This window comes from Ptychodera flava, unplaced genomic scaffold (genome assembly GCF_041260155.1).
Source record: "Ptychodera flava strain L36383 unplaced genomic scaffold, AS_Pfla_20210202 Scaffold_49__1_contigs__length_964681_pilon, whole genome shotgun sequence".
Classification (NCBI taxonomy): Eukaryota; Metazoa; Hemichordata; class Enteropneusta; family Ptychoderidae; genus Ptychodera; species Ptychodera flava.
The window spans coordinates 21,323-165,501 of NW_027248371.1; the positions used below are offsets into that span (position 1 = coordinate 21,323).

Genomic DNA, 144,179 nt, shown 5'->3' on the forward strand with positions numbered 1-144,179 from the left:
TACCGATCGCGAAGCGACGTGTCCAGCGCCCGTGGTTCGGTACTTTTATCTTGTCGGCAACTTTCGCATCCTATACTGCCCATATATGGCACGGAGTACTGCACAAATACTTGTATTACTTGTCTGCTCGGTGTTTACGACAAAGGGTGCGTTAACCGGCATGATTGTATGAAGCTGTGTTGGCAAGAGGCCATGATTCAGTGTTTTTTTATGCTGCGGTTGAATACCATCTACCGATAACCGGGTTTCCGTGATTTATTGCATGTAATTCGTGTAAATTCGGCTACTAAATTTCGGTTTTCGATGTCGCTGATCGATTACATCAACCATATCGAACACGAGTTTCTTTCACCTAGTTAATCACTTTCGACAAAAATATATTTCTTTTTTTTTCAAGGGGGACGGGGTTACGTTTTATGCTGACCAATTTCCGAGTGGTCCCGCCACGCACGGAGGTAGTAGCGCATCGCGTGACGTGATTCGTTGGGTTTCGCGTTGATGTTCGCCCTAGCTACTTATCATATGCGAATAGAAGACTTCACTTTTGTAATGTGAATTCATCATAAGCATACTTTATATTTCAATCATGTATTCACCGCAAGCATGCGGCCGGGTTTTACAAATCCTACCTGACGTCTCTTTCAAGGGATGCGTTCATGGATGTTGCGTAGCAACAGTCTCGCGTATTTCCAGGCACCCACCCAGCCGTCATCATTAATCCGTACGAAAATCCAACACGCACACTTATAATCATCCAAGCTCTTATTGGAATTGTACTAGTGACAGCATGGGAAATATTAATCACGCCATTAACAAAAAAATGCCACCCCGGCGAACAGCTGACTCGGTAGAATGGAGACACGTCGACTTCATCCCGCTCTTCACTCCGGTTAATGAGTAACACGATTTCACAATCGAGCCACTAATTATCTTGTAAAATTATGACTCTGGTGTGATAACTTTTAAAAGGGAAGGATGGTGACCAATTTTCTATTTTCCTTTGGTTTAATGTTTTATTGCTAATTGAATGGAGCCCCTTCCATCTCATAATTGCCTTTCACAAGCAATAAGCATCAGTTATTGCGTTTTGCTGATGAACTATTATTTTGTCATCATGTGCCATAGAATCACATCAAATGTGTTGATGAAAAAAAGTGATCAAGCTCAAGGAACATTTTTGTTAACATGCTATAAAAGAGAAAATGCTGGCATTTAAAGGGGAAAAAAGCACAGTGAACAGTGGTTTTGAAAATTGTGAACAGCAGATGGCAGAGTAATCAAAAGTAGAGTATTAACCAACCTTTGGTACAGACCCTGGAGAGAGGTGACGTAGGCTTTGTGTTGTACGTTGTAATGTAATTCTGCTGCATCAGCAAATTTTTAATCCTTTGATAAGTCTGCTTTTACAAAGATAAATACATAACATCCCTTCCTTGCAAAAAAAAAAAGAGTTGATGGAATGTTTTCACCTCTTGGTTACAGCTGATAGTTTTGAAATATTCTGCAGTTCCTAGCTTAAAGTTGGCATACATCAATAGACTGCCCGACATAAAATTGTCAGCATTGTTTACTGGTCACTGGCTGTTCAGGGATGGTACCCGGACAACAGTAGTCTCCTTCTACAAAATGCTCTAATGGATTCATGAAGGTTAACACGGATCAATAATTATGATCTAGAGAATCGATCAAACGTTACTGACAATGTAACCTGTTCTATGACCCTTTTCCTCCAATCATAAAATACAAATGTTTCCTTGGGCCTATAGAGGTATCATAAATTCATTTCCTTAGAGCCAAGTGATACCATAGACCCAAGAAAACGGGAATTTTTTTCTAGGGTCTATAGTGATACAGACAGGAGTACCATTGATTGTCATAAATGATTTCCAATGAAAACGTATGTGGAACAGTAGATACAAGTTTTGCGACATAAGGCAAATTAATCACACACACACACATTGAGTACCATGAAAAATCCGCAGTTACCTTTTATTACAAAATATTTGGTTTTGTCATCAAGGCATCACAACGCCCTATCTCTGACACACAAACTACAATGAGGTTTATATACATGTGTACAATCAAAAGGATCTCTTTATACACAAAGGGTAAGTAAAATCATTCCTTTGTATGATCTTTCCATGCTGAACACAAAAACAAATTTGTCATTTGATATGCCTGCTATATGTAGTTTTGTTTTATGATAATGCAAGCATTTTCAATGAATAAAAAAAATTGTGTAAATGTCGGGTCAAAGGACATTTTTTAGGTTTTCAGCCGACAGGTTTTCAACTTCTGTGCTCTGAAACAAGTCCTTTATCAAGTTTTGATTCACTAATGCTACTGGGAAGTGGAGATGCACAGTAGTACTGGTCTCAACAGAGTCCTTGTAATAGCAATGTCCATTGAAGTTGGTTGTTTACTGGCCATCTTCTCTCTATCCACTTCCAGTTGTACTTTCTTTGTGATATTTGACACTTAAAGGACAGTCAAAGTGTTTGATGCAAAGAAGTTTTTTTTTATATTTTTCACTTTTTCGTTTGCATTGGAACCGATTTTTGGCAGTATTGTGCTCCTGGCAAAACAGCTACAAGCCAGACGAGGCACAGCCTAGATATGTCAGTTTCCAAAGCTCACTTTCAGCGATTGTTTATCGTGCATGTCACTTTTCCAAACTTACTTTGAAAAGGCAAGTAGTAAATTGCAAGCACAACGACAGTGCTTACATGGTCAAGTATTAAATACAAAGACAATCTACATTTCAGTTGCATTCACCAGACTTTCCTAACCAATCCATATAGTTTAATGTCCGTCACAAAAACCAGACAATGAATGACACTACACTTCAGAGTTGTCAAAGAAAACTTGTATGCGAGAACTTTCCTGACAATATTACAATTTTTTGTTTTGTTTTGAATGCCAAGTTTGCAAGATTCAAAATATCCTCATCACACAATAAACATGTACAGCAGTACATGTGGCACCTGCTCTCAAATACTTCATGACAATGGCAAAAACACAACTAAATTTGCCGAAACCCAAAAACCTAAATTATATTGTAAGATATCGGCACATTTGTATTTACAGACAAATAAACTTTGGAGTTGTAAACCTTTCACTCCCAACTACTATAATAATACATTACACATATAAATAAGAAGTAACAAAGCTAGGTCATTCTTTGTCCAAGGTTTCTCCCTTGCTTTTTGAACAAATGTGGATGCACTCATTTTGCCAAAATATGAAATGTAAAATATCCTGTAAATTTGTTTCTACAGTGTCTGCAGTTACTGTAATGTACTACAGATTATATTTCACCCACAGTCCTTCACTTCACACGATACATGATTTAGTAATGTTTTGATGTTCACAAACAAAAAACGGTGTTATGTCCTTACGCTTGCACAGCTTCACGGCCATCTTCGCTGTGACCATGTAGAAATCATGATTTCAGGTTATTGTGGACGCATATCATGTTTTCACGAAAAAATCTTAAATATGCACACGTGGGTAGTCCGTGGTGATGTGACTGTGTGCTTTTGTCATCAGTGAACTGACCCCGTGTTTCCTTTTGTTATGCAAATGTCCTGTGGTTAGATTGCAGCTTGCAGAGAGCTACCCAGCTTGGCTGACTCAGCTGATCATGCCTCGAACAGCTGATGTACATGTCGCCCGCTACAGAACGAGGAAGCACACTCGATGTCTATCAAATATTGGTATCTCTGGTGGCGGACAAATTTGTCTTTCAAGCAGCTAGGTTTTCCGCGTAAAGTCACCAGTACGGCGAATCACTTTCGTTGGCCGTAGTCTTCCAATATGAGAAACCACTCCACTCGTATTTGAATTTGCTCGGAGACTGCGATAGTCATCCCGCAACTGTTCTTGTTGAGATACAGTCTTCCACTGCTCCGACACAATGTTATAGTTCTTCCCACAGTTATTGTCCCAGTAACTTTGTCCACCGACGTCGTAGCAGACGCAGAATTCAATTTTCTTTGCATTACAGTTCAACGGAATCTGAAACTCGAAAGAAAAGGTGTCGTACTTTTCTGGAGTTGCGGAGCCCATAAGACCAAATGCATAACTGGGTGGAGAATAAACTGCCAACACGTCCTTGTAACTGGCCCAGCTATCATGGGTAACTCTGACTTTCACGTATTTCTCGAAGGCAATATTACGTACCTTCACAGTTCCCATTATGGTGTGCGAGTCTTTCATAATCACATTTTCTAGACTTACGTTGTTCTTTTCTAACCTGTCTCGGAAGTCAAGATAGTTCGATGCCGGTTGCTCAAAATCAAGTATGTAGTTGGTCGTCGACGACGGTTGGGGAGTTTCATCTCTTATGAGGTCGCCGATAGCTTGAATATTGAGCGCTGGAGGCATATCACTGGGTTCTTGCATTATACGAACAGATGTCAAGGAAAGTCCTTTACTGTCGGCGAACGATACCTTCTTCTTGGTCTTCGCTTTTACTTCAGTTGTTGATACGGGACTGGGTTCCGTAGATTCACTTATGGACGAATTCATGATATTATTACTTCTTTTCTCGAATTCCGCATTCAAACAGGATCGCAGCGTAACTGGCCTTTGGGCGACATCGTTGAGCCGCAATTTCAAGCCGGTGAAATCGTAGGGGTTCTTCAGGTAATAGTTGTGAGTTGGTGGACTTGAGCTCAGCAAAAATAACGAACAATCGACAGGCATTTTCGATGTTGTTTCGATGTTGCACTTTAACTTCAGATGTGTATGGATGGCTCACGTACACACGTCGACCAAAGATCCTACTGACGTACGAGAACGCTCGTCACATCACGTCGAGAGGTATACTTTGCAAGTGTGTCTATCACCAAACGGTAGATCTTCTAAAACAGACTGGAATCACGGTTTTTGACGTTGCATCATCGATACGGCCAACTGTCCCGACCCTTTGTAGGTAGTTCGTCTGTCCACTGGCAGTTCGGAGTGAACAACAAGTCTGTCTGAGGGTGACGGAATAAATAATTAACATAACCGGACTACTGCATTATCTGATAGGGGTTTTGAACCAATATGTAATCTTTCACATCGGCATCAATTTTTGTTTCATTCGTCAGTTTTTAACACCTTATGCACCATCTCTTCGTATACATCAATCAAACTGACTTAAAAGTTGGCAAAATATGGTGGAATACAACGTTACAAATATCTGCCCATCAATAGCTATGGTAGTAACCCAAATGGCCTGACATTTTTAAATATGTCGCTTCACGTGAACAACGTCGCTCACCCAATTAGCACACGTTTCTCTACTCCAGCAGGAACTGATCTAGCCTTTTAACCAATAGCAAAGCTCCATACATCCTACTAGCTCGTGATCATGTTTTTGTTTACTCGCAACAGGTTATCCAAATTTGGGTTGAGACCGCATGAGGATACCGGGTGACGCGAACATGTAGCCACGTTTAATATGCTGCATGATCCGTTCATCTGTTCATGCCTGCAGCGCTGCAGAGCGCATCGGCTAAAATATTGCCCCGTTCGATTGTCAGCTTGTACAGCAAATATCTGCATTTCACGTTGCTCAATTCCTTTCAACCCCGGTTTAACTCATCGAGACGTTATATTTTCGGAGGGGCTAGAAATTTTTAAAATGGGACAATCAACTTAAAGGCCAGATATGAAATCGTTAATATTTTTGAAAATCTAAAAATAAACAAACAGAAAAGTAAATAAATAAATACTGACAAGAATACAAATTTAAAGTGGACATAATTTTGAGCCCCTTAATTCTGAAGCGCAAGACCAAAACCAATGTAGTTTGTATGAAGTGTAAACAATCCGGATCCAAGGAAAGTACCAGTCAACACTTTTCTCAAGGTGGTTAGCATATAATGATATTTCCAATATAAAGCTTGAAAGTTTATTTTCAAGTGAGCACATACTAGTCATGATGCTACCTAACAGTGGAATTTTGGAACGATAGAATCACTTGGTAAATAGGATAAAGGGAACCAAACTTGAATCATGAAGTTTTGTGAAGTTCGTTTGTTGTTGAAGTGTTTTACGAGGGTCTTTTCATATCATGAAATTGAAAAAAAAATAAAAGGTTACAATGCTTTGTTTTGCAACAAGTTCCTGGAACATTAATATAATAATTTAATACAGTAATAATGGAAAAGTTCTATTTTCTTCAATGGAGTTGTATTGTCCAAGATTTGATAGTTAAAATGCAAGATAAGTTTTTTACCTTTACGGTTCAGATGATAAACTCTCTCATGAGTTATATTACAAACACACAGTTTCCCCCAGCAGCTGCAGGTTAAGACATTGACAGCAATGTTTCTGCATGCATAAATGTTTAGTTTTGTTCTTGCTATACTGCACTTTCCGAAGTGTGTTGATAAGCAATAAAGTATTATTTATTTATTTATTAAAATGTTGAAATAATGAATATCTGTTGCAGTGACCAATACTGCATAGCCTGATCATGTTTTGTTTTCTTTACATGACAATTAAAAGCCTTTTTTAGAAAGATGCTACAACACAAGGTCACTGCTTATCGGATAAAATACTCCAATACATGAAATCTTCAGGTTGGAACACCTATCTGTACTGCCATATTCCAAAAGCTGTGATTAACTATGGTAGCACTGGATCTTTATTCTGTCTATGTATCAAGGAACATTAAACTCTCAAATTCAAAGTCACACTTTCAGATTTTCATGAAACATTACATGCAATAACAAAGGTATAATTTATCCAGGTGTGAATTAACAAGATTACTGAGCCTGACTTGACAAAGGAAACGGCATTGTTTCTCTAGAAGAATGAGGAATTGTCAAAATTGTTGTTTTGACTGTCCATAGTTTTGGTATGGCGTTGAGTTATCGCCCAGAAACTATGGAGAGGTTCTAGACTGCTACTATGATAACGAGTATTCAAAAGTCACTTTTCATAAAATCTTTCACAATTGAAATTAAAAAAAAATGTAAAAATATTAAAGCTTAGCTTAACTGCAGCCTTGACAGAAATTGAGATTGTCCCTTGCTGGTAATTGGTCTGTTTGTTACACTTCAGTAGCTGATCACAAAGCCTACAAGGATAACCCAAAAAATGCATATCTTCATCTTTGTCTGGTCAGCGAACAGTTTATAAATAGATTCTCTCCCTCTTTCAAAACATGTAAATAAGTCAATAAAATATATACCAACAATAAAGAACATCAGGATGATTCTAGGGATATTTAATGTAATTATCTGTTGATTAAAAAAACATTTCTAATTTCACATTGGTTTGAATTTTTTCAATTGGGAAAGGATTTAAATTTTTGAAGGCAGGTTTGAGGTTCAAGACTTTCCTCAAAAGTGCCTGTTAACCCCTGCAAATCTGATATTCATGAGATTTTACCCTGTCCCTGCAAGCTCCTTAATCTTCCAGGGCACTCTAACCCCTGCCACAACACAAACATTCTGTCATCAAATAAGCACAACTCTCAAGATATGAAATCAAGCAGGTGTTTCAAAGACTATATTTAAATTACTTGGAATACGACATCAGAAAATCTACATACTGGACAGCAACTTCAAGAGAAAGTTTTGATAGGCTCAGAACCTCCCTGCAAGTGTTCTTGTTTTCCACTGTTCATTACCCTCATGTTGTACACCCACGTTTCCATCCTCCCTTTTTGATTCAATCCATCCAAAAATTGCCCACCCAAGAAAAGCTATAGTTTTCATGTGTCTATGATTGGGCTGCATATGAATGGTTGGTTTCTTAGCTAAATATATGGCTAAATCAATATTTATTATCCACCGAAAAGAGCTAACTTGTTAACTGTGTCCACTTCGGTTCGCTTTAGCTCTGGAAATATACATGAAATACCTAAATAGAGTTGAGTTTATGTACAGTATCCATGACAGATGAGAGTCCCATATATGATCTTCTATGATATGATCAACACTTTAAAATTTTGAAATCAAGTTTTACCAGCTATTGTACTCTCCTCAACTGCTTGCAATGAAACTTACAATATAGTAATATATAAAGTAGTGGCTAAAACCTGGTGTCACTGGCAAGCATGAAACTTGTCAGTCATATTTTCATTTGACAGAATAGACTATGAAAGTCCATAAAGGTGGAGTCAGGTTCATTGCTATTTATTGTGCTATCATTATCAATACTTGGCTGAACTGCAAATCAAGCGTCATGTGCTCAAGAAAACAATGATGAAATCAATATAGCACCTATGGACTTACTGCTTTCTTTATGACTGAACAACCTTCCTTTGTTGACAATGATTGTTTCACATGTAAGCAGAATCAATGTAAAACTCAAATGACACAATGTACAGGAGTCGAGAGTTGGCTACGGCCCAGACTAGCTATCGTTGTGTACTACCGGTGTGTGTGTTGGGTAAAGTTTGGAGACATTATCATATGTTTTCTCTATTGCATGTTCTTATCATAATTAGGCTTACAAGGTATACTGACCTGAACAGTTCATAATGAAACAAGGTATGAAATATCCGTTGGACACAAAGATTTGAAAGAAAGAAATTCGTAACAAAATTGAAGTTTAAATAATTTGTTTTATTAATATTAGAAGTCATTAACAATGTTACACACTACATTCTGGATAAGCAGCAATGTTAAAAATCCAGAAATGATAATTGATATCTATAAAAAAAACTACATGATCAATAATTGTCAAATTTTTGTATTAAATTACCAAAGGCAGTCTAAATGAAAAAAAATCTCTTCAAAGTTGTAATTCTCTTCCTTCAGCTGTACACATGTAATCTATACCATGTTTAGTTGCTGAGCCTGCTTTATCCAAACCTAGAAAAGAAAAGATAATAACCCATCACTTGCAAAAAATTATCTGATTGAGAAGATTTTTGAAAGTGATGGTTTGTACAGTTTTCTTGGACAATACCAGCATCCATTGCATACTTGACTGTACATAGTGTTATTTCATGAAAATTAAATTATGCACATTGTGATCAGAACAAAGGCTTGTGGATTGTGATAGGATTGGGTTGAGTCAGTGTGATCAAAGGCAGCAGTACAATACATGTACACTAAGTGTGCTTAGGTTATTATGGTAGCCATTGTAAAGGATGGGTACTGTACTAATATTGCAAACTGAATGAAAAACATTTCATTCTGCGAGCTGGAAAATACAAAGCAGTCGTATAATCTATGTAATCATGATTGCAGAAAGGAAAGTTCTTGTATTTGCAGACACCCACTTTGTTGTGCGATGGTCAAACTTGATGTGCATCAAAAATGACAGACAGTGTATTTGGAAGAAAATTTACCAATATGATATTTCTGTATTTTCAAAGGTCAGTCAAAAATGACACTATTTTAATGTAAAAAAATAATTTCCCTTTGAAAAAGAAAGAACGGATTTAGATTAACAGATTTGACTGAAATATAACAAGGGAGGCTTGAATAGTGCTGCCAGTCCGTGTAATTTTACTTTAATTATAAATTAATCATTATCATATTACACATGAATAATATTTGAAATTTATCATATACAATGTGCTACCAAAAACTACTAATGTTGCCAGTCCATTTTGGAAAGATTTCCATCCATTACTCTCCAGAAAAGTCTTTACATTTTAAGTGATATTATATGGCTGGTTCTTTTTCTTTTGTCTTCATTGTAGTAACTGTTCATAGATGGTACCTGGCAGATGTTCAAATGCTCTCAGCCAGCTAACTATTTGTACACATTCAGTGTCTGTCAATAACCACTAAATTCGTTCCAATTTCTCTGTGAACTTCGTGATGTCACCACCATGGCTGGTGTTCTTTTGATCAGTTACCGTTTTTGCAAAAGCAAACTGCAAAATGTTTTTGATACTGCAATATTATGCCACATCCATTAACCCTAACTATTTTGTAAGGGGGGGGGGAACATATGGACTTCTATGTTATGCAAATTTTATCATTTTAATTTGCATGATTTCTTACTGGCAGGAGGATTATAAAAGTAAAATTAAATTCATATTTCAATACCTTGAAATTAGCAAAATCTGAAATCCCTATTTGTTTCCTGTATGAGACTTCATAAGAAACAGAACAGCTTTGTTGAAATGGAATGGACTGGATAAGACCTCAGTGACATTTTGAGGGCCAGTATTGTAATCAAATTATCCTTCACGCTCTGACTGCATGGTTTGTGACAGTCAGGAGGAGACTTGACATTGTGCATGATTGGTAATGGGGTGCTACTTGTGGTTGTACTATTGATACACTATCTGACCACTAGTTCCAAGATAAGATAACACCGTAATGTAAACCTCTGTATCTACATGTAACTGGAAGTGTCGCAACTCAACTCGTATCAAGAACAAAGGCCGCACCGCTGACTGGTCCTATGGTAGACAGTGTCATTGCCCTGTGTGAAACACTGTAAAAGGGTCAAACAACTGTGTCAATGACATGTGCATAATCAAACATTTGCAACTGCAGTCTGGGTAAATCCTTTGCTGGATCTAATTGTACATGTCTTGCTTTTACCTCCATGATGTAACAAGCACCATGGATGTACATGTACAAAAATAGATTTTTGTACATCCATGCATGCACCGCATACATGGACCACATACACGCATTAAACTCCTCTCACTATTCTGACTATTCCAAGTTCAGTAACTATAGTGAAAACATGCAGTTTTACCATTCTCGTTTTGCACAGTAAGCTGCAACCTGCAATTGCCCCCAAAAATTTTTTCACCAAAGTTTGTGTTAAGATTGTGCTTAATATTGAAATAAAATTCAACTTTTAAAAGTGAGATGTTTTAAGTTAAAATCAATATACTGTCACCTATTATATGTGCATTCTGTCCAGACAGCATTCGGCCAGTGATAAACCAATTCCATATGAAATGTTGTGATTTTCAACTGCTATTGTATGCAAGTACGCTATTGAACCGTAGACAGCGGAATGGAACTACTGTCTATACAGTCAAAAGTCCTCAATTCATGGGCATTATATAATAAAGGGACAATTGGCTGTAAGCAGCTTACTAAACAAACTGGACAGAGAGCATTTAATAGCACTCACAGCTGACAGATTTTGCTGGTTATTTGCAGCGGCTACTAATACCGGTACAACGTGTACTGGAAGACTGGTTGCCAATGACAAAATATGCTTGAAGAATGGCCAGAACTAATGTGTAATCAATAACTTCATGGCCTACAGTACGTATATCTTCATATTATTAGCTTAAAAGGCGTAATTGCAGAGACAAAAGACTTTGGTATTCAAAATCTTCTTTAAACTTTCTTACAAATGTACTTAGCGATCTTTTCATCAGGCTACATGTAGGGACAATGGCAAGTTCAAGTTCAACTATCTGTCAAAACTCATTGGCAATTTATATGTGAATTCCTTTGTCATGTATACCCATCAAAATGATGATTTATCTTCAAATAATTTCATGTGGAGATCAAATCTTCAAACATCTTAACCAAAGTGTAAAGGTATCAGAAGATGTATGAAAGGTTTGACAATATTGCAATTTTCAGTAAAAATTGCCATTTCAGTAAAACAACAGTCAAGTTTCAAACAAACAATATTGCACTGTTCATCTACAACTAAATTTTGACGAAAAAATGTGATTTCTCATACTCTGAATACAAGTCTAAAGTTTCTGCAAAGTTTGCACTAGTTGAAAAAAAATCATAAATTTACCAGTCTACAAATACTGTATGAGGTAAACAACATTGTTCCAGTTTCTGCAAACTTTATTTGTGAAGTAAACATAGCTTGAAGGGTATTTCTTTCTTACCACTTGTTCAAATGTATATTTCTCTAGTTTTATAATCACTGGTCTTCACACTACTGTTCATATTTCCCACAACTATTACAAGAGTGAATTGTTGGAGGGGAGGTACTTAGGTACCTGTAATCAACACAGTACTGGCGGCCAACAATATGTACAAACCGCACCCTCCAGAACTCCCACAAGCCATAAAATTAATCTGGGCAGCTGTTGTAAGGAATCGGTTTTACAGTTATGCTGAACGGAAAGTAGACGAGATTAAATGATACCTTACTCAATTACTAATTTACATCAGACACTTTACTTCTAAAACTACACTAGAACCTCACAATATTGCTTGGGAGCGGCAAGTTCTCAAAGACAAGAATAACAAATACCAGACCTAAATGATTCCTTAACATAACAGTCGCTTGCCTGCTTCTCTGCCGACATGAGTGCCTTATCTCTTTCCACTGGTTTATTGCCGTAATCTTATACCACGATACTAATTACACAGCGACAAAAAGACAACTGTAGTTCTTGCTGAAATGAACGTCATCGCCGGGGTAGACCGGTCGACATTGTTGAGACACTGCTCAGTAAGTGTCAAGTAGATTGGATTTTTCAATCTTTAAAATCTTGACTTCTGCTTTTGCCAATTTTCATTTTCTTTGACACTAAAATGCCTTAAAACAGATTACCCCTAATTCTTTGTATGAAAATGCCTCGACCTAACCCCCCTAATTCTTTGTAAAACAGGTCCACACTTACAATTGATAACAATGGGTATTTTGCCAAACCATGGTGGTGAAAATGTTACAATCAACTGCCACTCTGTAATTTGTGCTAGAGTGAAGATAAGTGTGGACAAAAACATTTGGATAAAACTGACTTAATTTGGCAATGTTATCACGCATGGGGGTCTCTAGCTATGTACCATATCGCCAACTTTACAATTACCTAAGCTACTGATGATTAATGTGAAATACTGTCTATGTGTCCACTGTTCTGTGTATCTCTTCTAGCAGTCAAACAGTGGTGCAACTATTCTCATGCATACTCTTCCAAGTACATTTGATTGGGATGTTTAACGTTTTGTGTTTATTATATCCAATCAAATGAGACTTTGTCTATCTGTTATTCAATGGCTCAAAATTGATGAGGGTCAATTACAGATTTGTATAATCCTCTACAAGATTACTCACCAAACCAGAGAAACCATATAATTATTGTCTGTCTCAAGATATCTTTGCAAGAGCTTTTCAGACAAAACGTTTGATTCATGAATGATGAAGATGTTTCATTATTTGCCTTTTATATATCTCTTTGAGAGGCATATACGTTACTTCATGCTTCAGCCAACTTACAGTTGTCTTTTTGTCGCTGTGTAATTAGTATCGTGGTATAAGATTACGGCAATAAACCAGTGGAAAGAGATAAGGCACTCATGTCGGCAGAGAAGCAGGCAAGCAACTGTTATGTTAAGGAATCATTTAGGTCTGGTATTTGTTATTCTTGTCTTTGAGAACTTGCCGCTCGCAAGCAATATTGTGAGGTACTAGTGTAGTTTTAGAAATAAAGTGTCTGATGTAAATTAGTAATTGAGTAAGGTATCATTTAATCTCATCGTCTACTTTCCGTTGAGCATAACTGTAAAACAGTTATCCAATTCATACCAAGGTGTCAATGGACAGGTGAAAATTTTTCACTTTAGCAATCTCACTACTTTGTCTATTTTTTTAACAAATTAAACATTAACTTTGAATCTTCACATAAATTTGTTGCCAGCGAAGTTAGGATACAAATTACCACAGACTACGTGCACAACTGCAACTGAAACCATTAGGCACATCCTGTTTCCAAAGGGTTCATCACCCCGCTGCCAGACATTTAGGGCATAAGGGTGCACATTTGAAAAACAAGAAATTACTGACAGATCAAGAAAGTATATGTGATATTAAAGCCATCATGAAAAATTTGAAATTCCAAATACATCTTGGTGTTGGTTCAATAAATTGTTTTAGTGGCCTTTAGTTTCATTTCATTTCAAGTTGCCTATTGCTGGACATTAAGCAGTTAGTCTATACCAAAAGTTTGAATTACTCTGAATGATGCAATCATCTGCAAGACGTTGTGTCACGTCACCTCAAGTGGTATAAATATTGTTGCTACGAAACATTTAACCTCTCAACTGCCTTAGACTGGGTTTTATTTGTGGTAACTATAGTTCACCACTGGGAATGTGAAGGACGTTGCTGAAAGTTTTACCAGCTTTGTACATAGCTGAGTTAACAATGAAAATTCTCACTGTTGTGCTTTTGTTCCATGCAATACAGCTATTTCCCTTAGTTTAGGTACTTACAGCTTTGGGAAACTGAAATGGACAGAACACATGGTAAATTAAACAGGGTTTCCTAGGTTAATGGACTGAAATAGCTGCCACAATAGGCAGGGCACTTCTTCCTCTTGGGACTGGCTTTCCAATTCTAGTTTGAACAGTTTATGATGAAAATGTGCAGCACTTCATACAGTCTATCACTTGAGTTTGAATTCTATACTCATACATTTGTCACATTCAGTGATATTCTGTCACGTAATAATCATGACTGAATAAAGACGATAGAAGGAAAAACAGAAGAAAAAGGTAGCAAAAGTTTAACTCGTGGGCTGCAGTTCAGAAACTCTCAAAAAAGTGACTGGCTTCAAATGAACATAGTGATCAAGCTCCTTGAATGCCTTGGAAACAAATGACTGCCTGTACTTCGATAACCTTCCTTCAGCTGGCCCAGACAACAATACATGTGGGAGGCAGTTCCAAAGCTCAAGACACTTAACCACACGGGGTCAAGAAACGGACGTGGTTACTGGGTTATAGGGTCAAAAAGACTCATGGGCAAGCCACTGCTAAAAAGACAATTTTTTTTTTACCTTTTCCAAAGGCATCAATGACAAAGAAAAAACATACTGGAAGAATTTTTTTTACCAATAGCTCAGTGACTGATTGAAAATACTCAAGTATGCATGGCATACATTTGATCCTGTGAGTCAGAGCGTAATATTAGAAGGTTACCTGTACCACGGTCTATGTATTGTATTGTATGATGAACAATACACTGCAGTAAGAATAGCAGAATGACAAAAGGTATTATGCAGGTTTCTTCATCCACACTTTCACGTAAACAAGATTGTCCGATGATATCGATAAGGTGCAGTAGAACTCCTTCTAAACATCACATTGTAAACTGAAAGGATTGGTCAAAATAAGATCACAGCTTGCCAAATATGGTGCAGGTTTTACCATCAAGCAAGGTGTACAATTTTGGAGGATTTCATCAAAAAAGCAAACAAGAAATCGCTAGCGAGATGTTTTGAAACTCAATAAGGATCTAGAAATTACAATACAAAAGATATCTACTAATTTGTTAAACTTTAAATATAATGTTTACTATTCAAGTATTATTGCTTTATTTCCAACTAGTTCTTAAATTGCAGGTCTTTCAGCAAATATTTCAAAACCCTGAGGATAAGCTCAACATGTAATAATGTACTTGTTCAAACACAACTCAACACTTAGTAAACATATGACTGTTTTCATTACAAGATATCTATAGTGACATGTGACTTAGACATATGTAGACAATATGCTGCACAGCTTTTCCTTATACATGTCAAATTTTAAACCTTTTCACAATGGTTACCAAGCTTCAAGCCCCATTGTTTTTTATGGTGAGTGCAGACCTGATTGCAGGAAAACCACGGAGAGAGACAGAAGCAGACATCCCTTCTACGACTACTTAACATGGAATTCAGCAGGCAAAACTGATCTCTCTCATCATAGTAAGGCTAGGAACAAACCCATGGAAATTATTGACTTACAAGACATCAAAAGCAAAACTATCAAAGATCTTAATTGTTCTTCACTAAATATATAAACAACATTCACTTCAATGCTAAATAGAAAATAACATAAAAGAATTATTAACTGCAAAACACCCTAAGTACAAGAAACAGACATATAAAAAAATATCGATAATAAATTATTGACAAGAACAATAATTACAATTTGAATAACAAATTTTGTTTCAAAGAGCTGACTGACAACCAGACTATGCAAAGATGAATTCATTCTCTGAATTCTGCAGATGTATACGTTTGGCCTTTATGGCTTTGTTTGTGTACCAGCATGGATAATCGGTGGTATTTCTAACTCTACACTTTAAGGCAGACAACAAAAGATGAAGGTATGCATTTCAAATGTGTAATATTGCGGGCTTTGTTATCCAGATTTAAATTGTTGTAAAGTTACAAAATAAAAATAAATGTATAAGTAAAGTTTGAATGTTATTATGGCAACATAGATTGCGACTTAAACCATATGGTTGGTATTCAACTAAATTAGAAAGACCTCGTTCCCACTCAATTCACATCAGACAACACAGCAACTCACGGTGATCAAGCAGTTTACTGTTTACTGATGGAGTATAAATTGGACATGTGCCACAAAACTTGTCACTGCTATTACAGACCTGGATATTTGCTACTCATATCAGGACTGGCTACCTACTCTCAAAGTCATAACTGATATTGATTTAACATGTCTTTTTTTGCAAACTAAAATCTTCTCCCTCTTCTACAATTTTGACAAAATCTAAGCAGACACGATAACAGTGCACAGTTGAGAAAATTATGACCAGCACTGTAGGACCTTTCATTACTGTTACCAATAAAACCTCAAATTCAAAGGAAATAATTATATCAGGAAATGCATGAATGAAAGTAAAAGGAGGAATGAAAAGCAGGCTAAATGATTGCATTACAAATTGACATTACCCTAAGGGGTGTGTATCAATATACTTATTATGAATAGCATCCTTAGGCAAGCAGATTATTACGTCAAAGAAAAGTTGACCCACTGTTCTCCAGGTATGCCATGGAAAGTGTTTTCTACAGTCTGTGGGAAAAGGAGAAGAGAACAGCGCGATGCAAAACATCTTATTATGAATAGTGTATTTAATTGATGTGTATACTGATGTCAATCATACAATAAAAATTGTATTTTGCAAATACACTACTACTTTGATGACTGGCACTCTTCAAAGTACCACTTCTTATTCTAATAATTTTAATTTAGCTTTTTTTTCCAATTGTAATGAGTACAGTATTTGCTGTATGTACAGAGTTTTTCAGAGGTTGTATTGAAGTCTGTGCAACACTTAGTACAGTGCTGTAATAAATCACAGTGTAGAAGTGACTTGCACCAGGGTGTGATGGATGGATTCTAATACTCAGTAGATCCTTTACAAATGGATGCACTGATGTTTAATCCATCTACAACCCGACACATGCTACAGCCAGTGTTTTCTGCGGGACATCAAGTTGTGTGAACCCACCTATTAGGGGAGAACCATTTGATTTCTGGGGGGGGGTATGGAGGATTTTGAGAAAAAAAAATTATCGCCAGGTGAGATAGAAGGAGAAAAAATTGATCCTGTCATGGCCTGAGAAAAAAAAAAATGCCATAACAGACAAAGTGAAAAACAAAAATTGTCACAATGCACCAGAAATTAGCAAAATTTGGAAACCCTATTCTCATGTATTCTTTGCCGGCGCGCCGCCATAGGCGGCGCAAATGTTTTTACCACAAGCAATTCTTATGTTTTTCCCAGCACTTATGATATAAGCATGCACTACATAGGTCTACTTTACACCTCAGTACACTCAATGTTTTCCTTCCCTTTTCTGACCTAAGAAATCATATTTCAGGATTTCTGTTGCAATATCTTAATGGCATAGGCACTATCTTAAGGGGACTTATTGACTTCTGTAAATTGTGAAATTTTAAAACACAAGACAGGAGTCCTAGTGTTAAAACCAATATATTATTCTCTCAATATAAATATATTAGAAAGATGTACAAGTTGACAATGAAAAATTGAGGAACAAGAAATATAATGAAATACAAGGGAGGGGTCACTAAAAAAATTGAAAAGTTCAGGGGGGCGTTACTCAAAATGTGGAGAGGAAGGGGGGGGGGGGGGGGGGGGGGGCGGGGTTACTCAATTTTTTTGTGCGAAATAAATTGAAACACATCTCAGATTGCACCATTGCACAAACCCATTTCTCAAAATTTTCAATGCAAGAGGAGGGCACCCTCTCTCGTGCTCTCCCCAATTGGGTCTTCTAACAGTTTTACTAGTAAAAGACAAATTTAAAATACCTATCGGATTGCACTACACTGCATCAATTTCTCAAAATTTTCACAGGATCTAGGACAAAACTGACACCAGACTGCACCATTGCATACATCAATATCTTAAAATTTCCATGCAAGATAGGGGAAAGCCCCTGTGACACTCTCCCCCTAAGCCTCTTGCGTATTCTCCCTCTGTACTTTCAAATTCTGCCCGGTCAGATATCCTAGTGAAAACTCTGTCATAATACCCATCCAAATTAAACAATATACTATATGGCTAGATACTGCGTGAGTTTTTTATATCTTTATTTTATTGTGACTTTCAATTTCATTTTGATGGAATCACCTTTTTTGAACCATCATGAGATAACTGACGATAGTCTAGCAGAGTACATCAGGATTTCAAAGGTCTTCACTGTTGCTGTATTTCGTAAATTTACAAATACATGTATTTGTATTAACTTTTCTAAGTGGGGGGATCAGTCAAAATTTCAGAGTTAGAGAGGGGAGTTACTCAAATTCATCATGGTTGACCGGGGGGGGGGGGGGGGGGGGGGGGGGGGGGGGGGAGTGTGTGGGGGTCACTCGAAATTTCTGAGTTTCAGGCCGTAAATAAGACGGCTCCCTTATATACAACGCATTACAAACTTGATGACAAATAAAAAAAAATTTGCACTGCTTCTCTATTCGGAAAAAAAAAAAAAAAATGATGCAAGTATGAAAGTAGAAAAAAAAATTGCTGTCACTGTGACAGGAAAAAAAAATTTGCTCCCATACCCATTTCCTCCATACCCCCTCCAAAATCAAATGGTTCTCCCCTTAAATCAAAGTCCCCCTTTAAGAATCACAAGCTGGTGACGTGTCGCCCTTCTACACATTGAGGTTTGAGATTATGATTTCATAGACTATTTATAGTAGCACTGCACTCCATGATTACAGTCTATGATGTAACATCATACAGTTGATGTAATCCACTATCTTTAGCCACAAATATAAGCTTCCTATCTGCAGAAGGATGTGACGCAGCTGAAAGACTGTCAACTAGAGTTTGCCTCAAGATTACAAAATTGAATGAAGTGTGTATGATTTGTGTAGGCTTCTAATTTATTCAACATTTACTGGATGGAAAATATAAAGAAACAAGAGTGTCTTTTATTTGATATTTGATCGATGCTATAACCTTAATTTGCTAATACCATGAAAAAAATCTTAATTTGCATAATTTATTGTAGTCCCCCTCAATCAGACCCAAATCCCCTAAATCTTCAAGCAAGGGAGACATTGCCCCCCTTTTGAGAGAAACCTGGAGACAACTTGGTACAGCTGATTTTTAATTGTGTCATGTACTGTACATACTGAATTTCTTGCAAAGCTCAGTTAATGAACTTGACTTTGAAGAAACACATAGAACTCAAAAGTCACAAATATCAAGCAATGGTCAATAATTGGCAAAGGTGCATGAAGATCTCATCATTGCTGTTTTCCAGAAAACAGGTATTTATAAAGACATTACCAACTTTACATAATAAATAGAATTCAAAGACACTGATTGAAAACTAGTCAAAATGTTGGTTGTAAATAGCTATACAGCCATTTGTAAAGATTTCTGTCCCACTAAAATTGGCGGCAGGGCAAAGTTAAATGGACTGGAAAGTATTGCAAGATTTTCTGCATGTCAACACTTGCTTTGATGAATGAAGGAATTAGGACTAAACTAGTTAAAACTTACGTTGTTCTCTTTCTAAAATTTTCTTGATTTATACATCTACTGTTGCTGCCTAAATATTCTGAGCAGGCTGTCCGAGGTAATTTATTTCTCTGTTTACAAAAAACAATCGCAATAACAAACCAATAATGAAGGTACTTTTCTATTTTACCTCAGGGGGGTCTACGAAAATGAGTTGCCAGTACACAATATAAAGAAGGGAGTAATTTAAGTATCATATGGTACAATAAACACACTGAGGTTACAACCCCTCTGGCTTTGGGCACTGCAAAATAATAGCTTCCCTTTACTAGCCAACCATTTATTCATTTGTTACAGTAGCCATGATTGGTGGTTTCAGGTTTTCCTCAAAACAGTGCTTGTCTCCATGACGACATTACAGGTCCAAATTTTGGGATATACAAATTCATATGACTACCAGAAAACAGACGATGCCACTTTACACTTTTATTAGCTTTTCATCGCAATTTAGATACAAGAACGTGCTTTTTTGACATTTTACATAAACATTGTAGCATATCTTTACTTTACTGAGCTATCAAGACATATTTTAGCAATGGTGCCGACATGGGTCAGCCTATACTTGTGGCCTTTTGACTCCATAGGGTAATTGTCCTGTAGGTGTGGTGTCTGACCCTTCCATGACCTGAACAAACCAACACGACCTGAACAAACCAATCACAACCTGGTACATCAAGTGTTTGTGGATATCACACCACCCTATAGTCTGAGAGCAGATTACAAAGTTCAGAGCCCTTTCCTTCTTTGTTGAAGCATGTAAAGACAAAGGTATAGATACAGACATGCACACATATACATTTGAAAATTAAAAGCATTATTTCATTGTACTAAAATGGCTGAATTTATCATCCATTAGAGGTTTTATCGGAAATTGAAGTATATTCAGAGAGAATTTCTCTCTGGTAAATGAAAATTTAATTGTGACGTGCAAACTTGAAGTAGACTATACAATCATTAATGCAGATCTCAATGTACTATACATTCCCTTTCAATGGTTCGTGATATAGCTGAGATAACAGTTCCCTGTTATCTCCCTTCATACAGTGATAAAAATAATCTTGCTGGCATACCTGCACAACAATCAGCTCTAACAGTTGATACACTGTCAATGATTCTATTATACTGGCCTTTTTCACAGGAAACAACCAATACTGGCTACTCATTTGCTCATTTTCACATTTTATTGTTAGTCTACCAGTGCCGAGGGTGAAATTTTATCACAAAATGAACGTTGTATGCCATTGAATCACAATATAATAAAGTACAGAAAAATACCATTGAGATGAATATTGCAGGCCTTTTCCTTCACACTGAAATCATCAAGATATTGATCCACACTCAGGCAGATGAGAAGACTCACAGGTTTCTATGACAACCTTGATTAGTGTGTTAAAAATCTCCATGGTTACCAGAATATCAAGTCAGCTGTTATTTGCACTGCTTGCAACAATGATTTTATATCCAATTACTAGTTATTGAAGATGTAAATGAGAAATTTCAGCATGTAAATCATGTATGGGAAGTGTGTTAAAAACTTGTCAGTTGCCATGACATTTTTTAATATGTGGAATTAAACCGCAGAGAAAATTTTCGACAAATTAAAAACAATCAATCATTAATGTTTCAACGCTCCATAGCACAATGAAAGTGAGCAATTAGTCTGTAAAATCATACAAACCTGCTATGTAATTCCTTATCATGTCACAGCATTAATCCTATGTAGAAATGTGCATTTGCTAGAGACAGTATTCCATTGTCATTATAATCTCCTTTGCAAAATATGAGCTAAAAAATCAAAAATTTTCAAGCAAAAAGCAAAACTATGCAATAAAACAGGAACTCAACAACAATAAATAGGAATTCTTCATATTATTATGTCCTGACATCCTGAAGGCTGAAATCCCTGGTTGTGGCATGCAGAGTTTATATAAAAGCTTAAAGCTCAGTGAAAGTGATGCAGTGAGTGTTCTATATCAATACCTTGGGGCCCATAGCAGGATCATAGATGTATGTTGAATCCAGCACCTGGATCAAAGTTAAAGCGCTTACACACGAACACTGTTAATTATTACAATAGGGCTGTTCTATAGTAGGGCTGTTCAATGCGTATGAACACATCAAGTTTTCTTTTGTCTGCACATGTGCCTGCAATTCAATGAACAAACACTTTTACAGCTAGATGATGCAAGAGACAAAATGTCAACCCTCGGAGAAAACTCAATATTGAAATCTAAATATACCCTGTCAATGTTATTGGCTAGGCAGGTATTTTCTGAATGATTTCAATAACAAAATTTCATCAGCTTGATAGATGTTGGCATACACAATTACCCGGTAATACTTTTTGCAAGCACACAGACTGGGGAACGTGAGAGGTAAAGTCTGGGCCTTCGATAAAGCAAATATACCCAGTCAATACTGTTGCCATGGAGATGATGTTCATTTGTTTTTATCATGGCTGCTTAAAACGGACAATTAGGGCAGTTGAGCATACTTAGAGCTGAAATAGAGTGATGTCGACATTCTACAAGGCTATAAATAGTTTTAGTGATCAAAACATCCCGATTCTTTACACAAAAAAGGACATTAACCTTCAAAGTCTCGGCTTTAAACATCAGACAATGAAGTTTCTGTTTGTTCAACTTATCAATAAATCATTCCTAGTCTTTGCTAGACCAATGACACTCATCACAATTGAAGGTTTGTTGCTAAATATAGTGACGCCTGTGATTTTTTGATGCTGTTGACTGAAATTTGAACATATTTTTCCTTGTATACCTGTCTTAATTGTAAATGTTTGTGGTTGTACCTCTAACATGTAATTTTCATAATTTAATTCAGAACACTGGCCGTATCAAAATACTATTTTAAAGACCCCTGTCACATTAATTTCAAAACATCTCATAAAATTTTTTAGACAAATATCTACTTTTGAGTATTAATGATAGAACATGGATGTCATCACAAATCAGCCCTAATATGATCTTAAAAAATCTAACCGGCAAAATCAAATCTCCCCTCAAATAATATTTAAAAGACTTCATACTTTTCACTGATTTCTTAATATAAAATAAAATGTACAGATAGAAAGCTAGCTGCAGACGGCATTGGATTGTCCACAGAGATACTGAATAGCTAAACTAAAAATATTAAGGAAGGATAGGCTTAGAATAACGTTATCCTCTGTGACAATAATCCATAAAGAATGTCAATGAACTGACATGCTCTGCATTTGTCCTTGAAGCACTCTGAGTCAAGTTGACCTGAGCAAATTACCCATCCTCCCTTGCAGGAATGTACAAATACCACCATTTTTAAAAGCAATTTCATTATAAGACTGTTTTCATTGATATGTTATTGATGGTAAAAATATTTGAGGAGCTTATCTAGGTGGAGTATTGAGTTTACATGTTGTGGACTTGTACTTGTTTTATTTTGCACATGACCTTTTTCTTCCTAATTTGAATGAAACTTGACCATGACTGAACATTAATCGGTCATTGACCAGCACAGAAAAATTGAGAAATATACCTGAATATGATGTATTTACATATGTATGTGAATCTAGATATTGGCACATCCTTGTGTACTGCACAGATGGCCACTCACTACACGTGGTGATATTTATTTTTAAAATATTGAAATTTTGAAACAATGAGCCTGACTGGAAATGCAATCTGGCGGTAGTGACCTTGATGACATTCCAAACCATGTATCAACTTAATTAAGCGAAAGATTTTCAGCGTCAGCTTGTCCGCTCACCCTAATATTGCAAGTGACATTTCGCGGATACATCGATCACTTTGTTCATGTGTTGATCATGTGTTGGAGTCATGATGAGTTCTTTCAAGGTCCGATCTGCACACCCATGACACATGCACGACCTTAAATGAAGTGGCATGGAATTTCTTACTTATTGAAAGACAGGTGTAACATTGTCAAAGTGTACTTCTTGTTTCACAGATCTTATCACAGCTATTCATATCGGTGTATGCCATAAACACTGAAATCACTATTAGGTTTTCCCAAAACTACTGAAAGTTACTTTCGACAGAAATCTTGACATTGAGTTTTTCCTTTTTGATGCAAAGTCCGTTTTTCTATGTTTGTACAATTTTCAAGCAATATCGAGAGTGAAAATTTACATTTACCAAGGTAGAAAAGGTAGAAGCCATTTGCAAACAACAGGTAAGAATAAAACTTAGGATCTGTACATTTCCGTTGCAAGTTTCACATCACTGTCCGAATTTCATATGATAAACACCTTCAGACAATATGTAGTACTTTAATTTGTACACAAGTTTGAAAACAGTGACCTAGACAGACAATACACAATTCAACGGGAGAGACCTTCATGACATTTCAAGCTGATCTAATTTAGTGAAGGATTTTTCACTGTCAGCTTGATGGCTCATCCTAATCTTGCAAGTGTCACTTCACAGATACATCGATCACTCTGTTCATGTGTTGGAGTCATGATGAGTTCTTCCCAGGTCTGATCTGTTCTCCCTTGACATGTGCAAGACCTAAATGAACTAACCAATTAGTCTAAATGAAGCCTGTATCGATAAAGAATTTATTCGCAGAAGTTCAAACTCTATCATTGAAATGTCTTTATGATGATAGGAATTTTATGAATGACATTATTAGATCATGTGCATCACAAAAAAAAACACGTTTTACAAATAAAATGTACAACCCTTGACAGTTCTTTGTCTATATGTATGCTTTCCTGCACCAGGCAAAATATCTTTCAAAGTATTAATACATAAACGTGGCAAGGGATTGATGATTTGCTGTACAGTGCATTACCAGGACAGTCGTCGTAGACCACAGGCCCCCTTTACTGCGACAGCTACTTGCGGCTAAGATTGATTGATTTTTGTGTGGAGCAGAAATTTGAAAAAAGCTCTGGCTTGCAAGAACAACCATGACTGCAACTGTTGGAGCTGATCACGTGATCTCTATGCAAATTACCAACATAAAATTTCTCAAGGATCTGTCAACGGTTGATAGAAACATAAGCTTATTTAATTGCTGAGCACATGGGTGTATACATGAGCTTAAAAGTTTTCAAAAAGTCTGAGAAATTAGTATTTCAACTGGTTATTGTTGTTATAAGTAAAATGCTGATGAATTTTTCAGATTTTTCAAAATTTTACACCTAGAGAACATTTTAAATCCATTTCGAATTAATTACACAATAGACTAACAACTTACATGAGATTTCAATAACTGAGGAACAGAACAAATTCTGCTCCATTCAATTTTTTCTAATCATAATCTAAGCCCTTTGTTCTCTTCTGTTCTGTTTTTTAATTTGGGTATTCACAAAAGACAGCTTTCAACTTTATTGTTCACTTTACTGTCATCAATCGACCACGCACACTGACACATGAACACAGAATGGTGCAAAGTGAATTAAATTCAGATTATGACCGTCCCTGATGGAAAGCAATCTTTGCATGCTAAAAAAGTCTGAGCAAGGGCGAATCCTGTTCAAAACAAGCTTATTACCCACCCTGCATTCGTTTGGTATGACCTTCATGTCCTGTGCCAGGGTTATTCTATTGCTGGTACAATAGGAGGGGAGAAATTAGTCTAATTTTACAGAGACTGTACAGATTGCCAATGTCTACAAAGCAAATCAAATTAAATGGCAAATATTTTTCAACGCCTTTCTGTATCTCTGCCTCCAGACTGTTGACTCAGAAGTTGTGTTCTCCCTCTGATGTAGAGTGAGTCAGCCATGTTGCATGCACTGACCCTGTGCTGACGGGACATAATGTCACAGGCAGGAACACGTGAAGAAAAGATGATAGATAAACTCTATGTCAACACTTTCCTTGACCTTTACTTTCAAAATTGCCAAAACCACAACACAACGATACTTTCACTTCGGTTGTTATGGATATAAAGGCTTAATTTTAAGGAAAACATTTTTTATTTACCACAAATGATGATTAACACAGACTGACTTCAGTATATCAGAGTACTAAATGACAATATTTTATGAAATATCTGTCAGAAATGAAAACACAGCTATTGAGTGGTCATACATATTACTTTCTCTATTTTTCCACAGCAATTGCAGCTTTGGACTGATATTAATATCCAATGTAAGTTATTTTTCAGACTTTTTACCCATGTCATGGCACTGTTTATGCTGTTGTTGGCCACATGCATACAATTGCCAATACTTGGGAGTCAGTTACTCAGCATGTCCTGACACTCAACGTATGTTGATAAGATAGCTTTCACCGCTGTGATATACAGCAAAGGGCAACATAAAGGGCCCATGCATTGCCATGTGAAGGCATCATGATCACCCTTGTGAAGCCTTATGGCTCAGTGACTAAGTCCAGAACAGGAAAACATTTTTCAGTTTTGGTTGATTCGGTGTGTCTGTATTTTTGGCTGATGCAACTCCACGTGAAGACTAAGTGATCCATCTCAGGAATGATGAATGATATGAATGAGGACTGATCTTTTCTTTAGTTTCTGAGTGACATTGAAACAAATGACCTTATATAACTCCTGCAGGGCAAGGACACACTTGAAAAAAGAATTTTCAACAAAAAAGGTAAATGTTTTTGGACAAAGTCTGTCTATGGTTTTACTTAGTTTCATATCGATCATGTGCCATTTGCGGAGTCTTAGCAAAAGGTCATTTATTTACAAAACAAAATAAGTACGCCTAAGGTGAAATAAAAAGAAAATGACAATGAAATTCAAGGCATGCTATCAATTGAAATAATGTAAAGAAGAATTATATTGGAATATTTTGAATGACATATTTTAATAAACTGTTATGACTACCTCTCATGTAAGGACCATTACATATTTCAAACAGACATTGACAATTGATGAATTTTGTTGTATTTGTAACTTCTGAAACTTTCTTGAAGTGGTGTGTTCATTGCAGAAAGTGAGCACATCATACAGGATGACTTCAAACATTCACTTGAACCAAGAGTCCTTGCCACTTGAACTCAAAATGTTTGACATATTTGAAGACTCAGAGTTATTGGGGCAGTTTTCACCATGACTTCTCACACACTATCCTTGCCACTTGAACTAACCTACATGTACTCTCCAACACTTACATACTTGGAATAAACAATTTCAGACATCTTGTCATGAGAAGCCAGCATGCCCTCCACTTGATTTTGACATTTTCCAGTGTACATTTCACAGGATAGCCTATAGCTTGCTAATTGATCTCATGGTATTCAACATTTCAGTATACTTGCGATTAGAAAATTATTCAATGAGAATTTTTACCCTAAATATTCTCATCAAGTATCACAGAAAAGAATCTAACTCTTGCAGTGACTACGTAAACACTTCAAAGACTGAATACTGAAATCAGTGATGTACCATCAGTGGACAACATCAGCAGTAACCAGGATTAACTTTCTTTCACTTTGATACATTTTTTTCAAATTTCTTAATTAAATTCTGATGATCATGTGAACCAGTTTTCTATACAACAATAAGATTATGATAAAAATAGCCAAATAAAGAATAATATTATCATCATAATCTGAATAATAATAATTTGGACTTTCATAAAAATGTCAGGGGTATTTTTGTCGAAATGAGATTGTGCCAAAGAAGAAACTTTGTCATGGTAACATTACTTTCAATTCCTGTCATCTGATATATTGCAATATGTCTAATGAATATTGATTTAAAGAAAATCAACTTCAAGGATTGTTCAAGGTTAGGGTCCATGATTTTGACTGTGGGCCTTCCTTGCTATGCTGATTGGCTGCAAGCTGTATTCATGTGATACAAATCCACCAATAAAATCACTTGAATATCATCAGATCTTTAATATAGCACAGTAACCATAGACATATTGCTACATATGGTGCATGTAACAGATTGGGTGACATAATGCAACTACAGAAGGTGAACTTTTAAGTCAAAAATCACATATTTTATCCATTCATCCATCTTTACCCTTCTTTACCCGTCTATCCATTATGCATCTACATCTGTTAGTTCTCACAAATAATAGAAAAAGACAAAGACACAAGCTGTACACACTGGTGTGAAAATTCTGATTGTTGAATATAATCTGTCCATCATCACCTCCACAGCTGATTTCTGGAAATTCATTATCACTGAATAAACTTAATATCTGAGCAAATAATCAAATTTCACTTTCATTATCCCCAACAAATTAAACTTCAACTTTGGAAATAACACAACATATGATGGGAAAATGGTCTTTTTGATACTTCACGTATGTTTAGAATAAAACAACAAAGTAATTGACACATGTGAAAATATTGGCAATGTTTAATCAAATCATAGGGGAATAACATTATTTTTGGAAGACACCTGAGTTGGTTATGACTGGAACCATTACATTTTATTTACACATCTGCTGTTACAGATAGACAGGGATTAACACCCAGAACCAACAATTGCAGAAGTAAAGGACTGCTGTATGACCCTGAAAAACTGCTGACGTTGTAACTTTAAGTACAGTCCCTCCACTGACTGTGCTTTGTTAAAGTAAGGATCTTGATTAGTGTGACGTCATGGTCTGGGTCAAAACAGAAAGAAGTACATAGCAAGACATTCATTACACAACTGAATGAACAGTTTGTTTGTGACAATACAGCTTTGTATTGATCAACCAGCCTAAAAGCTGTTTATCCCCGTGTTAGCAAGAATGTACTACGACAATCATTATGTAACAGTTTCTCTGAACTTCAGGTGGAAGTATTACTTCTCAGGCTGTTCACTTCTCAGTAAAAGGGTTGTTTACAGGAACATATAGCCAGCAGGAGACAAACTACTAATTCTATGGCACCCAGAAATACAGAGATGATCTAAAAGTCAAGAGGCTCAGTGCTTGAATTTTAAGTACATAACATGATGTAAACAAATATGTGTACAAACTATCATACGTAACGTTCAAAGTATATGTAAGAGAATTCAGTTCAAAATGATGTAAAAGTCAACATCCAACACTGGATGCTTGACATTGACAAACAATCACCTGTTTGAGTCTACTTTATGACATATGTCACGGCAAGTATAGAACAAAGTTGAAATTTTGGAAGACACTTTGGAAATTCCAACATTGAGACTGTGAATGGTATAGAGGAGCTGTTCAAATGTATCTTCACTCAAAATTGATTAGTGGTCACAACTTTCCCCCTTTACAATAATGAATGTCATCAAGGAGGATATCTTGGGACGCCATGCAACAATTTAACTGCTATCTTGGTATGTTGTGCGAAACAAAGTCGGAGTAAAGATTCTGGAAATGAGCTAAAATATAGATGCAAGTTGTAAGACACAGAATCACACACTGCAAACAGATATGGGACATTATTAGCAAAAGAGTAACTGTTACAATACTATTACCAAGTCAGTTACAACAAAATTAAACCTTCAAAGCTTGAAATGATCTTTGATTATAAAGAACTACTGGTCCACTCACATAATAGTTGTATAGGTTTTCTGTCTTACTGAATTTTCAATTCTGATTCTTGCAATGTCCTTCGCATGGTCACAAAATCTAAAAATAAAACGTATTTTTTTAGTGACTTTGCTATCTTTCAAAGTCCCAGTCAAAAACAGTATTGAGCTCATTTGCATACATGCATGGTACATTCAGCCAGGGCATGAGGCATTCACATGGTGCGTGCATGGAGAGGAGCCCCCCTGGCCCTGCGTTGAGAGGGCATTCACCCCTCTATCATGCAGACAAAGAGTGATAGTGTGCACAGCCTGCCTGAAATTGACCTTGACGCCTTCATGCTTTCCATTCATGCTCCTGGTTGTTAACAAAAGAATTCTAGTCAAGCGTGCGAAATACAAATCATGGTTGCAAAACATAGGTAGTACTTTATATTTGTAAATGTATACATTTGTTACCCTTTACTTGTTTCTTTATCTATGTTTGCAATCTAGGTATTCTTTTGACTTTAACAGACAGGGGGGAACGCAGTCAATATTGCTATGGATAACTATAGATCAATAGATAAGCAGTTTCTAGTTGTGCATATAGATGACATTCACAGTTTCAGAGTGCAAGCGTAGACAGTAGAGGAGGGAAGATCTACTGTCTATGATGCAAGTAATTTCCTTGCCATTATTTTGTTGACATAACAGGAGATCTGTATCGATCCAACAATGCATCCTGAAGTATAAACTGCAGACTCCTTTCAGTTAACCTTATTTCATGAATATTTGATGACTTAGGGTGACTGGCCGGCAATGACCTGAACAGTAATTTCAATGACAATAGACATGCAAATTAGTGCATATTTGCTTTTGCAGAAATTATTTTCAACCTGATGACTACAGAAAATGAGCTTATTTTACAACAGTTTTCGTTTTGCCCCCTTGTTTTACATGACAGCTGATCAAGGAAAGTTTGGGAGAGCTTGAACACTTTACCCTCTGTAAGTGCATACATATGCTATTAGGTTGTCGCTCTTTAGTTTTCCAATTAACAAAAAGGTGAAAATTTGCTGGATATCTTTGAATTGTCTTTCAACATGTACTGACAGAGCAGTTGTGAGATACATGCCAGGATTTTGAATCAAGAAGAACAAGTTCACAACTTTAATATCATTTTGTGTGACATTTTAAAATCAACCCGTTTTAATAAACTATTCGTTTTACAAGTGGCTTTATACAATTGATTCTGAATTTACCCTATTGCTTTGGGATATTTTAGGATTATTTTGCACATGAAACCAGCGCTTCATGTTACATAAAAATGTTGCTAAATGCAATCATATGACAGCAGAAATGTAATATCTATCTAAACAAAAACCATTTAAACATCTGCAATCTCATCAAGACACTGACATACTTCATAAGCCAGTAAACTTTTTCAGAATGGAATTTTACCCTTCCCAGGACATCTCATCACCATTTGCAGTGAATAGAAATATTTAATGGGCCAGTATTCTTGTGAGGACATTTAATTGTGACTTTTAAATGACTTTCAACACATTGGTGGTTGAATTAAACCGGTCATAAAATTAAAACCTGTGACAACGTGCAGGCTCTGCTGTTAACTGATTGACTTGGTGACAGTGTAGGAAGGGGATACAAATTACCATGTCTTCACTGTACTAACTAACATTTTCTCTCTTTGTGGTTCAACACATTAACATTTGAAATTCACCCATTTGATTCACCATTTGGCCAGTCTCAAGGCACATACACTCAGCTTTGAGTGTACCTGTTATCAGAAGTTATTCTTTTTTAATGCATCAAAGGCCATGGAGAAGGCTGGGACACTTTTTCAGTGGAAATACACAATAAGGTATTGTTATATTTCCGATTATGTGTATTGAGGCTCAGGAACAACCTCAAGTGGGAGAGTCCTTGCAGAATTTAGTTGCTTTAGAATGCCACGTCACTGAACATTCACATTCACAAGAGAAATCTAGAAACCAATTTTTCCCAATACTCAGTTTTCATTCAAAAAGTTTTGTCCAAATTTGTTTATTGTCAGTTTAATTATGTTCATACTCTTTGTACGCAGTCAGTACAGTAGTTGTAGGACAAATCGGCACTGGCATGATAGGATTGCCGTTTTACAAGTACAGAGAACAGGATATGACATTGATGATGAGTTCAACCTCCGCTGTTGAATCCATAGGCCTGTTCTGTAGTTTATTCACTTGTACGATCTATCAACAGTTCCATGGAGCCATGATGCTAAATAAAGGAATTGTTTGTAAGAAAAAAATCATCTTCAACCTGATCAGACGTACCTTTAGGGTGACAAAAATATGAATTCAATGCAACAGAGTATGATAATAGTTGTGTTGAAATGCCAAAACAAAATTTTGTTTCTGGTCTCACAGATAAAGAGATCTCAAATAGAGTGCATACTATCAGAATAGAACATTCAGTTCATGTATGAAGAAGATATTTAAACTGTGAAAGAGGATAACCATTGGTAAGCATGAACCACAAACCTATGTAAAATCAAATTATAAAATGATTATCACTTGCACCACTCTTAATGTGATTGCGTGACAGTTTATCATTTGATTCATTCAACAACAGATTATGATTTCAAATAATTTGGGAAATTGCAAATAATATGGCAATGTCCATGTTGTTTTGAACATATCTCAGTCCTCATGTCACACAGACGTCTTTTAAACAAACCATAGACCCTCGAAACAAAACTGACAATGATGGTTAATTTTAAACTCTGAAGGACACTGTAATTCTCTGTGAGATAAATATTAAGTATATTGATTGATCTGACCTTCTGACACTCACAGACACCCCACACTCCCCCCCACCTCCCTTACGTATTGTTATAAAACTACTGATGTTACCTTGTAACTACTATGGTTTGGCCCAAGCCTATTGTCATCAATGGTGACTGAGGACCTATTTACATGGAATCGGGATGAACAGGTTCAAAGAAAGGGTTGTATGCATGATGAACTGGACAATTTCACAGGATTTGCTCACCATTTTCAGAATGCATGGCCAAATTACTCTTGTAAATCTTTTCATCCTGCAGTACAGTGATCCGTTTTAAGGCTTAGCATCCACTCATGAAGCAGTACCTCACTGCAGTTATAATAAAAATACCCGTCAGAAAATTACGTGAGAAAGATTAGCGAGTGATTGCCAAACTGAAGAATGCTGGGTCTGTACTATGCTACAGGATAATTCAACACCATGTTAGGGGGTTTCTATGTATTAATTATCGTAAAAAGCATCCTCAAGTAAGCACTGACTAACATTGCATAGGAGATGCGCCCCATGTTCGAGATCTTCCGGTGTGCCAAAAACTACCACTGCAATGCTGGGTACAAAGTTTTTGACAGATTTGAGTGGCAAAAGTCATTGTGGATTATCAAAAGATATTTATGCTACCACTGAACAGAAATAAAAAAGATTTACTTCTGGTACTTTGCTTTTTTGCAATGATTTGTGAGAATTAATTCAAATCAACTGTACGTTTGTACAAGCAGACTGAAGATGAATGAGCGGACAACACCTGGACTAAACAGTGATAGCATGCTGACATCAGATCATTGAAGTGACAAGTTTAATACGGATCTATTTACATTAATCAGGCTTTACAGTGTGGCATACAGACCTCAGATTTTAAAAGAGAGGTACCCTGGAGGGATAAATTGCCTTGTCAGACACTTGTTTCGGATCTGCTTTGACTTATGATTGGTGATGTAAACACATTAAATTGATGCAAAACATCGAGCAATGAAGGTCTCTACCATACAAAAAGGTCAAAATTTTGAAAGAAAATTATGTGCTCCCATGATTCAACAATGTCTTCACTTGACTGTTTCCATGAAAAAGATGAGACAATAGAATGGCTTTTGAAAATAAACTATACCAAGTTATCTAACAGGATGTTCAATGTTTTGAATCAGTCTGCTTTTAAAACTACATTCAACTTTCACTTCACTTACATTTTCATACTCTGTTACAGATCAAAAGCACTGGAACCAATAGACAGCCGCAGTGTCAATGGTATGGCTGGCAGACTGATATGGCACTTGGCAGAGAAGGAAAACCTACAAACACGTGTTTTGCTTGCACATGGAAGCCATAAATACATGTTGCTATAGGCCCCTGGATACACAAGCTGTCAGTGAAAACATCCAGGTACTATATCATTAGGGGTCAACAACCTCACTGAACCAGAAATCAAAATGTACATACAGTTCAAATGAAATGTTAATTCAACTATAAATCTTTCTCAAATTAAAGGTACACATTGTGTCTTGTGAAATCTATGCCTGTGCCAGTAAGTGATATTCTTTGTTTTACAGAAAACAAAATTCTCTTTTAACATGACCTTATATTCCTTGAAGACGTATGCAAATTTTTCTCATTCTTTGGCAATTAGTGAAGAAGCACAGAAAGAAAGTGTTCCGCCACATTGTAACCTTGCAGAAGACAATACAGATATTTGACAATACCTCTGTTGTGCGGCATATTCGGATATATAAGTCTTGGCATTTTGTACATAATCCTGTACATCAGGTGACAAAGTACACAGTTTGAGTTTTGTACACTTTCATGTATATTCTCTCATCTGAATCACAGCAAACAAAGTGTGAAACTTGGACAAAATGCAAAAAATATTGTGTTCATAAATGAACAGATATTTGAATAAACTTCAATCGACTGCCATCAAATTCTTACAGAAAACCTGCTGTTTCTGATGAAGAACACCCTCATGACAAAAACAATTACACATTCCATTGCAAGAGTATTTACCTGTTTCTGTGTTTGTTTTCCAGGTATGGCATTTCACACTTTCTCTCATAAAATTTAACGACAGGAAGAAAAATAGTATTTATGAGATAGTTCTGATGAAACTGAAATTACTGATCTTTTCCACAATTACTTTCATGATTATGTCCTTCAAAGTGATTGATTATTTAACTGACCAGAAGTCTTAATTGGAATTTCTTTTGTTAAAATTAACAACACATCACTGATGCAAACATAACCTGGACTCCTTTCATGTACCGGTACATGTAAACACTGGCAGCCTTCACGGGTACCACAGCAATGAAAGATACTACAATTAGATATGGAGGGCAACCAAATATTAAACTTCAGAGAGCAGAAGTGTTTGGAAACTCTGGTAAATTTTGAATTAATATATTTTGCTATCTTCGTACTTTATTTCACAATGGAATTTCTTTTTAAACAGTAAATAAAATGGTGGATTATCAACAGGTTTCCGTGTCCCTATAAATAGTTACAAAAATGCAATTTAGTATCGTATCTGCCTAAATTAGAACCTGAAATTTCTCATAAATAATAAAAAATGGTGAATTGTGAAATAGGTTTCTCGGTACCAAGAAATGATTGAAATGGTAATGTCAAGAGTTCTTGCATGTTTCATCTCGCTAAGAAAACCGTTTTCTTCAACTTTTTGAATTATCTTCCATCTGGATTTCTCATTTAATGAACAGCCATATGTGGGGAAAAAGAAGACATCCTAACCGAGTCACACAACTCCCAGCTTTCAAGTTTATAACATGTACAATGTTGATGTCAATGCACAGAGCTTGTTTGTCCAATCCTTCAGAAGTTACAACTTACAAGATTGTCGAATGTGAAGCCCTTATGTTTGCAAAGTTTGATAGAAACATGTTTGATTTGTCAGATATTACAACTTGTTGTTTATGATAATGCTAATTAGCAAACAGAATAAAGATAATGTTATTACAAAAGGTTCAAAAATAACCTGCCATTTTGGAACTATGATTTGGGATAAGTAACTTTTGCATCGCTTTTTTACAAATGTCCCTTTTACTTCATAAATTACTTATAAATGTAACATAAAGTTATCGCTTCTGCTTGCACAGAATGGGATACGTCTGCATTTATATTCAATTACAAAGCTTGGATGAAAAAAAAAATTATATAGTGCACAATCTAAGGCACATGAGAATTCTCCATCCATGATAACTCATTATCTCCATATTTGCATACTGAAACATTCATTTATGCTTTGCTTAAATGAATATTGATGTGTAATTATGTACATTAAATGAAAAGAGAAATATAAGAAAATAATGCAAACTTGCACATGGTGAACAAAGTTATAAAAAATAAACATCTTGACCCACATAGCTGAACCCTAGGGTGAAACAATAATGTTACAATCAAAAATGGCGTCAACCCAGTACATGATAGCAGCTGCACATATCATTTTAATTAGAAAAGTCAAGTAAACATTTGTAGGGAACACAATTCATTAGATTTTTAATGTCCTTGCTAAGATAGAAAACCCACACACCTGAAGGACAAAATGTTACATAACACTGCATTCCCAGCAGACTGTCCGTAAATAGATGCTCATTTACAAATGAACTCTTTGGTTGTGTTCATTGACAAAGCTTTAATATGAGTCCACTTAGTGCAGTACGTGCATTTTTACAAGGATAGAACATAAATTGTACACACTGCTCTCATATCTGCCACCGCCAAGAATGTGATGAAAATTCAGACAGTCATACAAGTGCGTTGGTCCATGATCATTGTTGTCTTTAATTGTCGCAATTCATCAACTCTTTATCCTTGTCAAATAAGTACCATTTTCTGTTTTTCTTCATATTTATGGCATTTTTCTTGCTTAAGACACTTGAAATTAAAATCCCATTTGTTTCATATCTTATATATGAGAAGGTATAGCCATGCATATTCCTGACAAAATTACATTAGCACATTTTCATTCCAGACTTTTGGAAAATTTTAGGCCAGGTTATCTTGAAAGGTTATCTTGAAAGATAAAGTTTTAGACAAAATTTTGTTCATTAGTAAATTATACAATTGAAGTGATGTACTGCTTGCCTATGTAAACGTCAAAATCAACAGAGGATATACATTTTGAACAAAGTCACTGACAAACAAATAGTGATCCTTTCTTGTCACAGTTTCAACATTTTGTTGGCAACGTATGTTCATACTTGCATACTGTATTTTCATGGGCCCATGTATGATAATCAGCACATGACTGAATCTCATTTTATGGCATTGGAAGCATAGAGAAAGTTTGATAAATGAAGTTGGTGGGACCATTTCCACTAGAATTCAAGTGTGCTTCCCAGCCAGCCCTCTTCCCAACCTGGTTCAGTAGAGTTCCTACCACATAACAGTAAGTGGAATGATGTTAGTGTAGTAGAGGTTCTATGTGAACAAATTTTACCATGTACTTGTGTATGCCAGGAATATGCAGACCACTAGCCAAGCAGCAAAAAGTTACATTTGATAACATATCCACTAGTTCCCCCATTATCATATCTGTTCTTTCAAATCTAACTAGTTTTCCCTTTATTCCATCACGATCCAGACACGCACCATCATTTCCTGCATGTAAACAGAGAAATTAAAAGGTGGAAGGCTTTAAAAATCTGGATTAGACCAAAGGACTGGACTTTGTCAACAGTGTTGAAAATTGGATAGTATTAAGAAATATGAGCGGGGCATGGGTCTGTCAAAACTTGCAGCCCGAACTGGTGATGTTACCCCCTAAATGGCAGACTAACACCTGTACCACAAAGACTTGACCGGACAGACAGGAACATGAGACTGTAAATGTGCGTCAATAGCCTGACTCTACACGTGAGAATTAAGACGGTAATAACCTCTGAAAGGAGTATTGATTAGGTCCCCTAGAGCTGATCAATACAAACAATGTGTTGTTGGTAAACATACCGTCAGACATGTATTTTTACAGCAAGGACACTATGGCGATGGTGTGACTGATTCACTAAACAAACTTCATCAGTAATATTTCAGTCTCAGGCACTGTCGGACATTCCCAGATACTTGATGTACATGATCCTCAATTTCAGTCAATTCAGTTTTTGTATGCTTTGCAAAAAAAAAAATGTCAACAGTTACAATCATTTATCCATCAAACTTCTCCTTCTGGTGTGTGTCTGTTACTAAGGAACTACTGCAGAGTTACCAACATTGTAGATTTCATCTGATAGCAAAGACTTGCTACATATCAAATCATTCCTAACAATTGTTTGATTGTCCTTGAATTGCATTATTTTTCTTCAATCTACCGGTATATTCAGCCCTTAGTCAAACTAAAAAAAGTAGAACAAAATGATTGGTTTGTGAAAAGGGCCATCTATTTCTTATCTTAAAATCAGATGGCAAAATCTGCATACAATTACCCATAAGCATCTTTTTTAAGGTTGGACAAGGTCATCGACATGTGAGGTTTAATAAATGATCCAATGACATCCGTTGGGAAGCTGATAGTGTCTCCATTACATCTGTTCTCATATTCCAACTACTGTTTTGTTTCCTTGACTGCAAGGATAACAAGCTCAGCAAACAAATCCAAATCTTCTGATTCTTGATTTCTGCTTTTGCTTTACAATGTTGTAATGAAATGAAAACTATAAATTTGTAACTCTTTTATTTAACCCTTTGAGTGCTGTAATTTTTCCATCAAAATTTTATTGCAACATTTTACCAATTTTTAGTAATTTTTTAATATTTTTTTTTGATAATTTTTGACCAGATGGACATCGCATTTCATTTGCTGTAGTTTTTTATCCAAAATTTGGCAAAATTATAAAGAAAATGTGACTTGGGCATAAGGTGACAAATATTGACTTTGGTGCTCAAAGGGTTAAGACATCAGTTTTAAAGGATCTGAAACACACTGTTCCTGGCTATTGCATTTTTCTTACACAAGAAATCCTTGCATGCATATTATCATCAAAAGAAAGATACATTTACCCATACAGGGATAGATGATTAAAAGGGGCCAGTCTTTAGGATTTGGAGCGGTGATGGTCAGACATAGTAAAAACCTCAAGAACAAAATGTGTTTAAAACAAGTTTTGAGCAATACTAGTGCTGCTGTTTTTGCAAAAGCAAATATTCGAGTGGACTAGAAACTGTATGGAAGATGTGGAATTCCAGGAAAAACACATGTGTGGTCTGCCTAATCTGAGTGTCACAGTCTTAGAATGCAGAAAAGATTCTCTGCGTTCCCAGGCAGACTCTAGATTTTGCACTTAAAAAGCTATGCTGGACTATTACTAGTGTTAGCGGATATGCTCATACTGTGTTCCATATCAGGGACCGGCAGTTGGGATATTGATGGTTGAATGTCAGAGGTCATCTGGGAACAACTTTCTTCTCATATTTCACTTAGCAAATCCTGCAGCTGTGTAAAAAGATAACAGACAAATAGGGGATTTCTGGTGAAATTTACACCTTTGTGTTTCTCATACTATATCATATAAAGTACCTGGGCTATTTTATTTCATATACATGTATTTTTACATCAAGCATAGCAGCTTCTGTTCCATTTTCTTCATCAACTGTAATTTGAAACTGATTTGCTGATATCACGTTTCATTCTCTGCAAACAAGCTTAGCACACTGGCTAGAAATAGCCAGCCACCACATTTAATTTTTCCACGTATGGGATGATGTAATTGGATTTCCTGGCAAACCCACAGCGAAAAGTCAAATCACACTATGCACGGATGACATATTTCAAATGCTCTGATTTTGAACACACCGCAAAATTAATACTCAACCATGCTAATCAGGTATGCCAACATGCTCAGGGCCCTAATGTCATTAACACAATTGGATCATGGATCAAACTGGGAATGTCAGAGTTATTGGTGACATTGTTCACTCTGAAAGTCAAGTAAGTTATGGAAAACGACATTTCACAGGTTTCCACGCACACACATTATGTTTATCCATGGATACATTGTATCCCATGATGCAACTGCACTTCTAGTCACTTGGACCTTTTTAGACCTGCAACCATGTAACGTTATGTCAATATTGAGGAATATTAGATAAACATATTCTTCCTGCAAGGCAGCGACTGACTTCAGTATTTGATATAATAAACATTGTGTCAGACCTTGAATGGAAATAGAATCATGTAAGTCCTCTTCACATTGGTTTAAACCTTTTCCTGCTAAATCCGTATTTCACCATCAGGTCAAGATTGCCAAAACTAGTGAAGCACAATGTGTCCCATTTGGTGCATATTAACAGAAAAATGAACATTTGAAGCCCCTTGAAATCACAGATACTGTAACATGATTTTTATGGACAAAAGCTATTGGAAAAGACCAAGCTAAATGGGTGGAAATACATATGGTTTTGGCTCAATACCACTTTTCACTGCATTGGCTGATGGGGAAATGATAACTTATGGCAGGAAAAGGGTTAATACATAACACAGAGGGGAAGACATGAAGAATGACAACAGATCAATCATAATGTTGTAGTGTACACAAATGGAAGATGAGGTACTTTCTTCAAAAATAGATTCTGTATTTGGCATACAAACACAACTACTCCTTCACTGAAAACATGGGGTCAGAATCTATATAATCAAATTCAAACAGCTAATTATTGTTTGAACGAAGGGAAACACTGTCAGGAAGGAAATCAAGATTTTTTCCTACAACATGTCTTCCTGTGTTCAAAACCAGCCTGAACCATTACTGACTGCTTCATCTCAGAACCAATGCATCATGATATAACTCTACTACTGCAGTAGCATATTCCAAATAACACCTATATAAACGTATTGCGGGCAAACTACCATATACAAAGATGATTTCAGCAAGGGGCAGAAGACATTTTCCTGAAATGAAATTCTCTGATTATCAATAAAAGTTATTTTTCGCAAACAAAGACAACAAAACTTTAGTCCTTGTCGTTCTTATTTCTATACATTTCAGAAAATAAACATGTTCAGGGCAACGTACCAACAGATACAAGTGATAATGAACTTTTTATTGGAAAGAGATTTTGATGTTTCCTGTTCAAAGTGATGTAGTCTTACTTTCATTAATTTGACAGTATTAGCTTAATTGCAATCCCAGAAAAGACAAAGGGAGCACCTACAAGGGTGAAGTTGGCTGAATCAAATATGTGAAAAAAGAATACAGAAAAATGAAGAATCTTTATTTGTTAATTTTGACCACTTTCTCATTCTCTAACAAACAAGAGGTCAGTACATCAAATGTTTCATGTAACTATGTTAAACAAACATTATGAGTTCTCATTTCATGCCCTCTGACATAAATGAGGATGACCTTTGACTCGGTGAAAAGTACTGGTAATTTGCCTATCTAAGAATGGTATATGACCCAGCCTGGCCACCATGTCTTGCAACAACTGAGATTGGTTTACACTGCTTCCTTGGTGCCCTGATTGTTACCCTTCATATATAAAACTGAAAGAATACACAAAATATGCCTTACGCTGGAAATCACCTTTCATCATCAGCTCCATGGATGAAGATGACCTTGTACATCTAAGCAAGCAAGGTTACTTATTCAAATCAACATAAAAGTACAGTTAAACCCTTTTAGGATTATTGTCCACAACAATACCAATGCTGTCCATTGCTTTCATTGATTTATTTCACAAGCAGGGTTCTGTCTTGTCCGCTGTCTGAAACAACAATAGATTTCAATGTAGGCTGACAATTAGAATCTTCCTTTCAGCAGCAGAGTACATGCAACAACGGCAGTGACCTTGGCCTGCACTGTAGTGAAAGTGAGAAGCTAGTGTCCTTTACTGTTACCATGACAATACCAAATAACTGCAGTGTAAAAAATTTTCAGATATAATATCCTCTAAAGAAAGATAAAAAGACAAAAAAAGTTTATTCCAGTTATTTTTTCCAATTATGACAGCGCTTGTAAAAAATGCTGGCAAATGAAAAGCAGAAGTTTAGAAAAGAAAATATCACTTCCTTGTGTCAGTCTTGTAATTATTTCCAAATAATAATCAAATGTAGATATGCAATAATAACCATTGACATCTCAAAGCAAAGACACTAAAATGAAGTCTGCTGTATCTTAAAGCATTCCCCCTTGGTTTACCATTCTGTGTCCAGTGAAAAAAGTCTTCATTGAAATTCTTCAAACATTGTCTGAAAACAGCCAAATGCTGACATGCAAGCTGTTTGACTCAACACTTAATGCTGGTTAAATAGTAACAATGAAAGAACGTAGTACGTGACATGTTTGGTTTGAGTTCGCTTAGCAACCATGCAACCTGACAGTTCCACTTTGAAATATTCCCAATTAGCTTCAGATGATCTTACTGTCACCATGTCCAAAAAAACATTTTAATTTATTTTTAAGTAAAATAAATGACAAATGGTATACATTTTGTGCTAATCACACAATGACACACTGACTGAAAAGCCTAGATACATAATTATGTTCAATCATTTAACCTACCTACGAGAATTGATTTAATAGCTGGGTGAATTGATCAAGGCCCTGTAAGTGTTCAAATTTATTTTACGTGAGAGTTTATGTTTAGTAGTCCAGCGATCTCTAACTGAATGCTGTCTGATCGACATATCCTAAATTGAGGTCAGTGTCAATAGCCGGTAACTGGGACTGCCACTGTCCGCTGTTTGACCCTCAACATGCTATCAGAGCAACCACCCAGTGAAGAGCGCCCTCAAGTGGTGACTTACATTTTGTTGAAATATGTTGCATATCTTTATGCAGAGTAAGACACAGAAAAAGTCAGATTTTCAGTTATACCTTGCATTAGATGCATTCTTCTACATTAAGAAAGTTTGACTGAATTCTCAAAAGTTGATAGACTTCATTTTTTGATCAAAAGAACAAAGCACCTATCACAGATTTTCAGATTCAAACTCTTACAACATAACTGGTTTGTTACTTGTGTGGACTCATAGAGTAAATGATATTTTCATACTCTAGTTTATTTTGCAAATTGAAATAAATTTTAACCTAGTTGTGAAAATCACAGGGAATAACGTCAATTTTTTCATTCACATATCAATAAAAAGCTAGGTAATTTTTTTATCTTGTAACAAAGTTTGCAAGGTAACTCTTCATCTTTATGTTGATCAAGAGAAAGCATTGATTACAGTTTCCTTGAGGAAAGTCTGAGCAAAAGTTAGAAGATTCAGTTGCAAGGCATACACTACAGTAATCAAAGCCCCAATAATGCGTAATAAACCTATTTCAAAATATCCTGTTTTCTGAGTTTTCTTTGAAGGATTGAAAAGTGCATGAGACTGTCACAAGTGTCGAAAGTGGCATGTAAATTCAAATGTTTTAACATCATTTTAGATTTCCCACCATTTTAAAAAACTTATCATGTGATAGAGAAAATGTTGGTCATCGTGTATTGTGCGCATGCAAGTAAATGGCATCATGCTTGTTTCTGGTATGATCATGATGTGTATGAGCAGGAAATACTGCTTTTTGTTCTTTTCCATGGGATGCCATTTTATGAGTGTGGCACCCGTTTATAATTCAGACTGTTAAAATATGTAGGCATGGTCCAAATCAGTGAGCAGTGATACTTTAATACACGTCCTTCAGTTAGCACATTTACATGAACCAACTTTGGTTTGAAAATAAAATCACGAAAATTATGCATAAAATTCGCAGCTATAGGGGTTTAAATGGCAGTGGTTTTCCTGAGAATACAAATGCGCCTTACCCTAGATGAGTAAGAAATGGAAAATTTGCCTTGCTTCATTGTCAAAGTGATCTTTTGGTTATAATTATGCGTCATCCTTTGCACTATATGGTTCAATGCTTGTGTTTATTATTGCATGGTTGAATTTTTACACTGGTTAGGTTGCAATGCTCCCTTGCAATGTTCCCTTGAAGTGCTGGAAGTGAACAGAGAGTGTGAGAAGAAGCATACTGACAAATCAGCAACAACTGTATAAAATGTTCCCATATTGTTTTACAAGATCAGATTGATTAAACCATACTGATGTGGTAATCTAATTAAATGAAATGGTCACACAACAATTAATTGCACCATATGATTAAAATACCTATTTCTAATACCAGCACTAATTGAAACAAATTGACAAAATCACACTTACATACAGGTATTTGCAGAATTAATTGGATTGGGTCAAATCTCACACTGTTCTCTAACTGTGGTTGTTTTTCCCAATTTGAGAAATTGCTCACGCCATAATTCCTATCTGCTATAAATACATACATGAAAATTCAATCATGCCTGCTTGTAAGCATTCCAAGTTAATGCTACAGCCTCAGTGACGTAAGAGACACACTCAGTGTCCTGGCCACACTCCAAATCGAACTAGTCCTACAATAGACCTGGTAACTAAACCCTACCCATCATGCATTGGGATGTGACACATTAAGCTAGGGCATCTGCTCAGAAACGTGACACCCTTCAATCCGTGTATTGAAAACTAAGAAATTAAAATAGGCATTCAATTGACACTGATTTTATGAGAGCAATTCAAAAATAAATGATGTGTTTGGCAGAAATGCAAAGACCATTTGTGGTTTTGATGATAGTGTTTCACATCAATCAATAAATCAAGTGACCTAAGGTTGCAAGCTATTAATATAAAGGACACAGCTCATAAAACTTTCAAGGGAAATCTTAGAGGCAGTAAATGTAGAAATAAAGTCTAAGACAGGTAGTATATTATTGAACAGAGTAAACACATTCTAGAGGAAAAACAGGTTTAGTTTATTTCAAATGTTTCATTTCCGTCAAATTCAACAGGGGGTGTTTAAAGTTACATTGCCCTTTTTTCTGGCTCTTTGAACTTGGTTTTGTCTACCAAGTTGGTCTTGCACCTTGCAATTACAATATTGGACCTTGCCACTACGTGCAAATGGCAAGAACTCAATGAAAGAAAAAGGTATTTTTGGAGGAGCTTGCAATTTGATGGCCAGTTTGATGGAAATTTTATGTCCTGAAGGGCAGACGTTCATCTCTGGCACTCTTGCTATCTAAGCATGGAGTTTGAATGTGTTCAAGTACTAGTGAAAGTACGGAATAGCACACTGCAATGGTGCCTGCATTACTTCCTGTGGACTACCCTAGAATAGGATATACAGTATCAGTATGATAACAAAACTTACTGAATGCATTGGTTCCAAAAGGTCATGAATGTCAGCTTTTGAGGGTTGCATCCAGACGACACCTGCCTTCACTTGCTCATTTTTTTCCTCGGGGCATGTTGGCGGGGTCAATTATTGGCCTTTTCATTAATAAAAGTGTTTACATGTAAAACTGTTAAAAACAACAATGCCACTTTAACACAATTTCAGTACTTGAATGAATCATGGTTATCACTTTGTGTAAATCCATAAGATCCATTATAGAAATCAATACCTCTAAAAACACAGAGCAATTTGTCCCTTTACTTTACAATAACAAATTTCAGCCTAACAATTCCCTACTACAGTTTATAATGGTTTCTCTTTGCATATTTTGCAACAGGAGTCAATTCACGGAATCTTTGATAAGCATACCAAAGACTATTTTATAAAAACTAAAATAATTAGAACCTTTGTTGGCTGAAGAAAAATCAATTTCAGTATTCCAATTCACTGCTCATGTACAGATGTGCCAGTAGTATATATGTCACAAAAATACACATTGTCAAATAAAATTAAGAAAAACGATCTCTGAGAAATCCGAATTTTTTTCTCCATTCTGTCAACAGAGAGATGCTGGAAACAACAGGGAGAAAAAATGGACAAAAATACACCAATCATCCTTTCCACCAAGGTCAAGGGGTCAGTTCAGCCATTGAAGATGAGAAACAAATGAAAATGAGCAAGGATATCATTTGATTTCATTATTATTCAGTCACACAGTATCAAATATGCTTCATAAACAAGAGCTGCAGTTCCACACACTCAAGAGCACTTTTTCATCAACTGATTTTCGTGTGATCACAGCACAACTGACCTCATGGCAGGCTTCCATGTAAAACCTATGGAGACACACACAAGTTCTGGTTGGTGTATACTTTTGCAACTTAAAAGAAAATGGCTGAGTCAGTGAATGAATTCAAAATGAGGAAAACAGGAGATGAGAAACAACATATGACCTGAGAAGTATTTCGACAAAAGTACAAATATCGTGAGCATTAAAATGTTTTCTACAGTTGCTTGAGCTTGGTAAATACTAACGTGGTATCATCAAAACTCAGAGGAAAACAGTTATCTCAAACAAACATCTTTCCATCATAACACGCCATATTCCAAAGTTGAAAGTAACTCCCTGATGAATTTGTGAAGCAGATATGCAATGCTTCAAAACAGCCAAGCCATGGCCATGGGTAACACGGGTACAGTATAGGATCAACATGACATGAACCATCTCAAGTATTTCATCTTGCATTCATATCAGCAGCTGGGATAAAAAGTGACACTACAAAGAAATGGCCAGCGGTCAGTTTGCAAAATTGCTGACATTTTTTAGGTTTTACTAAGATGATACATGAAAACTACACAACCTGGTTACTCAACATGCGGGGGCTTTTTTTGTATTTTCTACATTAACCTTTTGGCTGCGATTGTTTTTCCTATCCATGGTTAAAATCTGAACATTCAAACTGCTGTTTATTCATACGTGCAACATCAATAGAGAAATTGCCCCAAGATTTAAAGTACAAATCTGCGACAGATCCTTTGCATACATGCAACATAATAAAATCAGAAGTTCAAAATTGACTTCATATATGTGTGTTTTTGACTATAATATTTTAATCTTTTCTCTACAATAAACATTCCAGGGCAGTCATGAAAAAAGAGGATCAAGGCTTATTATACATTCATTTCAAAGTGGACAGAGAAAAGTCGACTTCTCCTCTTTCATCTGATTTCTATAGCTGGAATGAACCATGTTGTGAGTTCTACTCAGTTTCAGATTGTTTAGCCTGCAAGTATGCCTCAAATATTGTTACTGGGCTATTTTTACACAGTGCAGTGAAAAACAAGAAACCTAATACCAAAGCTGCTGACGTTGATGGCTTACGTGACCAACTGAACAGGCGCCACCAGAAATATGTGCCCTCATTTTCGGTATCATTCGTAGGGCAAGTCCAGGTCAAGACAAGTCAGGAAATAAGAAGAGCGCCACCAACGACAGAAACATAAATTACATGTGCTGCCCAAGGTCTTTTCACACTTTGTTGTTCCTTAAAATTTCCCAACTTTTTCCAGAATAGATCAGAAGCATTCCACAAGCTTCCTTACATACTTTGTACGAAACTGAATATGGTAAATCTTAGTTACCATATTTGAGAAAAAGTCAACAGGTTTAATTTGAATTGTAAACTACTCTGAAAGGACACCTGTGAATGGCATAGGAACTAAACAATGTTACAGTGCCATGCCTGGTTTGTTAGTACTACTCTTAACCCAAATCTCTCCATCAATTCAAATGATTGGTTAGATAAAAATAGTGCTACACTTCATTGTCTGGTCAGAGATTTTACAATATATGTCACTAAAGCTCTTTTGTGATCAGTTGATACGTTATAACATGTGAGAAACTTGTTCAGTCAGCAAGTTACTTCCTTGAAAACCATTTCAAATATATATAGCAGGTGTGTGCTTTATTAGAGTATGACACAAAGTTCAAAAGTCACACTTCTGCTATTCTTCAACTAGATTACTATTTTCATCTCATACTTCTGATTTAATTAATAAAGTAACAGGATCAGTTTCAGCAGTATTTCCCACAATTTCCCTACACTCATTTACATGGCATCACTATCGTACTACTTCTTCAAAATTCTGAGCTGTGAGTCATTTAGGGAAAAAAACAATTTATTGTACAGTGATTTTCAAAACAAGGCAATGGTAGGACAATTGTATTTTACAGTTCATTGTTCAACCATGTAAACTGCATTATCTCAAATGCAGTTATCATTTTCCTTACCTTGTTCCTAAATGAGTGATATTTTCCCCGTCTCAACAAGGCTGGCAACAGGCCGATACCTCATTATGTGTTGTGCACTTTTTTCTAAATTAATTACTTCATTTCTGTGAAGGATAAAATGAGATAAAAACAGCTTCTTAAAAAGTTTCATCATTAACACTGTGTTGTAGATTGACCATACTCAAATGAGACCTAAGAAAAATTTTCTTAAAAACAAATGAAACTGCCAAATGTCCTATTGAGGGCGCTTGCCAGAACAAGATACACTTACTCATGTTCATCTGTTTCTTCTTCCACAAGGACACCCTCTTGATCTTCATTCACTTTAAAAAATATATAGCTATCCAAGTTTGGTCTTGGTGCTGTAAAAGCCAAAGGGGGAAAAAACAAAATGTTTAAATTTCAACTTTATAAACTTGTGAAATGACATTAACAGTACTTCTCCATAATTAAAGAAAAATGTCAACATCATTGAGCTAACTTCAATGCCACATACAGTACTGTATGTACCATACTTGTTGCCTTGCTTAACTGATCAAAAATGACCATTATGAACCAAAATTTCTCCTTTCATTGACCAATATTATTCAGACAAAAACATATGTGGCAACTGTTATAATTATTAACAATTCCTTTTGTTGATACAGGGAGAATGACCAATTTCTTGACTAGAAGAGTTCTGAAAAAAAATTAACAACAGAAATGTTCAGTTCCTGAAAATTCTTTTCATGTAACTGAGAAAAATTGTAAGAACTTGCTGTAATATTAAGTATGCTACATGTTTGACATAAACATTTCAAGAGCAGAAAAGAGATTTTTTTTTCTCTAAATTTTTTATTGCAAATAAACAAGACAAGAAAAACATACAAAACAGAGAAATTACAAAAACAGAAGACAAAAGGAAAGAAAAACAAAAAACAACAACAAAGAGGCACTGTCTTTACAAAAAAGTACCAAGGAATTTAAAGAGTCACTTCAAAAAAAGGGAAAAAGGATTTTCCATTTCAATCTAAAGCTTTCCATCTTCCCAGTCTTTTTAACAATACTTCTTTCTGAGAAAGAGACTTTTCTTACTTTTTCTAGGAAGATGGGAAAGGGAAAAATGGTTGGAATACAGTTAATATTTTGCTATTAGCAACAAGTGGTTTAAAAGTTTGTTCCCCTTTTGTGGTAATACTCCAAAGACAACATCTTTACATGTCAAATCTAAAGCATGATTTGTCTTTTTGTGAAAGAATAACTGGAAAGAGGCCCAAAAGTTGCTAGCTTCTTGACAATTCCAAAACAAGTGTTCTATATGTTCTTCTGAATTAAAGTATGAACAAAGTGGAGAATCCTTAATCTTATGTTTATGTAGAAACGAGTTTGCAGCTAAAATACGGTGCATAACTTTATATTGGAAAATTCTCAGTTTGGTCTCTTTAGTTGTTGAATAAATTAATAACCATGATTTTTTCCATTCTGTATTGATTGCATAATTTTTTTTAGTATATGCAATCTCTGATGATGCAGGCTGGCACGTACGGTTTTAGAATAGTTCATAAAATTCCTTTGTGGAAGCTTTATTAATATTAATTTGTCTGAGACAGTCCCCATCATCTCGTTCAGTTACGTGTATAAACGTCTCATTTTTTGATAAATTTTTCCACATATTTGGTATAGCCTTTAGTAAACCAATGTAAATTACGTAATTTACTTTAAGATTGTATTTTTCCTGAAATATGTTCAAGGGGAGCGGGGTACAATGAGCAGAAAAGAGATTAATCCTTTCGCACTTTTGAAACACTTAGCAAAGTGTTTTTCCAGACTTTGGATACTATATATCAATTTAAATAAATGACTTACCTGTTTTTTCTTTGTCTAAATTTTGTAGATTAGGTGGCATATGTTTCATTGCAACTGTTTTCAAATGAGATTCTAAATTTTCTGCATATCTGCAAAAAAGTAAATTAATTTATCGACAGAAGGCACAATCAAACTGCTATTTGAATTCACAACATTAGAATTTGCTATATCAGAATCTGGAAAATTATTTGACTTTGCTATATAATTCATAATCCTACAATCCAAGCCACAACTTGAGAAATATCAAAGAATCTGATTCATGGTCAGACTTAGCTGGTTGTAGCAGAGTCCGAGTCATAATCCAATGCTGATGAATCTGATTTTGATGATGGCTGTTTTGTACTGCTGCATATTTTAAGTTCAAGATTTCATCTTGAAGCACTTACTCTTTTGCAAATACAAATTCTTCATTGGAAAGTTTAGACACTGTATCATCTCCTCTGTTGAACTCTTCATCCAAAATACGATGAACATATTTCTCTATCTATGAAGACCATCAACAAATCGAAATTTACAGGGACACACAAAAATATATTAGTATGTTCCATGAGAATATATACATGAGTGACTTAAATTACTATATGTATACAAAACATAGTTGCATGAACTTTCAATTGGCTATCATATGACTACTTTTGAAGAGAAAATACCCTAGACACTGTTGCAGCACGAAGAGCAACAGTGAGACACATTCAATGACTTGAATTTTTGTTCTTAATATTACTCATGTGTATATCAAATATAACACAGTCCTAGAATTCTCAGTATTATATTGTAAAGGATGAATTGAAGAAAATTTTCAAAAAGTGAAGCAAAATTTTACCAACATTAACAAAAATATATGGAGATTTACCATTCATATCTAGAGTAAAGGGACCAGAAAAAATTGGACCAGAAAAAATTTTCTCAAAACACCAACCAAAATATATACAGTGATAACTTGAATATTGGAGATCACACGTAAAATAAACTACCAACCTTTTCAAGTCGTATCCTTAGGTAACTACTGATTATATACTTGATGCGATCAATCTGAAACAAAATGAAATAAAACATTTACAGAATACTTTAACCAGTGTTCAGATGATTGGGTTGTTGCAAACCTTGCTTTCATCCTGTTACATATTCATCATACAAATTGACAAAGGGTGGGAGGAACACAAGTTGTTTTACTTTGGATAGGAAACATTCATGTATTTATACACAGTTTGCGACTCTGGTAGCATTTCTTCTCCTTCTTAAAATGATTGTTTTGATCTACACAGGGAACGTTAGTAACTCTTCCTGGCTTAAAGATTTCCTGAGATTTGTGCAAAACATGAAATTTGTTCAAGGAGAAGTGATTTTGATATCTTTTTCCAGTTCTACCATGTGATAGATTACAGAGATTATGTTATGTTAGTTGAATACCACAACACTAAAACCATCTTAGAGAAAGAGAGTTCATGAAAATTTCTGACAATTTCACATGTGTCTATCACGTTCATCTTTTTCAAAACAGAAATGTATACATGTATACCCTGTGTTATTAGAACAATAAAATGCTCTTCAGTAGGAATTATGACTAACACTAGAGCATGAATGTACACTGTGATAGCATGATGTATACTGTAAGCAAGGAAAATGTGGATTGAATTTTGCAGTTCCTCCTTATCGTTCCAAACTGACCAGATATCATATTATCATCTTCATTTTCCAGAAATATACTCACCTCCATTCGATGGATAATAATTCTAAAATCTCCCTTTTTACATCTTTGAAGATTTTCTTCCATTTGTTGAATCTGTTCCAGCATACACTCCACCAATTCAGATTTGGATTCAAGCAGATCTGGAGCAAACTTCTCATTCAGCCATGCCTGAAAGTATTACATTTCAAAAAATGTGGAATAATTGTTGGATAAGAAAATCTGTTCACTTCATTGGACCATCGTGTTGCGCACTGAAAAATTATTATATATGTTGGAAGAACTAGGGCCAACAAATGAGACAAACACTGCTGTATGTGCATGTCATACAGACTGAGTATATTTGTACACGAGTCAGGCCTGAGTATGAATGCACATACCAGTCTAAAAAGTATCAATTAAAGTTCATGAGGAAGCAATTACAGATCTATGACAGTATTGAAGTGCTTCTGTACTTTCTGACATTTATTCTTAATTTCAACATATTACAGCGGCCAAGCTATGGTATAAACAAGTTCTGGTTCTAATGTTTTTATACAAAACAATAATCATACATTTATGGCATATTCTCAATATACTTGACATGAGGTCTGTGATCCCTGTGGCTTTGGGAGGGACCCTTCATCTTTAGACTATAGGCTTAAATTGGTCACATTGAGGATATGCCTTTTTTACACCAGTGTTCGAAATAATCGGTGGCAATGGTGGCATTTGCCACCAAAAACTGTCAATCTGCCACCAAAATTTTTTTCTGGTGGTATTTTTCTGCCACTAAATTTTGGGTCATCATGTCATCGATCCTACGGCTTGAATGAAGGAACGCTGAAGGAACACGCGTTGTCTGACGGCGGAAAAACTCATTAGCAAAAAAAAAAACAAAAACAAACTAATTGCGACATTTTGGCATGAATGAAAACATAGCGTGAATCCAAACTTGTGATTGGCTAATCTCCATATCGATGACAGCAGCTTTTGTAAACTTGACATGTTGTTGCCCTCAGTGATCGCCGCATACGCAGTCATACCACACAAGATAAAAGTATGTTGTGACATTTTGAAAACAAAGCCAAACTGCAGCCTGCATGAATTAAATAATGATAAATACTTGCAATTCATTAGCCAGTACAGGGCTCAAAAATTCCTATCGCCCGACGCCCGTGGCTAGTCAATTTGCGTTCGGGCAAGTAAAATCAATATGCTTCCCGTCCGACGGGCAAGTGCACCAGCGGTTGAATTAACTTAGCTCTGGACAATTCAAGCTTGAAAATGTATTTCATTAGGTCTGTACACGCCTACAATCATTGTAAGTCCTTCAACTCTCATAAGTATTTTCTGAAAACCCTTGAAAATCGGCCAGACATCGCAAAATAATCGTTTTGCTGTTGTAACACACAAAACGTCGTAAAAATAGAGTTTTGCGACATGTTATCTCCAACGACACGGAGTGAACTCACTGTTTTGTATGTGTGCCGTGAAGTGGTATGCTCTTGACAGTGGTTGCCATTCTCTTTAGTGTAAGTGTATGAGTTGTATAACAGTCGATCGCGATCAGCTTCACGCGATAGTGTAATTGCATCGTGTGCTTGGTAAATGGATGTAAACTTATTCGAAGCCATGGATCTCGGCAATGCTTACTGTTCAATGTAAATCAACACCCTGTTGAAAAAATACAAGTTTACATCGTAGTCGAAACGGGCTCAGTCGACCAAGGAGGCCACACATTGCAGCTACTACGTAGTGCGTGAGATGCAGACAGTTTCAAATTACGTGACTTTGGTTGTTAGGGATCGGCTCTCACTTACAGAAAACAAATCTGCACTGAAGAGTAACGAAAACGAAACTTGAATCTGCTCTCTTGACGAATACATTTATCAAAATAAAACTTTGAAAGACTGCTGTGCTCAGTGAGCAAACATGTAAACAGTTAAAAGGGTTGCAGATGTACATGTGCGTATGCATTGGAAGATAAACACTAGCAGAGCAGTTGTTTGTGATCTCAGCGTGATAATAAAGAGCAGCAGCCAGCCATGCACATTGTAAATCACACAAGCTTATTACTCTTATGCAAAATTTTAATTTGGATTAGGTTGTGGAAAAATTCCAAATTCAAAGATGTTTTCGAGATGGCAAAATCTACAGAAAAGACTAAAGTATTCTCACATTTCTTCAGCTACATTTCAGATTTGGTAATAGTCCTGCATTTTAACAAGATGTACATGTAGTTCATGTTTGAATCTGTTTTTTCCCTCTTTGAATTCACTTCATATGGCCAAACTCTTGCTCTCTGTTACAAATTACTGGTACAGTTATTAAAATTTACGGCAAGTAATTTTTCCTCTAGAGCAAGTAAAAATGAAATTCACGTGTCCCACGGTTAGTAAGTTTGAAACAATTTTTTCGAGGCTGTATGGGTTGACTTTTTATGACGTGTACACACCATATTTTCAAGAATTTAAAAATTAGAATGAGTATGTGGCAACGACAAAATGCTGTATTATACCGATCACATGATGTGTTAAACTGCCACCAGATTTTTCATAATTGCCACCTGATTTTATATCCGGTGGCAAACTTTTGCCACAAGAAATAAAAAAGTATTTCTATCCCTGTTTACACTTTCCAAGATATTGTCCTATCTACTGCTCTTGTTTTCAGGCAAAGACTGTGTGACTGTGTTTTCACTGTTGCTTATCCTGAGCTTTTATATAGAAAGAAAGGCAACCAGCATGTTGCCATTATTGAATCGAGGCATTTCCATCTACCATATCCATCTAGCATATCGAGGCTGAGGAGACCATTTGCCCAACGTAAGGAGAGCAAATGGTCACATGCTTTCAGGAACATAGTTCCATGTTTGGGCTATAATGTTTTTATTACATGCCTCATATTATGCTAGGAGGTAATGCCTCTATTCAATAATGGCAACTTGCTGAATGCCTCTATCTCTGTCTGCTGTTAGTGATGTAAGCATACCTGATGAATGCTAATGATTGGTCCACCTCTAATAGATGTCCTGCATGTGTGAGACGCTAGTTTGAATATAGTAGTATTTACCCAAATGCAAATCAGACATATTGCTGTTAAAATGTGAATGCGCTAAAAAATTGCATGAACTCTCAAAGACGCATTATTTCTCGATGGCCCAGGTTTACACATCACATAGCTGAGGGTATAACAAGGTTGTTCGATGCTTGACCTATCAAGCTGCCCTGAGTGGTAAAACTTTTAAATCAAGAGCCAGTGGTGAAGAAAATGTGGGTTATTTGAAGGCCTGTGCACTGCTGTTATGCTCAGAATCAACCCCCTTCCTATTATTCACTATTCAAAGAGAGCGCCAAGTCAGTAATGTGGCCATGCATCAAGTTACTATGCAATGCTACAGCTGTAACTATATTGTTTGATTTCGACTACATTTCTGAGGGTCTGAACTAAAACTGCATGAATATGGCATAAATACCCATCATCATTCAGAATTCCAGTGCAGTTGGGTACTTTTGCAAGTTTACAATAACGACAGAAATATTAAATTTTTATCAACAATATTCATAATCATAAATTTATAAATAACAGGATCTGTGCTACAACTGTGTGAATTTGGGATAAATACTGGTAATCATTCAGTAGGGTACTTTTGTAAGTAAACAATATTGATAAAAATGTCAAATTTTACAACAGTATTTATAATCCTAAATTTATTATTTCTTTTACACTCTTGCCATGACTTATAATGCCTTATCCCCCTGACTGTGCCTGTTCTAGCTGCAGTACAGTAGCTCGAGGTTTTGCCTGGGTATTTGTGCCTCCCGACACAATTACCCAGGCAAAACCTGAGCTATTGTACTGCAGCTATGCCTGTGCTTGCTGCAGTTCCGGATTCCATAGCCTACAACTTTACTAGGCAACTGTTGAAGTTGTGGGCTACGAAAATGCAGCAAATCCGGACCCCAGTGCTGGATTATACGATTAGTTTGGGGTTAGCATTGATCAAAATCATACTAATCCGCCTTGACTTGCTAGTCCACAACTTTCCCAGGCGATTAAAGAATGGTGGGAAAAAACACTCGGCACCCCAAATAGCCGGGGAAGTTGTGGGCGACGGAACTACGGAGTTTGATTTGTTCTCGCATTGTATTAGATGTGGTCGTGTATTTTTTTTACCTCTTCAAGCTTCTCCAAAACGTCTGCTGCCGTCATTTCAACTTCCTCTTCGCTGTCATAATCGTCATTATTGTCTTGATCAGCCATTTTTCCGATGAAGCGGTTGGCGACAATTTAAGAGTAGCGTACGTTGTTATTAAACAGAGTCAGACAGTCTGAGTGATGATGATATGCATATTTCCCGCGAGTAATTCGTTCTCGAGAAATTTCGCATGCATGAATATAGTCACGTGACTATAGATGCCAGCGTACCTGTTCATGCAGTTATCCTTATCCCCAATTGTGAATATTTTTAGGTGAAATTTATTAATATTTGTGGAAGTAAAAATGATTTATTTCCGGTCTAATCATGGTGACAAATAAATCTTATAAGTTACCGCTTGATAGTTTTGTCGGACGAGACTTCTTTCTCTGCGAGAAAATGCGTGATCTTGCGGAAAGGACACATCAAATATGGCCTCCCGACGGTCGGTGTCACTTCTTCAGCAGTCTGAAAATGTAGACCCCAATCGAGAGCTTTTTGAAGCCTGCAGAAATGGAGATCTCGTTCGAGTGAAGAAACTTGTTTCTTCACATAACGTTAATGCTAGAGATACAGCCGGGAGGAAAAGTACACCGCTACACTTCGCCGCAGGTAAGAGGTGTCGGGAGAGGCCAGCTGGGCTAAAGTTATGTCCGATCTGAGTGATTTTCCAATCTCTCTTCTGTAATGTTTTTACAATGAGAGAAGGAATATACTAGAATCGTCTGTAGCTTTGAAAATTACCTTGCTATCTATTATTGATGAAATGTATATTTCGCAAACTTGAGATGAATCAGCGTCTATGTACAGTCGTGAAGTCGCAGCGACGCGTTTCGACGCCGTCAGAAATGAATCAGTCACCCAAAATTTGCATATTTCTCAAAACATTCACATGTCAAATAACTCTAATCGCTTGACGTCCATGTAGGGATTGATTTGAGAGAAAAACGAACGTTTGTTTCTGTACCAACAAAACTACCAGTAGCCTTGATACTTTATTTTAAGAGAGAATTTTTTATGATACATTGATTTTCGTTGCTACAGCCATGGTACACATGTTTTTGTATGTATGCTTGTTTACATTACAATTCGATAAGTCCTTCAGAGATATCCGGCCAAATTGTAATTTATAGTTAACAATGAGAATTCAGATGTCTTCAAACATAAAAGCATTCCAACACATTTTCGATTGCGTATTTGATGACTGAATTGCCGTGTGGTGCACAGTGGGGGTAATGGTTTCATCCTTCGAAGAATTTAATTCAAATTTAATATAGCTACCTCCATGTTGTAAATCAAACTTAACATTAAAAGGCAAAGATTTTGCTTTGATTAAAGAAAACCAAATTAATTGATTATTACATACTAAGGTAAATTATGAATAAAAATGTTCAAAGTGATTAAAGTTTCAGTATTTTAACTAAAGCTAATATTTAAGTGCTGACTTGAGAATTGCACATACCAGGAAATGAATGTTACTTTATTTGAACCAAGTAAATTACGTCAAAAGGAAGAGTCCATAAATTCGAATTTCTACAAGTGATTATTTAGATACCAATACACAAAAACAAATTTTTCATTGAGTGTAAAGGGCCGAAGAGAATGATAAAGTCAATTGCATGTTATTACTGTGACCTTGATAGATTTTCTCAGTGTTGCTTCTAAAATACTACACTTCACACCTAGGGCACTTAATCTGTCTGCTCTGTACCCAAGGATTATCAGCAGGATATGTCTACTGAATGTCTCCTGTATTATTTGATATTCAGGCGGCTGACCTTTGGCCACAAATTTAACACTACCAAAAATGAAGAGAAGCCTGTCTTTTTTGAATATCACTAGACTTTTTCATTGCCACATTACCAATTGTGCAAATATTCTTTTCTTAGGCCAAAAAAAAAGAGAAATGTTTCTGGTCAGCGCGCCCGTCACTTGAACAACAGCGCGTCACCTTTTTTTTTCCTGGTTGTGGCCGGCGGCTGCGGCAAAACTACGTACTGATTACTATGACACCAAACCAAAATGGCTGAAGAGAAAGAGAAAATTCTTTGGGGCACATGATCAGTGACTGCATGAAGAGTTAAATGTTACTATATTGATAAAACTATAAAACTGACCCTCCTCCCTCCCTTGAGGGGAAAAAAAAATTAAAAAAAAATTCGCGTCGCCGCACCATTTTTTTAAGAAAGGCCTGACCAGAAACATTTCTTTTTTTTTTTTGGCCTTACAAAAGTCAGTCATGCTCGGCACTTCAGGATATATGCATGCTGTCTGGTCTTGTGAAGTCTGCCAATATTTTCATTTATATGGAATAGCTTTATCTTCATGTATTCTAATATTATCTTAGTGCTAATTGAAAGTGAAGCTTTGTATGGTTTTTGCTATGAGCCGTTACTTTTCATAGCTGGGGATAAACAGAATTAATACAGATAAAATGAAATTTACTGAATGTATAAATTTGGGGAATAAGCTAAATCATACATTACACTGTACTACTATGGACATATTTTGTCATCCATTCTACCTCAAGTGTTTCAGTTTGGTAGAATGTTATTAGAGTATCCTTACTATTTCGTCTGTCAAGAATATTTTTGCTATGAGCTGTTAATTATACGTCAGATTAAATCAAATTTTACATCAAATTGACGTTATCTTCTACACGAAAAATTTCACATCCACAATTTCGTATGTTTGCAGAATGATTTATTTCGGCTTCCCATGTCATAACTGAATTCATTTCCCGTAATATTTCCACATAATCTTCATTGTAAAATAGACAGAGCTTAGCAATTGATTTACCATGTAAAGGAATTATCAAAATAAAGCTTTTAAGTATATCAGTATAATATTTCAGGAAAACAAATACATTCTATTTATCTGTGCAACATATGTAAAGTAAATATTTACAAGGTTTAAATAAATTGTTTTGGTAGGAAAAATTTTTAATTGTATATTTGACATGAGCTGTGAGTGTGCAGTGCTCCAAAACACTGAATACATGCTCTTTTTACTCATACTGCTATCTGACAAGATTCAGTCATGGATGCTGAAAGCCTATAAAGGAAGATTAAGATATCCATGGTAATCCATAATGTGCAGTTCACTGATTTGTCCTCATTAAATTGTTAGGATTTGGACGTAAAGATGTAGTGGAACATCTGCTGCAGCATGGCGCTAATGTGCATTCTAGAGATGACGGTGGCCTGATACCATTACACAATGCGTGTTCATTTGGGCATGCTGAAGTTGTGACTTTGTTACTGAGACACGGAGGTGATGCTAATGCAAGAGATAACTGGAATTATACGCCACTGCATGAAGCATCCATCAAAGGAAAGATTGATGTATGCATCGGTGAGTACTCTTCCTGTCATCTTGCATATCATTATCAAAAATGAGTGTGCAGTATAGAATAAGCTCTGTTCTTGTGTGATAAAACATTTTCGTCAGTTATACTGCTTGACACAAACACTTTTATCAATATTGTGACAAGAAGAATCAAGTTGGTATGAGTAAGTTAAAATAGCAATTCTGATACTCAATTTATTGTGTTTTGTACAGACAACCATAATAGATAATCAATGATGACGTGAATAAAATATTACTTTAAAGGAGATTTTAAAAAGAACACCTTCCATGCGTTTATTTTATCTCTAGAAAATTGCAAGATTGATAGTATAGTAATATTACTTCAGTCAGTCATATTACTTGAGGCCTTGTTATGTCATTAATATTGGAGAAATAAATAAACATACAAGTCCATTTCTTTTGTTGTTTTACCAGTTTTACTTCAACACGGTGGAGATCCTAATATAAGGAACCACTGATGGCAAAACGGCATTGGATTTAGCTGAGCCATCTGCAAGGGCTGTACTTACTGGGGAATACAAAAAAGATGAGCTCTTGGAAGCTGCTCGTAGCGGAAACGAAGATAAATTGATGAGTCTGCTGACACCATTAAATGTCAACTGTCATGCAAGTGATGGTAGAAAGGTAACAGTTCATCCACTTAATGAGTTACAGTAAACGATGATGGCACCTTCTCTCTCACTCTCTCTTTATACATTAATAGCAATCAATCTATCAGAGTTCAATGAATCCTCTTATTGCAAAGGTCTAATCCATAGTATCTGTCACCATTTACATCTCAAATTCAAGATGTTTGTCAATGATATTGGTAATATAAATGCACTTGTGGATGCATCATATTTTATTTAACCCCTTTATCCCATATCCTGCAAGACCCGTCACTTCCCCTTCTGCCAAATCAGTAGAAAGCTGTATTGAGTGGAATCCTGTACATATTTTCATCTTCTGGGCGTGGTATGTTACAGCAAATTGAGTCAGGAAAAATCATGTTTATAGTATGTGTGTTTTCAGATGCCTTCAGTGTTTTAGTCTTGTTAAAATGCAACATATGGGAAATGTCATGCCTCACTGGTTTTAATCAATCTGACCTGATGTTGACATTGACATAGACTTGGCAGGATGAGGGGTAAAGGGTTATTAGTCTGAAATTCAAAGCAAAGAAAATACCTATTTTGTACGTGCATGTCTTCATTACAATCTGTTAATGATTATTGTCTGTGTCTTTCTCAATCAAACAAAATTTTCTGGTTTCATCAAATAAACTCTTGAATGTAGAAATTGTCTACAATTGTTTTTATGTAATGTTCAATGAAGAAAAAAAAATTAGGTAAACAGGAAAAATATATGAAGTAAATAGGTACAGAGAAGCAAATATTTTAAACTTCATTTATTGACTTTGTGAGTTTTTGATACATTTGCAAGCATCATGTAATGACATGAGTGACATCTATCCAGAAACATGCTAATCTCATAGCAAATATAGATGTCTCTATGCCTGTAATATTACTAATACATTACCAGGAAAACATTGGATATACATGTAAAGAAATAAGATCGTGATGTCATGCAGCTACACTGTGTGTTGTGTTTCTATTTAACTTTTTCTTTAATATTATGCGTTGTGTATATTTTTTCACTAGTAATACTGTACAGTATGGCTTATTTAGTAAATCTGTGTCCTGAACAATACATGGCACTACAGCTGTAGGTTCTCTGCTTTCAAAAATTATCATGCAGTTAGAACATTGATGATGTAAAGTGAATGTTGGTGATGTATAATGGCATTGTGTTCAGTATTCCAAAAAGATTCAGTTCAACCACAGTGTTTGAGTCGTCAATGGAGCGTGGGAAACCACAAAATTAATAATAATAATGGGTGTATTAGGTGGCTACAACCAGGAGCTCAAACTTCAAAACTTTATTGAAAATATAGAAAATTTTATAACATCAATTGAGCACTAACATTTCATTCTTTACCAATATAATTTTATGTCAGATTTTACAATGAGTATGAAAAGATCATAGTCTAGTGCAGGTCATTCGTTTTAGTTCATACATGTATTTTTGTTTCTTTAGTCAACACCTTTACATCTAGCTGCGGGTTATAACAGGACAAGAATTGTACAACTGCTGCTCCAGCATGGAGCTGACGTACATGCAAAGGACAAAGGGTAAGCATTGCTATGAATTCTAATCGGCTTTAACAGACAGACATCGTAAATTATCTCTATAATCTCTGACTAGAATTTTAATACTTGGCATGGAATATGTTTATGTAAACATGAAAAACGTGGACCCTGGAGAAAGGAGTCCACTGCATTGTACAAAGAAAAAGATTCAGATTTATCATGTTTGTTTGTTTTCTAGCTTGCACATTTTCCAGTATTTGTTTAAATTTCAGTTTTATTCTCAAGTATTTTGACATTTTCTTGTCGCAGTTTATTACAAGAGTAAAATCTCAGAATTTCCAGTGATTCAAATCTGCCTGTTTGTATGCTATCCTGTTGGACTGTTGCATCCTTTGTGTAGAACATCTTTCCAATATTTGCCGTTGCTTATAACAGGGGACTGGTACCACTGCACAATGCTTGTTCCTATGGACACTACGAAGTCACAGAGATGATCTTGAAACATGGGGGCAATGTCAATGCCATGGACCTGTGGCAGTTTACACCGCTACATGAAGCAGCATCCAAGTCCAGAGTTGAAGTGTGCTCTTTGCTTCTCAGTCATGGTGCTGATCCAACCATCGTCAACTGCCATTCCAAAAATGCACTTGATGCCGCGCCCACCAGGGAACTACAGGAGAGATTGCAGTGTAAGTCTTCATTGTTTTTGTGATAGGGAATGTGCATAGATGGTTAAGGGAACTGTAGCCTGAGTTTGGAACCCTGGTTAAATTTACTGGTTGACTGCCCCAAGCCCTGTAGAATGCGCCTCTGGGACAGATATTCAGACTCTCAAACTTTTACAATTCTTTTCTGATCTACCACTTGTGGGTATTAATTTTGAAACTTTTGGTGTGAGAAAAGTTTCACAGTCTTAGTTTTTCTAAAATCGAAAATTTCATTTTTCTTCATAGAGATAACATGGGGGTGGTAGCCAGTTTGAGTTTCAGATATCAGTAAATTTTGGGTAACTTGTTTCTCTAGTACCAAAATTTGCATGGTGACCACCAATTTTTATTCGTGATTTTGAAAGAGGATGTTGAAAGATTCCTCAAAGAAAGTTTCAGCAAAAGTTTAAGTCTTTCAATTTTGATGTGCATACTAGCTTAATATCAAACCTACTAGCAGGTTAGGTTGTTATCTTAATTAAGAATCACATTCTGTCCAACGTCTGAAACTCATAACGGTGTCGACACTTCAAAATACTTGACCTGAGAAGGGAAGTCTTTCAAATGAAAATATGTATTCAGTCAATATTGTTTTTGAGATTAATTTGATCCATGAAAATGGGAATATGTTCTGTGAAATCAGAGATTACATGATAAATATCTCAAATTCGTATAGAAAATTTTCATGCATCCATAGTGAGCGGCGATGTAAAAGAGACAAATATTTGCCAAAATAAATTTATGTGTTCTATCTAAAGTTTCAATTGTCTTTCTATGTTATTATAATAATCTTCCTCCCTTTCTGTCCCCTCTCAGTTGAGTTCAAAGGTCAAAATTTATTAGAAGCCTGTCGCCAAGGTGATGTAGCCAAAGTGAAGAAACACCTGACATTGGACATTGTGAATTTTAAACATCCCCACACTCATGACACACCAATGGTAGGTACAACTGTCAGCCATCAAATTGTATTCTCTCTTAACCCTTTGCACCCTGACCCCTGGTACTCTATGACGTCATCGGACATTTATGTCCGAGCGGGGTTCAAAGGGTTAAATATCATTAATTTTGATGAATGTTGTTATCTTCCCATGGAAAATTAATACAAATTTGAACGATATTTAACAATATAGTTTTTGTTCAAATTACTGATGAGCACTGCATGAATGACCTAATGTCAAGTTGAAGTAGTGGAGATACTAGTTCATTAAAAATGTGGCATTTGGCATACTTTAACTACTGGTAAATACAAATTTGCAACCGTGAACTGAAACTCCTGTTTGAGGAGAAGACTAACTCACTAGTACCTTTTTGGAATATTTAGAATATTTTTAGTAAGTTAGCTTTTAATAGAATATATGTTGCTTTGTTTAATAATGAGATGGCAAGTAGTGATTCATATCCAGCATAGACAAACTTCAAATGAGACGAGATTTGAATCAAAATTTTGCTGTATGAAGGTGTGCTGCCTATTGTTATAATCCATTCGTAAATGATGTCCAAATGCCTCTTATACCTGCATTTTCTGATGTTAAAAATATGTCCTGTTTACTTAAAATACTTTCATCATTCTCTAATGGAAGATTAATGATACATTTGATTTGCATTGATGTAGCACTGTGCGGTGGGATCAGGGTTTCCCAAGAGAAAACAAGTAACTGAGCTGCTTATAAGGAAAGGAGCCAATCTCAATGACAAGAATAAAGAGTGAGTAAAGATGCGTCTGTGTCCTTGAAGAAAAGAATATTTAATTTTGCATGAAGATGTGATAATCAGCTCTATTCTGAATTGATCTCTCAATTTGTGCAATTACTTTTGCTCAGAGTTTCTCTGCAAGGTCATACAAGCCATAGTTACCATATGTTATACACACTCCAAGTCATATTTATTTATGTGTATTTTGATTGTAGTCATTCCTGATAAAAATTGTACGGGCAACTGTAGAAATCATTTAGGATTTGTATCGCATTCAGAGAAAGGGGATTTGATATTGTAACTTATATCTGTTACTTATGTTTCAGTTTTCTGACACCGCTACATGTCGCTACTGAAAAGAATCATGTAGATGTTATGGAAACACTACTTAAACATAATGCAAAGGTCAGTTTTTTGTTCCAGTGTCTATTTTAATCATTACTTTGCTAATGATTTTAACATCATTTTTATGGCATTTTTGGTCAATTTACCCATTTCTTTGCTACAATCAACAAAGAAACTAATCATGTTTCCATTAATCTGCACTAAAAAAAATTGGTAACTACTGGTTTTACTGCACAGACTTGACAACTTGACACAGGTCTCGGCAAAAACATTCAGCTGCAGTTTCCGATCAGCAAATATTAGAATTGAAATTGAAAATCTTATCTTATCTAACACTGATGCCAAACTCTATCAACATAATATTGCTTTTATAGTGAGCAAGGAAGAGATGAAAAAATTCAACATATCCTTTAACCCTTTTCCTGCCGAGCGCCCTTGTCCATTATTCTCCCAAGTCAGTAGAAAAACCGCCCCATAATATGTGCCTGCAAAAGATTGGCTCTCCTGCATGTTATCCTGCCAGGCATTTTGGCAGAAATCGCCCATTTTCAGGGTAGTTTTAGCCGTACTTATACGTGTTAGACTTCGATAATTTCTACATGCCCGTAGACAGGGGAAGGAGCTCAAGGGTTGCTGCAGAAAAAAATTGAGGTCACCGGCTTTGTTTGCCCCTGGGAGTGCGTCATTTTATTGCCGTTTCATGTTTATTTTTTCGGAAATAAACTCCTTCAGTATTACACACGTCCGCTAGGCACAAACATCACCTCACTCGTCTGTTAGTCAGAGACCCTGAGGGTCGTGCTAGGGGTGCAGAAGCACCGTCAAACCTGTCCTGTTTCCCCAGGGTAGGGTCAATTGAATACGTACCTTAAACGACTTGGCAGTGTAGCACAAAAACTACGTTTTTGCCGTTGTATTAACGACATGGCTGAGCCATTGAAGCACAGCTCAACGTACTTTAGCCAGCTCAGTTGGGAGTTGGCTTACGAGTGTTACCGTTCATTACTGACTTAATCGAGTGGTCCTCAGTCAGGTACGGGTTGGTACCGACATGGCTTGGGCTGCAGCTAACCAGTGATAACCAGTCACTACACCCAAGTCTTCAGTCACTTTTGCGATGCACGGGTGCAACGCAATATGCTTCCATTGTTCTAGCCATCGACGTGTCCACATGCCTGGCAGCCATATTGTACTGCTAGCTGGTTTGCATAACAAAAGCAGTCCCTGCTAAATGCAGACGGTATCCCCGTAGCCTGACTACGCATTGACCTTATGTGCCCTTTTGAATTCTCTGTACGCAAACAGCGTACGTAGTTACCAATGCGTCGGCAAGAGGATACGTTTGCCTGCAAACCAGAGCCAATACTTCGGACGATGGAATAAATAAAAAAGCCAAAGCTACGTCCATTGAATGGCACGGCCAAGGCAGTGAAGGACGTTGCCTGGCTTGAACTTGCAGAGCTGAAGCCCAGCTTAGTACGTCGGACACCAGTTTGTAATGGTATTTCCGAGTCGTTCATATCCGTTCAATGGGAGGAACAAGTCGAGCCGTCCCGTCAAAAATACTTCTCATTTTCAGTCACGCACAACTGAATAAGTGACTTTCGTCTCGCACCATCGGCATATCTGCCAAGTCGTTTGCAAGAGGTAGCCTTCTAGTTAGCATTGCCGAGTTGGTCAAGTTCGGCAGCAATCTGTATAGTGCCAGGCAGCCAAGTACGTCCAACTCCGCCAGAAAACGTCACCATGCTATCCTGCCAAGTCCGCTAAAAAGCGGTAAAAAAAAACCAGCCCCCTCGGGTGTGGGGGACTGGCGGACAGGTTTCTGCACCTTTCCCTGTCTATCGACTCCCTGCGAACCCATTTCGAGGGGAAAAGGCGTTCCTTGTCAGAAAACCTCTCCTCGGATGACCCCTAAACGCACAGGGGATAGCAAAACGTAGTGCCGTCGACTTGGCAGGAAAGGGGGTACCAAAAAGGGCCCGATTTCCACCGAGTTGGGAGAATAACGGTCACCAGTGCTTAGATTCTGGCTACACCGAATTTCAAGCGGATTTTCACCGACTGGCAGGAAAAGGGTTAATCACAAAAATCAGCCATACAAAGCTACAAATGCATTATCGTTATTTTAATAATTCCTGTGCATTACATGATGGTGAATAAAAATGAGCAGATAGCCTTGTCTTGTCTTGTGTATTGAAAATGTATAGTGTACATTTTCAGAATATTCTACATTTAATAGAGTTTGATTTTGATACTGAAAACATAATGGATACATGTATTTTGAATTGAACGTTAGATCGATGGAATTTAATCAATTCGCCCTTCAACTCTAGTCACACACCAAGCATAGTAGACCTTTTAGGCTAATAGTTGTCAGATTTTTATTAACTGATAGTATACATTTCAAGATTACCATCGCAATCCAAACACTAACCCTAACCTAATACTGAAATGAATCCCTTCAGATAATTACTTTTGACAACCACTATTCTGAACGTGTGCTCAATAGTGTCAAATGATCTGTTCTTTCAGTCTGTTGCTAATCTATGAGACACGCTCTGTGTCAATACATGGCTGTCACAAATTTCACCCACATCCTCTAGTGTACACAGTAGGTATGCATGCATTTATACTTCCAGACATTGCCTTTGATATTTGAAGTGTTGCCCTATTTTGGCTACTTGCAATTTTACTTTCAGTCAAAATTTTCTGTTTCTGTGAATATTAGGTAAATGCACTGGACAGTCTTGGACAAACAGCCCTGCACAGAGCTGCCCACGATGGTTCCAGCCAGGCTTGCAGACTGCTGCTGACCTATGGCATTGACTCTAGTATTGTCTCACTTCAAGGCTTAACTGCAGCCCAGATGGCCACCGAGAACATCAAACTGATGTTACAAGGTACAGACAGCAATTTTAGATGTCGTTGTCGTATTGGATCACACATATGCATCAGTGAATAACCAATTAATGCATACGTTGATGGTGGACAAAGCCACAATAGTTGCCATTAAATTTGAAATTTCAATAACATCAGTGTTCATCTGTCATCAGAGCAGATATCAGCCTTGATCAATGTTTTATGGTTCATTGGATTCAGTGATTCAGTGTGTTTGCAATGCCGTCGGCAACCTCATTATGCCGAGAATGGATGTGTCTCTTATAATAGCTTTGACATAAAACCAGAAATATTAGCTGGGATTAAATTGAAATCAGCATTGGTACCACCATCATTAGTGTGTCTCTCATAATATGTGATATGCTTCACTGGCAATTTTCAACAAATGCTGTTCACCATAAAAGCTTTATTGCCTGTCTGTATTTTCGTGATAGTCGTGTTTCATGGAATTAGTGTATATCTCAGGAGTGTTACATGAAATATCGATGAAGTTCATAAAATTGTTGAGTTATTGAAAACGGTCTAGCGTGGATGGTGGCATTAGGCTCAATTAAGATAATTATATGAAGGCAAATCGGCAGTATACTAGTATCTATATATGGTAACACTGACAAATTTGAAGTATTCAAGGTTTTGTTAAAAATGTGTTGCAAGCAATATCTACTGTGAGAACTCTTTGTAAAAACTCAATTCTCTAAAAAGCATTCTTCAACTCCTGTGAACTAAATCCTTATTTCAACTCAATGACCCAAATTGAATTTCAGCTGTGTGGAAGGCTTAGCATAAGCCATGAGTGTGGTACTGAACTTGCAGCAATTATAAGACTTTGTTGAAGGCAGTGCATTTGAGATAACCCTGCCCAGTTTTGAAGCATATTCCATTTTCCAAAATAATTTGCTCTGAAGTTTGTGCATTGCATGGAAAACCCAAGAATGTATTGTATGGTTTTTAGACCATTTTTATATGGATGTAATTTTTTTTCCGCAAGCATGAACATTTGTCTGATAGAACGAATGAATCACAGATTTGAAATAAATAGAGAAATAGTCAAGTCTTCGGTTTTGTTAAGTTTAGGAGATTAAAGATACATGATTTTGTTACTGTTGCGATGTTTCTGATCTCACCAGTTGGAGTGATGTAGTGACTGAAAGCTTGATAAAATGACATTGGACTCCCAGTAACATTTCCACCAGCGTGACTTCCCACAGCAAAACCCCTGAAAGTCATATGTGACACGAAGGAATATTAGTCTATGCAAAATAATTCTACTTTCAGTGTTCAAGCCTGAAGCATGCAAACTAGCATTTCAGCTCTTGTGCTCTTTGAACCTAGGTCATTTGTTGAATTGTGACTTTCGCAATAATGCCCTGAGCATTTATGCTGACATTTGTGAAAGGTATATTTTTTTCTGTAACAGAAGAGCCACCAGTTAGTACTCCAGATGAAAATTATCAGCTTCTTGAAGCAGCCAAAGCTGGAGATCTAGAGACATGCCAGGTAAAGCCACTAGAAAATTTTCATTGTTGAAAACTCTCTTCTCTATATAAGTATGTAACAGCGTAGCACAAAGCAAAGTCATTCTGGCATGAATTTAATAAAGGAATTGATGAATTTTCAAACTTTGATCCATAATATTAGAAAACTATCATATTCCTTTCATTCTTTGAAATACCAGAAGGACTGAGACATTGAAAATTTTGTATTCACCAGCTGTAAATTTTGCATGAGACACAAAATCATGTTGTGCCAAATTTAATAAAGGTGTTTGAATAGCATTGATCGCATTTTCAGGTTTGTTACTTAATATAGCCGCACATGCGTGACATCGGACATTACCTAAAATTTGGACAAATTTTGTTGTTGCATGCACGGCTGTTGTTGCAGCTTGTAGTCTGAGCCATAAATTCATTCAAATTAGCCTGACTTTTAGTAAGCATTGTAACATTAGCAGGTTTTATTTTTGTCATTTATGCGGAAAATTCAGACAAATATTTATTTGTGCATATTAATGAGAGAAAATATGATGTTTTTTGCAATCAGCACTATTGTAAAGACATGACCAACAAACAAACCCAGCATTGCGTAAATCACACTTTAGTTTCACAAATAACTTTTTTGTCTTGCAGCAAATTTTGACCAAAGGGCAACACTTAGTCAACTGTAGAGATGTTGAGGGGAGACATTCCACACCACTTCACTTTGCTGCTGGTTATAACAGAGTTGCTGTAGTCGAGTATTTGTTACAAAATGGCGCAGATGTACATGCTAAGGACAAAGGGTGAGTTAAACCTTTAGAAATGTAACAGTCTCGTAAAGTAATTTTCCCTGAAATGAGCTGTATTTAACATTAAATGTTTCAATACTAAGTATTCCAAGTTCTAGTTCCAGTGTTTACTTTGTCATGGACTTCTGACAAACATGTAAGTCTGCATAATTTTATTTTTTCCAATAAATGAAAAATTTCATACTTCAGATCTCACTACTACATTCTTCAAAAATGTAACGGTACCTTGTGTTGACATTTTTCTCAAGCAAACTGTGAATGAGTGCCTTGAAATTTAAAACGATAAATTGATTTCTTCAATAGGGAAAGAAATGTCCCAAAATTACCTCAAAGTTATTGTGTATTTGATATTAAACGATAAATTATTGATCTGTAGCATCTTTGCACTGTGTGATATTTCTCATTTCTGTGTTACAGTGGTTTAGTTCCTCTTCACAATGCCTGTTCTTACGGTCACTATGAAGTCACTGAGTTACTAGTCAAACATGGTGCTGTAGTCAACGTTGCAGATCTCTGGAAGTTCACTCCGCTCCATGAAGCTGCTGCCAAAGGGAAATATGAAATTTGTAAACTCTTACTCAAAGTGAGTAAGGGGCAACGTCAAAAGATCGATGTTTGAAAAAAAACTTAATTGCTTAAGTTTGGGGTGGGGGGTTTTTGGCCAAATTAATTTCTGTGCAGTCAAAAACGATTTAACGTCTTTTTGGCAAATTTTACGATTTCAAGGCTGCTTTTCGTACGCTAAACCGATCCAGTCATCCGTATTTGTGTTACTTTATAATGGTTTTCAATTTTCATATAATTCAATGGTACATTGGTACGTCGTTTGAAAGAATTAGTACAGGGTATGAGTCCGCATGTTTTTCATTTTAGGTAAGTTAAGTTAGAAGGGGGGGGGGGGGGTCTGAGGCCAAACTTAAGCAATTAAGTTAGATTTATTATATTGAACTTTTGATGTTGCCCCTAATGCTGTTGCTTTAATTGCAAGTGAACTTTGTTGTCAAAAGTGCTTTGTGGCAAGACCTTTAATTAGAATCTGTGCAGAACTAGTTCAAATAAAGTTCTCAGGGTATCTTTTCTTTTTTGATGATCAAAATTCAGTCATACACAGTTTCAGAAAATTTTGTAGCAGACATCTTCAATAACTGTTTTTAGCTCATATTTGGTATGTATATAAATACCAAAAAGAGCTTATATGGTGAGTCGGTGGCGTCTGTATGTATGTATGTATGTATGTATGTATGTATGTACATGTATGTGCGGATGTATGTTTACTATAGTTTGCTTTTGAATGCAGGCTGTCAATGTAAACATTGTTTCCAAGTTATGGTATTAGTATTGAGGAAAGCAGGGTGAACAAAGTACCATGAAAAAAGTCTGAGTATCTGAAATACATTAGCAAGAAATTGCATTGTTTGTTTGCTTGATGTTTGCACTAATCTTGCAAAGCAAAATGAACAGTTTACTGCTAATAATACCTCCATACAGTGGACAGACCTCTTTTTCCATGATTTTGCAATTTACTTTCCAAGTTCATGTTCTCAGTGCATGCTGTATGACAACATAAATATATCACTTTTGATTGCAGCATGGTGCTGACGCAAATAAGAAAAATCGCGACGGTAACACTCCACTGGATCTTGTCAAAGAAGGGGACCAAGACGTCCAGGACTTGTTGCGTGGTGATGCTGCACTGCTAGACGCAGCCAAGAAGGGCTGTCTGGCCAGGGTACAAAAATTAGTCAGTCCTGAAAACATCAATTGCCGTGATTCTCAGGGCAGGAATTCAACTCCTCTGCACTTAGCTGGTAAGCTGCTGATGTCAAAATTCAAATAGTTGATAGAGTTTTGAATTGCCAGGTGATTTATATTAGTGTCAGATTTTCACTTATTGATCTTGAAATATGTGATCAGGCAACAATAAAGCATGTATCATACTTTGATCCTAACTGTATTATAGTGCATCCATTACATGTCTTACTTTTGATATCAGCCAGATACTGAATGTGCAATTCAGGAATGTGTCGTACATAAGTTTTAGCTGGTTTTAGAACTACAGTGTATCTCAGTTTGAGTTCTGCTGGACAATGTGCCAATCCAACTTTATCTGTTTCTGACAACATATTTTGTTTCTGATTCCAGCGGGTTACAACAACGTAGAGGTAGCAGAGTTGTTGTTGGAGAATGGTGCTGATGTCAATGCCAGGGATAAAGGTGGTTTAATCCCACTGCATAATGCATCATCATATGGGGTAAGCTAGTTGCAATCTGGATACAGCGGTAATATCAAATTTTGATGCAAATAAACCATTTCTGCACCATATAGTCACATGAAAATAACAAAGACTTGGTAGTTTTCAGTTCACAGTGTCTCCTGCTGTCAAGTTATGGACCTGACAGTTTGTATTTGAGATATGATGCAAATTGAACCCAATTTTGCCAATTAAAAGACGATGGCATTCTGCTGCATGAGTAAAGGTCCCATGGACTATTTCAATGACATTGTGGTCATCAAAAATGAAATAATTGCTTCCATTTTCATTCACAGCATGTTGACATAGCAGCATTGCTGATCAAGTACGGCACCTGTGTGAATGCCACTGATAGATGGAGTTTTACACCGCTACATGAAGCAGCTCAGAAGGGTAGAACTCAACTCTGTGCATTGCTGGTAGGTTGCACCATTCCTGTCCTGTAACAATCGTTACATTTTACAAGCAATTGTAAAGCAATTAAATATCAATGTAGTCACAAATGTTATCACAATAGGTAGTGTACATAACCTAAAGGTCAGCTTCGATGTTGATTATGAATTGTTCTAACCTAAAGGTCAGCTTTGATGCTGATAGTGAATTGTCCTATCACCTTCGATCAAATGAAATCATTTTGAACACCTGTCAATTTCCTTGACACTTCTTAAAATGTAACAAATTCAAGGTCAAAGCAAGTGAATTGTGCTGTTTGTTTTGATGTTTTATGCATGAGATTGATATTCACACATGGGCACTAAGGGATTGTATATCGGGTCAGTTTGTACAAAAAAGAAATACTGTGAGCAGCTCACAGTGAGGCAGTTGCTTTCAACTGCATCTACATGTATTTTTCAATGGTGGAATTGTAACCTCAATAAAAATTGAATGAGCTGATATTTATGAAAGAAATTTATTGAATTTTTCAGCTTGCACATGGTGCTGATCCAACCATGAAGAACCAGGAAGGCCAAACGCCTCTAGACCTTGCCACTGCAGAAGATGTCAGATCACTGCTAGTAGACGCCATGCCACCAACTCAACCAATGGCAGTAACAAAGACATCACCAAGCAGTGTAGCATCGTCAGCATCAGTGTCTCTCTCATCAACTCCTAGCAACGGAACACCTTCCAGCGTGCTTGCGTCCAGCACTGAACAGTTAGCTGGTGCCATGGGAGGCCTATCCATCGCCAACCAAGCTGCGTCAGCACCTGCTGTTGCTGCAGCTGCTGCTCCCGTCGCCATCGCTCCTGTAGGTGCGGGAGATGGTGCAGTTGAGAGGACAGCATCTGAAGGCAGCGAGGGCATTCTGGATATAAACATCACCACTTTCTTGAAGAACCTCGGGCTTGATCATCTGAGAGATATCTTTGAAAAAGAGCAAGTGAGTTCCACTAAAATACATCAGACAACATACTTTTTTCAGCATTCTAATGTTTGCCTACATAATAGCTATAAACAATACCTTTTATTTAACCCTTTTCCTGCCAAGTCGGTGAAAATCCGCTTGAAATTCGGAGTAGCCAGAATCTAAGCACTGATGACCGTTATTCTACCAACCCGGTGGAAATCGGGCCCTATTTGGGTACCCCCTTTCCTGCCAAGTCGACGGCACTACGTTTTGCTATCCCCTGTGCGTTTAGGGGTCATCCGAGGAGAGGTTTTCTGACAAGGAACGCCTTTTCCCCTCGAAATGGGTTCGCAGGGAGTCGATAGACAGGGAAAGGTGCAGAAACCTGTCCGCCAGTCCCCCACACCCGAGGGGGGCTGGGTTTTTTTTAACGCTTTTTAGCGGACTTGGCAGGATAGCATGGTGACGTTTTCTGGCGGAGTTGGACGTACTTGGCTGCCTGGCACTATAGAGATTGCTGCCGAACTTGACCAACTCGGCAATGCTAATCTAGAAGGCTACCTCTTGCAAACGACTTGGCAGATGGTGCCGATGGTGCGAGACGAAAGTCACTTATTCAGTTGTGCGTGACTGAAAATGAGAACGTATTTTTGACGGGACGGCTCGACTTGTTCCTCCGATGGAACGGATATGAACGACTCGGAAATACCATTACAAACTGGTGTCCGACGTACTAAGCTGGGCTTCAGCTCTGCAATTTCAAGCCAGGCAACGTTCTTCACCGCCTTGGCCGTGCCATTCAATGGACGTAGCTTTAGATTTTTTATTTATTCCATCGTCCGAAGTATTGGCTCTGGTTCGCAGGCAAACGTATCCTCTTGCCGACGTATTGGTAACTACGTACGCTGTTTGCGTACAGAGAATTCAAAAGGTTACATAAGGTCAATGCTACGGGGATACCGCCTGCACTTAGCAGGGACTGCTTTTGTTATGCAAACCAGCTAGCAGTACAATATGGCTGCCAGGCATGTGGACACGTCGATGGCTAGAACAATGGAAGCATATTGCGTTGCACCCGTGCATCGCAAAAGTGAACTGAAGACTTGGGTGTAGTGACTGGTTATCACTGGTTAGCTGCAGCCCAAGCCATGTCGGTACAAACCCGTACCTGACTGAGGACCACTCGATTAAGTCAGTAATGAACGGTAACACTTGTAAACCAACTCCCAACTGAGCTGGCTAAACTACGTGGAGCTGTGCTTCAATGGCTCAGCCATGTCGTTAATACAACGGCAAAACACAGTTTTTGTGCTACACTGCCAAGTCGTTGAAGGTACGTATTCAATTTACCCTACCCTGGGGAAACAGGACAGGTTTGCCGGTGCTGCTGCACCCTTAGCATGACCCTCAGGGTCTCTGACTAACAGACGAGTGAGGTGATGTTTGTGCCTAGCGGACGTGCGTAATACTGAAGGAGTTTATTACCGAAAAAATAAACATGAAACGGCAATAAATGACGCACTCCCAGGGGCAAACAAAGCTGGTGACCTCAATTTTTTTCTGCAGTAACCCTTGAGCTCCTTCCCCTGTCTACGGGCATGTAGAAATTATCGAAGTCTAACACGTATAAGTACGGCTAAAACTACCCTGAAAATGGGCGATTTCTGCCAAAATGCCTGGCAGGATAGCGTGCAGAAGAGCCAATCTTTTGCAGACACATATTATGGGGCGGTTTTCTACTAACTTGGCAAGATAACGGACAAGGGCGCTCGGCAGTGAAAGGGTTAATATTGAAATAAGTGTGATACATAATATTTTAGTAAATTTGTCATTTTATCATAATTTCTTAGAATTATAGATTTACTAGACTGCCTTTTAAACACTAGTAATGTGGTAATTAGTATGGTTTGGGTCTTTCCTACAACTAATAAAGACTAAATAAGCAAACATTGAACACTTTTATTGTGACTTTGTACAAATATTTATTTATTTTTGCCACCTCTCCAGATTTCAATGGATATTTTGATGGATATGGGGCACGAGGAACTGAAGGACATAGGAGTTAATGCCTACGGCCACCGGCACAAACTGATCAAGGGAATGGAGAGAGTGTTGGGTGGACAGGGCGGTGGAAATCCACTGATCACTTTGGCCAGCTCCATGGGAAGTGGTACGCTATTGGTGGATTTGACCCATGACGATAAGGAATTTCAACAAGTGTCAGAAGAGGTTAGTATTGACAGTATTATTCTGTGTAATAGATAAACAGTTACTGTAAGATGTGTGTCCATGAAGTAATGGACCACTAGTTGGAGATACACATCAGTTCAATTGTATAAAACTTTTTCTACTTTGATGAAAAATTTGTGATATAGTAAATTGTAATGCAATTTTAAACTATGTTGCACTGAAAAGGGCTTTCTTTCCTATCTGTAATGATATATATTATAAATTTAAATATTATTATAATATTATGATTTAAAAGTTTACATTAATAAGAGTAAGAGTGTTAACAAGTTATTTTGTCAAAGTTTCTGGAAGCCCATTTGTTGTTACAGGTATACTCAAATATGTTGCAAACTACATTGAGAAGAGACTTTCAATAAAGGATCGTGAAACTAAAGTGGCGATTCTGATTACCCTGTGAACACATCATTGCCAAGTGTACTGGGTTTAACCGCAATGTCTTTGCAATGTAATTCTGTGCCCTACGTTGTGAGTTCAATTCTGATCAAGAATTCACCGAATTTACACATATATATACTGTACGATATTAAAATGAGACCTCTGTCCACACATTTGCAGATGCAGAACACAGTGCGTGAACACAAAGACAACGGCCATGCAGGCGGTGTTTTCAACAGGTATAACATCATCAAAGTACAGAAAGTGAGAAACAAGAGGCTTTGGGAACGTTATGTGCACAGGAGGAAGAGATTGCCATTGAAAATCATAACCATCACAATGAAAGAATGCTGTTTCATGGTAAGTAATCTTTATTTTAGCTGTCCTTGATTTAAAAGTATCAACTATAACATACTTTTTGTCAGCGTGTTAGGGGTTAACTAACTAAAGCAAAACAAAATCTGATTTGCTGAGGCCTATGATCACCAAATTTTAAGATACAAGTGTGGTTTTGTATCGTTTTTTGTGGTGTTTAAATATATCATTGTGACAGTACAGAATTGTTTGCACATGATGAAGGGTAGTACTTCCTCACATTTTACTATCATCAAATGAGAATAAATAAGTAAACAGTGCAAGAGTTTAGGCCAATTGAATATTCTCAAAGGGTTGTGACTCATTAAAGCGCAGTGGTCGTCGCGCTGCGCGTGCGTGATTTTTTTGTTGATAAACATAAATTTTTGTAAACATAAGTCTTCTCAACTTCAATAGGAGTGAGATGGGAGCAGTCCCCCACTTTGTTAAGGCCTTTGTAAGACTCAACATCATGCAATAGTAAAATATTAAGATCGGAAACGAACTTCAGTGGTGTATTTCTATCTATAAACTCGTGTAGAGCTACGAACATTGGGACACTACACTCAGCACATTATGTTGCTGAGTTCACTGTACGCAGACACAGTGAACAAAAAGGTTTGATCGCGCGCGATCACGCTGGTTGTACACAATGTTACGTACAGTACAGTGAAAATACATAACTAAAATGATCAACATTGCCTATATATGTAGACCAGCAACAAGCACAATGCCTACCACAAAAATTACACTCAAGACCATGATCGGCAAGCCAGAGCAGGACACCAGAGATGTTGTTGGGAGACGGTCACCGCGTTGACGTACACGGATATAGAGAATCCGGTCCCACAATGTACAGGCCGGCCCGCGACGACTTGGCCCACAACCAACTGTTGATCACCATGTCTTACTTCTCCTAGTATTACGTGGTAAGAAATTAAAATGACAGGAAACAATCGACAAAACGAGCGGGTTTTCGCGGCATTTGGCTGGAAAATTGCACGGCTACACCGTGCATAGACGTATCGAGAGATCCTGTGCCCCGGTCCTGTGCACGGTCATGGCAGTGATCCAACCGCTAGCTGGTGTAGGCCTACCGGTGCTGGGCAAACTTCGTTGTTGTACCTCCTGATTGCCGGGTAGGTCTGAATCCTCTTTCAAGTGAGATAACCCCCACATAACAAGAAGACCTATGAAAGGTCCTTCGCTTGACTTGATACCTGTACTCAGAATTCTCGTTTGCACCCCAAAACGGGGTAAACTTTGTAGTTGAGTTGGATTCTCCACAGCCGAGTGTAGCGCGCCATATACCCGGTTTGACACGGACGTTCATACAGACCACGGAACGGAACAGATGCAGAGATGCTTCTTGCTGCAGCGGGCATTGCTCTGCAAGCTGTAGATTTCTGTAGTTTGAGTTGTTGTCTTTGTACAACTTGTTGTACTCCTGTCGGGCCTCTTGAAATGAAAGCTCTCGTCCTTGTTAGCGATGTCGAAAACTAGAGCCCGGTCGTTGATAGTCTGTTGGCGTATACATGCGTACATGCGTACGTCTAGCTCTATGGCTCCAAAGATAACAGTAGCCGAGCCCCATTCAACTGATTCAAGAAAATCATGAGCAAATGTGATCTCAATCCAGCGTGCAATTATTGTTCAATATTCAGCAGATATTTAACTTAGATTAATTGACCTTTTATTGCGTGTTACATTTGGTTAGTTGGTATGCTTGTGACAGATCAGCCGCCATTTTAACAAGCGGCAATATCGCAAACATTACAATCAACCCGTAACATGTGCGGCGTTCTTGGATTTGTTTACAACAGAGGGGGGACCCCCTCAGGAGGATGCGCAGCGCGACAACCACTGCGCTTTAACAGTTGATGTGCATAATCAAACAATGCTCATTAATACACTTTGCATAAATGAATATATTTGTTTAGGAAATTGGAGATTGGATGCTATTAGACATGATAACATACATTGCAACTTTTTGTCTGGAATGTTGCTAAGATAACTTACAAGATAGCAACATAGCGTTCTAAAAGAATGAAACTACATTTCACTGTTCAAGTCAGGCAGTTGGTTTCATCTCGTTGTAAATTTATATTTCAATAAAGCAATAGAACTTGAATTGCTGGTGCATTACAAGTAGGAATTGTAAGTCGTAGTCTTCTGTGAATGCAATAATCAGTGAAGCTATCGTTTATGTCTGTTATGTCCCAATTCAGTTTGAGACTGCCCAACCAATTTGATGTTTTCTAATTCATCTTTCTTCTTTTTGAATTTCAAAGTTAAAACTTATTGCTCTAGTTTCTTTATTATGACACATAGTTGTTTGTGTAGTATAGATTTTTTGCTTGGTACTCAGTGAGTTATGCTCTACCGCCCTCAAGTGTTCAACTTGTATATTAAGTGGTTTTGTGTGCAGATTGTTGTCTGATAGAATATCATACAGTCTCAAAGCTCAAAATAATACTAATCTGCCTGTTCCCCTGTCAGACTGTGAATTGGACATGTAGCTTTGTAAAGTACTTGTCAATATTGACAGGTTGAAAGTTTCAGTTCATCATAAATATTACTGTATCTTTGCTCAGCCATTCATGCACGATAAAAAAAAGACATATATCAGTGCTGTTTGTCTTAAACAGTATGCAATTCTACATGTCCCAGTACATGTGGGAACATCAGGATAGTGAAAAAAGATCGCCTGTCTAAGTAAATAGTTGTGCTACAGCCAGCCTCATAATGCACATAATTGTTTCTTTGTTTTGGGCAGATGGATTAGGTAAATATAAGTACAGATCAATATTTCATGTTTTTCAATGAAACTGTTAAAAACATGTAATGTAATCAATTTATTATCAGGTTCTCCATTCATCAATGCCATAGTGAATAAAGGTTTTGATGAGAGACATGCCTACATTGGTGGAATGTTTGGAGCTGGAATTTACTTCGCTGAGAATTCTTCCAAGAGCAATCAATATGTCTATGGTATTGGCGGCGGTACAGGCTGTCCTGCGCACAAAGATAGGTCATGTTACATATGTCACAGGTCAGTCATCCATCACTTTTTAAATCCTACTTAACCTTATTTAGTACTTTTTTAATCTCACTGAACCTTAGAACTTCTTTAATCTCTCTGACCCTTGTCTAGTACTTTTAAATCATACTGAACTTTATTCACAGATTTTTTATTGTTCACATTTTCACTTGATATACAGAAATACAGCAATACAGGTGCATATTTTATATGATCTTTGATGGCAGCCTTGTACCCATAGTATTAAGTACCTTTGTCTATTACAAGTAAGATTTTTTAAAATCTGTCTTCACAGAACAAAATATACTTGCTCTCTGCTTTATGCCATGTTTATTTCCAAAATGAAGAAAAAACCCTCTCACTGCAATTCTGAGACTATGTATTATATCTTTATATGTGTTGTAAATTATATTTTATAGATTATGCTCTAAGTTATTTACCTGGGAAAAAAATATTGTCTCTGTCACTTCCGCTGACAAATTGAACCCTTTTTCTCTCCAGATGTAGCAGTTCACAATTACCAGACTGAATTTGTCTGAAATTAGACTGTTTTCGATGAACTTGCAGAACAAACTACATTCCACAAATATAATTTGATGTTGATAAGCTATTTATTCAATGCGCATCAATAACCTGAATACTTATGTCTGTGTAAATTGAAGTTGTTAGAGAAACTGTTTGTTATGGTCTTGAACTTGAATGTCTGTTAGTTTTTTAGCTCCGCTGTCAGCGACGCGGAGCTTATCAAATAGGTTGATTTTCCGTCGTCGTCCGTCGTCGTCCGTCGTCTGTCGTCGTCCGTCGTCGTCCGTCAACAATTGCCTTCTCCTCTGAAACCGCAAGTCCAATTGCTTTGAAATTTTATATGCAGTTCACTTGGGGTGACCTCACTTCAGTTTGTTCAAATTGTGGTGATATTTGCATATTTGTATTTTTGGGGCATTTTCTGCTGTTTTTGGTAAAAAAATCTACTTCTCTGAAACCGCTCGTCCGATTGCTTTTAAATTTAATATGCACTTTACTTAGGTGACTACAGTCAGATTTGTTCAAATCGTGGTGAAATTTGCATATTTGTATTTTAAAGGCAATTTTTGTCATTTTTGGTAAAAAAATCTTTAAAAATCTTCTTCTTCAAAACTGCTGGTCAGATAGCTTTGATATTTGGTACATATGTCCCTAGGGATGATCTATTTCAGATTTGTTCAAATTGTGCAGAAATATGCAAATTTGCATTTTTAAGACAATTTTTGCCATTTTTGGTCAAAAATGTTTTTTTCAAAAAGTACTGGTCTGATAGTTTTGAAATTTGGTATACAGGTTTCTATAGATGAACTTAGTAATATATATTGAATTTCTGATGAAATCTGTAATTTTGTATTTTTGGGGCAATTTATGCCATTTTTGGTCAAAAAATGTGTATTTCCAAAACTGCTCATCTGATAGCTTTGAAATTTGGTATACAGGTTCCTACAGATAAACTTAATGATATTTATTGAAATTATGATGAAATCTGCAATTTTGTAATTTTGGGTTAATTTTTTCCATTTTTGGTCAAAAAATGTGTATTTCCAAAACTACTCATCTGATAGCTTTGCAATTTGGTATACAGGTTCCTACAGATCACCTTAATGATATTTATTGAAATTATGATGAAATCAGTAATTTTGTAATTTTGGGGCAATTTTTGCCATTTTTGGTCAAAAAGTGTGTTTCTCAAAAAGTACTGTTCTGATAGCTTTGAAATTTAGTATACAGGTTTCTACAGATGAGCTAAGTAATATATATTGAATTTCTGATGAAATCTGTAATTTTCTATTTTGGGGCAATGTTGCAATTTTTGGTCAGAAAATTTCATTCTCAAAAACTACTCATCGGATAGCTTTGGTTGACATGTTCTTACGGATGATCTGATGTGATGTATTCAAAGTATGATGAAATTGTGTATTTTTGCAGCTTATTTAAGCCACTTTTTTCTGGCCATTGCATTGAGCTATCAAAGATTTCCACCTTCTTCATCAACATGTGTCAAAAATAGTTACTCTCTACATAAACACAGCGGAGCTATATCGGCCGCTAGGTCGCTTGTTGATATAATTGACACAGAATAGACATTCAATAGTAGTACTGCCATGCATAATGATGACATTTTGGCAGAAAAATTCTACAGGTTTTATTATGTGTACACATACATTCTGGAAAGGACTTTGTCCACTGTGAAAAGACAAATTTTGGAATTACATCAAATTTTGGAATTACATGTGTTACGTGATTACCTAAAACAAGTCACCTATTTGTCTTGTCTCTTCATTGCCACTCCATTTATGGTAACTAACTCAGCCAGTACTAGTGTATCCAACCACAGAATGTTTGTTTTGCTGGGATCTTTGAATGCACCAACTTTACAACACCCACACAATCTCTGTCGGAATGTTGTTATATATCTGTTCTGTATCACCCCGCTGACCTTATCGTATGGTTTTGACCTTTGGCCTTTTTGTTACAAGGTGTGACTCAGTTCCTGCTAATAACAACACGCCTAACTTCCTAGTAATGGCTGTTATACTGAGAACTACACCTGTTTTTCGTGAAACATGAAAGAAAAGTTTCTCAGAATACCATTTGGAATTTGGAATCACACCTTACATTAAACTTATTTCCTACCTTTCTCCATCTTATTAATAGACAATTAGTCTTCTGTCGTGTGGCTTTGGGCAAGTCTTTCCTTCAATTCAGTGCAATGAAGTTAGCACATGCACCGCCAGGCCATCATTCTGTGATTGGTCGACCCAGCGTTGGAGGACTTTCTTACCCAGAGTATGTCATTTACAGAGGAGAACAGGTACATTATTATCTCAGTCTTTATTAAATGTTATTATTTATTTTGTTTCACCGGGCACATGTAGTTCCTGTCAGTGGCAAAGAATAGCACACACTCACCAATGAGTACATACATTTACATGATGTAATTTTACTTTAGCAATAAAATCATGAAGTCAGTGCAAAACATTGCAACTCATGAGCATTTTATTAATTCAAAAATTCTATGATGACTCTGTTCAGAAATGAAAGCCTTTAACTTTTCAATGAAATGATTGATTTCAGTTTACAGTCACAGGAAACAGAAGATCAGTTTGAAAGAGTAAACTCAAAGGTGTCATAAGCAACTATTGTTTGCTAAACTATCAGTTCTGAGGGGTGAAACTGAATTTGATTTTATGAGATCTTCACAGACCCGGCAATTCCTTGAATTTATTTTACACTTGCTTTAGCCCATGTCTAAGGTGAAATTTATCTTTGAGTCAAGAAATAGTAATTGATATGTGTATTTGTTTTCAGGCTTGTGAAAGTGAGTCTATTTCTGAGGGTAAAAACATGTGGCAGTGATATTCTAACATCATACGTGTTCTTATCAGTGATTTTCCTTGCCAATGGAAGTTCAAATTCACATACAATTATCTCCCTTTCATCCATTCTGTGTATCATTTCTGTGATTTTTCCAGGCATATCCTGAATACTTGATCACCTATCAAATTGTGAAACCCGATCCATCGGAATCCAAACAGCTATCCTCAACAACGTCATGAAAGCCAGTGAGTGTGTGAATTCTTTGTTGTCTACCTCATATCATCCCCATTCAAGAGTTCTACTGACTGCTTCTCTTAGTGTATATACCTAAGAAGGCGAAGAAACAGGGAGTAGCCATAGGCCTTGGTGTTATGGTGTTCCACGTAATTGTAACCACTGGCTGCCTGACATCGACTGTTGTAGATAGACAGTGATGTTTATGTTGATAAAATTCAACCAAGTAGTGGTATCACAGTGGCATGTCATCTGAAACAGGATCAAAAATATTATCAATGTGGTTTTGTTAGCCTGACACTGTATGGAAAACCTGTAGCAAACATTTCATCAACTTCCATCGATTTTACCATTGAGGGTTTTAATAGTCACCGATGTTGGGGACTTGGATCTATCACAAGGGAAAAGTGAGGTGGCTTGATGATGTAGCTCTCCAAGCTGATGCATGCAAACTGTTATAGTATACTTGTTAGCAACACAGAGCTCTGTAGAACACACACCATCAAGGGATGGTGGATGGCCTATGTCTTAACCAAGTGCTATGAGAACAGGCCTACGTTGTCATGTTGGTCTTATCGATAAAACAAGCTCATCTTTGTACGTATGTGGTAAAACACATGACATGTTCGGGCTAACTTATAAATCATTGATCTGGTGAATTACATACATGTATAATGCTGTGTTTGCTCGAAGACTTTTGAGTAAGCCAAGTTGTCAGGTCGTAATCCCAATGGTATTGCGATTTCAATATTGATCATACTCACCCATTGATTCAAAAGTTACCTTATGGCCTGCATTAGAGTTTGAATACAGTCCACAAAGGACATTTGTCAGAATAATTGTACTACCTTGATGGTACGCAACTCATCATAAAAAAGTCTTAGTATTGAAACTTCTTACTCTTGTCTGGTGTATATATTTAATGTCTCAGTTTTTGTAAGATTTTAATCCCAACCGTGCTCGCGCCAATGTTTTGTTGCTTGGACAGAACACCCACATTGGAGCATCCGATTTACCATAATGCCTGATAACTGATATTGAAAATGGAGGGGCAAATTTACTTTTGTTGTGAAATTTGGAAAAGTGAACTTAGAGTACAACTTGGCAGTAGCTCTCTATCTGTATTTGACATTCCATGCAGTGATAGTAATATTGTGTCCAAAGTAAGGGAATGTAGAACTTTACTCCACAAACGGAGTTGTGTTATTCATTGCTTGTAATGCTTGCCAGGGCTTCTGAAATAATCAGTCTCATGTCTTGTGCTCCAGGTACTTCAACAGTGGTTCTTATTTCTGTTTTGTAGGCTTGAACTACTCTGTCCAAAATAATCGCAACCACATGCTTTTGTTGAACAATTCCATTTAAATGAACATAAAAATGTTAGGACTTGTTCGTTCTTGCATCAGTGACATCAAGGAAGGTGTGATTTTTCAATTCTAAATAATATCCATTCTGAAATCTGTGTTTTAAAATGTCAATCTTCATCAAAATACGTTCAGTCCATAATAGCAGTCCAGTGACACTTTTTATGAATAACAGGCAAAGCTTTCAGTTTCTCACAGGAAATCAAATTCACACAAATGTAGCTGATGCCCAGTCTCCAGAAAGTTTAATCCAGCAGAATGAATCTCAGAGAATATGAATGGTTTAACAGTAGCTTTGTATCGTGTTCAGAAGAAATTGATACTAGTCCTGTCTTTCAAAACAGACTCTTCAGGAGTTCTTTCACTTTCATATGCTAGTTCTGTTATCAGCAATCACTGCAGCAGTTAAGGTAGTATGTGCCTCAAAATTGAAAGAAAAACTTTTGCTCAAACTTTCCCCGATGAAACTTTAAACCTTTCATTTTCAAAATCAAGAGTAAAAATCAGGAGTCACGGTGCAAATTTGTTCAATATGGAAACAAATAACCTTTAGTTTACTGATATTTAAAATTAAATTTTCAATTTTCACAAAAATACATAGTATACACTCCAAGAGCTTCAAAATGGACCCCCCTCACGACTGATAGATCTGAAAAGTGGTGTAAAAATTTAAGTCTGATTGTCTGTACCCAAAGCACTTTCTACCTTAAGATTTAATTTACCAACTTTAACACCATAGCTGCAAACATGTAAATACCAAGTAAGCCCATGGAATGCATGTCACCAAATCATTTGATCGACATTAATTCAGAGTAAAATTTCCATTATCATATAGTCAAAGCATTTGCTATGTCTGAAGATAATAAGCCAGTTTCCAGGAAAGGTATTTGATTTCGTAGATTGTTTAATTGATTTACATAAATTGTTCAATATTTTGATGAATTGTTTTGTAGACATCAATGATGGTCACATGTAAACTCAGTTGATTACTTTGCCCCAATACTTTTATCTGTAAATAACTGTATAATTCCCAGTTCATCTCATCACAGAGCCTGTGTCAATTCTTGCAGTCAGCTAGAAATCCTTGATGTACTATCCATCTCTTGATTGTGTGCTATCAGGACTGCTTTAACCCTTTAAGCGCCAAAGTCAATTTTTGTCACCTTTACAGAATATACCTCACTCAGTCAAATTTTTTTCAGATTTTTGCCAAAATTTTGAGAAAGAACTGTAGCCAAGGAAATGTGATTTCCATTTGGTCCAAAATTATCAAAAAAATTACAGAAAAATTCATAAAATTTGGTGAAATGTTGCACTAACATTTTGGTGGGAAAAACTAGAGTGCTCAAAGGGTTAAATAAACTACCATACATCCCATGCAGGCTGAGATTTACCAGGAGGGTGTCATTTTTCAGTGAAATCAAAAAGCTATGAATGAACTGGCTTTCCCATCCTCAGGGTTTTATCAAATACAAAATTGCATATCTCTGGTCAGAATCTGTTCGACATTTATCAATGAACTTTCATTTTCTATTGCATTTTACTTGAATGTAGTCTGTTTCTTTCACTGTACATTTAACAAGAAGTATCTTTCAAAGGGGGTTTGTGATGAAAGCGAAAGTGAAAGTCTTGTATAGATGAATTAAGTATTATTGCCAAATTTATACAGCCTCATATGTGAGTTGCTATGCATCACACTGTGGGCAGTGCAGATTCTGCTGCGATTTCAAGATGAATTTTGAGAGTTTTCCCCAAAACACTGGTAATAATAAAAACCACATTGTGTTTCCTGTCACCTCAGTGGTTTGACCCAAACCCATTATTACCAATGGTTATTGTTGGCCATTTTTACTTGGAATTGGGGGTGAGCAGATTAAGGTAGTATGCACCTTCAAATTGAAATACCCAAACTGCTACTCAAACTTTTGTCCAGGACATTCCAACCCATTCTGTGTACCAAATCAAGGATCAAAATCTTGGGTGCACCATGCAAATTTTGGTACAAAGAAACAAACTACGCGCATTTACTGATATTTGGAATTAAAATGGCTTCCATCCCCGTGTTGACTCTATGGGGAAATATGAAATTTTCAATTTTTACAAAACTTCGCCTGTTGAAACTTTACTTACATTACCTCAAGAGGTTCAAAATTAGCCCTCACAAGAGGTAGATTAGATTTGGAAAGTTCTGGAAAGATATTCGAGTCTGAATAACTCTCTGGAAGCGCATTCTACCTTAAAGCTCCAACAGCTGTAACTTATGTCACAGTTTTCAGTATTTTGTCCTGTTGGTAAAATACAGTGTTTTTGTTCTTCTCCTACAATCATATTAGAATGCATAGTGTTTACAACTTGTCAACACAGCTGCAAATTATTTAATGATCAATGTTATTGATGCCAATTCAATTTCGGTCTAGAATTCAGTTGTCAACAATAACATGGCATTTTGTGGGAATTGCGTTGTGTACACAAATCTACTACTTTGTATATCAACATACTGTAGGAATATGACTGGAATGAAAAAATGTAAAACATAAGTTACAACTATTGTCCCTTTATAGACTTCTACAATTTAACAATTTAAAGCATTATCATGAGAAGTCTGCTGTTGTTGGTCTGTTCCAAATTACTACTGGTTTCCAGCCAGTTCAGTGAAAATGTACATTCTACCAGCCTACAACACAGACAGACAATCTTCAAGTATTGACTCCTGATAGTTTGAATTCCATGAAACCCCATCATTACATAGACCAGTGTGGCCATAGAAAACAAAACTCTGAACAGTTGTCAGAATAACCATCTTTGAATTTTTTTAACTCAAATTTTCTGAACATCTGATGTATATATTTCACCCATTTTTAGTGTCATATACAAATTTTCAAGTTGTATTTCAATAAATGTACCTGTACTTCCAAGTTACTATGCTCAGCCATTCAGTCATTTTATGTTGATCAATGTAAGGAATGTGATGTAACTCATGCGATGAATTGTCAATTTAATCCCGCACACTGCTCCTCAATGAACCAAACCATGCTGTAGGAATCTGTGCTGCAAGCTTCCATGCTGATTGGCATTTTGATATAGTGTGTAGACAACATCATGAATGAATTCTCTTGGTGCACCATAATGAAACATGTCTGGAAAAAAATATGAATTTTGGCCCTGTCATGGAGTTGCAATTTTTAGAAGCTTATGATGGGATAAAATAAATAAATTAAAATCAATTTTAGTGCGTATTTCAATAAGGTGCCAAGTTCTCTGAGACATTGCTGTACATTTCCTTTAAAATGTGAATGTCAGGTACATGACCATTTTGAAATAAACAAGTAGAGGGTGTATTTGTTTCATATCTTCATTATACCATTCCATCCAATGGAATTTCAGCTGGCCCTGTAACATGTATACTTAAATCAGTTGTGTGTGCTGTATGTTTTTGCCATATTTTTTGCATTGTACTAAGCTGCCCATCCGTGTACAGTTTGTGTAATAAATTATGTTATATGTCGACAAATACAGTCTTCAGTCTCATTCAGAATGTACTTGCTGTGTGTTTGTGCCTGTATGGAATATGGCAATGTCAAAGGTCACAGGAGAAACATAAGGTTGGAAGACTTGTTTGTTTATTGACAGTTTCAGTGCTCAAATGTCACACACACTGACTAGTTCACCTAGGTGGCATGTTTAGGGGTACTTGACCCCAGCAGTCTGATAAATTGGGAAAATGAAAAAAAATGAGACAAGGTAGCAATCAGGGTATCTGAAGATAAAACATTTAAGGTTTCAGAAGACGCCATCAAGCCATGATTGTCAGGTTTGCTCGCTTGGTAGCAATTGCAAAAAGTGATGGCAGCCACTTTCAGAGATTAAAAGGTAGCCATGTTTTGAAGTGTTAGCATCAATTCGAAAGTAAGTGCTTTATTTGTGATCATTTAATATCGAAAGCTTGCAGAATAAACTCATGTTCAGCATTTCACAATTGTTATTATAATTTTCTCCAGTGCAGTTTAATTTTTTAATCGGTTAGGGTTTTTTTACAACAAAGGATTTCTCTCATTAAAACAGTGAAAACAAACACCTGAGAGGACTTTTTGACTTTCACGGCAGCGAGATGCAATAATTGTAGCCCTAGGGCTGTGTGCTGGCTTTTTTTTGGTTCAGACTGTTGTCGCACCGGCCCTCAGCAAACGGAAAAACACGAAAAAGGAAGCACACAGCCTCATGCTACAATTATTGCAGCTACAGGGCAGCTGCCGTATCTGACCACATTCTTGTAATTGCAAATTCTTCCCTTTGATTCTAAAAAAATTGACCGAATTCAAATCTGGCAACTGTAAAGGTGTCCAATATGCACTTAGGCACATAATTTACATTCCACCTCGTGTAAATTACCTGTAGTGGTCTTTCTCTTCCTCAAATGGGCAACAATCCAATGATGTTTTTTTTATCAATACACACATACAGTGTTAAATTGGCTGTGTCCAGAGATTAAAGCATTCCAATATAATAAGTCACAGCCCTTCTAGAAATAGAATTTGGTACCTAGAACTATACTGTGTACCTAGAATCCAAACTGAAAACACAAGCGCCGCTATATGTAATCTTGTATGATTAGAAATTAATATGCATGCAAATACGATGCAAATTTGCAGGGATCCATACATAAAACTGGCATGCCCCTCTGTATGTCATCCAGATCCCAATGCATGGCCTTCGCAACTGGTTATTTAATAGATCTCTCCTTTTAGGGTCTATGGTTACGTTGGTTTTTCTGTGAAAGGAGAGTGAGGACTCTCTATTTATACACATAATTCGTCGGATAAAACTACTCTGAAGGTTTTGAAACGATAGATCCGGTCGGCCCACAGACTATTATATCTGATTTGCATCCCTGTCCCTGATAAAGTTGCAATTGTATTTTCACTTTGATTCCCGGGTCCGTTTGGTTGTATATATATATATATATATATATATATATATATATATATATATATATATATATATATATATATATATATATATATATATATATATATATATATATATATATATATATATATATATATATATATATATATTCTACATTCTGATACTTATTGTATTGTACATTCTGATACTAATTATATTGCAATTAATAATTTGCATGACGTAATTCTGTGGTTCCATCATATATATATATATATATATATATATATATATATATATAATATATATATATATATATATATATATATATATATTCTACATTCTGATACTTATTATATTCTACATTCTGATACTAATTATATTGCAATTAATAATTTGCATGACGTAATTCTGTGGTTCCATCATGATTTTCACGTTTAGTTTCTATATTAGTGAAGAAATGATTTCTTTATCAGGCATGTATTTTACATTGTGAGAGGTAAAACTGCATTTCTTTTTCGCCTTTTTGGCCACTTTAAAACAAAACCCTTGTCAAGCAGAACCGTGAACTGTGTTTACGCGTGTCCAGCTTATATGTCCCCGTAAAGTGTTTTTTTGCCCAGTTTCAGTGTTTGATCATGGAGGTAGGGAGACGCTAAACGTACCTCCACGCTTTGATAATTGAAACGTCGTTTTCCCATTGTTGCCCTCTTATGTTTCTGGGGAAAACAAAATCGCCTCGAATGAAAACTTATCCAGCAAATATCTAAAACCAAAATAAAAAACAACAGATATGGACAGATGTGATTGCATGTAAATTGATTCCCTCGCATGGTCATCGACTTTGACAATTTGTGACGAGTACTCGATCAAAAGCCGATGTCCTCATCTGATCCCGCTGACGCCCACTTCCAGGAAACCAACAGTCACGAATGGGACCAGGTCTACTGAACCACGTGAGTGTGACCCCATGTATACAATAGAGTAGTTTACCAAATGAGTTGTCATTCACGACAGACCTGCCACGGCTTCTGGTGCAGTTCGAGTACAGGTCGTCGGAAGACCAGTTGAGACTCGCCGCTGTCGGTGACGAGGGGAACAGATACAGTGGGGTACAGCTGGATGTACCATGCCGCGACCGGAGTACTACCTCTGCGTTGACTTAGAAGCCACCTGCGTGGATCCTGCCTGTCCGGCAAATCGTGTCACCGATGGCTTCAAACCGGAGATTATCGACATCGGGGCAGTCTTGCTAGATTCCAAAACTCTCGAACAGGTTTGCCCTCGTAAATTGTAAACACTTTATTCAAACTGTGCCATCGATCATGTATTTACCATGTACCTGTGATTTCATTATTGCTTTAATAATTTAATGATTCAAAACTTGTATCTTGGAAATCGTTGGCGTACACCACTTTAACAGTTTTTAATACACATTACCGCGTGTGTGCGTCTATTAATATCATGCCTATTCATGTGTGTCCCTCTTGTACGTGTTTGCCATTTCTGTCCCCATTCTGCAATACACTGCCCCCATTCTGTAATTGTCTGTCCAAATTGTATTGTCGTTCCCCATTCTGCAATCCATTCTCAGTGCAATTGTCTTTTCCCATTCTGCAATTGCCTTTCCCCTTTCTGCAATGGCCTGTCCCAATTCTATCCTGTACATCTGTTTTGTGATTCCAGAAAGGTGAGTTCCAGTCCTACTGCCGTCCAGTGAAACACCCTAATTGTCGGAATTTTGTCTGCAATTAACCAGGATTTCACAGGTATCCTATTCTTTTTCGTTATAAGCTTATACTAAACATACATATTTCGATATTTTATTTTATTTTTGGTGTATTTAACGAAATACATCTCCGGCAAATGTGGACCAAATGTTAGCAATTTTTGCAAGTTTTCTCCATCGTTATCATACACAGTTTCTAGGACTACTCCCCGGTATGTTGAAATACTCAGTAATGGATTTGTCAACGCTTGCCTACACATATCTGTCAGGTGTGTTGCCGGCGCGGCATTAAAGTTTGCGGTTAAATTTCTCCCTGACACGTACATGCACTGTATTCACAAACCAAATTTTCATTTCAATACACTTTCACAGAAATGAAAACAAAGTTGACACACGGAAAAATTACTTTAAAATTGTCGACAGCTACGGTGACAGGGTTAGATAAAAATGCTCCAAAATCATCTATTTAATTATTCCCATCCACGAGAAACGAAGGACGCATTTCAATTTAAAACTTTTTTGTTGGAGTTTACTTCTGCGGTTGTACATTAGTTTCCGTAAAAATAAAAACAATTCGCGCAGCCGCTCGTGTTATTTTTCTTCCTGAATGTTGTACCAAGTTCTGGTGTGTACCTACCTGTGTCACGTTGACCAGCGGCGGGCGTCAGTCACTCGATTTTATATCATTACTATACAGTCCCTCCAAATGATTAGACAGGTGATAACGACGTAAAAGTAGCGAAAAAAGTTCAAAATTGTGATTTCATTTTCATCATGTTTCCATGTTGTTGTTTTAAAATATAGGAATACCTTTCTTAGAATCAGTTGATATGTAAAAATAGAATTCTACGAGCCACGTTCAGCTTTCGTTTTAATTTCTCGGCAATTTACCGCTTCCAGGAAACTGTTGACGATGCCGATGAATTCTCTGTCGTGTGGGGGCGCTTTATGGATTGGATGAAATCCAAAGGTCTCAAAACACAGAGCCAGAGCCCAAATTTCCAGCTTGTCACAGACGGGTGAGTTTATGCAGAAAGAAATGGAACTGTCAGTTGAAAATAAAGTTATCATTTGAAGACTTGTTAAGTCAGTGTATCTGTTTTTAATTCTTGGCAACGAACGTTTACGGTGTAGCTTGACCTGTAGGTTAATCTGGTTTACAATACGTTGCGATAGTAACACTAGTACTGTAATGGTGACACCTTTGTCCCGTTCTGCGAATTATACGTCCATATATGGCAACTGGTTTTGTATTTCTGCTTAATCAGAGTTACGAGCTGTAGTGAGAATCGAGTTTCATTCAAGGCCCTTTTTCAAAGGTTCTGCTGAATGCAGAAAAAATATATTGAGCCCTGCTCCTACGATGAGAATTTACAATGAAATACATAATAGTTCATTTCAAAATGTACCCATTCGCTTCCTTTTACCAAACTGGTATCGTATGCTAGAGAGGGCAAATAGTGATTAAAACCGCCATTAGCTGTCTCTTTTTTGAATTTTTTGTCGAAAAGACGGTTTTAAATCAAACGCAACTCATGTAAATATGCTTACCGAAGTGTGACCACAGAAAGTTGTTCAAAACTTCGCGACGAACGCACACATGAATGGGCATGCTGTGACGTATAAGCGCGACCCAATCCATCGCCAAGGATGGGGATACTGACACTTTCAAAGACAATATGCGTTAGTAACAGGAATCCAAAGCATCTCTTTCCAGATTGGGAGGTATATTTTTGGTGAGTAAATGCCAAAAGATACAGCTATTTAAATACCCCCACCCTCCAATTTGTTAAATCATCTGAACACAAACATCACCGCCATGATCTGCGGTAGGAGCATTGCAGCCTCCTCAGGAGTAGTTTCGGAACAATTTTAGAAGGAAAATATCATAGTGATTAATTTCTGCTATGATTGTCTTCACTAAGTCACACTGCTTTGAAAGTGTCATTACGATGATGAATTCGGTCTATTTTTCACAGTTTATTTGTACTGTCTCACTCGCTCGTAGCGGCCATCTATGACTCGCAGTAAGAAGGAAATCATTTAGTTGTTAAAATTTAAGTGTTACGTCCTTGTCAATCTTTGAAAAACGTTGTGTTGCCACACTTTGGTAAGCGTTTTTTACATAAGTTGCTTTTGATTTCAAACTATTCTTGTCGAAAAAAACCGCCGATGAGGCTTTAATACGTGAGACAGTGTAATATTGCGTATTACTGTTTGCTCCATCTGTAATATATTACGTCACGTACATGTAGATTTATTGTCTACACGCTTCTACACGCTTTAAAGGGAAACAGTCGTCTGAACCGCGCCTGTGCGAATTTGTTTACAAATCATGTATTTCAAACACGATATGTAGATGCACATCATCATAGCTGAAACATTTAAATTTTACGATGCAGATTATGACAGACATGTTTTAACTTCATCAATCACCATCGTGCCTTTAAAGCGTTTGCATTGGTCGTACGGGTTCCATACGTCCTTTTTGTACACAGTTCCGACGACTGTATCCCTTTTAGTTAATTGTACCCATTTTCATTTTCACACTCGTCTCTGCCGGTGGAACTTTATTATAAAAACTACTGAATCTGAACTTTGTGAATGTATGTTGATACATTTTGAAAACAGCAGACCGATGTTTGTCGGTTTTTTTGTATATCCATGATTCTTGTTGTATCCCACCTTCATACCTTACATCACATTCTTCGTTTGAACATTTGGTATTTTTACTTGTTTACCTCATTTCCCTTGCCTAATCGCCAAGTGCACAGGAGAACAAACGATTATGTTCAATTGTCTTTCTTATTTTGTTTTTGTTATTGTTTTTCATCCGCAGGCCGTTTGATTGTGGAAAATACTTTTTCATTCAATTCACTGATGTCTCTAATATAACTTTCCCAAGTTTCGCCCGTAATTTCGTCGAGTTGAAGAGAGAATACAAATCATACAAACAACGTCATAACCGACGTTATCCGAAGCTGTCCGAAATGTGCGCGGGTCTCGGTCTCGAGTGCTCGACAACAAAGCACAAGGCGTTGAACGATGCGAAGGTCGTTTCCGAAATCATCCGAACACTCCTCCGTCGTCGAGGAGGAGGGTACGTTCCGTCTACCGAAAGAATGCGACCAGTCTTTGCAAATTAGACACAAAATGGAATATTCACGAAGGGGTCATTTTTACATCAAGAATTATTGTCTTTCATCACAATGTATATACGAACTGATTTTGAGTTGAAGTGAGTCGGCGATGATCAAACGATTTTTTGACAAATGTGAGATCAAATGTAAAAAAGAAAATGCTATGGAAATTGAAAAAAGTATGATTGAATTTCTTAAAAGTATTCTTTACATCAATAGATAAACTTTCCTTTCTTTGGAACGAGCATACGGCCGTTTGATTGTATATAACACGATTTGAACTAATTTGGGATAATTGGATAGTGAAGTAATGCCGATTTAATCTACAAATGTAATCTCATCTGCTTTTCTTTTTACCTTACACACTAATTGTTTTTATGAGTAATTTGTATTATTGCAACAAGCACCTAACACTTTTGAGAAATTTAAAAACTATGAAAATCCGATTATCCAAAATTAGTTCAGATTGTGTTATATATCATGCTTGCACCCGAGACCTTAATGTCATTACATATTTATTAACAATTAGCACACTGGCAGGATTTTATAGTGGCTTCTTATTTACACTTTCTAACGTTTGTGCAACGATGGAAAAATCACTTACCTCAAGTTTCAATCTGCAGGCACATTTTCCTTTGTAACTTCTGGACATTTTTTGTTGCTAATTCACATCCTTAGGGACCTCTAGTGTTGATCAAATAATGACCGATTTCAATAATGTTCACCGCTTATTTGACTATCAATGCCATAATTTATCCGCCCTGTCCGATGCGCATGCTCATCTATCTGTCACCCATTACTTTTCGTAAACAACACGTTATGTGACTTCATTTCGGTCGCTTTCTAGACCCCGAACAAGTTCAACATGTTAAAGGCTTAAGCGTAACACAGTAGCCAATCTTCACTTCCATGCATTCATTGTCAATGACTCTATACAAAGATCGACGTCACTTTTTAGACTATCTACTACAATTTTCAAACAGGCGAATATACATACCGCAACTGTTGCTATGTTGTAATTCGAGAATATTTGATTCTAATTGACTGAAATAACATTTAACAGATTAATCTGACTATTACCACATTTATTTACCTTGTGAAGTACAGCAGGGAACCTAGTCTCCATCTCTACTATTAATCTGTCTGTCTTGCTTGTTTGTTTGTTTCTTTGTTTCTTTGTTTGCTCATTTTGTAAAAACGAAATTGCGAGCAATATGAGCTATATGAGTACATTATGACCACGAAGATAGTAACTTTCCTCAGAAAGTTGTGAATTTTAAGAATAGCTTGTGTTTGTTGCGTTGGAATTATTTTATATTGTGCTTGCCTTTATCTACTAACTATGGCAAACAAAGAAGAAAAGAAAAGAAATAATTTTAAAGTCTGCGGGTTCCCTGTTCTTTGCCAAGACCATATATGGCTGGCCCAAAGAATATATCCGTGACAGCCCTCTATTGACAGTCAGCAAAATTTCAAACAATCACCGCATTGTGTTGTCTGCATAAAAACTTTTCTAAATGTGCTTAAACTTCATCAGCAGATAATGTAACATGCTACCACTTTTGAATACGTAATTATTAAAACACTCTGTATTTAAATGTACACATGTTTATCCAGAAACTATGTTAACTTTTTTTAGAGTGGTAATTTTCTCAACCATTTTTGTAATTGATGTATATATACGTGTATGTATACTATTTTGATGTTTTAGAAGTTAATGCGGGACATTCGGTCAGTCATGTTGGAGGATGATTTTATTTCCCTTCTAGATATTGTAGTATTATTGTAGTATTTTATTCAGATTTGTAAAGAGTGTTGGGTTGTCAGTTTTTGTAAATTTCATTACACATAATAAAGCGACCAAGAAAATATCACTCACTTGCAACAATTCTTTTTGTTTCTCTGTTTTCTTCTTCAGAGTCAAAGTTGCTCGTTTTCGGTTTGCTCCCAAACTTGTTACTTATGCGTGCATGTCTTTATCAATCAATCAATCAATCAATCAATCAATCAATCAATCAATCAATCAATCAATCAATCAATCAATTGTATGTATCTATTGTATGTATGTATGTATGTATGTATGTATGTATGTATGTATGTATGTATGTATGTATGTGTGTGTGTGTGTGTATGTATGTATGTATGTATGTACGTATGTATGTATGTATCTATGTATCTATCTATCTATTTTTTAATCTATGTAAACCGTTAAGGATAAGTACAGGTGACCTGTGCATGTGGTAAGTCATGCATGAAGCGTCTCCTATAACTAAAAATTCCAATTTACATTTCCTATTTTCCTTGACAGAGATTACTTTCACTGTAAACAACTCCTGAATGGCGTTCATTTAAAGTGCTGCATTCTTGTGTGGGGACATGCAGTGATAATCCGCATGGTATTAAAGTCTCTGCTTAGGTTAATTCTTTTACTTGAACTCAATTATCCGATCCATTTGTCACAGCCTTGCTAAGCGTTCCTATTCAACATTTTGTGAATAGGCCCACAAGTGAATCTTTCACAGATTGCCGCCGAAGTGCCACAGATACATCACAAACACACATATAATGAAGAGCAGTTTTATTACCTTGCGTTTTCATGTTTAACGTGAACAATCATTCCGCATACAAGGTAGATCTGTTATACACATATCCGAATTACAGTGTGTAGTTGAAATCATTGCATACAAAACAGTTCACATCGACAGATGACCCTTACTGTTCCATCCCTTCCGACGGCGGCGCCCTCCCTAGGTGACGACTAACTGCTAGGCTTTTCATTGTCCCCGGATGACCTCGCAATGCTTCCATACGATATCAATAGTCCCTGCCCATGGCGATGACCTCACTATGAGCTGCGATTGTGTCAAAACAAGAATACCCAATGCTCGAATTTTCTGCAATATTACTAACATACACATCACAAACATGAGGTATTTTTTCACATCTTTTTGTTCGCTTCGAACTTTGAAATCAGTTAAACTCGTATATTGTTTTTTTACGCCTGGTATCTAATAATGGCGAGTTTATGGGGTTAAATCGGAGACAATATAATTTATTAATGGTGAACTAATGCTAAAACGTTACGCCGCACTACATGTAGTACAGCTGACGCTTGTTCGGTAAGCTCATAAGTCTACAATGCGATGTATGTATCTTCTGGTACGATCAATTAGAAATTCAATCAGTAAATGCTAATTACCGCAATTATCAATATCCAACACATAAATTGATTATGATTATAACTTTATCTTGTCAAAACTTTCCTTGTCATTTTATATCTTCTTCATAAGTGTCGATGACCCATTCGAGATTGACCATATAAATTACTATGCAAATGACACTGCTTTGCGATAAATTACAAAATGCATAACGTATGCGTGCTATGCCATTTGCAAGTGTCAAGTTACAGAGAGAATTGCTGCGAACAAATGCTGCTGTATGAAAGCTGCATTCATAAATTATCATCTATAAGATGGTTCTTAGCTATGAACATTGTATTTTAAAGACCAGTCGACGTGTTTCACTATTACATGGCGAGTTTTGCTCAACGGTTAAATGACGTGTTTTTGCATGATGTCAAGGCCGAAGATAATATTGATAATACCTAAGTTCAGGTAGAACTTTACAAAATCAGAAAATTTTTAGACAAACAGTCGATGAATCGCTCACAGTTTGCATGAAACCTGATAACGAGCATCCAAGTGTGATCAATGCACTACTCAGCAGGCCCAGCGCCCTCCACTGGTTTAGGCTCTTCTCGCTTGATGGGGATCGGTATAGGAATTTCTTCTTGTCCTTCGACTGCTTTTAACTTGGGCGCTTCGAGCGTCATGATGCCGTCTTTTGAGAGATGTGACTTGATCTGGTCGAGGTCAGTGTCGGGAGGCAGGATGTATTGGCGGGTGAATTCGCGGGAAACAAACCCGTGTTCGTCTTCTTTATCCTCGTGCTTGGCGTGCACCGATATTTTATTTTCCGTCAATTTTACTTCGATTTCCTCAGGTGTGAAGTGATGGACATCCAGCATAACGCGAAACATGTCCTTTGTATCCTCTTGCCGAGTCTTCTGTCGTTGGTACACTCGCGACTCCGGCATAGGCGTCACGTAATATCCGCGAATATAGTTGGGATCGCCACCGGGGCTGGATTGCGATCGCTCCGCCATCGCCGCTCTCATACTCCGCATCCTGTCCTCCATGCGCCCGACAACGTCGTCATCAAAACACGGGAGCTTGGAAAGTCAAAATCGTCGAAGAAAGGGGGCTAAAAGGATTCGCGACATGTTTGACTGGATGTAAAGGCCTTGTTCCGAATAACTTGCGTGGTAACGTGAAAAGCCAGGGAACAACGGATCTAATTGTCTGGAAGCCTAGGCGTACATTCACTTGTTCAGGCCAGTCTCACACCAACAAAAATAGAAACCACCAGTAAATCTCCCAATATTCACACGCTCATATATAGCTGTGTTCGGATCCGGGTCACGTTGCAGAATAATTTATTCACGCAAGCGCACACAAATAAAGTAGCTTAAGTCTGACTCATCCCGATCGAGAAACTTCGCTTTCTTCTCATACACACTAGATGATCAGACGTTAAAAAATGCTGAGAAACTCCAGAAGCATGTACGGAAGGAATCGAGAAGATTCTGTCAGACTTTTTAGGCATATTGGCGATGAGAAGTGAAGAACAACGTGAAACACTTCGACTCTAGCATTGGAGTGGCTCACCGTTGAATTGGCCCGACATGAACCCCCACACGGCCGGTTTGTGAAAAAAACATAACAAACTTACTCTTGATATGTTTGAAAAACTTCCAGAAAATTCCAATAAGTAGAAGTGTAGCTCGACGACTTTCCATCCTGACCTCAATCTTTCAAGGGTGTAATCAAAGGAATGAAGGTAGATTACAAGAATAATTTTGGGCAAAGGAGAGCGAAAAATTTCGGACAGGAATATGGGCCTTTCCTCCTAGCATCGGATCTGCACTCCACAGGCAACTTTTAGTTCATGAGTATTTTCTGTGTCACGTTTTCATTGAATCTTACCAATAAAATTTCACAATTAGAGCATGGCGATATTAAAACACAATCGATCACAATAAGGAAAAAGATTAATACTTTCCTACCTCAACATATGTGTGAGCAATTATATGTATTCATAATTATGCAAGAAAAGCGATGGTGAGGTTTTACCGACCCGATGTGGTTTTATTAAAGGAGGAACCGGTCATGCCGTCTAAACTTTGTTTTTGTTTATTGTATTCTTTTATGCATTTCTAGTGTATTCACTGCGAAATGCATTCTACAGCCATATCTCTATTTCACACAACTGCAGAAAATATGGACTAGTAAAACAACGATTTAGAAATTTTCGAGAAATTGCTGTTTATTGTGATTTGTATAGCTGTAGTGCTTATGAGAAGAGATTTTATACAAATAAAAACGTCGCGTTACTATTTAATGCAGTGGCTTGTTCAATTTTTGTGTGTGTGGTCAACTTGTGTGTGTCTGCAGTCAATTGCGTTTCTGTTTTCTGTTTACGTGAAAGAGATCATAAACTGGCACCCTGTGTTCTGGATAAAGTATACTGATCTGTCTCTGCCAAGATCATAACCGGTTATTAACCCTGGTATGTTTTTCGTGCAAATTAAAGATACGTCTTTCCTAAGACCCGAAAGACTTCCATGTTTTTCTAACCAGTAATTAAATAAGTCGGCAATTTAATGTCTGACTCACTTATCGATACATTTTGTGTGTACCTTTGAAGAGAATGTGTGTGATGAATATGCGAGTGTAACAATGTAGAATGTTAAAAATTAAGTATTATGTGTTGCTTTTAGACAATAAGAAGCACTTTTACGCATGACATGATTTGAGTTCGGATCGATGTAGGGAGACAATATGGAGAAAGAACTTGTATATACTTCATCTCAATTCAGCGGTGATGATGTTCGGTTCCAGGGATAAAGCTTTGCTAGGTTCTGAGAGAATCACAGTGGTGTCGCTGTTTTCCTTTTTGATTTCTTCCATCTCTACTGATTAGTGAAAACATACCCATTCCCCCCGCAACGCTTCCGCCGCGTTTATCTAAGCTTGCATTGTTGGAATATTGCTTCAACGACTGTAGGCCTATCATTTTTCATTTTAACTTTTTTGTTTCATAGGAAATGCGAGAGTTTGATGGACATGGGCAAACCATGTTTGATGAAATGATGTGTGTGTTACATGCTTCGCGTCCGTTCAGAAAAATAAGCTTAGACACCAGTTACAGGTTAGTTACAGCAAAGTGTTCCGCTAACTGTGGAAAAATACTGAACTTTTTCGGGTAGTTCAAAATCAAGGTTCAGTAGCACAGACACACAACTGTGACATTCACTGTAACGATCAGATCACGTCATTATTAATCACCAGATTTAGCTTAGTCTAAGAAGAACAGGCATGTGAAAAAATTTAGCTCTTCACATAGTTTGCTCCTCTGAAAAAAAACAGTATAAGGATTAGATTATGTTATGCTCTTTGAAAATTACTTACTTGATCTCACAGCGACAGATACTGTGGCGGAAAAAAGGGAGAATGTCTTTTTAGTCTCCGGATTCTTTCATCTTTGCCAAGTACTTGTATAAAGTCACTTTGGCCGTAAGACTTTATTTGTCTTAGCAGGAGTGCGGAAAATAGATAAATTTATGATTTTGTATACATTTTGTGTGCACGTGCTTTTGATCTCTGGCATCGTAGCAAGGCGAATACAGGTGCAGCCAACGAACAATTCACTTTTAAAAAGGTCGTTACTATGATAAGATATATTGTGCATGACAAGTAATGTGAACTGACTAATTTTAAGTCAAGAGGGTAATTAATCAGCTGTTCATAATTTGCCCTCCCACAGAAAATTTTTCGACTTACCCTCCCGAACTAAAACTTCATTTTTACCCACTCCCCACTTATTTTTGCCTGTTTCCCCTCCCCACTGTGAATTTTTGAAGCTCCCTCGCCCTGTAGCGAAAAAAACTTGCCAATTTCCCCTGCCCTGGAAACGATTCCCCTCAAAAAGTTTTTCGCCAAGCCCTGTCCCCAGGAAAATCAACCGATATCCGCCCTGCCCTACAAAAAACCTAAAATTTGCTCCCCTACCACCTAAAAATATGTCCCCTGCCCTAGCAAAATTAAAATTTCCCCTGCCCTCAAAAATTGCTCCTGGAATAGCTTTTTCAATGAATAGCTCCGTTGGCTGCATCTGCGAATAGGTAAATTACATTGTGCACTCGATGCGCAGTCACATTACTGGATCGGCGATCTCTCCAAACAGTAACTAATAGGATGTTTAGAGAGACTGCCGAGGCAGTACAGTTACAACGCATCAAGTTACTGCGCAACGCTACTAGCTATATTCTGTAACGTTATATCAGGTGCAGCCAACGAACAATGCGCTTTTAAAGGGGTCCTTATTATGATAACATATATTGACCATGGCAAGTAATGTAAACTGACTAACATTACGTCCAGAGGGTAATTAATTTGTTGTTCATAATTTGCCCTCCACCTGAAAATTTTTCGACTTACCCTCCCGCACTCAAACTTCATTTTTACGCACTCCCCACATATTTAGCCTGTTTCCTCTCCCCATTGTGAAATTTTTGAACTGCCCCTGCCCTGTGGCGAAAAAAGCTTGTCGATTTTTTCCCCTGCCCCAGGAAAAAATTCCCCTTAAAATTTTATCCTTCCCCTGCAGACATGAAGCTCACCTACCTTGTGATGAAAAAACTCGATTTCCCCATGTCCTCTTTTTACAAGTAAATCCCCTCTCCTCGTTTTCCCCCAATTCTGGTCCCCAGGCCAATCAACCGATACCTGCCTTGCCTGAGAAAAGACTAAATCTGCTCCCTGCCAGCTAAAAATATGTCCCCTGCCCAAACAAAAGTAAAATTTCCCCTGCCCCCCCCCCCAAAACAAATTGCTCTCAGATTAGCATTTTCGATGAATAGCTCACGATCAAGTTGCGGTTAAGTATCCTGGATACTAGAGCAATATTATTTTATGTTCATGTTTTGATATCGCTAACGTTTGAAAGCAGAACTTGAAACACAGTATCAATGACATACTTCTGGAAAATTCCGGCTTTAGCATGGTGTAGGCATACAGTAGTGACAGATCGATCTCGATCGCACTCGTGAAACAGAGTCGTTTGATCGGCGCATTTTCTTGGATTTACACCCCCAAAGTCAGACCAAATCGTGTGCCAGGTAACAAATACGTCCATGTCTGAGTCGGGGAAACCTGTGGGTAAAAATCAACAGAAGATGGAGAACAGACGAGCACATCACAAACTGAAAATATCATGATGCCGATGTTTGTACGGGTGCTGCATGCTACATAGACGACAAAACTGAAATTGGTGACGATCGATATCCTAATGATATCGGCGAGGAAGCTCTTCCAAAAAGGCAAAATCGCTACATAAACAGAAACTGCGCCCGGTTTTTATTGAAACGCTGGATATAATTTCAGAAAAATCTCAGAAATTATATTGGGTGAAATTAATAACGTCCTCAAAGGCCAGTGAATCTATATTGTTTACGATAGCAAAACCTAATTACCGAATTAAAATTCTTGTTCGATCTTGTTGTAACCTTTAATCTCTACATTTCCTAAATATTACATTATTTGAAAATATTAATAACTATGTCACATCCTTCATTCCCACAGTATAAATGGACAGTTCCATTACCAAAAGACAGCCACCCGCTTGACCCACACCGTCTATGGTTGAATAGAAAGATAAATAAGCGGGGAATAAGTTTACTGATTTTAAAACGTGATGGTGTCAAAAAAAGAAGAGACATTTTATTTCAGGTGAGATATTGTTTCTATTCAGGTCAAATCAAGTAGAGTTGTAAAACAATGCATATGCAAATTTCATGAACAGATGTTCTACTTACCGATCAATTTGCGTCAAAGAAGTTCAACGAAGAAGGCAAAATCAACATAAACAGTGAATGCCCCCTAAAATGTCAAGTCTGCCCCGTATTTTCGATGAATCGGGCATAAATTGCACTTTTCAATGAAGATGCAGAGAAATCAGTGTTGGATATGTGATTATAGGGGTACAAGTCAGTCCTGGTTGTTTTAACTAATATTTATTGTGATTGAATTGCAGGGGTCGTCAGGCAGTCTTGCTCAGTTTGGAAGAGGAGAATGGAGGGGATGATGTGTTTTGCATTGAACTTCATATAACATAATCTTATGACATGAGAACATTTGAATCGGAAGGAGACGAGAAGGGTTCGTGTATTTTCCGTAAATCACTGCAAATGTTTCAATTTCCGTTAAGACACAACATGTTCTTATGGATTTGACAGAGCGACACTAATTGAACTTAAGAGAACATAATCTCAAGACATGAGAACATTTGAATCAAAATTAAGGAGACGAGATAGATTGGAGTATTTTTTTCTTGTAAATCACTGCAAATGTCTCAGCTTCCGTTAAGATAGAACATGTTCTTATGGATTTGTCAGAGCGACTCTGATCTGACTCGGCCCAAACAAACAAAAGAAAGAACAATTCTTGCAGTTACTAATCCTGCTCCCTTATTTCATCATTAAAACTATATGTACTGCCGACTGTAGCTGTGGAAACGCAGCTATCTTTTGGCGGGTTGCGTGCGTCTTTATGTGGGGCCGTGGCGGGGTTGACCTTTGACCCACATAAAGACGCACGCAACCCCGCCAACAGATAGCTGCGTTTCCACAGCTATGCCGACTGATACGATAAATGCGTTGACGCCCATCACTTATATCCATTGTAAGCTTATAAAGGTTTCTGCTTCCATTTGAAAGCTAACGGCAGAATTGAAGATCGATCAACGGACTGTCTGTACCCACCGGAGGTTTTCAGTTGGCCAGTGCCTTAATTGGGACGAGTGGTTCCGGCCAGAATCACGCCACCACCGTTAGTAAATTTGGTCCGATTTTGAGTAAAATAGTCAAGTTTTGTCGCCTTAGTCGTTGACATAACGATATACAACATACCTATATCATAGATCTAGTGTTGGAGATGACGGTGACAGTAAGCCATAGTTTGTACGTTGTGTAACAGTCTTGAAATCCGGCCTTTCGTAATGGCAGGTAAAGTTTTGGCTGATCGTTTCTTTTTATCTCAAATTCACCCCGTTTAGGGCTTTGAGAGCGACTTTGGAGATAAGTGCGTTGAGACCCTTTCAAGGGATAACCATTACTTTTACATGAGGGTGGGATGATCGGCATGGTTGAATACTTCGAGCAACGATGCTAATACTTCGATAGAGTGAAAACAAATGCCTTGCGGGTGACAAAAGTAAGCTTTTTGACATAGCGTCGGTCTTTATTGAAACTATGGATATAATATCAGAAATTATATTGGGCGAAATTAATAACGTCCTCAAAGGCCAGTGAAACTATATTGCTTACGATAGCAAAACCTAATTACCGAATTAAAATTCTTGGTCGATCTTGTTGAAACCTTTAATCTCTCTACATTTCCTAAATATTACATTAATTTGAAAATATTAATAACTATGTCATATCATTCATTCCCAAAACATAAATGGACTGTTCCATTTTGAATATACACCCGCCCACTTCACCCACAACCGTTTATTGTTGAAAAGAAAGATTACGTAAGCGATACTGCAAAAAAAAAAAAACACAAAAAAAACGGAGAATAACTTTAATGTTCAAGAAGTGACGGTGTCAAAACAAAGAAGAGACATTTTATTTCAGGTCAGATATTGTTTCAATTCAGGTCAAATCAAGTAGAGTTGTAAAACAATGCATATGCAAATTTCATGAACAGATGTTCTACCCTACCGATCAATTGGCGTCAAAGAAGTTCAACAAAGGGTCATTTTTTGTTAGACTATAGTTAGGCAATAGTATTGCCATCTCTTTCCTACCGTATTTATTGACGATAGTAGCTGTCATTGCAGCACAAGTGGATTTATTTTGATTGACCATATTCAGTGGTGGTCGATATTTTTAGGAAGAACATGTTGCAACATGTACCGGTACTCGAACGACATATGAACGGCATTTCTGATCACGCTGTCCACGACACAGGCATTCGTTGAAGCAAGATTGCATTTTGTCATAAATTGATCATTATCGTATCAGTTTCGTAGCCTTCGTTATAGTGTGAAATTATGCCCGCTTCTAGTATACCGTCTCGTCGCTTCAAATGTTATCGTCTAAGTCGAAAGGGTTGACCACTGTTCAATACAAAAAAGGCTTCGAAAATATAACAAGAGAGGGTAGGTTTCGACTTTTCCCGGTCGACAATGTCAACATACGGTAATTTTGTAAGTTTAGATGTACAAAGTAATTTTCCTTTGCACATATTGTCTTTTCTTGGACGGCTGTTTGTCAACCCATTGTGTTATTCCAAAGCCAAACTACACTGCAGATTGTTTGTTGATTCTACCATGAAAAGCGATTCAATACACATTGGTACTGCTCAATATCCAGAGATGGAAATACCATCATGCTGCTGATACATGATCTGGCTGCCTGTTAACCAAAAGGCGCCCTTTTCTCCCCATTACCTTTCGAGGTTTACAAACGAAATTCATCATATGGATTCTCTTTTTACTGCCTGTATATTGCTTTAAAGTTACTAACGCATAGCATTTCGCATACCTATAAATTAGACAAGGACTTTACACAACACTCCTTGTCAATTCTTTCGTCTTAGCATAAGAGAGAGAGAGAGAGAGAGAGAGAGAGAGAGAGAGAGAGAGAGAGAGAGAGAGAGAGAGAGAGAGAGAGAGAGAGAGAGTCACAAAAGACTGGAAGAATTTGTCTCTCCCGCGAACGTAATGTAGTGAAATTGAGTTGTCTGTCTGTTTGTTTCTAGTCTTTTAAACATCTTTACTTACTTTCTTGAGGATGACAAAAAAGTTCTTAAGTGCCACACTCTTGGCGGCGCTCTTTAGACATGCTTACTGTAGTGGTCACTGTGATAGTGCCACCAATGTTTGAGGTGTGGCTGTGATATAAGCCCTGCTAGGCTGATCATTGTTGTCCTTTCCTAGTTCATAACGTTATTTTTTCATCTACTGGAGACAGTTCTCCTGAGAAAACAAGGCTGTTTAAGGTAGAGACACACGTTAGATGATACTTATTTTAAACTCACTTTTTCTCAATAAATTTCACTTTTGGACCCTACACATTATATATTTTCTGTTAGCCCTATATCTCAACATTATGAAAAATATGTTTATTTTCCAAAATCACTGTGTCTGTGTCCATTTCTCTCAAAAATATGCGTTTTTGAGTTTTTTTACCTAAAAAAATTAGGTGTTCAAGGACTATGGCGACTTGAGATCTTTTAACAGAAATCAGCAATTGAGTACTCTGGGGAAAAAACGGTGTCCCAGATTTTTTTCTATTCCCTTTTGTTTCAGCACAATGAGGTGTGAAAGTAACAACTCTGGGTTTTTGAATAAATTACCGGGTTTCGTTCACTTGAGCAAGACTTTCTCTTGTTCCATAAATTTTACCGAAAATCTGAGACACCGTTTTACAGATATGTATTGCTACTGTGACCTGGTAAAAATCAGACCGATCTGTGCACCCTACTCCAACCTAATTTCTTTTGAAGTTACGCTTGTCAGGCCAAAATCGGAAGAGAGATAATCAAAGAATTGTGTAAACACCCCTATACGTACAAAAATCGATCGTTGATATGACTTTCCGGGCGATTTTTATTCATGTTCACGAACTTGCATCAAGCAGGAGACTAGATGTTTTGTATTTTACATCAAATACCCTTCCAAAGATCATAAATGGCGAGAAAATCGGGAGAAACACACACAAACTGTTGAGATGTACGAGTAATGAGGGCGGTTTATTTACATAACAAACACTGCCACGGCTAATCTGTTTTTGCTCAAATTAGAGTCTAAGCTTGTTACCGTAACTGTAAACGGTTGTCAAGATTTATCAATTCGTTTCTCTTCAGTTTAGAAGTGTCTTTTACGCCCGTCGGAGGCGAATTGCGATATTTTACGTTTGCGACAGTCTCAGTAAACCAAAATTGATTTCGACATCGCGGCGTCACGGAAGCCATGGCAGTGACTATTCAAGTTCGTCATTCGGCCTTGCGCTTGTTGAACTTCCCCTGGAAGATGAAAATTTATGCATGCATATCGCTGGACACGTCCACCAGTTTCGTTCACAAATTTGTTCACTTATCGCCGACCTTCGCATCGGAATCAGCGTACTGTAGTAGACAGACTGTCGCTGACTTTCACGTTGGAGAACTTCGGTTGAGAGAATCTGATAATCAACCAGCTTCCTCGTCGGAAGAAGACTCGTGTCCAAAATCTCATCTTCTGCCACGTTGCTATAGTACGACCTTTAGTCAGACAATCTGAGTTTTGTTCTTGTAGCCTGGTCCATGTTCTTACCACAGGCGACCCAAGTATTACTGAGTTTTTCACACTGTTTTCTCTATCATTTACTCTTCTTTCTTCATGCTCTGAATGATCGGAATAAATAAAATAAATGGTTTATATAACCTAACCTAACCTAACCTGTGACTCTTTATTTATTTTACACTCCATTACAAGGACGTATATCTCTCATACACACATGCTGTAATTAATTAGTCAACACAACTAATTATGCTAATCCGTGGACTTATCAGGGATTTTACGGGTTGGTCAACATCGCGAAAGATAGGAATGGTTACTCCTTTTTCATTAACATCACTATCTTTCCGATGTTGACCAACCTCTGATAAGTCCACGGATTAGCATAATTAGTTGTGTTGACTAATTAATTACAGCATGTGTGTATGAGAGATATACGTCATTGTAATGGAGTGTAAAATAATAAAGAGTCACAGGTTAGGTTAGGTTAGGTTATACAAACCATTTATTTTATTTATTCCGCTCATTCAGAGCATGAAGAAAGAAGAGTAAATGATAGAGAAAACAGTGTGAAAAACTCAGTAATACTTGGGTCGCCTGTGATCTACTTACTCTCTTCTTACGACCACGCTACAGTGGAAAGTATGCGCATGCGCGCCGGACAAGATCAGAAAAATTAACATAATCTGTTGACCTTGCGTCCCTATCCTAACTAATCCGTACACAGTTAAAAGTATACAGTCACCTGTAATCTAAATATGCCCATATATGGTCAAATGGGCGTTCCTTTGTATTCAAAATGCCCATGTGAGGGCGCTCTTTTATAAAAAGCGGCCACCCGCTTAAAATCGGTGATTGGTTAGATTTTCTCTTTCCATGGTAACTGTGGCAAACTTAGAACAGGTGACAGTATACCTTTAAGACAACCGAATATAACAGTACGCGTAGTTTGCAAAAAGTCTATTTTTATTAGTATTTTAAGCATTTCTTTATACAATATTGTCTCGACATTTTTCCTCATGTAAAGGTCATACGGTACGGACTCCAATTTTGAAATAAAACCAAAATCTCTGTAAAAATGCATTAAACGTGTGTCTATACCTTAAGCTGACTTTTTGAATTCCGTGTAGAATTATTTTATTGACCACATAATTGCTACAATAATTACAAATTCATCTCTATATATTATGCATGAAAGCATGAAAAATAATGTAATTTCTTTCTCTTAAGTGAAATCAACTGATGACATTTGCAAAATTGAGCCAATGGATAACTCTGACACAATACTGAGTACTTTGAACTTTGAAAATCAATATATCCATAGCACAGATAATTTTCCGAAATCATTTTTGTAAGTATCACACATCTTGACACTATCACATAAAAGAGAGAAAACATTTTACCAGTAGAAATGTTTCAACACAATTTAGCACCCTTTTGTTGGTCAATTTCAAGTGAAAACTTCTTTAGTTTAGTTCTATAACTATCATGTACACATTTCCTGTTGACAAATATTCACCCTTTGTCCATTTCAATTTTGATTTCTATCTCTATCCTAACTTGAAATTAAACAGCGTTTTAGGAAGTGTGCCCTTTTAAATTCCTTTCTGCTCTCCGCGTTGGTGGATGTTGGAAGTGCTCGTTACCACTTAATTTGTCAATCGTTTTGTTCAAATTAAAAAAATACATAGATATCGTGTTAGGAAAATCTAATTATAAATTGGAATCTACAAACTTAGTACATCTTTTCGTAACTATGTGATAACTCTTATTCAGTTCAAGTATTAAAACTGTCCATTTATACAGAAAGTGATATTTATATATCCATAATATATGTCTGCAGCCTTACACACTGTTTCATCCATAGTAAACCAAAATTTAAGACTTTCTTTGTGAAAATATAACAAACTTACTAAACTAAACTTCCAGATTATCGATTTAAAATATGATTAAAAGTAAGACACACGTAGGGAAAAATGGTATTTAAAATATGCCAAGCAAACCTAACTTGAATACAATCCATGTAAAATGTGCTCAAAATTAAATTCTAAATGTTCGAGAAAATGTTGCAAATATTCAACCAAGCTAGCTTGAAGACAATCACAATAAGACTAAATGCTAAGACTAAATGTGTCTATGGGTGGCAAATAGTACACCAAACTTTAAAAACAATCTAGTATGTTACAATAGAAAACTAAATCTGACAAGAATCTTACGGATAAACAACACTTTATATTAAAATTTCGCAAATTGCAATTCAAACTTGAAAACAAATTATTTAAATGTGGCAAACAGAAAACAAACTTGAAGACAATGTAAAATATGGTTGACAGTAAACATCGCTTGAAGACGATTTATGTGAAAATAGGTTAAACAGTACACCAAACTTGAGAACAACTAGTATTTCATCTAAACTAAACCTAACAAAATCTTAATAATTAACGACACTTTGTATAAAAATGTGGCAAATATAGGCCTAATATCAAACTTGAAGACCATGCACGTAAATCTGGTAAACAGAAGACGAAACTTGAAGACAACCTATACAACAAGGTTGCAAATAGCTGATCAAACTTGACAACAATATACCTAAAATTTCGTGTGGCAAATAATAACCAAAGTTTCAAAAACAATCTATGTAAAATTGACACGTACTAGTAGTACCCCAAACTTGAAGACATAAAAGAGTATAAAGGGGTGCAAAGGGGCAAAAAAGGTGTAAATGGGTGGCAAATAGTAAAGCAAACTTTATGTGAAAATGTGAAATATAGTAAACTAAACAAACAATACACCAACTTTATCTACAAATGTAGCAACACAGTAAACCAAAGTTTCACACAATCTATTTAAACTATGGTGAATAGTGAACCAAACTTGGATACAATGGTCTGTTTCCAGATGATTTAAAAGCTGTAATACCATAGTCTAAGGTTGGTGAAACAATCTTTGACACGATTTATAATTCTTCAGAGTAATCGTAAACCCTATTCTGCTGTCTGAGCAAGTAGGGTGCAACTTTGGTCCGTGGCTAACAACGGCTAAGTGAAATTCGTATTCATTTTTGAGACCATTTCGCTTTCTGACATTATTTTCAGTGATGAACGAATATGAAGAGATCACTTTTTCGAATACACAGTGAATCTTAAACTTGGTAATTTGGGTATGATTTCTGTTTTCAGATACTCGGTTTTTGAAAATAAAATTATTAACAGTGTTTCGATATGCTATCGACGATGTGCCACTTTACTTGAAAGACAGGGAGATCAGCACAAAATCCATCAGCGCCCTTTTATCTGTCACTGACAGTTTATGGCATCATCCTGCAATCGTTGTATTTATAAGAAGCGCTGCAACAAAGGTGTTAAAGAGTAACAATGTAGCAATAGAAAACAAATGCTCCAACCAAACGTGCGGAAATGAAAATAAAAAAACTATTCGCAGGAACATGGTACTATATTTGTAATTTTGATTTGCAAGAAAGACTGTCCGAAATGTAAGTTACAAACTACAGACTGTTTAGCAATAACTTCCAGATTCATACTGTATTCCAGAAAATGGATAGTTTACGTTAATTTGTTTTCAAAGTAATGAAAATATTTCATCCGAAATGGATTAGATTTTTCACTAGGCCATCACTAGCCACCATCAAAGTTTTTGAACATTGTTCTCCGACAAGGAGAATCATTACAAACAATCCACTGATAGCTTTAAGTGTTTGCCAGGGCACAATTAATGCAAACGCTAGGTAGAAGCATTCGAGATTTTCAAAACACATGAGGAAATATCCAAAACAGAATTTAGGTTAAGAAAGATTTAAACTACTAAAATCAAGCCTTTCCATTGGGAATGAGATTTCTAATCCTCCTAGGATTAATGTGTTTTCCATTTTTAAATTTTAGTTCCATTAAAGGAAATCCATGTTGGTCTCCTTTGCAACATTCTACAAAATTTGTGTTCCATCCATTATTTTTGCTAGTACAAGAAATCTCATTGTGGAAATATTTACATAAAAAATTACACTTGAAAGGTCTCACTCAACTTCAACATTTGCTACATACCTGGTACTCAGTTCAAACATCGATGTAAAATAGTAGCCTGTATAAATGATATATCGATGTATGGGCCAAGTGGTAAATGATTTCAATCACTATCATAACTTCACTACGTATACTTGCTATTATATAACTGACTAGATCACTGATATATTGACGATGGGAAAACGAAATTCAATCGTTTGACGAAAATCTGAGCCAAATCAAATTATCTGTTCACAGAAGCGTAACAAGATGTCAGTTCTCCTAAATCAGGTTTCTCTTACTCATGTAACAAATTGACAGTCTCTCTACTTTTGACTTTGTATGTGTACCTTTCTCAAAAAGTTACGTAAAACATTAAATGAGCTGTTGACCGACACTATACACCCTGTTCCAGTCAGCCACATAACATTTTCGATGTTCATCTAAGGGTAGTACATTCATTCCGTACTGAAAGGTCTCCTGGAACTAATTCGTTCATCTAAAAGTTAGCCACTCTATTTACCCTACTGTCTGACCTCAGTGCGACTTTTAACTTTTCCCAAAACAGCCTCCGACCCATTTCATTTTGAGGCCACTCTAGATAGCTTTTGGTCAACAGGATGTTCCGTAAAATACGAGGAATATCATCATCAGGAATTCTTTTCAGTGATATCATTACAATGACACCTCGTTTCTCTTCAAATAGGCAACTTTGTGCCATCCTCATTTCAAAGTAACACCATTCACTATCAGCAAAATGTGGAGACAGTATCAGCATGGTTTTTTTGCTTTGCTCGATACTGTCTAAAATGTTTTCAAAAATATCATTGCCGGGTATAAAATCCCGTTCGTGTATGCAGAGTTTGAAATTAGGCGGATCAATGTTCTCCAGATGAGGAACCAATTCATGTAAAACCCAATCGCTGTCATGTTGGTTGTAAACAACGAATGCATCATACCGTTTATTTATTAGTTGTTCTTCGTCATTATTTTGGAGTTGGTATCCGCCCAGATTCAGTTTAATGAAGAAGTAGGCAAAGCGGATGTGCCAGTGAAAGCGTGTCACCAATGTGACGGTGACTATAACTATGACAACGAAACATGTCAAGGGCACTGAAACTACGAATACTAAATCGCATTCGAGCCCGAGTTCGACAGACTCAATCGGAACACCGTATTTTGCTTTAGGTAGAGAACACAAGTTCATTCCTTGCAGATAAGTTGCACTATCTAAATGGGAAACAACCATGGCTTTTCTATCCTTTTTTAGCCAATCTTTAAAAGACTTCAGTTTACAAGAGCAGTCAAACGGATTGCCATAAACTGTCAAAGATCTTAACGATGGCATAGATATGAGTATTTCGTATGACAAAACGGCGATTGAATTTCCTTTTAAATCCAATGTTTCTAATTTAGTTAACTTGTCAGGTACACCATGAATTATCGATAATTCGTTATTTGCGACTGACAATTTTACGAGGCTTCTAAAGTCGTTCAAACTTGTGAAGTTGAGTTGGTTAAAATTGTTGTTCGGCAATTGAAGATTTCTGAGGGATTGCCTAGGTTGAAACTTTATCACATCAGAATTTAATATTACGGCGCCGCTCTCTGTTTCTACGAATTTAACATTTTCTACGATTAAATTTTTCAATCTTTCAAATCGAACTTTTTCTTTCATGAAGAAAGTTAAATAATGACGTCCATCTATGTGCAGACTCTCTAGATTTGTTGTATCCCCTAAGTGCATAGCTAATAGCGTGTCTGGGAACTTTAAACTTAATGTTAGTGTGGTGAGGCTTGTGAGGTTTTGAAATGGGTGGTCAGTATTTCGATAAAATGTCTGATGGTTCAATGGATTACCCAATAAGAGAAGAGTATTCACTTTCAGCAGAGTATAGAATGCCCTATTAGGCAAGCTTTTCAACTTATTGTTTGACAAATCTAGATGTTTCAAACTTGAAAGGAAAACAAAACTCTTGGGGTGTATAGAGGTAAATTTGTTACGACTGAGGTTGATAGAAGCAAGGGGTTGATTTCTCTTAAATACATGTTTGGGGATTTGCCCATTAAATAGGTTTCCGCTGACATTAATATTTGTAAGATTTTTCATTTCTGATATTGCAGTGATGAATTTTTCGAAATTTTGTAACGTGTTGTCACTCAGTGTCAATGTTGTTAAAATCGACAGGTCACTGAGTGGTACAAAAATATCATCATTAGCCTGACAGCTAGACATGTTCAACGCTTTAAGTTTTGACAACCACTGAAACGAATCTGTCGCAATTGTACCCAGAGGGTTTCCAGATATATCCAGTTCTTGTACATTGCTGTGGGCGAGGCCTTTAAAACTTGTTGGTGTAAGATTGTATCGCTCAGTTGGATTAAGTATATCTCTTACAGTAAGAACCTCAACAGTTACGTTCTGTAGACTATTAAGAACATTCTGGAGGATCTGAATGTCTATGCTACGTCCCCCGAGACGTCGACTTACAAAGTGTAAAGCTGTGGTCGAAAATACAGGAAACGGTATTGTTTGGTACTCCTTCAAACTTTGGAGACCAATGGAAAGTTCACTCAAATTATTCTTCGACAAGTCAATTATCGGAAGTGCATTACTAGACATAGAAATATCGCCGAAAACAATTTCTTTGAGTAGAGGAAAGTGTGAGAAGCTAACGTTACATTCTTCTCCAACATACAAAAATGAGATTGTTAGACTTTCAAGTTTTTTTAAAGTTGTCAAATTTTCTATATCTCTACAATGCATTTCGGCAAGGTATAGGCTTCTGAGGTTAACTAAGTGTTTGAAAACTTTACAGAAAGAGTGTCCCATCATATGACTCTTCAGAAAGAGGCTTTCTATACGTTGTGCGCCTTGAATAAGCGGGGATAACTTGGAGGCAGGGTGTTCACTCGAAAGATCTGCCACATGCACACCCAGCACCAGCTCAGATAAATTGATCAGTTTGTTGAAGAGACTTTCTGCCATGTTCGGGAAAGTCATGATCAGAATTTCCAATACCTGTAGACTTTGCAGGTGCCTAAATGTGTCCTTACCGAATGATACGGGTCCGCTATCGAGGAAATCCAGCTTCCGTAGCTTTTTCAGTCCCACGAACGTTTCAGAGTCAATATAAAGATGGTCATATGTACGTATAATCAGCTCCTCCAGTGAGCGCAGATTTTCGAAGGAGTTCGGTGTTAAACTCGTGATGTAGTTGTATGAGAGGTCTAGGTGAGTTGTTGTCGATGGCAAATTTCTGGGTACTATCGTCAAATTGCGGTACCTACAGTCAACGTAGGTGAAGTTGTACACTTTACATCCTGCTTCAGAAGTGATGGAAGAAAATGTCATGAGCATCATTAAAATGCAGACCTGAAAGTTGCTGTGTATGATTTGAATGGACATCGTCTTCATGATGCTTGATCACCTTACAGCATACAAGGTAGTAACAGTGTTGCAATGAAGTGAACCAGTGCCAGTCAGATACAGTAATGGGTGCTGCAGGATTTCAAAATCGGAACTGTCTCCGTGACAAACGATACCTTATCTCTTATTTAGCTTTGTAATATAATCTTGCGCACACGAGCGTTTCACGATATACAAAGAGCAACTGGATGACAGTTGTTGTGACACGCCTATTTTCCATTAGATGGGGGTCTACAGAAAATTAAAAATTTAAATCATGTTTCAGTTTTACAACGGATGCAGAGGCCAGCTGGCCTCGAGCGAGATAGTGCTAGAAAGTTTTAAAATATCAAGATGAGGTTCAATGGGCCAATTCTGAGGTGTAAAAGAAACTGTGTGGTTGAGATATCAGGGAGGTAATGGTTGACCCTTTATAAGTTGTCCCCCCCTTTAATTTCTTTCCCCTTCATATTACTTTGGTTCGTTATTTTGCTCTGTGCACTTTATGTTTCTAAAGTACAGCGTTTTAGGTGTTTATTTATAGGGATATAGTGGATAACAAGTTTGTTATTCGGCATGCTCCGTTTGACCTGTGATTCATGAATAAGAAAATAACAGAAAACTAAGATTTAAAGACACTCTGTGTCATTTTGGGATGGAATCGTGTATTTAGCATCTCGCGAATAAAAGTCGGGATCTCCTGCTGTTGTATTTGCTTTTTATTACGCTATCTTTTCGCTGATATAACTGATCAAAAACAAATCTTATTCCTTCCGTCGTCATGTTTGCCAGCTTACGTTGTACGCATCTTCTACGCCTTATGTTGACTGTTTATTGACAGACATACATGTATCAGTTCTGTTTATGGCGATAATGTCTGCCATGACGTGCATATATGATCATATACTCTATCGACGTATGCAGCTCTATCATTATCAACAGGAACATATTTACTTGCATAATGGTTGCATACAGTTGTGGCGCTTATGCGTTGTCATTCCTTATTCGTCGTTTTGCTAGGGATGGATTTTTTACCATTTATGGTGTCAGGATATGTTACAGGTCTGTAATTCCAATGTGTCACCTCACCTTATTGGCGTTCTTAAATTAGTCCATGAAAGTGGGAAGTAAATCATGGATATTTGTCTCTAACGATAAAATAAGTGTAGCCTTAACGTTTGTGTGATGTTACGCCAGCCGATGAGCAAAAACCACATGGGATTAGGGCTATTCTTTGATGTTGTCGGACGTCCGTTCGCTTACCCCCGCCTTATTTCCACAATATCCATAAGCTATGCAGTATAGCCATAAAGTGGTAGCAAACGCCTAAAGCAAAACAACGACGCTCTGTCTTTGTTGAGAGTTTTTTAATAATCACTTACAAGGTGGACATCACAAATAAAATAAGCCAATAAAAAAGTGCATCACTCGTACAGCCATTGATTTTTTAGTTTCCACAGGGATTTATTGCCAATGAAAGATGATAATTTACCTAATTTCAGGAGACATACGTCTCCTATGCAAGTGTAAACAACAAGCAGAAAGGCATTCCCCGGGTAACTAGATACTACATCATATGATCATGACACCTATGCACGCTCTTATTATCCACTTTGCTAATAACTTGCTACATTCTGTTGCATTACACCGATACACACTCTGCCTTATTCGAACTTGTAATACCGCGCTTTTCTTGTCGATCTAACCTGCAACGGGCAAATTGGTAGAGAAATGGCAAATGGTGACATAATGGGTGGTAGGATATTTACCTGCAATGATAAAGTTATCAATCACTTACATACATAGGAAAAGCGAAAAATAAGTAACCTTGTAGCCAGTTCCTGTCAGGTGCTACCAATCCGAAATTAGGAGTCATTAGTTGGGGTGTGCAAGAAGTTGTTCAGCAACTATCCTGTGTCCATTTTTCTCATGCTCATTAGAAAGTTTCTCATGTCAAAAGATAATGCTTTTTATTTACTTCACAAAATGTCCCTAACGGATTTCATACAAATGAAATCAACCGCCATTGAAATAATTTTCATGATCTCTGATTTTTCAGGTTTCGTGTCAGATAATGTGCATTCTGAGACTTCAGATTAGCATTTTGATATTGAAGGAACTCTGAAAATGGAGAATGTGAAACCACTCGCCCCATGGAATAGGTTTCGTTTTGTAATTTAAATAAATGTCCATTTTAATACCCCTGATTTGTTGTAAAACTGACGATGGGTCTTTCCATTGAATTGTACCAAGCTTCTATTTTAAATAATCCTGCACATTTTGTAAAAAGAGTGGCTGGACGTTTTACCCCCTGTTTGCGAGAAAAAAATAATGTTCGCATTCTTTTAATAACTCCGAAAGCTTTTACTGATTGCCAGGGAACAATTAATACAAACCCTAGTTACAAAATTGAAATTTACAAGAAATGAGGAAATATCTGAAACAGAAATTTAGGTTAAGAAAGATTTAAATTACCGAAACCATATGAAGTGAGATTTTTAATTGTCCTAAAATTAAATGTGTTTTCCAACTTAAAGGAAATCCTGGTCGGTGTCCTTTGTATCAATTTACATAATCTGTATTCCATCCAATACTATTGACAGTACAAAAAATCTTACTATGGAAAATTAAGTAAAATTACATTTGACAAGTTTCACTAAAATTATATATTTGCGCATATCTCTCTTATAATCCCAAAATGGATAAGTAATTATATCCCTTATAAATAATATATCAATGTATAGGTCTAATCATATATATTTGAATCATAATTATAACTTCACTTTGATAGTATAAAGAAATTCATACATTTGACAAAAATTTCACCCAAATCCGCAGAAGCTTAACTAGATGCCACTTGTAAATAAATTTAAATTGAAGGTCTCTGTATTTTGTGAAATTGTATGTGAACATTTCTATAAAAGCTAAATCAAACATTAAATGAGAAGTGTACAAATTGACCGTTAATAAACACCCTATTTTAGTCGGCTACATAATAATTTTGATTTTGATCTAAGGTTCGTACATTCACGCCATGTTGAAAATTTGCCTGCAACGAATTCGATTATCTAAAAGTTAGCCACTCTATTTACTCTACTATCTAATCTCAATGCGACTTTCAACTTTTCCCAGAACAGCCTCCGACCCATTTCATTTTCAGGCCACTCAAGCTAACTTTTCGTCAGCAGAATATTACGTAAAATACGAGGCATATCAGCATCAGGGATTCTTTTCAGTGATATCATTACAATGATGTCTCGTTTCTCTTCAAATAAGCAACTCTGTGCCATTCTCATTTCAAAGTAACACCATTCACTCGCAGCAAATTGTGGAGACAGTATCAACAAGGTTTTCTTGCTTTGCTCGATACTGTCTTAAATATTATCAAAAATATCATTACCGGGTAAAAAATCCCATTCGTGTGTACAGAGTTTGAGATTAGGCGGATCAATGTTCTCCAGATGAGGAACCAATTCATGTATGACCTAATCGCTGTCATTTTGGTTTTAAACAAAGAAAGCGTCATATCTTTTGTTTATTAGTTGATCTTTGTCATTGTGTTGGAGTTGGTATCCGCCCAGTTTCAGTATAAAGAAGAAGTAGGCAAAGCGGATGTGCCAGTGAAAGCGTGTCACCAATGTGACGATGATTACAATAATGATAACAAAACGTGTCAACGGAACTGAAACTATGAATGCCAAATTGCATTCGAACCCTAGATTAACACTATCTATCGGAACACCAGCTTTAGGTAGAGAACACTAAAGCTGATCAGGAGATACTTCAACCATGGCTTTTCTAACCTCTTCTTGCCAAATTTTAAATGATTTAATTTTAGTAGAGCAGTCGAATGGATTGCCATAAACTGTTAATGACCTCAACGACGGCATAGATGTGAGTATTTCAGATTACAAAACTGTGATGAAATTTTCTCTTAGATCCAATACTTCTAATTCGGCTAACTTGTCGGGTATGCCATGAATTATTGATAATTTGTTATTTGCTACTGACAGGTCTTTGAGGTTTTGAAACTCGTTCAAACTTGTGAAGTTGAGTTGGTCGAAATTGTTGTTCGGCAACTGAAGATTTCTGAGGTTTTGCCTAGATTGGACATTTATAACTTCACAATTTAGTATTACGCCACCACTGTTCGTTTTTTGAGAATTGAAAATTTTCTATGACTAGGCTTCTCAACTTTTTAAGTGGGACTTTTTCTTGCATTAAGAAATTATATCCATACTGATATCCATCTATGTGCAGACTCTCAAGATTTGGTGTATCCGCTAAGTGCATAGCTGATAGCGTGTCTGTCAACCCTAAATAAAACTTAATGTTAGTGTGGTTAGGCTTGTGAGGTTTTGTAATGGGTGGTCAATCTTTCCATAAAATAGCTGATCATCCAATTCATTACCCAATAGCAGGAGACTCTTCAAGGTCAGCATTGTATGAAATGCCCCTTTGGGCACCACTTCTAAATTATCACTTGACAAATCGAGGTGTTTCAAATTTGAAAGGAAAATAAAACTACGGGGATGCATAGAGGTAAACCTGCTATTACTGAGGTCGATAAAAACAAGGGCTCGATTTTTCCTAAAGGTATATTTAGGAATTTGCCCATTAAATAGGTTTCCGCTGACATAGATATTTGTAAGATTTTTCATTTCTGATATTGCAGTAATGAAGTTTTGAAATTTTGTAACTGTTGCCATTCAGTATCAATGTTGTTAACATCGATGGGTCACTAAGTGGTGCTAAAATGTCATCACCAACCTGACAGCGGGACATGTCTAAAGTTTTAAGTTTTGACAATCACTGAAACGATCCTTTCGCAATTGTACCAAAACGGTTTGCAGATATGTAAAATTCTTGTACACTGCTTTGGGCGAGACTTTTACATGTAAAAAATGTGTCTGTAAGATTGTATCGCTCATTTGGATAAAGTACATTACTTACAGTAAGAACTTCAATGGTTACGTTCTGAAGACCATTAAGAAAATTCTGGAGCATCTTAATGTCTATGCTACGCCCCCTGAGAATTGTCAAGTGTGACACTGTGGTCAAAAACAAAGGAAATGGTATTGTTTGGTACTCCATCAAGATTTGGACACCAATTGAAAGTTCGCTTAAATTATTCTTCGACAAGTCAAATATCGGAAGTACATTACCATACATATTCATATCGCAGAAAATTATTTCTTTGAGTAAAGGAAAGTGTGAGAAGCTAACGTTACAATCTTCTCCGACATTCAAGTACGTGATATCTATACTTTCAAGTGTTTTTAAAGTTTTTATATCTCTACAATACATTTTGCTGATAAAAAGGGATAGGCTTCTGAGGTGAACTAAATCTTTGAACGCTTTGCTGAAAGAGTGTCCTAACATAACAGCTTCAAAATAGAGTTTTTCTAAACTTTTTAGGCCTTTTAACAGCGACGATGGTTTGAAGGCAGGATGTTGAACCAATAGATCTGACACTTCCAGCGTCATCTCAGATAAATTGATCATATCGGAGAAAGGGCTATCCGACATGTTCATGAAAGTCTGGATCTTAATTTCCAATACCTGTAGACTTAGCAGGTGTTTAAAGATGTCCTTACCGAATGTTGCGTAGCCTCCGAATTTCAACATCCGTAGCTTATTCAGTCGCATGAATGTTTAAGAGCCAATATCAAGATCGACATCGGTATGCATAATCAGCTCCTCCTGTGAGCGCAGATTTTCGAAGGAGTTGGGGGTAAGACTCGTCATGAAATTGAAAGAAAGATCAAGGTAAGTTGTTCTCGATTGCAAGTTTCTGGGCACTATCTCGGTATGTGCAGTCAACGTAAGTAAAGTTGTAAACTTTACATCCTGCTGCAGAAGCGATCGAAGAAAAGGTCATGACCACCATTAAAATGCAGACCTGAAAGTTGAATTCTTTGATTGGAATGGATAGAGTCTTCATGATGTTTGATAAACTTTCAGCATACAAGAAGATATTAACAGTGTTGCAGAGACGTGAACCAGTGACAGTCAGTTACGATGATGGTTGACGCGGGATTTCAAAATCTGAACTGTCTCTGTGAAAGGCGATATCTTGCCTTATTACACATTGTGATATAGTCAGGCGCACACAAGCACTTTGCGATTTGCGAGGAGTCTCTGGGTGACAGTTGTGACATGCACCATAAAGTTTTCCCGTTAGGTGAGGATTCGGTGCGAAATTTTAATTTTAAATCAGGTTTGAGTTTTACAACGGATGCTGATGCAAACGCACTCGAGCGTGATAGTTACCGCATGAAAGTTTAAAAAACAAAGCAATATCATGATGAGGCACAGTGGGTGCAATTTCAGGTTAGGAAGAAACTTTGTTGTGGAGATAGCGGAGAGTTAATGGTTGACCCAGAATTTCACTCCAGAATTGCTCAAAGGTATTTCTGCATGCAAAGTCTCAGTGAAGGACGAACCCTTGCCTCACTAGCGACCGTTATTTCACATTACGTTACACGAGGGGTGACTGGATGACGGTTCACATTGGATGATTATGGTTTGCTATAATCATTGTTAACGTCTGGAGGACACGGGGAAAAGGTTTAGACCTCGACATATGTGGGTCACCATGCGCCACCTACTACCACTGGCTGGATGCACTTGTGACGTAACCTTATCTACCAACTGCCCCCTTTACCGTTATCTCAACAATTTGCGTCACCCTCTCCACGTCACCATCCATGCGCATATCAGTGTGAGCAAAGCTATAGCTCGTCCATTTCAACTTCTGCCACGCTCAAGTTCACACCACAAATCCCCGCCCACCCTCCGCAAAAGAAAAAATAAATAAATAAAGTCTCGCTGCAGGCTAGCAGCTCACAATAAAAGATATTGTACGTCTATACACTGCTTACTCTTTACAATAAAGTTCCGGGGGGTACTGTCATGGGTCTGCTGTGGGCGACCGGTAACACGTTGCCCGATGCACGGTACCCAGAGCCCGGTACCGCCATCCAGGCCACTATGACGCCTCGTCGCCCCTGCCAGGCAGTGCATGCATAACCCCGGATTTCGGCCAAACACTTGTCTCCGTGTCATTCCTTTGCGTTACGTACTATATAACATTTGTCTATCAGTTAAGTAAGATTTCAGTCTTGTAATGGATGCGTAGATAGGTTGGCACTCAAGTGTGATAGTGCTAAAGGTTCAATGCAAATTAGTATCAAGATGACACCGTAGGTACTATATTCATGTATTTAATGTGGCAATCGTATGAAGTCAATCTTAGAAATCTTAAATGTTGATGTTTAACTGTGACAGCCTTTAATTAGTCCCCACGGACAACGTCCAGGGAGACATAGGTTTGATCATGTCCGTGCGTCCGTCCGTTCGTCTGTCCGTCCATGCGTGTGTGCATCCGTCCATTCACACAGAAATCTCAGAGATGCCTGGAGTGATTTCATGCATTCAAACTTGGTACAAAGATTACCCCTTATGTCGTACATATGCACGTCAATTTGTTTTGTGATACGATCCAATATGGCCGCACGGCGTCCATTTTGTTACCATTTTTTCATGTACGGAGCCATAACTCAGTTACATCTCAATTGATTTTATTGTAAGTTGGTACAAGGACATCAACCTATGTCATACATGTGCATGTAAATTTGTTTTGCGATATGATCAAATATCGCTACATTGCGGCCATTTTGTTACAAATTTTTTCATGTCCCGAGCAATAACTCAGGCGCTCTCGACCGATTTTATTCAAAGTTGGTACAAGGACATTGACCTTTGTCACACATATTCACGATGCGATTCAATATGGCCGCTGGGCAGCCATTTCATTATGATTTTTTCATGTCCGGAGCCATAACTCAGACATGTACCAGCTGATTTTATTTAAAGTCGGTACAAGGACATGGACTTACGTCATACATATGTATGGCAATTTGTTTCATGATATGATCCAATATGGTCGCATGATGGCCATTTTGTTACAATTTTTTCATGTCCAGAGCCATAACTCCTGCACATCTCTACCGATTTTATTCAAAGCTAGTACAAGGACATTGACCTATGTCATACCTGTACATGTGGTTTTGTTTCACGATATGATTCAATATGTCCTTGTGGTGGCCATTTTGTTTCATTTTTTTATGTCCAGAGCCACAACTCAGGCATGTCTCAACCGATTTTATTTAAAGTTTGAACAAGGACATGGACCTATGTCATCCTTAGGGACTGGTCAGTTTCTTCAGCCTGGGGGGGGGCCGGTGGATTCATGGGGGGGGGGGTCATCCTGTTTTTGACTTTGGTGATAGGGGGGGTCACCATGTTTTTGAAATGCCCAATAGGGGGGGTCAGTGTGTTTTTGAATTTGAAACAGGCTCATCATTGCCTAAATTGCTAGTGTCAGCCACAAATTTCATCATTGAGTTGTATTTTTCGGCGCGCCCTTTGGGCGCGTAACTTTAATAATCAGTGATATGTTTCAGCACGCCCAACTTTAACATATCAAGCATACATACATCAGAGATATATGTATGTTCAATATTTTTCAGCGTGCTCTTCAAGCTCATTACTTTAATATATCAGACATTTTTCAGCATGCCCTTCAGGTGCATGACTTTAATATACAAGGCATATATATCAGAGATATCAGGATGTTTCATATTTTTGGCGCGCCCTTCGGGCGCAATACTTTAATAAATCACAGATATCTTGATGTTTGCTTAGTGAAAGTGTACCATTATGAAATCTGCATTTCATATGAAAAGGATGACAAATTCCTGATACTTTTCTGTTCTCTCTATGAGAATTCAGCATGAGAAAGCAACATGCACAAATATTTCACAATATATATTTGATACAGTGACTTATTTTAGGGATAGAAAAATGACAAGATATCTTTCCTTCTCATTGATGCAATTATTTTCCTTTGTGACACAGGTTTTCTGTAGAAAGATGCTTTTTTATGAACAAAATAACAGTTAAAAAAGGCAGTTTTTGTCATTATTAGCTGTGCCTTTATGGTTTCAATGTTACAAGAGAAGGTCCTCTCAGACACTGTACACATCAGATTTGGCTAAAAAAGCTCTCTATGGCTCCTCAGGAGATTTAATTTGATGGTTGGCAAGTCTTAACACCCATCAAAGTTTTTGATTCACTGCTTTTTTCCTCTTTGATATTAATGATTGTCATCCATTTCTGTACAACAGTTCAGGACATCTGGTTAAGCATAGAAAGTGTGAAATACATTCACAGCTCATTCAAAATACAGCTCATTCAAAATGTACTGTATTCAAACTTTAAGATTGACACTTTGAAATTCCTATCTTACAACTGACATGTCAACAATTTCATTAAAACATAGAATGACTATTTAAAATATGAATATATGTAAAATGTAAAATATAATTTATATATACGTATATATATATGTATATATATATATAATATATATATATATGTATATATATATGTATATATATATATAATATATATATATATATATATATATATATATATATATATATATATATATATATATACAAAAAACACACAAAATGTATACAATGTGCCCTCCCGGTTATCACCATAATGGCTTTATGGCAACCTCTGAACTTGGGCACAGAGCGTATATATATATATAAAATTATGTCCACCTTTTGTTTTACCTATGTCGGCGCCGGGGGGGGGGGTCACCCTGTTTTTGAAATTTGGAATAGGGGGGTCACCCTGTTTTCAAAATTTGGAATAGGGGGGGGGTCAGCCACTTTTTGACGCCGGGAAAAAATAATCCACCGCCCCCCCCCCCCCAGGCCGAGAGAACTGACCAGTCCCTTATGCACTTTGATTTTTTACGGTAAGATCAAATACATTGGCTGCGTGGCGGCCATTATGTTATGATTTTTCATGTCCGCAGCAACCGATTTTATTCAAGGTTGGTACAAGGTCATTGACTTATGTAATATATATGCATGTCAATTGGTTTCACAATCTGATGCAATATATCTGCCTGGTGGACATTTTGTTATGATTTTTTCATGTCCAGAGCCATAACTCAGACATTTAGCAACCGATTTTATTCAAAGTTGGTACAAGGACATTGACCTATATCATAAGTATGCATGTCTATTGGTTTCACAATCCAATAAAAAAATGGCTGCCTGGTGGCCATTTTGATACGTTTTTTTTCATGTACAGAGCCATAACTCAGACATATTTGCACCAATATTATTCAAAGTTGGTACAAGGACATTGACCTATGTCATACATATGCACATCAATTTGTTTCACAACATGTAGCAGTATCATGTCAATTATTGAATTTTCGTAATTAGGCTGATATGTCAAAAAATGCTGCATCAAATTTCATGAAACTTGGTACAGATGTTAAGCTCACATTGCTTTAACAGTGAATAAAGACATTTATCAGTGCCATTTTAATGAATTTGTAATTGCATATGTAATGAACTTTCCTAATTAGAGTGATATGTCCACAAATACTGCATCAAATTTGATGAAACTTGGTACAGATGTTGATCTCATAGTGTTGTAAATACAATTCAGTGACACTTAGAGGTATCGATTAAAGTAATTGCTAATTTGCATTTACATGATGAATTTTTGTTGTTTAGGGTGAATGTCCAGAAGCACTGCATCAAACTTTATGAAATATGGTACAGGTGATAATCTGTCAGTGTTATGATAGGATACAACCAGATATGAACTGAATATGCTCACGTGTTTTACAACAGGTTCATTAATAGTAGTACACCAAGTCACTCGAGTTCAAATGGTCGAGATCATCTCAGAATGTCTACGTGTTGATCACAAACTAAATGACTTCAGAAAATTTAAAACAGAATTGTATAATTCTACAACCATCACCGTTTATATTTTCGTGATTTTTGTATAGTTTTTAAAACACTGTTTCTTGATCTACACGCCGCATTATGTCGGAATGCCTGGTTTTGATCTTGTCGGTACTAACTACGTGTGTTGAATGTTCACAGCATTATCGAAAATTGAATTATAATCCGGACCTTATTTGTCAGCAATAACAAAGCATATCGTACTCAAAGTGTTATGATTGCAAGATTAGTTCTGTCTAATTCAACTTATTTTCAGGAAATACGGCTAGTTTTAGTTACTGCAGCTTTTGTCTTTTTCAGTATCAATTGATACATCAAGGTAAAAATCGAAAACGTGTCGAGTGCCAAGCCCCCCATCTGTATGATAGAAAACCTATATTCTTTTAAGCATGTTCTTGGATTACTTCTTGTCATCATCTGCCCGAGGGAAAATCTCATTTGGTATATAAATTTGTTTCGTCTAAGCAGAAAATATAGCCGTCCCCACCATGATAACCAGATATGAACTGAAAATGCTCACGTGTTTCATAATATATTGCAGTGGTGTGTAAATTTATATGTTTGCCAAATGTTTGCAACCTCACTGAAAGTGTAATGATCACCATCATGAACAGTATTCACAACAGATTAATTTCAAAGGACATTAAGTATACAGATATGTAAACAGCTGAAATAAAATTATTAAATTTCTTTGATTGTCGTCATTGTATCACTACTTTATATGGCAAGTATAATTTCATTTGGTCAAGTCCTTCAAGCCATATCTGCCAAACTGTGAAAGCTCATTAGATATGCAAATTATAAATTAGTAGACATGAAAATGCGAAATGACTTTCAATATTATTTCAACCTAGAATCATTCATGTATATGGAATGTTTCACCGACTTTGATCAAGAATATCCAGGTATATATACCTAATTAGGAAAGTTCATTAAAATATGCAAATTAGGAATTGGCTGAAGTGAAAATCCTTAATGACTTTTCAGAATGTTTTAGCATAGTATCTTCAATGTAAATAGCAAGTGTTTGTAGGTGTAAATCAAGATGTGTATCCCTCATAAGAAAGTCCATTAAATATGCATATTAGGAATTAGCTGATGTAAAAATGCTTGAGCCAAAAAAAACGTTTCTGGCCTTGACATTCAGCAAAAAAGATGCGGTGACGCGGTTTGTTTTTCAGCTCCTATATATGCATATGTATATATGCAAATGGTAGGTATTCTTATAAGGTGGCAAGATGGCGTCTGTGTGTATGTATGTATGTATGTATGTATGTATGTCCGTCCAGATCAAAAACTCCTAAACCGCAATGGCTGCCGTCTTAGTATTTGGTGTACAGGTGCACCTGGGGGTGGAGATTTTAATCTGTTTAAATGAACGTGTGGAGCGGTCTCAGTCAGAAAAATGTAACAACTTAGCCGGCTATTGAACCACTCTTTTTGGGAGTGGAGATTTAGCCGAGCGGTTCTCTCTGTGGCCTCTCCGCTAGGCGACTGATGCCGTATGTTGTGGGTTCCAACCCGATTGAAAACTAGCCGTATGTTAGTGCAAAAAATATGCAAATGAGAGAAAAAAAAGGAAAAATCCTTCAAATGGCTAAATCTCAGTAAGCATTGGTCAGATTGGCTTGAAACTTAGTATCCAGATTCCTTTAGGTATTCTAAATTTTGTGTGCACAAATTTGGGTGAAATTTGCTTGTTTGTATTTTAGGGTATTTTTTCCGCTTTTGGTCAAAAAATCTTGTTCTCTGAAATCGCTCGTCTGATCGCTCTGAAAGTTAATTTTCATGTTCCTCAGGATGACCTCAGTCAAGTTTGTACAAATTGTATTGATATTATATATTGTATTATATTATATGATATTTGTAATTTTTGGGCAATTTCCCATTTTTTTTATCCAAAATCTTCTTATCTGATAGCTTTAATATTTGGCATACAAGTATCTAAGATTCATCTCGAAATAATGTGTTGAAGTTAGGTTGAAACTGGCAATTTTTTATTTTTGGGGAAATATGTGCCTTTTTGGTCAAAAAAAATTTGGCAATACCAACAAACTTCAGATTTCGTACTGAGGTGCATTCTAGGTTGGAGATGTTTGTGTGAAAAATATGCAAATGAGATACAAAAAAAGTGAAAATCCGTGAAGATGCTGCAACTCAGGAACTATTGGGCAGAATGAGTTGATATGTTGTGCGTAGGTAGGTAGCATCAATCCTTTGCGAAACTGTCAATTTTACAGGGATATCTTTCATTTTGTATTTTTAAGACTGTTTTGGGTAATTTTATACCTCCTGGAACTAAGAGTGTATAATATGGTGATTTAGTAAGAATTTCATATGATAAACTATATTTGGTGTTGAAATGCAGTATAAAAATCATAAGAAAACATAGCTTAGGTGATTTTAGCAGGTTTGTTTTCCAACAAATATATTCCAAATTTTGTTTCTTTGTTTAAGAGTATCAAGGTTATAAATAGTTGACACACTTCCTGCCATCTGGTCATTGTATATCTCATGCAAAGATGGTCAATACAAAGGGGTGGACTATTTGATATCCTGGGGGTTGTCCTGGCAGATTTTGAAAAAAATTCCAAACAAATGGTAATAAAAAATTTAGCCAGAGATGGTTTGAGTGGAAAAAAGGAATGAAAAAAAGAATGTACAATGCATCGGATAAAAAAGATAATGCACCTCTCCGATCTTCCAGACACCCCAATATCAAATGGTCCACCCCTGATGTAGTTTTGCATGCAATTAACCATGCAGTGTATATTTGTTTAAGATGTCGAGTTAGGTAAGGATTTGAAAGGAATAGTCAAGTTCACCACAGCTAAATTTCTTAACTTTATCTCTTGTGTCATCATCCTTGTGAAATTGGTTAAGTTTGTTAGTTGTTCCTGATGTGGATGCATCAGTTGTTCTGAAATAAAATAATGTTTACTTTCCCCTGTAGAGTTTCTGAGTTAATGGTTGTATGTTGAAATCTCTCCATGTATCTAGTGTATCGGCAAAATGTAAATATTGGTTGCATGTTATATATTTCAGTCTATGTCAAATATTTCTCATGAAAAATCAAGAATAGTTTGCTGTGTGCTTGTAAAGATAACATATTTGTCAATACATAAACTGCCTTGCAGATTGATTGTCTTAAAATTATCACAGAAGTAGAAAAGGAACAGAAACTAATCAAATTGCTGTAACATTTTACCCTCAGTGCCTGTAGGCCTATATTAAACTATTTTTTCATTACATTCAGCTGTTTGTTATATCTTTAGCAGTCTCCATGGGCCAAGACACACTTGAGGGCCAATGTAATCACTCTGTGCCAGTCTGTGTATGTCAGTCTGCCTGTATGTATGTCCATGTTTCATCCAATTGTTGGCTTGTTTTGATAACTATATGGGAGCGAAAAGTTAAAAAGTTAAAACTACGATAATTTCTATTGTATTGTCAGAGACAAATATTCATGAATTACTTCCAACTTTAAGAACATCAATAGGGTGAGATCACTCGTTGGAAAAACAGACCTGTATCATATCCTTGGCCCATATATGGTAAAAAGTATCTCTAGCAAAACGACGAATAAGGAGTGCATCAGTAACAAAATTGTATACAACTATGTTCACATTGATAATGATAGAGCTGCATACGATATGGTATTTTGACCATGTTCGCATGGTCGTGGCAGACATTATCGCCATAAACAGAACCGAAATAGTCATTCCGGTCAATAAACAGTCAACATACGATGAAAAAGATAAGCACAACGTAAGCTGGCAAACATGACGATAGCATTAATAAGATTTAGGTTGAAAATAAAATATTCATATCTTTCTTCCTGAAATTTTGGATTTGTTTTTGATCTGTTATATCGTGAAAAAATAGCATAATAAAAGGCAGACTGAACAGAAAGAAATCCCGACTTTAAGTCACGAGATACTGAATACACTGTTGTATCTCCAAATGACGGGTAGTCGAGACAAAACTCTTTATTTCTTACTGATCTAAACAAAGAAATCAGTAAACGACGATTTCAGGGACGTCTTTATGAAAGGGATTTATATACTGTTTTCGTGTGTACGAACACTGTTATCTATTATATATTATAGGCCAGACATCACTATGTGTTCGATGGAAGATAAAGCATCTGATTGTCATTTGTATGTAAACATAACAAATTAGAATGAAAACTATGTAGGAGAGGCATGTAATAATACACTACAGCCCAAACAAGGGACTATGTACCTTCAAGACAGGAGGCCATTTGCCTTACGTTCGGCACATGGTCATCTTCAATGTTAGACGAAGATATATTGAAAAAATATACGATTTTTCCTTCATTGTTATATTGAAATCACTGTTATTATGCCACTGGCATCGGTGACATTGGGCCCTAGTTAGTGACCACTACCTATCAGACTTTTAGATTGATATATGGCGGGTGCCACATGTGGGGCGGGATACGCTTACTATTTTCGAAACACCTGACATCACATCTTGGTCTTCTGGCCAGAGGTCCATATATCTTTCTTTCATGAATATGACTTTGTTTGTGTACCGTCTGTTTGCTGTCTGTTCTGTGCTGTTTTGTGTCTGTGTTTACAACTATTGTCTTACGAGTTCTGACCTACTGTCGTTGGATTGTGGATTGGTGTGGTTGCGATTGTTTTATTAATTTTTTTGGCATTGTTTTGTAAAATCAGTATTTCCAATGAAAAATACGGAAGCGTTTTCGCGTCACATTTGTAAAAAAAAATAAAAAATTCTCGTAATTACGAATTTTCAATTCTCGTCATAATTACGAGATTTATATTTCTTGCAAATATGGCACGAATACCCTTCCGTAGTAAAACGTACAATTTTATAATTTTCAAATCCAGACGTTGTCAAGTTGAAAAAAGGTTCGGTTCACTTTCAGTCAAGTGATGACTATGTGGCCCGCCACGTCATCAACAAATCACCATTAAATCCTATAGCGACGTTGTATATATAAGGGATGAAATAATCTCCTTTCTTTACAGTTTGAAAGATAAATAGGTCTAATTTATTTATTCATTCATGAATAAAAACCTGTTATCCACAATCGTCCTGCACGTAAATATGTCAAACGAGCTGAAAACGCAAAAAGTACTACAGTACTTCATTAACATAAATTGCAGAGGGCAAAATAACGAACCTGAGGCATACATGTAGCGACAGACATACGAGTGGTATAAAGGATAAAAAGGACCGTCAGTACATCACGCCCAAGGAGTCTGCACAGCCCTTGATTCAAAACCAACTTGTTCTTTTGCATTGATGGTCAAAAACGTATAACACAAATATAGAGATAGATGACGGATAGGAGTACCAGGTGAAAACGGTTCTATCCGACCACAGGAACCTTATTTTCAATTATTTAAGTAAAGATTCCAAGCCAAAGTTAGAAATTCTACCCTAAAATCTATGTCTCACATATTTCAGAAAGTAACATTCAGAACCTTTGACCTTATTTCCATAACTATTCAGTGTCACAGCCTGCAATATCTTGAAAAGAAGGAACTTGTGATAGCCAAAAACCCAGTTGTATATTGACAAATAGCTGAACATATGACATGTTTAAGCGCAACATGGGTGAAGATAAGCAAAGAGTTACATCTATTGGTGCTTGCTATAAGGACTCCTTGAACCTGCTCCGTGTATCATGACGCCCCATGCTTGAAGCATGTCAATTTATGATTCAATGTCTGGACTTATATTTTTAATTGAAAGAACTGACTTGAAGGCTTTAAGATGAATCCAGTTACTTGCTCAATCCAAACTGTCATCCAATGTTACTTATTCGAAGTAACATAAAAGCATTAGAACTCATTAGAGTGCACAGTGATTGGTATTTGACTAATCGTGAGAATGACCGAATTCGAAACATTTTAAAAGTGGTCTGAAAGTGCCGCTCGGCAAATGATGAAACTACATTGAGTGGTACATTTTCTCATAGTCTTAATCGCAAGGCTTGATTAAAAAACAGTCATCGTTGATGACACAGTCCCCCTTGTTAATGGGTACTTTAATAGAAGTTCTCAGAGAGGATAGGGTTCTCTTCATTAATTAGATCTGTGATTAAAATCATGACTGTGATACAGATGGGGCTTAATGGCCGAGAATGAGTTCAGTGGTGGTGAAACATAAAACCAATGTATGCCGCAATCCTAATTAGAAAAGGTCATTAAATGAGTCAATAACTAATTGACAGGATGTTGCTAAACATTTTTAGCTCACGTGTGTAAACACGTGGGCTAATGTCATAGCGATGTCTGTCTGTCTGTCCGGGTGTGTGTTTGTGTGTGTGTCTGTCTGTCTGTTTACACGATAACTCAAAAACGCCTGAACAGATTCAAGTCAGCTTTGGTACACAGGTACCATATGCTACTTGCAAGAACTGATTAGATTTTGGTTAGTGTGGCTTGCATATTAATGAAGTTATGCAATATCGTTTTTTTTCCGTACAATGGTTTCCCGATGGAGACGGTAATGACAGTGTAGACATATATCAAGAAATACTGCACAAAATTTCATGAAACTTTTCACAGATGACAATCTCAGAACATTATGATGATACTGTGAGTGCCATGTCAATGATCCTCTCATTTGCATATTTAATGAACTTTTGTTATTAGTGAGTTAACTCTGAAATTCCAGCACCAAACTTGATGATACTAGCAACAAATATTGATGTGATATATATCTTATTATACTTGGAAGTATTGGGCAGTGTCAAGTTAATAAATAGCTCATTTGCATATTTTATGAAGTTTTGTAATTAGTCATATAACTCCGATATAAATTCACCAAATGTGATGAAACCTGCTGCAGATACTGATCCGACTGATATCTAACTGTAGTGTAAAGCATTAAGTAGTGTGAAGTTAATTAAGGGTTCATTTGCATATTTAATGAACTTTGTAATTAGGTAAATAACTCTGAAATTACGGCACCCAAGTCAGTGAAATTGGGTACAGATATTGTTTTGATAAATATCTAATTGCACTGAGAAGCATTTGGCAGTGTCAAGTTAACAAATAGGTCATTTGCATATTTTATGAAGGTTTGTAATTAGTGATATAACTCCAAAATAACTGCACCAAATGTGATGAAATCTGCTGCAGATACTGATCCGACAGATATCTAATTGTGGTGTAGAGCATTTAGTTGTGTGAAGTTAATTAAGGGTTTATTTGCATATTTAATGAACTTTGTAATTAGGTATATAACTCTGAAATTACGGCACCCAAGTCAGTGAAATTGGGTACAGATATTGTTTTGATAAATATCTAATTGCACTGAGAAGCATTTGGCAGTGTCAAGTTAACAAATAGGTCATTTGCATATTTTATGAAGTTTTGTAATTAGTGATATAACTCCAAAATAATTGCACCAAATGTGATGAAATCTGCTGCAGATACTGATCCGACAGATATCTAATTGTGGTGTAGAGCATTTAGTTGTGTGAAGTTAATTAAGGGTTCATTTGCATATTTAATGAACTTTGTAATTAGTGATATTACTCCAAAATTACAGCGTTAAATTTGATGCAACTTGCTACAGATGTTGATCTGATAAATATCCAATTGTACTGAGAAGCATTGAGCAGTGTCAAGTTAATAATTAGCTCATTTGCATATTTCATGAAGTCTTATAATTAGTCATATAACTCCGAAATAACTGCATCAAATGTGATGAAAACTGCTGCACATACTGATCCGACAGATATCTAACTGTGTTGTAAAGCATTTAGTAGTGTAAAGTTAAGTAAGGGTTCATTTGCATATTTAATAAACTCTGTAATTAGGTATATAACTCTGAAATTACGGCACCAAATTTTGTGAAACGTGCTACAGATATTGATTTGATAAATATATTTAATTGTGCTATGAATCATTGAAAAGTGTCAAGTTAATTTAGGGTTAATTTGCATATTTAATGAACTTTCTAATTAGTGACATTACTCTAAAATTACAGCATTAAATTAAATAAAACGTGCTACAAATGTTGATCTGATGGATATCTAATTGTCCCATGAAGCATTGAGCAGTGTCAAGTTAATTAACAGCTCATTTGCATATTAAATAAAGTTTTGTAATTAGTGATTAAACTCTGAGAGTACTGTGCGATGTTGAAAAAAACCTGCTACATATAGTGATAACATATATCTTATTGTTCTATGAAGTGTACAGAAAGTCATACAGAACACAAACTTACGTTGCTTGTATTGTATATACAGAGTTGATTGCCTGCAACACATTTAGGCGAGATTGTCGTGTCTTTCTCCTTCGAACAGCTTCTTACTGAATATTGGTTATCTTATTACCTTAAGTCAATTGTGAGAGAGCTAAGCCTGTGATTTTTCCACAATCAAACACACAATTTGTTCTTTGTCAGTTGGAGAATGAATATTTACGGTAACAAATACACTGTCAATCCAGCATTGCATATATTTAGCAACTTACTCCTTAACTTGATAATAGGTTTTAAATGTACACAAGATATCGCATTCTTCTTTGAGGCGAGGCGATAACTGACGAAATTTATCAGAGAAGATAATTAATACTTAGGCATACAAAATAATCTTCAATTCAAAAGCCCCGATACCATTTATTAAATCAAATTTTGCAATTCAAATGCATGTGTTTGAAGTGAATATAGTGAGAAATATGTGAGTATAGTTTAGGCTTCAAATGTTAGTTCCTTCATTCAAATTACTGATCAGTATTCGACACGAAACACTTTTCGAAACAATAACGAGATAAGTAGGTTTCGTCATTTTCTTGGTCGAAAATGTCAATAGATGGCAATTTTGACATTTTATATGTACAAAGTAACTTTCTTGTGCACAACAACTTGTATTTTCTTGACGGCTGTTTGTCTGCACTGCAATTGTGTTTTTGATTCTACCATGATTCGAGGATCAGTGATTTAATACCATGGACACTGCTCAATTTCCAAAGTTGCAAATAACATCATGGTGATACATGAGCTGCTTGCCTGTAAATCAAAAGGCGCCTTTTCACCCCATTAATTTTTTGGGTTTACAAAAAAAATAATTCTCTAGATTGTTTCTCTTTTTTACCTGCATATCGTTTTTAAGTGACTAACGCCTGTTATTGCACACGCCGACAAATTAGACAGGAACATTATATTGCACTCCTTTTTAATAATTTTATGTCTCAGCACAAGGAAACAGAGAGAGAGAAACAGAGACAGAGACAGAGACAGAGAGACAGAGAGAGACAGAGAGACAGAAAAACAGAGAAAAAACGACTCTCCTTCGAACATGATGCAGTGAGACTGAGTTGACTATATTTTTGTTCGTATGTAAATAAAACGTGCTTCTGAAATCAGTTTCAGGTCCGTAGGCCGCTGTGATTTCTACAGGCGGAAGTCCAAATTTAACAAAAGTAACGGGAAAATGTTACAAACTACCCTCTAGTTGACCCTACCATGATATGAATTCTAAATTTGGAAGACACTGCTCTTTTTTTCTTGAGATTGGCAAGAGAAGTTCCCCAGTGGCCGAGTTCGACACTGTATTCCTTTGCAACACTCATAAACCCTAGGGTCTATGCAACACTCTGGTGGTGACGCTCTTTAAAAAAGCCTTCTCGAGTGGTCACGCTGCAAGCGCCACCACTAGTCAGCATCAAAATACAGCAAGATCGTTACAAGGATGACGAAAGTGCAAAAAATGTGCTACTGAGGTTCGCGTATATGTGTAGATCAAAATAAGAGCAAAAGCAGTTTTCAATGTTTTTGAGTGTATTGATAATTATAATAACTGAAACATAAATTTGATGCAATTATTATGATGACGCCATAAAACCAAAATGGCGACCAAAAATTACAATATGGCCAATTATGAATTTCACTATGCTCAGTACAATAACCCATTTACGTGACAATATAATATCCAAGGTAATGTACAATTTGTATTGATGATCAATAAACTCAAAATAAAAGATAAATGTAACAAAAAGTAGCAAACAAGCTCAACACAAGTAACAAACTATTATGAAATTATTGATTATTGGCCCCTTTCTGGAAAATTTAATCGACATAAAAAAATTGGAGGCAACTTCAACACATCGGTTTTACCTTTGTAGTGATATTGTATTGTGAGTTGATAAAGTTAAAATAACATATATATCGTGTTGGGTAAATCTGATAATAAACTAAAATCTACAAACTTACTATATCTTTTTGTAACGCTGCTGTAACTGTTATTCAGTTAAAGTATTTAAATTGTCCATTTATACAGAAAGTGATATTTTATGTAAACTTTGAAGAATTCCAAAAACGTCTGCAGCCTTACACATGGTTTGATTCATAGTAAACATAAAATTTAAGACTTTATTTGTGAAAATATTTCAAATATGCTAAACAAAACTACTAGATCATCTATAAAATATAATTCAAAGTAAGACAAACGTAGACATAAATGGTTTTTAAAATGTGACAAGTAAACTAAACTTAAATACAATCAAAGGTATACGTGCTCAACACAGAATTTCAACTTTTTGTGAAAGTGTTACAAATATTAAACCAAACTTGAAGACAAACTTCGTAAAATATGGGAAATAGTAACTGAACATTAAAGACAATCTGTGTAAAAGAGGGTTAACAGTAAACATCATTTGAAGACGGTCTGTGTCAAAGGGTGGCAAAAAGGAAACTTAATCTAATATGTTAATCAGAAATTGCAAACTAAACCTGATAACAATCTTTATGATAAACGACACTTTATTAAAATGTGACAAGTACTGTATACCAAACTTGAAGACCATGTATGTAAAATCTGGTAAACGGAAAACAAAACTGGAAGACAATCTGTGTAACAAGATAGCAAATAGCTGATCAAACTTGACAACAATATACCTACAGTGAAAAATAGTAAATCAAAGTTTGAAAAACTATCTATGCTAAAAAGTGACATGTACTGGGAGTATCTCAAACTTGAAGACATTAAGATGTGTAAACGAGTATAATGAGGTATAAAGAAGTTAAAGAGGTGTTAAGAGGTTGCAAACAGTAAGCAAACGTCAGGTGAAAATGTGCCAAGGAGTAAACCAAACAAACAATAAACCCAACCTATGTAAAATGTAACAACATTGTAAATCAACGATTCACACAATTTATTCAAATGTGGTGAATAGTGAACTTGCTACAATACCGTAATCAAAAGTTTGTGAAACAAACTTTGAAACGATTGAAAATTCTTCAGAGTAATTGTAAACCCTGCCATTCTGCTATCTGAGTAAGTAGGGTGCAGCATTCAATTGGTCCATGGCTTACAACGATCAGGTGAAATTCTTATTTATTTTTGAGATTATTTCGCCTTCTGACATATTTTCAGTGTCGAACGAATATGAGGCGATCACTTTTTCGAATACACAAAGAATCTTAATCTTGATAATTTGGCGATGATTTCTGTTTTCAGAAACTCGGATTTTGAAATCGGATCATGAACAGTGTTTCGATATACTGTCAATGGTGTGCCACCTTACGTGAAAGATAGGGGTTCAGCACATCTTTCAAAACCCTTTAATCTGTCATCGATAGTTTATGGCAATCGTTTCATTTATAAGAAGCACTTCAATGAAGAGGTCAAAGAGTAACGATAGAATGTGGCGATAGAACACAAATACTTGCACCTAACGTGTTTGTAACATGAAAAACAAAATATTCGCAGGAACATGGTACTATATTTGTAATTTGATTTGTAAGGACTGTCCGAACTTTGATTTACCAACTACTATCAATAACTTCCAGATTCACTCTGAATTCTAGAAAATGAATGCTGTTGGCTTATATATTTTTCAAAGAACGTAAAATCATGAATATTGTCCATCCGAAATGGATTAAAATTTCACTAGGCAATCAGTAGACACTATCCAAAGACTGATATTTTTTAACATTGCGTTACAAAAAGGACATGTAACAAATAATCCAAGGACAGCTTTTACTGCTTGCCAGAGCACAAGTAACACAAACGCTTGGTACTAAACATTTAAGCAATAACCCCCGCCGCAGGAGGGTATACACGAGATTTTGGTACATTACGCGATATATGGCACGAGCTGATAGGCGAGTGCTATTTGGAGCGAATTGTACCAAAATCGAGTGTATACCCAACTGCGAAGGGGGTTATTTCTATTATATTATACCAACTTGTGTGTCTTTGTTGTCTTGCTTAGGTATTTTCGTCACTTTAAGCCCCGAAGGCAGAAAACGGACGCATGAAGATCGTCGGAAATTCAGCGCCCGAGACCGAGCATTTTTATGTTTGGAGTACCTTGACAATAGACGCACACAGTATCCCACGATAACATAGCATTACGTTCATCAACATGGCATTTTTAGCTCACGTATGTAAACACCTGGGCTAATGTCATAGCGATGTCTGTCTGTCTGTCCGTGTGTGTGTGTGTGTGTGTGTTAGTGTGTGTGTGTGTGTGTGTGTGTGTGTGGTGGTGTGTGTCTGTTTACACGATAACTCAAAAACACCTGAACGGATTCAAGTCAGATTTGGTACACAGGTACCATATGCTACTTGCAAGAACTGATTAGATTTTGGTTAGTGTGGCTTGCATATTAATGAAGTTATGCAATATCGTTTTTTTTCCGTACAATGGTTTCCCTATGGAGACGGTAATGACAGTGAAGGCATATATCAAGAAATACTGCACAAAATTTCATGAAACTTTTCACAGATGACAATCTAAGAACATTATGATGATACTGTGAGTGTCATGTCAATTATCTTCTCATTTGCATATTTAATGAACTTTTGTTATTAGTGTCATAACTCTGAAATTCCTGCACCAAACCTGATGATACTTGCAACAAATATTGATCTGATATATATCTAATTATACTTAGAAGCATTAGGCAGTGTCAAGTTAATAAATAGCTCATTTGCATATTTTATGAAGTTTTGTAATTAGTCATATTACTCCGATATAACTTCACCAAATGTGATGAAATCTGCTGCAGATACTGATCCGACTGATATCTAACTGTAGTGTAAAGCATTTAGTAGTGTGAAATTAATTAAGGGTTCATTTGCATATTTAATGAACTTTGTAATTAGGAATATAACTCTGAAATTACGGCACCCAAGTCAGTGAAATTGGGTACAGATATTGTTTTCATAATATCTAATTGTACTTGGAATATTTGGCAGTGTCAAGTTAACAAATAGGTCATTTGCATATTTTATGAAGTTTAGTAATTAGTGATATAACTCCAAAATAAGTGCACCAAATGTGATGAAATCTGCTGCAGATACTGATCCGACAGATATCTAATTGTGGTGTAGAGCATTTAGTCGTGTGAAGTTAATTAAGGGTTCATTTGCATATTTAATGAACTTTGTAATTAGTGATATTACTCCAAAATTACAGCATTAAATTTGATGAAACTTGCTACAGATGTTGATCTGATAAATATCCAGTTGTACTGAGAAGCATTGAGCAGTGTCAAGTTAATAATTAGCTCATTTGCATATTTCATGAAGTCTTATAATTAGTCATATAACTCCGAAATAACTGCATCAAATGTGATGAAAACTGCTGCACATACTGATACGACAGATATCTAACTGTGTTGTAAAGCATTTAGTAGTGTAAAGTTAATTAAGGGTTCATTTGCACATTTACTTTGTAATTAGGTATATAACTCTGAAATTACGGCACCAAATTTTGTGAAACGTGCTACAGATATTGATTTGATAATATATTAATTGTGGTATGAATCATTGAAAAGTATCAAGTTAATTTAGGGTTAATTTGCATATTTAATGAACTTTGTAATTAGTGACATTACTCTAAAATTACAGCATTAAATTAAATAAAACGTGCTACAAATGTTGATCTGATGGATATCTAATTGTCCCATGAAGCATTGAGCAGTGCCAAGTTAATTAAAAGCTCATTTGCATATTAATTAAGTTTTGTAATTAGTGATTAAACTCTGAGAGTACTGTGCGAAGTTAAAAATACCTGCTACATATAGTGATGACATATATCTCATTGTTCTGTGAAGCGTACTACTACTATTAATGAACCTGGTGTAAAACACGTGAGCATATTCAGTTCATATCTGGTATTCATATGTAACGCGAACACTAACTTGCGACGTGCTGATGCTGCAGACACAGAAAATAGGTCAAGAGTTCAAATCACAAGAAAAAGTAATAATTTTTTTCGTTAATTTACATAAGAACATTAACCCTGGCTGCTCTTGCATACTAAAATTGATTTGTCTCAATTTATACCGATGCGTCGACTATCGCAACATTCAGTCTGGTACAGTGAGGTTACAGGCGCTTTTTTGAATGATGGATAATTTGGAAGTTATTGTATCAGCAAAACCAGATTTGAGATGACAGCAACTGTGATCAATATTTTTTCAGAGTGTGTTGCCCGATTTAGCGACAGCTGGACGCCGACACACCTTGTTGCAGTCACCAGGAGTAATCCCATTGTTATTTTGAATGTCTTGGTATACATTGTAAGAACATCCACGTTTGTTACAGCCGAAACTTTGGCAAAGAATATCTGACATACCGTTACTGTGAGGAAGTGTCAATTTATTTGTGTACGAACCGAATACTAACTATATTTTAATGAGCTGTGTGTCGCGTCTCAAATTCCCCTGAATCAAGCGTAACAGTGCGCTGTTGCCAAATGCAATGATTTGTGTACATCAACCCAAATGTGCTGCTTCAGGGGTGTCTTTAATCTTTGGCGGTCTCCTTTATCAATTTACATAATTTGTATTCCATCCAATATTCTTGATGTTACAAGAAATCTTATTATAGGCAAAATAAGTAAAATTACATTTGACAGGTTTCATTAAAAAATTGTCTCATGATTAATATTTTGAATCACTATCATAAATTCACATAACCGACTAGATCACTTATGTATTAATGATAGTAAAACGAAATTGATTCATTTGACAAAAAGCGTGAGCCAAACCCGCAGAAGACTAATTAGATTCCTGTTCTCCAGTAAACCAGTTTATCTGTCGTAGTAAATCTGACGTCTCTCTTGTATGAAATTGTATGTTTTTTGCCTTTCCAAAATAGCTAAGTAAAACATTAAATAAGATGTTTACAAATAAACCGACAATGAACATCCCATTTCAGTCGACCACATAAAAACTTTGATTTTGATCTAAGGTTCGTACATTCACGCCATGTTGAAAGGTCTCCTGGAACTAATTCATTTATCTAAAAGTTAGCCACTCTATTTACTCTACAGTCTGATCTCAATGCGACTTTCAACTTTTCCCAAAACAACCTCCTTCCCATTTCATTTTCAGGCCACTCTAGATAACCTTTCGTTAGCAGAATATTGCGTAAAATTACGAGGCATGTCATCATCTGGGATTCTTTTCAGTGATATCATTACAATGATGTCTCGTTTCTCTTCAAATAGACAACTCTGTGCCATCCTCATTTCAAAGTAACACCATTCACTCGCAGCAAAATGTGGAGACAGTATCAACATGGTTTTCGTACTTTGCTCGACACTGTCAAGAATGTTGTCAAAATATCACTGCCGGGTAAAAATCCAGTTCGTGTATGCAGAGTCTGAAATTAGGCGGATCAATGTTCTCCTGATGAGGAACCAATCCATGTATGACCCAATCGCTGTCGTGCTGGTTGTAAACAAAATGCGTCATATGGTTTATTTATTAGTCGTCCTTCGTCACTATTTTGGAGTTGGTATCCGCGCAGTTTAAGTTGAATGTAGAAGTACGCAAAGCGGATGTGCCTATTAAACTGTTTCACCAGTGTGACGGTTATGATAACTATGACAATTAAACATGTAAAGGGTACTGAAACTACGAAATTAAATTGCATTCGAGCCAAAGTTCAACGGTATCTATCGGAAGACCATATTTTTCTTTCCGTAGAAAACACATGTTCATCATCCCATATACAACAATTTGATCGGAAACAACCATGACTTGTCTATCCTTTATTAGCCAGTCTTTAAATGATTTAATTTTACAAGAGCAGTCAAATGGATTGCCATAAACTGTCAATGACCTCAACGAAGGCAGAGATGTGAGCATTTCAGATGACAGAACTGTGAGTAAATTGTCTCTTAAATTCAATGTTTCCAATTTAGTTAACTTGTCGGGTATGCCATGAATGATTGTTAATTTGCTCTTTGCTACTGACAGGTCTTTGAGGTTTTGAAACTCGTTTAAACTTATTAAGTTTAGTTGTTCAAGATTGTTATTTCGCAATGTAAGAGTTATGAATAAATCCCAGTTTCGAAAGTTATCACTTCACAATTTAATACTACACCACCACGTCTTGTGCTTAAGAATACACATCGTTTATGACCAAGCTTCTCAATTTCTCATAAAGAAAGAAGCTCGGCCCCGTCCATGTAGGACCCGTCCTCCATCTATGTACAGACTCTCAAGATTTGGTGTATCAGATACTAGTAAATCCATGGCTGGTAAGAATGTAGGCGTGGGCGTCAAACTTAATGACGTTAGGCTTCTGAGGTTTTGTAATGGGTTGTCAATCTTTCCATTAGAGTCCTGATTAGTAAATACATTACCCATAACCAGAAGACTCTTCAAGTTCAGCATTGTAAGGAATGCCTTAGTCGGCACCTTTACTAAGTTATTATCAGATAAATGTAAATGTTGCAAATTTGAAAGGAAAGTGAAACTTGGGGATGTATAGAGGTGAACCTGTTACCACTAAGTTTGATAGAAGCAAGGGCTCGATTTTTTTCGAAACAGATGTTTAGGGATTCGCCCGGAGAATAGCTTTTCACTGACGTCAATATTTGTTAGATGGTTCAGTTCTGATATTGCAGTGATGAATTTTTCGAAATATTGTAACCATTGTTACTAAGTGTCAATGTTTTTAAAATCGATAGACCACTAAGTGGTACGAAAATATCATCATCAAGCTGACAGCCAGACATGTCCAAAGCTTTAAGTTTTGACAGCCACTTAAACGAATCTATCTTAATTGTATCTAAAAGGTTTCCAGATATATCGAGGTTTTGAACACTGCTTTGGGCGAGGCCTTTAAAATTGTGTGTGTAAGGTTGTATTGCTCATTTCGATTAAGTACAGTACTCACAGTAAGAACTTCAATGGTTACGTTCTGTAGACCATTAAGAACTTTCTTGAGCATCTGAATGTCTATTTGATGCCCTCTGAAAATTCTTAAGTGCGACACTGTGGTCAAAAACAAACGAAACGGCATTGCTTGGTACTTCACTAAAATTTGGGCATCAAGTGTTACTTCGACAAGTCAATTACCGAAAGTGTATTACCACAACTGTTCGTATTGTCGAAAGACAATAATTTTAGTAGAGGAAAGTGTGAGAAGCTAACGTTACAATCTTCTCCAACATTCAAATACGCGATAGATATTCTTTCAAGTTTTTTTTAAGCTGTCAAGCTTTCGAGATCTCTACAATACATTTTGTCGATATCAAGGTATACACTTCTGAGGTTAACTAAATCTTTGAACGCTTTACTAAAATAGTTTCCTAACATATTAGCGTACAAAGAGAGTGTTTCTAAACGTTTTAGGCCTTGAAACAGCGACGATAGTTGGAAGGTAGGATGCTCAACCGATAGATCTGACACAGACAACATCAACTCAGATAAATTGATCAGATTCAAGAAAGGCCTATCTGACAAGTTCGTGGAAGTCTGGATCTTAATTTTCAATACCTGTAGACTTGGCAGGTGATTAAAGGTGTCCTTACCAAATGTTACATAGCGGTAGAAGGGGAATTCCAACCTCCGTAGCTTGTTCAGTCCCACGAACGTTTCAGAGTCGATGTTAAGCTCGACATAGGTATACATAATCAGCTCCTCCAGTGAGCGAAGATTTTCAAAGGAGTTCGGTGTAAGACTCGAGATGTAGTTGTAAGAAAGATCAAGTTGAGTTGTTGTCGATGGCAAAGTTCTGGGCACCATAGTCAACTCTCGGTAGGTGCAGTCGACATAAGTAAAGTTGTTCACTTGACATCTTGCAGCAGAAACGATGGAAGAAAAGCTCATTACCATTATTAAAATGCAAACCTTGGTAAGTTGGTATCTCTGGTTGGAATTGATAGAGTCTTCATGATTATTATTGGCTTTGAGCATACAAGAATGAAGTAACAGTGTTGCGGTGAAGCAAGCCAGTGCCAGTCAGAGACCGTAAGGGTAGACGCGGGATTGCAAAATCGGAACCGTCTCTGTGAAGTACGAAACCTTATGTTATTTAGCGTTGTGATATAGTCTTGCGCACACAAGCGCTTCGTGATGTATGTGGAGCAACTGAGTGACAGTTGTACCACCGTAAATCTTTCCCGTTCGATGAGGGGTCTATTGGAATTTAAATAACGGATGTAGAGGCAAAGCGGCACTCGAGCGTGATAGTGATTTATAGTTTAAAAACACAGCAATATAAAAATGAGGTACAATGATCTCAATTTTGAGGTGTAAAAAACTTCGTGGTTGAGATATCAGACAGGTAATGGTTGACCCTGAATTTCAAAATTAGAACTGCTCTCAAAACAATCTGCGCAAAGTCTCTGCAAAGTACGAAACCTCGCTTCACTAGGACCGTTTTTCACTTTTTGTTACATGTGCGGCCAGTAGATGACAGTTCACATGTACTATAACCCTTGTTTTGTCCACTTGGGAAGTAAGATGTCAGTTTTGTAACGGATGCGTAGGAAGGCTGGCACTCAATTGTGATAGTTAAAAGTTTTGATACAAATTAATATCAAGATGACACCGTTGGCGCCCTGTATTCAGTGTGACAATCGTATTAAATGACATGCTGTCTTCAATGTCATGAATCGTAAATCTATTGTTTAATTATGACAATCTTTACAGTAAGAAGTCCAAGGCCACTCATATCGCTAAATGACCACCGAAACAGCCAGTCATTTGATGAACTTGTAAACAGTTTAGTGATTATTTGGTAATTAAGTTCGCTGATAGCATGGCCATTGTAAAACTGCAAGTCAGAGCTCCCCTGTTGTGATGTAAAATACAAGATACTACTTCCACAATAGTTTATTGAAGCAATCCCTCTTTTATGAGATAACTTCTGTTAGCGTCATGCAAACGATTTGTTCCATGAACACAGTGGGTCTGGTTGAATTGAAATGAGCTGCAATGATTTTCACAAACCTAAAGAGACGCTGTGATAAGGAGAAACATATACAAAAGAAAAATATTTTGTATACAAGAAAAATAATTTTGGTTTATAGACAATAGTTTGGAAGTTACAATAACAAGTGTTTTCCTTTGGTTAGTGTGTAGATATGACAAATAAGTTGTCTTGACAAGACAGTTGTATATGGACTGGTGTTATCCATGGTAAATTATCTCAATCTTGAATACAGGGTGCCAATCGTAAACTCTCATTTAAAACCCTCGGTAGCAACAGGGGAGCCCAATGTCCAGTTTTACAGCGGCCATGCTATCGGCAAAGTTAATCACCAAACTGTTTACAACTTCATCAAAATACTGGCTGTTTTACTAGTCATTTCGCCATATAAGTGGCCTTAGATTTCTTACTCTCTGTGTAAGGTTAATCAAGCTTACGATTCGCACTACAAGAATATGTACCACTCAATAGAGTTTCATCATTTGCCTAGGGGCCCTTTCAGACGACACTCAAAATATTTTAAATTGATATTCTGGTCTTCACAATTACTAAAATACCAATCACTCTTCATTCTGACGAGTTCAGTTGCTATAATGATTGTGTTATTCCAAAGGAACATTGAATAACAGTACAGATGGAGGATATAACTGAATTAATTGTGATACCTTCAAGGTTTTATCTCCCGATTCAGGACAAAATTAGAAGTTCTTTTAATAAAGATATAAATCCAGATATTTGTTTCGTGATTTGACATACTTCAAGCATGGAGTTCAATGAATATCACGGAACAGAATCAAGGATTGCTTATATAGCATGCACCAGTAGATACACTTCTTCGCTTATCGTTATGCTCATAAATGCTGTATATTCATATAGATA

At 36.6% G+C, this 144,179-nt stretch overlaps 5 protein-coding genes and 1 long non-coding RNA gene across 9 annotated transcripts; 2 read left to right on the forward strand and 4 right to left on the reverse strand.

The window, feature by feature from the left end:
- Window positions 1–1,963: 1,963 nt before the first annotated feature.
- LOC139128314 (protein phosphatase 1 regulatory subunit 3B-like) lies at window positions 1,964–4,983 on the reverse strand. The gene is given in 2 exon segments (XM_070694111.1): window positions 1,964–3,837; window positions 3,840–4,983. Coding segments are annotated over 2 exon segments (933 nt in total). The 5' UTR covers window positions 4,708–4,983; the 3' UTR covers window positions 1,964–3,772.
- A 3,697-nt stretch (window positions 4,984–8,680) lies between these two features.
- LOC139128327 (DNA replication complex GINS protein SLD5-like) lies at window positions 8,681–54,861 on the reverse strand. 4 transcript variants are annotated; one of them, XM_070694121.1, is made up of 8 exons: window positions 54,644–54,861; window positions 50,510–50,656; window positions 49,777–49,830; window positions 49,185–49,282; window positions 48,799–48,887; window positions 47,225–47,315; window positions 46,954–47,057; window positions 8,681–8,819 (listed from the first exon to the last, which is right to left on the reverse strand). In XM_070694121.1, the coding sequence occupies exons 1-7, from the start codon at window positions 54,728–54,730 to the stop codon at window positions 46,961–46,963; spliced, it is 663 nt and encodes a 220-aa protein (XP_070550222.1). In that variant the 5' UTR covers window positions 54,731–54,861; the 3' UTR covers window positions 8,681–8,819; window positions 46,954–46,960. The 4 variants fall into 4 exon arrangements, with proteins under 4 accessions (XP_070550222.1, XP_070550226.1, XP_070550223.1 ...); XM_070694125.1 differs by lacking the exon at window positions 8,681–8,819 and adding an exon at window positions 16,694–16,712; XM_070694122.1 differs by lacking the exon at window positions 8,681–8,819 and adding an exon at window positions 34,961–38,401.
- A 209-nt stretch (window positions 54,862–55,070) lies between these two features.
- LOC139128326 (poly [ADP-ribose] polymerase tankyrase-1-like) lies at window positions 55,071–86,166 on the forward strand. The gene is given in 23 exon segments (XM_070694120.1): window positions 55,071–55,277; window positions 57,795–58,019; window positions 58,449–58,486; window positions 58,488–58,658; window positions 60,111–60,205; window positions 60,599–60,852; window positions 61,687–61,808; window positions 62,483–62,574; window positions 62,889–62,967; window positions 65,639–65,810; window positions 67,226–67,305; window positions 67,935–68,086; window positions 68,510–68,675; window positions 69,681–69,900; window positions 70,235–70,344; window positions 70,641–70,763; window positions 71,271–71,726; window positions 73,701–73,922; window positions 74,499–74,619; window positions 74,622–74,678; window positions 77,538–77,724; window positions 80,395–80,551; window positions 81,213–86,166. Coding segments are annotated over 23 exon segments (3,564 nt in total). The 5' UTR covers window positions 55,071–55,096; the 3' UTR covers window positions 81,297–86,166.
- Window positions 86,167–88,507: 2,341 nt separating this feature from the next.
- LOC139128328 (uncharacterized) lies at window positions 88,508–94,314 on the forward strand. Its single transcript, XR_011551256.1, has 4 exons — window positions 88,508–88,833; window positions 89,244–89,326; window positions 90,187–90,305; window positions 92,126–94,314. It is a non-coding gene; the product is annotated as an uncharacterized lncRNA (long non-coding RNA).
- A 675-nt stretch (window positions 94,315–94,989) lies between these two features.
- LOC139128317 (alpha-crystallin B chain-like) lies at window positions 94,990–96,922 on the reverse strand. The gene has a single exon (XM_070694112.1). The coding sequence runs from the start codon at window positions 96,622–96,624 to the stop codon at window positions 96,142–96,144; it is 483 nt and encodes a 160-aa protein (XP_070550213.1). The 5' UTR covers window positions 96,625–96,922; the 3' UTR covers window positions 94,990–96,141.
- A 1,961-nt stretch (window positions 96,923–98,883) lies between these two features.
- On the reverse strand, window positions 98,884–113,207 carry LOC139128319 (leucine-rich repeat-containing protein 17-like). Its single transcript, XM_070694114.1, has 2 exons — window positions 112,712–113,207; window positions 98,884–98,900 (listed from the first exon to the last, which is right to left on the reverse strand). The coding sequence occupies exons 1-2, from the start codon at window positions 113,205–113,207 to the stop codon at window positions 98,884–98,886; spliced, it is 513 nt and encodes a 170-aa protein (XP_070550215.1).
- Window positions 113,208–144,179: the final 30,972 nt, after the last annotated feature.

Coding starts and splice junctions, on each gene's coding strand:
- LOC139128327 (XM_070694121.1), bottom strand. CDS start 54,730: ATGGCTGATCAAGACAATAATGACGATTATGACAGCGAAGAGGAAGTT. Junction 50,657..54,643: donor TTTTGGAGAAGCTTGAAGAG/GTAAAAAAAATA, acceptor TAATACTTTCAG/GCATGGCTGAATGAGAAGTT. Junction 48,888..49,184: donor GAATTTGTATTTGCAAAAGA/GTAAGTGCTTCA, acceptor ACTTTTTTGCAG/ATATGCAGAAAATTTAGAAT.
- LOC139128317 (XM_070694112.1), bottom strand. CDS start 96,624: ATGGAGGACAGGATGCGGAGTATGAGAGCGGCGATGGCGGAGCGATCG.
- LOC139128319 (XM_070694114.1), bottom strand. CDS start 113,207: ATGCTCATGACATTTTCTTCCATCACTTCTGAAGCAGGATGTAAAGTG.